At 40.7% G+C, this 123,076-nt stretch overlaps 2 protein-coding genes across 2 annotated transcripts; both read right to left on the bottom strand.

The window, feature by feature from the left end:
- Positions 1-4,159: 4,159 nt before the first annotated feature.
- RSBN1L (round spermatid basic protein 1 like) lies at positions 4,160-36,272 on the bottom strand. Its single transcript, XM_058190306.1, has 8 exons — positions 35,614-36,272; positions 26,751-26,870; positions 22,681-23,348; positions 14,007-14,144; positions 13,335-13,477; positions 11,215-11,382; positions 7,582-7,690; positions 4,160-7,493 (listed from the first exon to the last, which is right to left on the bottom strand). The coding sequence occupies exons 1-8, from the start codon at positions 36,212-36,214 to the stop codon at positions 6,843-6,845; spliced, it is 2,598 nt and encodes an 865-aa protein (XP_058046289.1). The 5' UTR covers positions 36,215-36,272; the 3' UTR covers positions 4,160-6,842.
- Positions 36,273-42,092: 5,820 nt separating this feature from the next.
- On the bottom strand, positions 42,093-102,632 carry PTPN12 (protein tyrosine phosphatase non-receptor type 12). The gene is made up of 17 exons (XM_058190307.1): positions 102,430-102,632; positions 74,321-74,429; positions 72,835-72,911; positions 70,300-70,395; positions 68,395-68,433; positions 67,897-67,968; positions 67,214-67,273; positions 63,824-63,966; positions 60,346-60,412; positions 59,934-60,011; positions 59,735-59,833; positions 56,677-56,765; positions 51,572-52,545; positions 48,010-48,101; positions 46,440-46,470; positions 43,630-43,746; positions 42,093-42,805 (listed from the first exon to the last, which is right to left on the bottom strand). The coding sequence occupies exons 1-17, from the start codon at positions 102,526-102,528 to the stop codon at positions 42,744-42,746; spliced, it is 2,304 nt and encodes a 767-aa protein (XP_058046290.1). The 5' UTR covers positions 102,529-102,632; the 3' UTR covers positions 42,093-42,743.
- Between the last annotated feature and the right edge of the window lie 20,444 nt (positions 102,633-123,076).

The raw sequence follows: 123,076 nt of genomic DNA on the forward strand, positions 1-123,076 counted from the left end.
CACTGCCTTCGGTCTGACCTAAGTGTAGTACACAAAATTATCTGCTACAATGTCCTACCTGTCAATGATTACTTCAGCTTCAACCGCAACAATACACGAGCACACAATAGATACAAAACTGAAGTTAAACCGCTCCAAACTCGATTGCAGAAAATACGACTTCAGCAAGAGTGGTTAATGCCCTGAATGTACTACCTGACTCTGTGGTTTCTTCCCCAAACCCTCAAAACTTTTAACCTTAAGACTGTCCGCTGTCGACCTCACCCCATTCCTAAGCGGTCTGTAAGGGGCACACATAAGCACACCAGCGTGCCTTTCGACCCTGTCCTAATGTCCCTTTTTATATGTATCCATTTCATGTATTCATAATCATGTTCATACTTATATCTGTTATCTAATACAGAGGTCTCCAACCTTGGTCCCTTTAAGACTTGTGGACTTCAACTCTCAGAGTCTCAGAGGAACTCTGGGAGTTGAAGTCCACAAGTCTTAAAGGGACCAAGGTTGGAGACCCCTGATCTAATACATGCTTGACAAAATAAATAAAAAAATAAAAAATAAAGGATTAGCTCTGAACATTCAGGTCATCCCGATTTACCCCTTACTCATTCTGGAGACACTAGGTTCTTCAAACTGGAGATGAGCAAGAAAGGTGTGTCCAGATACACGGCTACTTATAGAAACCAGGCCTAAACTGACCTTCAAGTCGCCACCTCAAAATTATATAGAAGGGAGTAACTCCTGAGCAGTGAACTCGCCTCAAGATACTGTCACACGTGTTTACCTAATGAGCATCCAAATATTTTTATGTCTAGGTCAGTATCTTCTGGACCATTGGTTGGGAATGGTCCAGAAGGATGTCTATTGGCTTATTTTCTGGGGACAAAAAAAATACTAAGTTTTTAAGCTACACGTCACGGGTGGGTGACAGGATTAAGCCATCATGTGTTTTTGTTTTGAGCTTAAAAATGAGGGCTGCGGATGCTTTGAAAATGACAGGGCAGTGCTTTAAACTTCATGAACATGAGACTTCCCTACTGCTCATTAATACAGCCACAACTTTTGTCAGGCCACCATTAAACCCTGTGTTTTGCTTTTGAAGGTCATTTTAATGAGCTGATTCATTCAAGCAGGCCCGATTTTCAGTCGCCCGCAGCAGCCGAAGGAAAGATGTGCTTTGCTCATGCTAGATTTTAAATCAGTTCTGAAGCGTAATGAGACCTAGTTTATACTCTGATATATACTAATATGTCATTATTTTATTCTAACCAATTGCAGTTTATTAAATAAACCATAATTCAATGTGACAGGCAAGCCGATCAATGGATGAAAACTAAACGGGGCCTTCCCTTAGCGGAAACCACTTCGTGTTATACTACAAAAATAGAAATGGTGATGGACAGTTTGGAGTTAGACAAGTGAGGTCTCTCTTTGAGCAACATTTGTGCCTCTGCTAGTTTGTTTCATGCTGATTTCTGAAGTCTTAGAAAACCCAGACATTTTAGTGGAAAAACCCAGTTCCACCGAGAAACCTCTGTATTCAATATAATTAACTCACTTCATTAAATTCATTAAAATTTTGTGTGTGTGATATGTAGGTCTTGGCATATTCGGGTCTTTTCCTGTGTAAGGTTGAGACCTACATACCTATACCCGTGAAAACCTACGAAAACGAATTTTATATATATATCCCCACCTATGTGTTACGATTTTCTGTCTAATCTTCCCCTTTTTCATAACATAACAACAGAGTTGGAAGGGACCTTGGAGGCCTTCTAGTCCAACCCCCTGCCCAGGCAGGAAACCCTACACCATCTCAGTCAGATGGTTATCCAACATTTTCTTTAAAATTTCCAGGGTTGGAGCATTCACAACTTCTGCAGGCAAGTCGTTCCACTTATTAATTGTTCTAACTGTCAGGAAATTTCTCCTTAGTTCTAAGTTGCTTCTTTCCTCGATCAGTTTCCACCCATTGCTTCTTGTCCTGCCCTCGGGTGCTTTGGAGAATAGTTTGACTCCCTCTTCTTTGGGGCAGCCCCTGAGATATTGGAAGACTGCTATCATGTCTCCCCTAGTCCTTCTTTTTGTTAAACTAGACATACCCAGTTCCTGCAACCGTTCTTCATATGTTTTATCCTCCAGCCCCCTAATCATCTTTGTTGCTCTTCTCTGCACTCTTTCTAGAGTCTCAGCATCTTTTTTACATCCTGGCGACCAAAACTGGATGCAATATTCCAAGTGTGGCCTTACCAAGGCATTATAAAGTGGTACTAACACTTCACGTGATCTTGATTCTATCCCTCTGTTTATGCAGCCCAGAACTGTGTTGGCTTTTTTAACAGCTGCTGCACACTGCTGGCTCATATCTAAATGGTTATCCACTAGGACTCCAAGATCCCTCTCACAGGTACTACTATTGAGCAAGGTACCACATATACGGTACTGGTGCATTTTGTTTTTTTGGCCTAAATGTAGAACCTTACTTTTTTCAATGAATAAAATAAAAGCAATTGACATTAAAGTGCTTTATGTAATATGATACTCTGAAGATATATTGCTTCCTCCTTGTTAACTTATCTCTTCCATTCACACCCGGTATTCACACACATATTAACCTGTACTGTGGTTTGTTTCTGCACAGATTACCAAAATGAGGCATATCTAAACCATCCTTAAGCCAAATCAGCTTAGCATACTTTAGCCTAGCCTTACATACAATCAAATATTCAATGACATAGGACAATGAGTTTATGTACTATTTCACTTATTTTTCCAACACAGAAGGAACATTTTTGTTTGTTCTTGATAAAGGTAAACCAATAGTATTCCACGAAGGAAAAATATAGCAACTCATCAGGGTTTTAGTTTTCTACCGAGAGCAAAGCAACACGGTCTTTTTTTAATGGTATGGTTAGAAGAATTTTTGGAAGGACGCACACAGGCAACTGTTAGCAGGAAGAATATTGCAGCCACAATTGGATTCTTGCTTGTTCTAGCTTCTGCAAGAAGCTGATAGAAATTGAGAAGGTTTTAAACTTTTGTTTTATGACTCCTTACTTTCCTTCCATTGCTTAGTTGACTGGGTACCAGGTAGTAAGAAACTGGCTTTTGGACCATTGCCATTCAGTTTTGTAGTAAGAGTCTAGCTAATAACCCATGCATACTTTCCGAACTTGGTCTCTTCAGAAGAATTACAATTTTGCTTGACTGGTTCAGTATAAATAGTGAGTAAGTTATAGGACTCTCCCATCAGGAAGTGCCTATAACATTCATCACCTTCTCAACAAAGGAAACGTGATTTGCATACTAGGATTAAACCAAGTTTTAAGCATAATCCATGAATTAAAGTTTTGGAATGCTCCATTGTTGTCTAGAATACACAGTACAAACATTTTCCACTTCAAAACAAATTTTGTAGTCGATTACATTCCAGCAAAACAATCGGCCCAGGATCCAAATTGTGGCAAATACTTCATTTTTCAGAAACACTAAGCCGTATTTTTCTATACTTCACTGAACAGGGAGTATTATAATTGTTATCTCAAATTCCAAAATCAGAAGAAAAAAGATTTAAGCACAAATCTCTCCAACCCAATTGCTAATGATTGCCTACTACATAATACAGGTAATCCTCAATTTACAACAGTTCATTTACTGGCAGTTCAAAGTTACGGCACTGGGAAAAAAGTGACTTATGACCGTTTCCAACACTTATGACCTTGGCAGCCTCATCACGGTCACGTGATCAAAATCCAGATGCTTGGCAACTGACTCGCATTTATGACGGTTGCAGGGTCCCAGGGTCACGTGATCCCCTTTTTATGACCTTCTGGCAAGCAAAGTTCGTGGGGAAGCCAGATTCACTTAACAACCATGTCATTAATTTAACAACTGCGGCGATTCGCTTAGCGACTGTGGGAAGAAAGGTTGCAAAACGGAGCAAAACTTACTGAACGAATGTTTCGCTTAGCAACAAAAAGGTTGGACTCCACTGTGGTCGTATGGTTGAGGACTACTTGTATGTTAAAAAAAAATAGAGGGAGGGTAGGGTGTCATAACTAGTCTAACCCCAACAATTCAGATCCTAGCTTGGAAAGATGAAACTATACAGATTGAAAATAGTTTCTTCTTAAATTATAGCGTGAGGTGGAGAGATATAAAAGTAGCATTTATCTGTTGTTGCATCATTCAAAGCAGGTAAGTGGAAGGAGACTAGGAAGGACATTATTTCTGAAGGAAAAACAAAAAGACTTAATTAAGGCTAATATATTTGGGGTGCAAAGATGGGAGGTAAGTCCTCGTTGACAGCTAAGAGTCTTAGAAAACTCTTTTAACTCATTGCTGCCTTCTAGAGGCCGTCCAGGTTTTTAGCACGCCAGATATAATAGCCCTAACGAAAGACAGGAACGACAATATCCAATGACAGCTTAATTTCAGGTGAACAATTGGTTTGAACAAAAGGTTCCAGCACTTCAGTAACATTTTCAGCCCACTGCATCAACCTCAAAGGGAAAACACACAAAGCAGCCTCTTGCAGAAACTGACTGACATTGTTAAGACGTGTTTATCAAACAGTGTACAGGGAAAAAAAAAACACCACAAAAATGGTGGTGTTTGCTGACATCATCACTTTGTAAAGAACACCATGTCGACTCTTCATATTCATAGCAAGAGCCTTCTAGGACAGAGTTCTCCAACCTTGGCAACTTGTAAGACTTGTGGACTTCAACTTCCAGAATTCCTCAGCCAGTGAGGAAGTTGGGAGTCTGAAGTCCACAAGTTGCCAAGGTTGGAGACCCCTGTCCTAGAAATCATCCTTCGTGCTTAAAATGCAGAGCGATTATTAGACCTGGTTTTAATAAGGGCATTTTTTTTTTCTTTCTGGCTGTGCTTTTCTTTTTCAACAGCCTCAAAATAACCCAGAGAGTTTAAAGTGGAAGAGGCCAAGAATCAAACGTGACTATTCTAACCCAAAGTTTGGTTACCGCAGGTGAATCTCCCTCCTCGTATCTAATCTCTCTGCGTATCTGCCTTTTCTTGAAATGTTGATGGTTCTACAATTGCAATATATGCCTCAGAACCTACCCCAGGCAGCGCCACGTTTACTCACATAGTATAGCAAAGCATGCCAGCCGGATATTTTCATCGTGTCTCTGTATGTATAGAAACAGGGCAGTATATATTCCCTACTGCAGATAAATTTTAAATTAAGAGATGCCCTGGTCCCATTGAAGGCTAGCTGATTCTCAATTTATTTTTTTTCCTGGCAGCAGCAGATTCTGTGGCAATTTTTGAATTCAGGCCCATACATTAAACCTCATTGTAAAAAAAAAAAAAAAAAAATCCCACACGCAAATGAAGTCTAATGATTTGCTTGTCTCTAAAATTACCACGATTACAGCAACGCGAGCTAAGAAACTCAAGTGATACGACAAGGAGGGGTTTTATTGCGTATTTAACCGAATTGTGGGGCCGGGGGCTGCTGCGAAGATAATCATCACCTGTATGGCAAAGCTGAGGACTCAAAATGGAATTGACGAGATGGGTGGGTATTTTAATAGATATTTTTTCATATTATACTCCCTGCTGGGAATAATGGAAGTCATCGTTTGTGCCATAAAAGAGGTCAGAAATAGACAGCTGTTTCTGTGTTCCGTTACATAAAGGAAAACTTTTTAAGTTCTGGCACAGAAGGAATTAAACTAAGCGTGTTCCTAACTTTATTTAGCCAGATGCATGAGGGAAATTCACATTGATCCAGCACTATATTCTTGGTTGGAAATGAAATGATTTCCCGCCCCCACCTTTCTTACATTTATTGTAAAACTCTCTTTAGTGATCTGCTTGTTGCCGTTACAGAATTAAGTTCCCAACCAAAGGACAGGGGAAAAAAGAATTAAGTAGATTATTGCAGGTCTATTTATATATTTTGTTCAAATAACTGGCAAACTGTAGTAGTATTCTTCTTTTGTATCCCTCTTTTTTGTATTTATTCACGATTTGCCATTCATTAGGACTCCACTTTAGTGATATGCCTGTCAAGAGTGCTCAAATGTTCAATCCTTGCTGAAGTCTAACGTTCGTAAGATAGGAAAAAGAAAGTTATGCTTTCATTTTGACATACTGTCTAGCATCCAAACAAAAGGCAATGAAACCTTCCCATTCTTCTCCAGGTTAGATTTTGTGGAAATTCAACAACAAATTCTATCTTACTTAATACATCTATGTATTTTTAATATAAGAATATTTCCCTTTTTTTTTCTTTTACCAGGACTGAGATTTTTCAAAATAAAAATAATTATCATGAACCTTTATTAAGCGGCTCACATTTTAATATAAATCACACTAAAAAGTTTTTTTTTGTTTTTGTTTCATTTTGTTTTGTGTGTGTGTGTGTGTTTTTTTTAAAAAAAGCTATTTACACTACAGTGCTGACACATTAAAAAGGAAACAAAATGGTATAAATAAGCTCTATGGAAAAGCCTGGAATTGTCAAAAAGAATTCGGGCTTATCTTACAAAAAATATATATGTTAAATGTCAGCTCTATTCTAAAACCTACAACTCATATTTAAAGACTTTTTTATGTTATACCTGCAGTGTTTACAGTGCATCTGGCCCTAAGTGCTTTCAAACAGTTTACAGTTATGGACAGGCACTGAGGAATGTTACAAAGCTACATGTACTATTTTATGTTGCCACAGCTGCAAGGGCAGGTCAGAAAGACATCCTGCCTCACAGAATTGTAAGCCTCCTTACATTGTTGTCATTATATTTTAAAAGTACTTTAAAAACATATACGCAGGCCCACGCACACGCACGCACGCACGCGCACACACACACTTAACACAAAAAATCATCTTCTGGTTTGCCATGCAGACTTGGGTAAGTTGAGCTCCTGTGTCTCGCGTCTTCCAGATTCGCATGACCCCCAGGGCACACGCTGTCCTGTAAGTATTTGTGGCCAGGCTCGGGGTTCGAGTCAGTCTCGAGTCTCCACCCTGTCAAATATGCGTGATCCAGTCTCGCTTTCACTTTCGAACATTCTGCAGCACTGGAGGCGGGCGCCATCTTTTCTGGAAGGTCGACGGGAAGGGTCTCCCTGGGATTCTGGGGGGAGAAATCGGGTTCGTGTGGCGGGCACGAAACCTCCTGTTTCATGTATTTAGTCTGAAGGCTACTTAAGAATTTGGTTCCTTCGTAGGCGTGGACATCCGCGGGATGGGTGGCGCCCACAGTCTGAAGTCCCGTCAGAGAAGACATGGAGTCAGTCGGGGGATCCGTGTCGTAGGCGGTTTTGTTTTCTGCCTCCGAGTGGTAGAGCTTGAGCCGCACGTGCCACGCCAAACTGCACACCGCCGAAACCGTCTTAAACTGATGTATAACATTCCGTGGGATAAAATAAATATCGTTATCGTACAACTGAATCCTGGCGTATCGAATGCCTTCCCTTCGTAACTGGTTAAGTTTTGCGTCGTCCACCCACTGGACGCACTAGAAGAAAGAAGAGAGAAAATAAAAGAACCCCCCCTTCAAAGATTCGGAATATTCTTAAACATCAACTGGCCATCAAGACAGTTACCTGGGAAAGCGGAGGCTCGTGCAAATCCAACTGCAGTCGTTGAACTACCTCTAAGAAATCGTCCGCGTGAAAACAAATTACGTCTTTGGTTATGCGAGGTTGTTCAACCCTACACACAGGGGGGGGGGGGGAAATAACCAAAGTTGCCATTCAGGATTATTAAAAATTGTTACTAATTTTTTTATAAGCAAGTTAAGCAAAAGTCTATAAAAACGCAATAAGCTGTACAGGTAAGTCCTTGACTTACAACAGTTCGTTTAATGACCGTTCAAAGTTACAATGGCACAGAAAAAAAGTGATTTATGACCATTTTTTCACACTTATGACCGTTGCAGCATCCTCATAGCCATGTAATCAAAATTCAGATACTCAGCAAGGATAATGGCAACAGCACTTAGATTTTATAGGGCTTCACGGCCCTCTTTAAGCGGTTTACAGACTCAGCATTTGGCCCCCAACAATCTCGGTCTTCATTTTACCAACCTCGGAAGGATAGAAGGCTGAGTCAACCAACTGACTCATATTTATGACGATTGCAATGTCTCTGGGTCATGTGATCACCTTCTGCAACCTTCTGACAAACAAGATTCACTTAACAATCGTGTTACTTATTTAACAACTACAGTGATTCACTTAACAAATGTGGCAAAAAAGATCGCAAAATGAAACAAAACTCACTTATCAACTGTCTCGCTTAGTAGCAGAAATTTTGGGCTCAATGGTGGTCATAAGTCGAGGACTACCTGTACAGAATTATATCTTCAGTGTAATATAAATCATAGCGGCACATAAACTGCACTTGGGGTAAAAAAGCATTTAAAGAGGGACATGAAACCTCACTTAGCGAAGAAACAGTGGTGGGTGTTGTTAATTATGGGGAATAAAACTAAAAATTAGCAGTTAATACGATTGCAGAAGTAAACCTAGATTTGCATGTCTCTGGAACTGTCTAATCTTGGAACTGTGAACATACAGATGGCGAATGTATGTCCGAATGGAGGAAAGTTAGGTTTTAAGGAAAAGGTTACATAACATAACCCAGAATGAACGCCTCATACTGTGTCAGATTTGCAATACAGATGAGACTTGTTTATTTTGGCGCACAGTTCCTAAAACACTCAAGCATTTGAGGATGAAAGATGAACAGAAGAGGGGAAAAAATTCAGCCAGGAGAAGATCTTGGCATCAGGCTGCCCAATCACAGATGGAGTGCCCAGCTGATTGCAGTATGCAAATCGCATCAACCAATAGCGCTGAAAGGCATCATGAACCATTTGCCAAAACTATATTGCAATTCACTGATGTAAGATTTATATAATTTACATTATCTTTTTCCCCCCGAAAATAGCTCTTCTTCTTTGTGCCCAAAATAGGAAGTATTAGAAGCAGATGCTGAAAATATCACTTTAGCAAATGAAAGTTCTTTCATCCATCAGACAAAAAACATTGAGAATGAAGATGAAAAATTTAATATTTAATTCAATCAACCAGCCAATGAACTATTCTTGCAACCAAGAAGAGGCGATAGCTATATTGGAAAATGAAACAGGTGAAACAGTTGAAGGATGGCTGTTCTAATAAATTTCATAAACCATATTTGAAAGTTAGCAGTTTCCAACCTTTTTTTAAAAAAAGCAAATAAAATTACAATGTTGAAGTGCAGTCTGAAGGATTGGATTACAGCAAAGCCATCCAAAAAGCTATTAAGTTCTATTTCGTAGTGACTAAGAGGTAAGTAGGAGGCGATATCAGAGAGTGAAATGCAGAAACTATACGGATCAAGAAATCAAGATGACAATAAAGAAAACTTTGTGAAATCCCAAAGTAAAATTACTGGCATTGAGAGAGCCATGTCAATAACGTGATTTCTATCATTGGTTTCTCATCTCATCATGATGTCCAGTGGTACTATCCACATGTATATGCTCTTCAAGAGCTAAACATATAGGAACAGCATGTTTCCAAGATTATTAAAACTGGACATTTTCTTCAAGCCAATCAGAAAAGTACTTTTTCTCCTCTCACCCTCTCTCTAATATTCTCTCTTTCTTTCTTTAATACACTGTCTCTTCCTCCCTCACCCCACACTCTGTGTAAGTGTGTGTCTCTATGTTTGTTGGCTTTTCTTTCCTATTGCATTCTGTAACTAAAAGAAAGTTGATTCTGATACACAATTATTGGAAAATTAAATTTCATACAGCAATATTGTTTTTGTAACTGTAGAAAATGTAAAATGGGACGATTGAAAATTGTCCCATATATCGAGTATACTGTGGAAGTAAAGCTCATTTAGCATATTTTTAAATTTAAATTTAACAGACATAAGGAAGACATTGTAGTAATTGATGCCAAAGTTCTGCGTCTTGTACTAACTGTTGCTTAATGAGGAGAGAACCAAATAGTTCGGCAACAGACTCACAGAAATGAATTCAAGAAATGTTTTACACTGAGCTGTGAGAAAAGAGTAAAGCAGTAGGATTCACAAGTCAGACAAGACACTGACTCAGTACAAGGCAGCGTCTGGCTAGCATTGTCTGAGTTTAAAAGCTATACTGAGACCATCTTGGTTAATTAAGTACAGAGATGAGAAACTTTCAGGCTATTCTTACTGCGGTTGACTAGTCAGGGAAACAGACAGAAGCAAAGTATTATTTCCAAGAAAACTACATGGCGAATGGAAATATCCATAGAATAAGTCACAAGGACTTGGAGGCTTTACTATTAACTATATAATCCAATTTCAAACCAAAAGATTAATTATTATTATCCCATTCTTCCATTCTTTAAGTGCCAGGCAATTAGCAGTTCTCCAATCAAGGTACAATTTTCATTTTTCTAGGTAACTATGTGGATTACCCCCATTGATAAGTATGGCAACAAAAATAAGTCTTCCTTCAGTATCATTTTAAATGTCTTTCTTTTAATGCTGCTGAATGCTGTTTCATATGAAAATTCTTACTAAATGGTATGTCTACTGATAAAATGTCTAGAAAAAAACTGAGAAAAGGACATTTAATCCAACCTCCCAGACGAGTATGTTTGAAGATATCCAGTGAAAAAGATCTCAGAATCTCTTGGTTTAATTGGTTCCATTATCAACCTGCTCTTATCAGTAAGATATGTTTTCCTAATCCAAAATTGCCTTGATCTATAATTAAAAATCATTGTGTGGGGGTCTTTGGTACTCTCTGAGCTTGGTCCGTTTCTTGCAGGCGTATTATTACCCAATTAAGTAACCTTTATCAGTGCTAGAAGGGAGTGGGGTTTGCTCTTACACAGGCAGGGCAAGCCACTAGTATATAAAAATAAGATCAAACTCCACTCCCTTTTACTACTGATGGCGTTTCCTATTTTGGTAATGAAATGTCTTCAAGACATTTCATTACCAAACTACCACCACCAAGTAGCCCACAATTAAACCCTGAGCTATAAATATTCTATCTATAAACATCCATGTGCCATATCTGTGCCACTTTTGAATGACAGAGAACCAAGGTTTGATCTTTTTCTGTGAGACATTCCTTCAAGTACTTGAAAGATGCTTTCATAACCCACTTTTGGACCATTTTCTCATTGATAAAACACGTCTAGTATTCTGCAGATATTTTCCTGAACCGACCGGCAATCACATACCATTCTCCACAATGCACTGCCTTTAACACTCCGACGGCAGCTGTAGTCTGTCGTTCAAACCCTTGCCCTATGTGATCGGCGTGTGCTCTCGTCCTGTCTTCAAAAAGCATCTCACGAGGCTCGCTAGTACGAGGTAGGTACTGCAGGTTTTTAATTTCATTGGTAGTTCTGTTAAAACGGAATAAAAGGAAGGGTAGGCATTTTAAAGATTTCGGCTTCATAGGTTTATTAATTCCACTCACAGCATGAAGTGGGGAGAGACAGTCCTACAAATAACCCGATCCCAACACACACACATATACGTATCGCACCGTTTTCCAATTCTTCCATGAGATAGGATGGGCTGAGAAAGGGGAATTAGGCCAAACAGCACCAAGTGAGTTTCTATGACTAAAAGTGGACAAGATCCTGGGATTTTCCTTGCCCTAAACCACAACACCTTGATCACTAGACCATACCTGACTCTTTAATTAACATAGCCATAACTGAATATCCCTTTCCACAAAAGAAGCTTTCACCACACTGTCGAAATACGAGCACTGAGGCAGAGTTCTCAACACTGAGATATGTCTGCCCAAAGACTAAATAAAAACACTAAGGCCGGAGTCATGGATATGAGCATGTCCTGGATCAAACTCTGTAAAAATGAGTATTTTACATATGAAATTAAATCACAGAAAGTCTTGCCCTAAATTTTTTAATACACCTGTATTATTTAAGACATCCTTAGCAGTAGCCAATCTGTTTTATCATTTAACCATTGAAGGTCACCAAAGATAGCAACTCATCATTGAAGGTGGTCAAACCAATTTTGTATTTTTTTGTTTCTTTCTTCCTTCCAGCCGTCCCATACATCAGGGGTCACAGACCAGTATCGGTCCATGGCTTGTTTGGAAGCAGGAGGTGAGCAGCGGGCAAGCGAGCCAGCTCCATCCGTATTTTGAATCCACTCCCCAGCACTAGTATCACTGCTCCAGCTTCACCCAAAAACATCAGGCACTGGATTCTCATAGGGGTTTGAACTCTACTGTAATCTGCACATGTAAGAGATATAGATTGTGCGATCCTCCTCCCCTGTCCCGCCTCCCGGTCCATGGAAAAATTGCCCTCCACAAAACCAGTCCTTGGTGCCAAAAAAGCTGAGTACCGCTGCCATACAAAAAATTCTAACCCCAGTTTTCCTCTACAGTTTTTGCTCTTCTGACAAAATTCTTATCATTTTACCCAAATCCATTTGTAATCTTTATGAAATAATTTAAGTCTCTGATATTTCAATGTAAATGCATAGTCCACATCATATTTTTGATACATTATTTTTGTACACTCATTTTTAATTTTTTTTAAATGATCATCTTGTTCATCATTTGTAAATCCGGTATTTCCATCTCTTTCTTGCAAGTTTCTTTCTTTTTTTTTACTATTTGGGGAAAGGGACCCCACCCTTTTAAAAAAATATATTTTTGCATTAGGTTAATGAATGTATCCATTTTATTTAATAATTACTGAAATAATTGGGGGGAAACCCAAATAAAATCAAATAGTGGCATACATGTTGCATGAAATGTGGACTGCTTATTTCCTTAAAGGGAATAATTATTAAATAAATTTATTTCTTTGCCAGAAAATAGCATCTTTAAGAGCAAGAGGTGGAGGGGGGGGAGGAGAAACATTAACAGTAACAGAATCTTTAATTAGTTATCTGACATCAATCTCTAAAGCCCTTTTTGGACTTTAGCTGCTGTTTAGGACAACAAAATGTGATACCTGAGAAACCAGTTCTTAGGGTGTGTGCTCTATACACTGACAATACACAGTCACTCCATTGCCAATTGTCAGACAAGAAAGATCAGGTCCACATGTGAAGATCCTATTAAATTGATATATTGCTATAACCTATGTACCAGAATCTTCTCAACCAAAGGCAAGTACCTGTTTTAGATAAAAGTCAAGAGAATTCAAGGGAGGTTAGACTTAAGTCTGCTTGTGGCTACATAGGATTCTAGATTGATTCCTCTTTTAACTCCGCCTCCCAGATTCTGCCACTCCTTCTGCTACACCAATCCTGGAACGGAGTATTAAATATTACTGAATATTGAAGTCAACCAGATATTACAACATACCTTTTCCTTTTGAAAGGCGACTTTGGCATATCTGCCACGGGAATCATTTGTTCTCCTGGACGTACCCACATGATGGGACCATCATCACTGTCTTTCCGACTTTCTAGTTTAAGACTAGAAAGAGTCCCCCATGGTAAAGTACACTAAAATGAAACACTTATGTTTAAAATTTGTTATTTTCTGATACTATTTTAAACTATTTATTTCACAAAATGAAAAATACTGGGTATCCATCTACAACTGATAACATTATTGGCAATTTGATTAATGCAAAGCATTGGAACATTCAATTTGAACCGAGATTGAAACCCAGACTGAAACTTGTACATTCCCAATATTTTGAAATCAAAGTGATGAGCATTGCAAATGTGCCCATTTCTGCAATAAACTACTATCTACATGTTATGAGCTTCAGAATTTTAAATCTTTCAGTTTTGCTTGAACATGTGCAATGGATGCAGTTTTAAAAAATTAAAGTATAAGCTCTTAAAATATGAATGTAACATACAAGTTGATATATATATATATATATATATATATATATATATATATTCTTGATGTTAAATAATTTATTAATTTTGACTCTCTCATTAGATTAAGGAATTAATTACTGAACAATAGCATGTTTTTATTTGAAATAAAGGTTCCAACACATTCTAATTTCCATCTTACTTTTAACAAAGGTGAGTCTTCCAACATATCAAGGAACTCTGGAAAATAATCCCCAACTTCCTCATCTACTGCTCCAACCAAGCTGATTTGTCTCATCGGGCCAGCTCTGTATGTACCATGGGAATATGTTCTTTTTACCTGAACAAAAGCCAATTAAAGTAAAAAAAAGAAAGGACCAGTTTACTTTATACCCAGCATAATGTGCAAAATTATTTAAATATGTAAAACTATGCTATATATTTTCTGAAATGCAAGCAATACTTGGTATTAAATGTTGTTCACAAAACAATAAACGTAATTTTAGATACAGATTGCTGTCAAGTGCAATGTTAAATTATCACATCAATATATGTTTAATGAAAGGATCTTAAATACATTATTGTAAAAATTAAACTTAAACAACTTTGGCAAATAAGAGCAATCAGATAGTATCAAGTTCCATTTTTAGGTCACCTAAAGGAAGCAGACAGAGTATATTCTTAATTTTAAAAAAGGGAAGTATTCATACTTCATACACAATACTCTATTTTTATAAAAAAAATTATTGAGAATAATTGTTTACTTTTTATTACTTTTACTTATTACTTTATGACTTCTCTCTGTCAAGGTATAATTTCAAGAATGCATTTCCATTTATAAGAGGCAGAAAATGATCTCTCATGTAAGCTGCTATCTCATTTTTTTTGCCAACACTGCTCTGAATGATGGAATCAATCAAGTTGTCATCAGGCTGTACTTTCAAGGTTATTCAGCTGAATAGTCAGCATCCAGTAATGGCTTTTTAAATTACCAGATGATCTAATGCACACACAGAGTTCCTATATTCAACCCACTAAAATAACCGATTGTACAGTTGTCACTTATGCAACAGTGCTAATCTTTACATCTCTCTAGTCAAAGATTCAAGTTTCTGGGCGCTAGACAATGCTTTTTTTCATGTGTGTGGTTTTTTTTCCCCAATGTATGTTGTTCCCACAGACAAAATGCAATAAACCCTTCACTAGCATCCTGGCAGCCAAATATCACTCCTAATCCATTAAGCATACTATTTCCACAGAAGCCCCTATAGACAACTTTAGTTTACCAATCCATCAATCAAAGTTGGATGCCCTGAATTTTTACACACAAACTCATACATGCATGAGGAAAATTTCTGAAGATATTTTGAGAGATTAAACTCTTTTATTTTGCATAATTCATATACAGACCCAATTCCACAAACTCTGGGCATCTTACTGAAACAAAGCCAAAACCACAAGAACACTCAATTAGCACAATGGACATCATTAAAACAGTCTAATGGACCAGGTCTTAAAGGCTAAGAACCATTTGGTTTTAACCTGCTGAGCATTTTAAAGTCTACTGCAGGATAGTTGCTCTGTAATTGATTGTGGAAAATATATCCATATTAAAATTAAAGTCATTGGCATTGATTGTGTAAGTAATGCAGTAACCACTCTGATAAAAAAAAACCAGTCAGCCTTTTTATAACAATTTTGGTTTTAGATTTTGATCCAATAAATGTAGTTAAAATAAAGCTTATTCTATTATTTCTTAAATTACATTTTTTACTGCATCCACAATGACATCAAATACACTCTCAAAAAGAATGCTGAGGCCCAAATGTTTTCAATGATGATTATAAAAACTTTTCCAGGAATTTATCATATGGTATGGAAAGTTATCACACAAAACACGCCGGCCTATTTATAGATGGTAGAGAAAGCAATATATTTCAGGGAAGATTGCCTGCCCCCTTTCATCTGTTCTAGCTATACAGTATTATAAGAAAACTGATGAACTTTTATCTATATGATTTAAATAGTGGAATACTATCTTTTCCTCTCCCTGAACAGTTTTCATTTCCCCAGGGCATTGCAATTAATACAGGTCCTCGACTTACAAGAGTTCATTTTCCTTCATTTCCACCCTTTTCTTCCCTCCATCTGTTTTGTTGTCTTTAGTGTAAAGTCTGAGGTTAAAGACTACTGTAAACATCCCATTTCACGGATTGTTGCCATCTGCTAAAACTAGGGACCGTTTTGAAATGGTTTTTCACAGCCATACAATTCTGTTTTCACTTCCTTTTTCTCCTCCCTCTTCTCAACTGAAAGTTCTGCTGAGGCAATATTCGGATTGCTTTGTTGCTGGCTTGTCAGGAAGTGGTTAATTAGCTTTTAATTGCCCCATATATTCTATGTCACTTAACAGACAATAAATAGAAGAGAAAAATCTAAAACCGCACAGATAAGTCTCTCTCTCCACACACACACACAACACACACACACACACACACACACACACACACACACGGAGGGAGGGAGGGAGGGAGGGAGGGAGGGAGGGAGGGAGGGAGAAACTAATAAGAATTCTGCTTCTACCACCCCCGACTCTCTCTGAATGAGAGTAATGAAAACAAATGTTATTTCATAAATACAATATCATACAAATATTTACTCTGTGAGAAATGATTTAGTTAACCTCTTGATAAATTGTAATGTACTTTGTTTGGTTTTCACTAAATGAAATAAGAGTCTAGTTTTTCTAGTTTCTAAGCCGTGATCTATGCCCTAGTATTATGTATGAACTAGGCCACAGTGGCTTACTCAGCATGCCAAATTATATCTGATTTCTAAAGCAGAGAAATTTGTCCAATACATTTCTTCTAAGACTCAAAAGAGACATGTTGTATACGTAGAAACACACCTTATTTACAAAGCCTAAATGTAACACAGGTAGTCCTCAATTTGCAACAGTCTGTTTAGTGACCATTCCAAATAACGGCACTGGAAAAAAAGTGACTTATGACCGTTTTTCACACTTACGATGTGATATGCAGCATCCCCATGGTCACGTGATTAAAATTCGGAGCTTGGCAACCGACTCATGTTTATGACAATTGTAGTGTCCTGGGGTCACATGACCACTTTTGCCACCTTCTGATAAGCAAAGTCATTGAGGGAAGCTAAATTCACTTAACCACCGTGTTACCAACTTAACAACTGCAGTGATTCACTTAACAACTGAGGCAAGAAAGGTCGTAAAACGGGGCAAAACTCACTTAACAAATGTCTCACTTATCAACCGAAATTTTGGGCTCAATTGTGGTCATAAGTTGAGGACTACCTGTAGTTCCTTTTCATAACAGCCTTGCAACTCCTTCTGCGAATAAATGCAAACAATTATTTTTCAGGAGAGTAACTGGGGAGCCCAATTTGTATATTGCACTAAAAATTCTTTGGTTTAACAGCAATTTACTGAATACAATTTACTCACACAAAATACTATCTCTCTCAAAATCCTGTTTACCCGCACCCAATATTCCACAATCACATTATCAAAATTCAATAGCCAAATGGCCATATGGGTTATTTATTATACAGTAGTGGCCAAAATTGTGGAAACCTTTTGTGAAAAGGGTATTTTTGAGGGTTGATGGCTAATAACACCATTTTTTTGGGGGGGGGGGTTTCCAAGAGAATCCTATTCCACTGCTGGAATGGCCTGGGAATAGCCCTGACCTTAACCCAACTGAAAATCTATGGAGCCGACTAAAGAAACTTTTTAGTCAGAAGGGACCCAGCAATAAAACCCAGTTAATAGAAGCCATCATTCAATCTTGGTTTCACATTATAACAGCTGCAGAACTAAAAGACTTGGTTCACTCCATGGGAAGACGTTGTAAGGCAGTCATTCATGCTAAAGGTTACCCAACTAAATATTAACTGACATGCCCGCCCTGAGTCTTCGGAGAAGGGCGGTATAGAAATGTGATAAATAAATAAAATAAATAAATAAATTTTTGTATATCTCATTTTTTTCTACATGTTTCAATTTTCTTCTTTATACTGTAACTGCTATTCCAACCTAGCAGTTTTGAAAGCACGTAAAAATGCAAGTAGGAAAAATAGGGACCACCTTGGTGGGAAGAGAACAGCGTTCCGTGAGCCTTTGGCGTTGAGTCATGCCGGCTCTTTGGCTTTGAAACGGAGATGAGCACCGCCCCCTAGAGTTGGCAAAGACTAGCACGTATGTGCGAGGGGACCCTTTACCTTTTACTGTAGTGCAATTTTGGGTGGGTTTTTTATTTTCATTTTTTGATTCCCTCATTAAAAACGAAAGAACTAGAAGTGAAAGACCTCTGGGAGATAAAGTACATTTCATCATCAGAGACCATATAACTATATTATGGCTTAAATTCAACAACATGATTTCAGGGTATCTTGGGACCTTTTAAACAGGGATATAGTAGGTTTTTTTTCTACCAGAGGCCTTCCAACTTTTATTTCAACCCCAAATCTAGAGGTGGGGGAGGGAAGAGGATTAGGTCTTGTCACATTACCTGATACAATGAGTTTTGACTCCCACTACATCTTTATTTCACATATTTTTGCATACGCAAATATGTAGCTTTGGATCATTTTTCTCAAATCCATGAATAAATATGTTTTGACTCATTTGCTTAAATTGGGTTCTCTCAATTTAGTTTTAGGACTTGGGGCATAGGACTATATAAGACTACAGTGGCAATTAAAAATTTTAGGACACTTTTTTTAATGCCATTGTATAATTTTTAGCTTCAGTGGAGTACATTCCAAGTTAAATTAATCAATTCATTAAAAGGTACCATCTGAAAATTTAATAATCTCAAGGTTTTATAACGGGTCCATGATATGGTTGGAGAGTGAATCCTGGTGCATTAAGAATGGGGCAGATCTGCTCCTGAGTCTAGTAGGCATTTTGTTCAGCTCTCTAAATATAGAAAGAGAATGATTACATGCGCTGTGACTGAACCTGTTCTATTTTTAGAGCAAGAATGAAATGAACAAGTTTAACAAGCAGCAAATTATATTCTAATACAAACAATGGAACTGGGTGAAATTCTACTTCTCCAAGCAGGAGCAAAATCATGCAATTCGGTGTAATGGAATGGGTGGATGACTTTGGGGAAGGAGGGGAAGAGATTCTACTTAGGAACCCATCAGACAAGAGAGCCAGGAGTCCCCATACCTGCTTCTTGTTCGCTGCCTTGCGTTATTTATAAAAATAATAAAGGCAGGATAAAAAAAATAAATATAAATAAATAAAAGGACAGTCAAGAAAAGAAACTTGTGAAGGACCTGCCCTAATGGATCAAGCAGTTAAAATTGCTGGCAGGAAGTTTGTATTTTCAGACTTGCAAGATTCTGTCAAGGTGGCCTTACAACAAAATAGTTCATATTTCCTGTCTGGTTTACCTGGGTAGGCAGATGTCGATCTTGCAAGTCCGCAAGTCTGGCTGCCACTTTGAGCTGCTTGATCCATTAAGGGAAGTCCTTCCTAAGTTTCTTCCTTTGACCATAAGCAGCTGGGGGCTCCTGCCTCTCTTCTGTGATTATTTCCCAGCCAGCATCTCTCCCACATTTTCCATTACATCTACCCAAGCATGAATAGAGTTCCCCCTTTGCCACTCAGAAATCCTCCATTCATTAATGTAGTAAGGATTCCTCAAACATACAAAACTCATTTTAAAAAAATCAAATAACAAACAAATGAAAATGAATTATTTCATTTGTAAAAAGTGTGACTGGGGTTTTCCCCCCAAAGCCCCTTAATTCATCCTAGCCACAATATTCTTTTCATAATGTAATTCCTCTCTGAACACAAGGAAGAGGAGAGAAACTAACTTGCAAATACTTAAAAACGTATTTGATACAAAGCCAAAGCTGATACAAACTGTTTTCACAGGAAGAAAACAATACCTAAAAGGCAATATATGTAAATAAATTTCAAAGGACTTCAGTTTTGAGCTAGTTCTCCAAAATAAACCACAATGTAGATATTGGCATAAAATACTACAAAGGTTTTCTGCCTTACATAATTCTCCACACAACTTCTTTTTTTTTTTTTTTCAAACAACACCAAGTATCACAGATTCTAGAGATGGACTGAACATTAACAAAGAAGCTATGAGTCTGACAAAATAGAAAAATCAACACACTGGGTAGCAATACATACAAAAAGAGCAATTATTCTGGTCGGGGTTCTAGTCCCTTTGAAGGATGAGGTTTGTGATTTCGGGATGTTCTGGACATTACACCTCAATATCAAGATAGCTGCTGGGACTATGAATGCCATTGTCAACCACAGCCACTGCTGTTGCATCCTTTCCTCTAAAATATATATCTGGGTATATGGTTACATATCTGAGATCAGCTTTCTACAATGAGTCACTTTCACATCTACGGAATTCCAGAATTCTTCAATCAGCATGGCCATTGCTGAGAATATTCCCAGGTTTGACAAAGCTGGGTAATTCAACCTCCAAATTAAATTACTGTAATATATTCTACATGAAACTCTCATTAAGGAGGATCCAGAAGGAGGGTAGAACAAGATGTGGTTCCCCAATCATTTTTTACAGCTTGCTAGGAGATGGTTTTCAGGTCCAATTCAAAGTGTCGCATATAACTGATAAGAACCTTAAATTGCCAGGGATAAGAATATTGGAAAGACCGGCTATCCCCAAAGAAACTGCCCTGACAGCTGGGGCCATTGAAAAACTGTTCTTTACAAGAAAAGGCAGGCCAGATGGCGACAGTATCCTGTTTTTTTCAATGTAGCACTTCAATTTGACTTTGCCTTGCCTTGATACTTCTGAGATAAGCAGCCAAGAAATTTTTATTTTACAGGCTTTAAACAGTTTAATTGGTTGTTAAACTTGCCTCTTTGGTGCCTCTTTCAAATTGCATTTTAAGGTGTTTCTTACATTAAGATATTGTATAAACATGTAATTAACTCCTTCTGAAGATGGCATAAATGTTTTTATAATTACAACATCATTCCAATTCCATAGTTGGAAAATATTTTTAAACCCTTTAATGAATATTTTGACGTTGGATTTTGAACTTCATTTTTCGTGTATGTCCTTTTACTATTTTTAGACTACAAATAAGATAGAGATTAAGATTATTATATTGAACTGCAATGGAGAGGAATCCAAATTTCAGATGATGTCCTTCTGCCAGGAAAAAAAGTACACTCAAATAAAATTCAGTCACCTCTAGGCAGCATACTAGTCGAACAAATAAATAAGTAAATAAATAAATGAAATGATAAAAACAGGCAAAAGATCCTGTAGAGCAGGGGTCTCCAACCTTGGCAACTTTAAGACTTGTGGACTTCAACTCCCAGAATTGAAGTCTTAAAGTTGCCAAGGTTGGAGACCCCTGCTGTAGAGCATGGGTGTCAAATTCGCTGTGTCATGTTGGCATCACGTGACATTTCACGACGTTTTTCCCATTCGGGGAGCTGGGGTGGGCAGGGCCTGCGATTGATGCACCCGGCCTACAGACTGCCAGTTCGACATCCCTGCTGTAGAGCATCTGATTTTCCGTTCCAAGCTAAAGTATCCAAGTGCAGCTGAAACCAATCCAAGAGATTCCCTGCCCTATAAACGGGTATATGGGGAAATCTCTCTCTCCCTGTGTCTCTCTGTCATTTCTGTCGCCACATTCCCCCATCCCATATACAGCAAAGCTTATTAATTAAATGTAACTATCTTGATCTTAACACTGAACTTTTCTATGGAATGATTACTAAATGAATACTCTTGGCTATACTTCAAAACTATGGTGGCCCAGGAGGAGAACTCAAACATCAGCAAAACCATACAGCTTCTGCAACATGAAAATAACTTTCCATTTTAAACTCCTCCACATTCTTTTAATCAAGCAGAAAATTGCTGGGTGTTTGTTTATAGGTAAGTGGCAAATACTAATATGTGAAAAACTCGAGAGTAATCTATTTTTTTAAACTACACAAAATCTAAAATCAGAAACTATCAATCCTTCAAAAATACACTTGCAGGCATAAAACAAACATGAATTATTATTCTAATTTTGCAATGGAAGGGTTGGATATGTTGCGTTTCTTTTCCTTCAGTTACTGTAACACAACCACAACTTAAGGTGGGCTCAAGGCTTCGCTGGGTCTAGGTGTGATAAGCTTATACAAGACTGCAGCCACTTCACTTGTAGACAAAATGACCCGCTTTGACCAAAAGGTGCTTTATCAGGAGGCAACTGGACTTGGTTTTTTTTCTTTTGATGACATTTCACTTCTCATCCAAGAAGGTCTTCAGGTCTGACTGGATGGTGAGGAATGGAAGGATTTATACCCATTGCAGACAGCTGGTCATTTGTATCCTTTTAGAATGAGGACCTGGATGACTGAGAATCTCCATAGACAATGACCTGCTTTGACTTTCATTAACCATCTTTAAGAATTGTTCTTTCCCCTACAGTTTCTATTCTTTGGTTTTCAGCCTTAATGGAAGCAGAAAGGTCCAAAGATATTCAGAATATACAAAACTAGCACCTCCTACCCCAAAGGCAACAAGGAACACAAGGCAGAATTTCCATGAATTATGTAGGCAATCTAAACTGTGAGCAGGTAATTCACAGGATCTTTTTATTTGTCTTATCTTATTAAATAGCCGTTACTGCTATCATTTTTGTTCTCTACATAGCACGGTATAAAGAGAAAAAGCACTAGTAGTAAAAATTTTTTAGGAAGCTCATTGTCTTATTTAACAAATTTAGAGAATTTGAGAGAAAAGGAGCAACAACTGGAACATTGAATAGGAAGCAAAATGTATTTTTTGAAATATGAAATATTTTAAGAAATATCTTACCTGAGCATGAAAATTGGACATAGTCGTGGTCTCTATGTCTTTCTTTCCCAAAATCTCCATTTTCACTGGCGAATTGGGAAAATTAAAGGAAAAGTAGTCTAAAAAGTCAGGTAAATAAGTAGCTGCCCCATGAACAATTCCCATTACATAGTAAGCGGCACAGTTCTCCTGTTCACTAAAAACCAAAGCCAGAAACTCTTCTGCAAATCTCTCCATCTCCACAGGAGACAAGTGGGAGAGCTCCTTCGTGTAGGCGTGAACCACCGAGGCACCTCCGTTAGGCTGGTGCTCCACGTGAATGAACTCTTTGAACTCCAGCGCGTCCAATCTTTGCAGCTTATCCTGAACCCGTGGCTCCTTTAACGAGACAAAGGGAAACTCACTGTTGTCCACTCTCTTGGACTCAGAGTCCTTCTTGGGATTCTTATGTTTCTCATTGAAATCTTTAAGATGGTGGTGGTGGGGATGATGATGATGGTGATCCACAATGCCTTTGGCCTCTTGATCCTCAAAATCGGAAAGCAATCCTGAGCAGATGGTCTGAATGGATTTACTGTACATTTTTGGACGCTTCCGTTTTTCGCACTCTTTGTGTTTCTTTTTCTTTTTCTTCTTTACTTTTTTAATCTGTAGGTCGTCTGCGTTGCTTTTCACTTTTTCTTTTATGTCTGTAAAAATAAAAGAAAGAAAAGGTTTGCTTTAATTTATCAAAAACTGGAGCTACATGAAGTTGAAAAATATTCTGTGCAATAATATGCCAAGTACTGTAAACCGATTTAAGTTCCAAAGTATGATAAAAATGTGCTTACACATGAATCCTGAAGAGCACCAATATCACTTCTACCTTCAATCATTAATATAGTTAAGCTGGCAGGTCAGGGTTGTGCAAAAAAGTCTGGGATTCCTAGTCAAAGACATATATTACCTGCAGGGTTCCTTGAGTCAGGTGTTTTAAATTGTTGGTTCCCTTCTCCAGAATAGGATCCCCCTGAAGGCAGACAGGATCCAGCCCTATTAATTTGCCATTAAGACTAGGCTGCTGCTTCAGTGAGTCCGTGGACTCTGAGAGATTGTTCTTGTTTTTCTGATGGTGGTGGGGGGCGAGGGGAGGGGGGGCAATTGGGTATATGGGATACAACTTTTTGTCAGCAGTAGGAAATGTTGCTAATATATTGTTCTTTACTAGTTCATCTCATTATTGTTTCAGAAGTCTGTAACATGCTTGAAGACAGAATAGCATAATGAATAATTAAATGAAAGAGTAGAGTAGAGTAGAGCAGAGTAGAGTAGAGTAGAGTAGAGTAGAGTAGAACAGAACAGAACAGAACAGAATTCTTTATTGGCCAAGTATGATTGGACACACAAGGAATTTGTCTTTGGTGCATATGCTCTCAGTGTACATAAAAAGACAAGATACGTTCATCAAGACTCATAAGGTACAACACTTAATGATAGTCATAGGATGCACATAAGCACTCAGGAAACAGTATCAATATAAATCATAAGGATACAAGCAACAAAGTTACAGTCATACAGTCATAAGTGGGAGGAGATGGGTGATAGGAATGATGAGAAGACTAATTGTATTAGTAATACAGCCTTAGTGAATAGTTTGACAGTGTTGAGGGAATTATTTGTTTAACAGAGTTAGGGTTAGGGTTAAATATATGCTAAAATATATTTTAATAGGGTTAAATAAATGCTAAAAAATAGAAGTGTTAAGTATTCCAATGAGCACTTTACGACAGGAAAAAGTTAATATTTTCCATATCTTTTCGCTACCATCAAGTAGTTGTCTGGAGTTTAGCAGGCTAGACCTGAAAAGAGTAGTATCAACATGCAGCAACTATTGGAGAGAAGCTGCAAAGATAACAGCTGCTTCTCACTTTCTTTGCTGGCCCTCAATTGCTTAAATTTTGCTAACTGAAAAGACTGCAAAAATTACACCATCTACTTCCTGAAGCAGTGAGACTGCTGTCAGAGGAGACGTTTCTTCTGAAAACTCTTGACACCAATTCCTTGGGTTGGTTGTTGTGTTTGTCTTTCTGCAGATACAATGGCAGAATTGGTACAGATACAATTGGGCTCAATTGAGGTTGACTTACAACCTCAATTGAGCCCAAAATTTCTATAGCTAAGTGAGACAGTTATTAAGTGAGTTTTGCCCCATTTTGCAGTTGTTAAGTCATTAACACGTGAAGTGAATCTGGCTTCCCCATTGATTTTGCTTGTCAGAAGGTATCAAAGGGGATCACATGACACTGGGACACTGCGATTGTCATAAATATGAGTCAGTTGCCAAGGATCTGAATTCTGATCACATGACCATGGGGATGTTGTGATGGCAAGTGTAAAAAAAAGGTCATAAGTCACTTTTTTCAATGCCCTTGTAACTTTGAATGGTCACTAAACAGATGATTGCAAGCCAAGTATTATCTGCACAAGGACATATCAGAGTAGACTGCAACCTGGCTGCTGCAGGGTAAGAAAGGCAGAGGTGGTTAGTTGTCCTCCTGTCTTTCAAGTGACAGCCCACACAAGGAAGTCAAGGGTTCAGCAAAGGTGGACTCTACAGCCTCAAAGTTCTGCCAGGCCAACCTGTGGTGAAACAGCTGCTATCGGGATTGAATCCTGAATGAAAGCATAATCCTGGCATGCATTAGAACAGCCAATTATCTACCCAGTTATGACAGATGTTGTAAGATATTGGCTTTGGAAACCCTAAATGACTTATGGCCTAAGGGATTGCCTTTCCTGCTACGAATCTGCCCTGTATTTAGATCATGAGCGAGCACCTTCAGAAGATGCTTCTATCATTGGCAGAAAGCTCGGCTGTCTGGTGAACTGGAGAAAGGGTTTGTTCTCCTAAGTAGCTCTCAAGCTACTGGACAATTTTCCAAGAAGCCTCATTTGGCTCCTTCTGTCCCAATATTTCAAACTGTTCCAAGTTTTCAACTGTTAGCACATAGAATGAAAAACATATAAGACTGAAGTAATTTTTTAAATAAGTTGGACTCAGTCAAGGTTTCACGGGGTAAAACCAATACTAATTAAATACTTGTATCCAGAATAGCAGTGTTTTACCAGATTTTGGCTTGATGGACTTCAAATACTTGAGGATTTTGGCTTGGTAGACTGGTCTGATATTTGGATAAACCTACATGTAACAAAGTCTTGTAAATCATATGAGCTGACCATTTATATTATTACATTACTGTCATTGATTCTCAATTTAATAATTTTCAATTTGGAAGTAAGATGGCAGTGCCTTGTTTAGTTGCAGCTGTGGCTGCATTGGCTCTTGGCTCTAATATGACAAGAATTTAACAGTCATCCCTCCCTTGCCATCCTTAAGGATTAATTGCATTTTAAAAGCTTGGATATATTATCTTCAATTTGGCCACTAACCATGCAAAATCATCTTTATTCACACGTTGAGCTTCCCGGGATGATTATCTCCAGTTTAATTGTGAGCTTATCTTTGCAAAGCATTTTTCATGGCAATAAAGTACGAATCCATCAATGTAGTATGGGAAAATAAAAGATCCCCACAAATTTCATCCCCAATAGATTTCCAATTTCAGATTAATTCTGAAATTAATCTCCAAAGCGCGATCAAGGCCACCATATAACAACGACTGAAAACCAATTTAGTAGCCAATCCAAAATAATACTGTGGTCACTGTTACAGAAACCCAACAGAAGAGGGAAAAAAAGACATATACAACCCATTTTACAAACATTTTGTTTCATGTAAGAGTGGGATCCTAGAAAGGTGCAACAAATTCCCATTTCAGGCACAATTATTGTGCACTTGCTATTAATTCTCACATAATGTTTTTGGTCTTCAAATTACTGTTTGTAAGTAAAAGCTTTCAGACCTGTAACTAGATAAACATGATATCCTTTCTCTTAAGTACAAACCTGAAATGAAAACCACAGGTCATACTGCCTCTTATCATTAAGAAAAACTAGAACGAATCAATTAAATATATTTAAGAACATACTCTTTTTAAAAAATCTTCTTTCATGTATATACCATCATCATGTGTGAAAAATACTGTGCTCACCTTTCTGAAATAATTTCATTTCTCCATTCTCTTTTTTTATTTCAGACATTAATCTGTGCTTCTTCTTTTCTTTCTGCTTTTCCTTGTCTCGTTCTGTTGTTTTTTCTCTGATGATTTCATCTGAAAAGGAAGTATGTTCATATTCAATAAAGATAAGAAAGTTTTTAAAAGAAATTACCCACAATCAACACAATTATTCATTTGACTGGGGGATGGACTACAGCTTTAATGCAGAACAGAAATAGATCTTAGAACAGCACAACTTCCAAAATCAGTAACTGAATACCTTTCTTCTCACAGAGAGAGTTTGGAAACACAGATTATTGTTAAACAATATATGAATACAAAGAGATAATTAACCAGAACACTGCAGTTCAGAAACAAACTGACTTAACCAGGGTTCATCATAGCCATCTAGTTTTGTTCCTGATGTATCCAAAGATAGAATAGAATTTTTTATTGGCCAAGTGTGACTGGACACACAAGGAATTTGTCTTGGTGCATATGCTCTCAGTGTACATAAAAGAAAAGATATGTTCATCAAGGTACAACATTTACAACACAATTGATGGTCAATATATCAATATAAATCATAAGGATTGCCACCAACAAGTTATAGTCATACAGTCGTAAGTGGAAAGAGATTGGTGATGGGAACTATGAGAAGATTAATACTAGTGCAGATTCAGTAAATAGTTTGACAGTGTTGATGGAATTATTTGTTTAGCAGAGTGATGGCCTTTGGGAAAAAACTGTTCTTGTGTCTAGTTGTTCTGGTGTGCAGTGCTCTATAGCGTCGTTTTGAGGGTAGGAGTAAGATAAGCAAAAATATCAGGTTTCTCTTACATGTATAGGTTTTTTAATAATCTACAGACTGCCATTCCTTAATTAAAAAACATAATTTAATTTCACAAAATGCAACTGCAGTGACAAAATATTGAAATTACTATAACCCATTAATATACCACTTTTAAAATTCAAAGTGCTCAAGATCTTCAGCATGCTATCTCAACTAAAGCACCTGATCAATATATGTTTCAATTCACAGCAGGTACATTAGATTTGAGAATAACTTTCAAAGCCTATACTGTGAACACAAAAATATATGAACTCTTTATCCATTTAGCCATGAGGGAGCACCTCGTGGCTCCCATATAACACCTCTCCTGCGCGGGCTGCACTGGCTCCCGGTGGTCTTTTGGGTGCAATTCAAGGTGTTGGTTACCATCTTTAAAGCGCTCCATGGCTTAGGACCGGGCTATTTACAGGACCGCCTACTGCCACAAACAGCCTCCCATCGACCTGTGCGCTCCCACAGGGAGGGCCTCCTTGGAGTGCCATCGGTGAAACAATGTCGACTGGCGACTCCCAGGGGGAGGGCCTTCTCTGTGGGGGCTCCTGCCCTCTGGAATGAGCTGCCTCCGGGGCTTCGCCAACTCCCCGACCTTCGGACTTTCCGCCATGAGCTGAAGACTCTTTTATTCCATCGAGCTGGGCTAGCCTGATTAAGTAATTTTAAATGGGGTTTTAGTTTTTTGTATTATTTAGTTTTTTAATATTTTGGCCACTATTTATATAAATTTTTAGTCTGTTTTTAATGTGTATTTCTGGAATTTTTTAATTGGCTGTTAACCGCCCTGAGTCCTTCAGGAGAAGGGCGGTATACAAATGCAATAAATAAATAAATAAATAAATAAATAAATAAATAAATAAAATAAAATAAAATAAAATAAAATAAAATAAAATAAAATAAAATAAAATAAAATAAAATAAAATAAATCCTTATGCCATTATATCTATGGAGATTTTCAATCACCCAGATCATGGCTGTCCCAAAGGTGCTTTTCCAAAGGGCAACTAGGCTCTGATTTTTTTCCTTGAAAATTTTTGCTTCTCATCCAACAAGCTTCTTCGGTTGTGAATTTCTTCAGTTCTGAACTGAAGCAGCCTCTTAGATGAGAAGTGAGATATTTTCAAAGAAAAGAACCAAGAAAGTCCAGTTGCCTTTTGAAAAGCACTTTTGGGACATGTCATATATTTTCCCATCCTCATGATGTTGAAATCTTGGCTCAATAATCCCTTTTGTTTCAAAAAGCCAACCAAACATGAGGTTTGGGAAATTCCTAATGATATCCTGGGGGAAAAAAGGAGGAAAATTATATTACAAAACACAAGTACCGGTACTTGTGTTAAGGAAAAGAAGATATTTTAAGGGGGTGTTCTAACTAGTTGATCAAGTTTTGAAGCTTCTAGATTAAGCTGTTTTCCCTATCAGGATTCTGAATTGGACAGTTTTCATGGGTTCTTTGTTGGATTGCAGTTGGCAGATTTATGAAATGCTGACCTTTGTCAAATAGGAACTTTTCATCCGTCAAAAGGATGAGCAGACTTAATTAGTGGAAGAGATATAAAATATATTTTTCTCTTCAAACTTGTAATCAAGACCTTCAAGTTTTATTGGTATTCATAAAACAGACTAACAGCTAATAGTGACTCATATGGAGTCATCTACAAACACAAATAGCATTGTACTCCAAGTAGCAACATTCAGAAAAGTTACTAAGTAAATTCGCATTTTCCACTTCTTAAAAATCACTTTAGAGCCTCTAAGTCCACTCTTACATACAAAAATGTAATAATTCTTAACCTTTCAGATTAGAAATAAAAAATACAAACTTTTTAAAACAGTTATACAACTTCTATGACCAATATATTTCAAATTCCTGTTGCAAAAGACCAGTAATATTCCAATACTCTGAATTAAGAAATACTACTGTAATAGCTAATCCCTAAAATAACATTAGTAAAAATGACAGAATACTCGGCTGAAGCTATAAAATGATTAGCCTTTTGAAGTTCATTAGTGTAGAACTAATATTTATCTTGATGAAATTTTAATCCTTCAGATTTGATTTTTTTCTAATCATATATCTAATCTTTTTACAATCTTGCACACCTACAGTATGGGTTTTATGTTAAAAAGCAAATACTTTTTGCACAAACTTCCAAGAGGATCCCACATCAGACTATAAAAGAAGCCACTGAGATCTAGGGCTGCTTATGAAGTTGAAGCATTGTCCAAAGGCATATGAAATTACTGCATCAAGAGGTCTAATCATAGACCATTGGATCAGCCACTGTGACAACAACCCCTTCCTCTGTCCAAGGCAACCTACTGCTAGGCAAACACATTTAATTCATTTTCAAATACATCTAATACATAGGTTTTATAAGCCTATTCTGAACTCAGAAAAGTCTACGGAAGCCTTTGAAGAAATACCTAAGCTATCTAGGTATTCATTAGAATGTTAACTTCTACTCTTTTCCAAAATCACTACAGGAAGGAGTATGATCAACATTGTATCTATAGATTATTTCTTATGTGCTATTTTCGTCTTTAATGATTGCTTACTGTTTTAAACTGGATGAGTAAACAAAAGTAAATCAGCACCTTCCTGCATGTCCCAGATCCCTTTATCCAGCATCTGCGCATGCTGAACTTCAAACGTTCAGGGTCAAACATTGAACAATTGATCATTTCAAGAATAAAATAGGATATATTGTTATTTCTTTTCTCTTGAGGCCTGCAGCATTCTGAGTCCCATAGATCTATAGCAAAGTTGAAATTCAAGATACAATCACAACTGTTTGATAAAACTTACGGAAGTCTTAAAGCAGTGACTATATATGGGCATTTTAAATAATGCAAAACTTAAGAGTAAAATTTTAGCCACAATAAATACATAAGCATTTATATTCAATGAAAGCAATATAATATTTGTAGTTTAAATTCTCTAAATTCTCATATTGCTGTATACAAAATTAAACTATTTTAAGCATTCTTTGTATTAAAACTATGTAGCTTCTTCTTAGCCATAATAGTAAGTATTCCCTGAAATTTAATTTAGACTGCTGCATAATAGCATCTGCTTTCCATAACTTCCAACTGCCTTTTTTTTCAAAATATGAAGTCCTGTATGACAATCATCATCGTACATGTGGCAAGAATTTCTACTCAACTGGTTAAGAATGTAAAGGTAAAAAAAAAAGAGATTTATATCAGGAAAATGAAATGTAAAATTATAATAAAATAGGCTACAGCCTTCTACAAATGTCTCAAGTATTGAATGTATTCTTAGGGTAAAATAGCAGGACACTACATTTGCTTCCTAAAGCATCTATTACAAGATTTTTCTTTTTTTTTGTCTGATGCTACACATTTAAAAATAAGTGTATTTATCCTCACATTAAGTATTTGAGACACCAATGGTGAAACTAGTTTCAGACAACTCACTGTGGGAAACTAGTTTAGAGACACACACACACACACACACCCCAAAAAAAGTCATGGTAGTCCAACAAGCATAAAAACATACCAGAACTTAATCTTCTCATTTTCTATTGGCACAAAAACTCTTAACAATTTAATTGAATGTTCTTGCATTTCAGATTCCTCTGCCTTCCTTAAGATTAGTATGTTAAACTAAGAGCATATATTTTGAAGGAAGTAGTAGCAAGATATTATCAGATTAGGAGGAACTGAAAGATCTTTTTAAAAGAGTAGTAATCCAAGCAAAGCCCATGAATTTCAAGTACTGTTATGAACACAGAATAATGGGTTGCATTTACTCGACACATGGCATCCTTTAAGGCCTGTTATACATGCTACCCTGAAAAGAAATGTACCTGCTTTTCAGTGAGACACTGGTTTTAATTCTTGTTACTAGTTTTGATATTTTACTGCTTGGATTAAATTGGCATTTAATTTGATATAAACTATCACCGGCTAAGCTTGCTGGGCACATCCTGGCATATCAGTATGTCAGGTAAATAAAACAGAGGAAAAAAACATGTTTAAAAATTTCAGCACTTTCTCTATAGTTTGTTCTTAAGTACCGTACCTACAAAATTGCCAAACTTTGATAAAAACATCAATGACAACATTTAACAATAATCAACTTTCTCATAATGTGGAAGGAAATGCTACTTTACTTTAAGTGGATACCTTGGCGATACACGTATTACTAAGAAACTATTAATCTTTCTAATAAACTTAAGTTCATGCTAATATGTAATCTAGTATATTCCGGCCTATAGTCAACTATCCATACAGCATTCACAAGTTCTCAATAGGAAACACAGTAAAAATAATTAGTGATCTGCACCCCAGCTAGAAAATAGAATGCTTCTATTCTATTCAATCTGTTCTTTGCTTTCCTGTGGTCATGTGTCAGGGTCAGAACGACAAATGTGAACAGTTTCAAATACTTAGGAAGCATCATCTCAAGCGATGGGTCTTTAGATGAAGAAATTGATTAGCAAGGCCAGCCAGGTACTTGGGTGGCTGCATACTAGAGTGCTCAATCAAAACTAACACCTGCATCTCCATAGAGCTGACAGTCTACAAAGCTGTGGTACCATCTCTCCTGTATGGATGCCAAATTCTTGACTCTGTATTGAACGTACATCAAATAGTTGTGAGAAATTTCACAAGGATCCTCTCTGATCCATCCTTGACATTCATTGACAAGATCATGTCTCCAACATGGGGATCACCAGCATTCAGCCCTTGCTTATTCGAGCTCAAGAGGAAATGGAATGGATGGATGCATCATGAAAATGGATGATTGCCGAATGCCTTACTGCTGTTGTTGCTCTCTAGTGTACTAGAGCCAGGGAAGAGATCTTGAGGTTGCCCATGCAAGCACTACAAAGATGCTGGGAGAAAAATCCTACATATTATAAAATCCAGCCAAGGAAACTAGAAGTTGCAGCTATTTAAAAAAAAAACACTGTTGAGCTCTGTGCTATGAAGGCTGCTAAAAACTGATAGATAGTGAAAAGGCCAAGAAGTTTTACCATTACATTATTTTCAGTTTACCTAAAAGAAAACATAGTCATGTTACAGGTCTGTGATATTCCTTTAAATTGCTCCAGTGATTGTTTCAAAGCAAATGTCCCCTTCTTACCTCCTGTTCTTGCAGGCTTTGCAAATGCTGACTTGTTAAAGCTAAAACTTCCAACAGCTTTGAACATTACTAATGCAAAAAAACACTAATGATTCAAGAAGCCAGCAAATTTGTTGTATTCAGTTTAGATTGCTATAAGCCTAAAAATATTAATAGCACTCTGGAAAGGTTAGAAAAGTGTTTTTACCGTTGACTATTGAAATTAAATTTCATTTTTAACTCTAACTTGATTTTGTAAGTATATAGTTTTACTAAGCCAAACTGGATGCAACAGAACTATGTGTTTCTTCCCTGTATCTGTTTATTTCACTGATAAAGCAGCATTCACTATTTTTTAGAAAGAAACATATGAGAAAGTAAAACTTTCCTCACATTATTTTGCTGCCCTTTAAAGCATGATTTTTCCCTGAAGGAAATTTTACCTTCCAGTCCTTTCTACTATAAAACTGGGTTTTAAAAAAGGCTTTAAGAGTAAGATGAATAGTGGATAATTCATGTTGATAAACAATTAATCTTAGATAAATTATATAGCCATATATAGTGTACATGACTACTAAAAAAGGTAAAGGTTCCCCTTGCACATATGTGCTAGTCATTCCTGACTCTTGGGGGCTGTGCTCAACTCCATTTCAAAGCCGAAGAGCCAGCGCTGTCCAAAGACGTCTCCATGGTCATGTGGCCGGCATGACTAAATGCCAAAGGCACACGGAACACTGTTCCCTTCCCACCAAAGGTGGTCCCTATTTTTCTTGCATTTTTTACGTGCTTTTGAACTTCTAGGTTGGCAGAAGCTGGGACAAGAAACAGGAGCTCACCCCATTACACAGCACTAGGGATTTGAACCGCTGAACTGCCGACCTTTCAATCAACAAGCTCAGTGTCTTAGCCATTAAGCCCCATGTCCCTTACATGACTACTAGTCAACACTTATTTATTTCATTCTATATTAAATGTTTCACTTATAAATACGAGGCTCTAATAAGTTCTCCTTAGAATAGTCTTTAGCAAAAGCATCTAATTTTATTACTCCTTACCAAGTCATATTGAAAAGTCATGAGAAATATTTGGACAAAAATTCAAAAATGTAAGTACAGAATTTCAAGACCTCCTAACATGTTTAAAAACTACCTATTTCTCTATTCCAGCTAAAATGGCTGCCATTAAAATCCTGACTTAAATCTGCATAAACCAGCTGGTATCAACTTAAAACAAAGTTCAATTCCTTTTCTGTTCAACAATAATTGAATGAATATTGGGATCCTTGTGACATTCTTGGAACTTTTGCCACTTAAACAGAAAAGAACACAGATATTATTTAAGATTACATTATAGGGCCCATTTTTATAGCTTTTATATATTTTTTAACTTTCAAACTTCACTAAGTTCATAAATACCAAATCTTGTTTCTTTTCATCTGAGGTTGATGCAATGTTCAGCTGGATTGCCCAAATTTCTTAAGCTATGGTGGTGATGAAAAAAAGTTTCTCAGTTGCATCCATACCAAAGGTAAATTTGTAGCAGTTCTTCAAGATAACCCCAGCTAGCTTCAGACTTATTTAACAACCAAGACCTGAATATTCAGATCTTACTTCTGAATAAAAAAGCAAAAATTTAAGACTTTTACATCCTCTCTGACACAGCTACATCCTGACATTAGACGGCACCGGACTTCAAGTTCACTCTTCCCAGCTTCTACAGAAACGCCCCATTAGAAGTCAAAACCACTCCGATAGCAAGGAATCCCTTTTTTAAAAACCTGATGTTGCTAAAGTGCCTTATATAAAAAGACACCCAAGTCACTCCTTTCTTGCTCATCAGAAATAGCACTTTAAATCCAGAAGCATCCAGCGCGTAATTAGGGGATGCAGCAGTCCATATGCTTCCATATTCCAATGGTGCTTCCCCCACCCCCCAAAAGGCAACTGGACTTGAAGGGGGGGGAAACGAAGCTTTGATTTTGGCCTTTACCAATTAGACAGGTTTGTTGTTATAGGAATGGCTGATTTATGTAACTATGTAAAAGTCAAAAGTTGAGGTTTGATGTTACTACCTTATTCTACTGCACCCAAGGGAGTTCGGCAGTCAAGGCCTTTTCTTTCTTTCTTTTCCCCTTTGCCCTACACTTTTCCCTTTCCCCTATTTTCCTAGTACTTCCTTTGGTATTTTTGGTTTTTATATTATAAACTAATCTAAAAAGAAAAAAACAATTGGACTTTCTCTATTTCTTCTTCCCGGACGTTTCTTCGGGATCCCAATACACAACGATACCTTTGGGACAATCCATGACCTGGATGATGGAAGATTCTCCATAGGCATATATATGTATACACGTATGTATGTATGTATGTATCTGTAGATTTTGGCATATTCGGGTCTTTTCTACAAAAACATATACATACATACATACATATATATATAAGCTGTTCCACACTGCACTCTTTAATATTTATTTATTTGGTCAATTTAATTGTCCGCCTATCTCGCCCTGGGACTCCCCAGGTAGAAGGAAGGGAGGGGGAGCAGAAGTTGCCCCAGATCTGGCCGTGTCACACGCCCCTCCAACACTGGGCCTTTCCCACCCACCCATATTAGGGCTGCTGCCTCAGCAGGCAGCTCCCACGCCCCCCTTTCGGCCTCCTCCGCCTGGCTTTAAATGGGAGACACCGGCAGCCCCACCACCCCCTACCATTCCCAGGTGGGGACCCCTCCCCAGAAAAACGGGGTCCAGGCCAGCCTCCCCCCCAACCCCCAATCTCTTCTCCCCTTTTTTCTTCTCTTCCTCTCCCCCCCCCACCCAATCCCCATAGGGGGAAGGCCATTTTCCAGCCCCGCCACCTCCCTGAACCCCCCCATCCCTCTCTTTTTATGGGTCGGGGGGGAGGGTGTTTCCTCACGGTGGTGGCGATGGTGGTGCTGTTGGAGGAGCATCTTCAGGTCGCCGTTCTCTTCCCGGCCGCTTCCCTGAGGAGGAGAAGGAGGAGGCGCCGCCGCCGCCGTGGTCGTCCCCGGCAGGGTTTTCCGCCTCTCCTTCTGGCGCTTCTCCTTGGATTTCTTGCTCTTGGCCCCGCCGGGGCCCTCCACGGCGGCCAGGCAGAGGGGAGGAGGAGGCGGCTGTGGAAGAAGCAACTTAGGGGGCAGCTGAGGCTGGAAGACGAAGGACCCGCCGCCGGCGCCGCCGGTCGGGCCGCTTCCACCGCCTGAGGAGAAGGCGGCCAGGCTCCACACGGCGGACCCTGCCGGGGAAGACGCCACGGGGATGTGAGGCGGAGGAGGCGGAGGCTGCCTGTGGCCCTCGCCGTTGAGGCGCTTGGCCGCCTTGAAGCCGCGCTCGTCCCCTTTCAGGCGCTTGGCGGCCGGCGTCTGGAGCCCGCGAGGGGAGACGCGGGCGTCGACGGCCAGAGCCGAGGGAAGAAGAAGAGGAGGAGGAGGGGGAGGAGGCGGTAGAGGCAGAGGCGCCACCGTCGCCCCTCGCACGGGACTGGGCAGCTCCGCCATTTTGCGATCCGCTTCTATTTACCTCACAGCGCCTGTCGCTGGAGAGAGAGAGAGAGAGAACCGGGAGGGGCGGGGGAAGCGAAGTGGAGGGGGGCGGGCCGAACGCTGCAAGCGCCACTTTCGGCGCCCAATAGGAAGGCGGCCCGCTTCGGAGAGACGCCCGGCGCCGCCAATGGCGGAACGGCGCGCGCGACGGAGGGAAAAAGGGAGGGAGGAGAAGGAGGCGGTTGGTCGCTCTGAGGCGATTTCTGTCAGGGGGCGAAAAAAAAAAAAAAAAAGGCGCAAGGCGGCGGGAAGCGCGCGGGCGGCTCTTCCCGGCGGCTTCGCCGGATCTGAGTCGAGCTGAGGGGCTGGGGGATCCCTTTTTTTTTCCCCACCCCGCCCAAGGATACCCGACCGGGAGAAGCTTCCCTCCTCAGAGCCCTCGGTGCCCAACCGCCCGCGGCAGCCATCTTGAAGAGGCGCTTGGGCGAAGATGGTGCCTCAGCCCGCGGGAGGAGCGGCGGCGGCGGCGGAGGCGACGCGGCCCGCCCCGGAAAAGCGCGGAGAAAGGCCTCTCCGCAGCGCTCTTAAAGGCCGGCTTGCGGGAGAAAGAATCGTGCCGGGGTGGGGGGTGGGGGAGAAATGCCACGGTTCGTTGGGCCGTTTGAGGGCCGGTTCCGTCGGCAAAGCGAATAAACTCCTTTTCCCCTCGCAAAGCTGGTCCTCCGAGTGGGGTGATATAGGCGCGCGCCGCTGGGCCCGGTCTTGCTTTGGGTCGTCGTTGTGGTCGTGTGAACGGAAGAAGGGCGGCACGCAAAGGCCCGGGGGACCCGGCTTTGTAACGCGTCTCGTGGTGGGGGAGGGGGGTGGACAGGTGGTTAAGGGCGAAAAGTTACCTTGGGCGAAGATGTAGCCTTGTTTTAAGGAGAGCATTTGGTGAACGCGGGGATAGGAGAGAAAAAGGCAACGCTTGTTTTCAGCCCGGTCTTTGGAAAGGGCGTAGCTAGACGAGGCTGTGTAAAAAAAGGCTCAGGAGCTGCGGGATGAGGAGGATTCAATGGAAGTTGAGCGTTGCAATAATAGAAGATATAGAATTAGAATTAGTATTATTTGTAATTTTAAATGGGGTTTTATGGTTTATGTATTTTAATTTGGGGGCCAAATTTAATAAGTTTTTTAGCATTGTTTTTATTTGTATTGCATCCATGGATTGTTGATTTTATTTGGCTGTGCACCGCCCTGAGTCCTTCGGGAGAAGGGCGGTATAAAAATTATATTATTATCATTATCATTATTATTATTATGATCGTTTTATAGAAATTGAGAGTTGCGATAACAGATGGTCCTTCTGTGGAAATTGGGAATTGCAATAGAAAATCCTTCTATATAGAGAGTTGCAATAGAAGATCCTTCTATAGAAGTTGAGAATTGAAATAGATCTTTATACAAATTGGGAATTGCAATAGATCTTTCTATATACACTGAGAATTGCAATTGATCCTTCTGTATCGAGAATTGCAATAGAAGATCGTTCTATACAAGTTGAGAATTGCAATAGATCTCTATACAAATTGAGAATTGCAATAGGCCCTTTTATGTAGAGAATTACAATAGAAGATCCCTCTGTAGAAGTTGAGAATTGCAATAGAAGATCCTTCTATCCAAATTGAGAATTGCATTGAAGTCTTGGCAGGCTATGTACAAGCTGCCTTTGCAAGCTACTATGTAGTTCGGTCAGTCTGGTATCATGAAACTTTGGGGTTCACGGTGTATGTTTAAGGCTCCTTTAACTTGCGTGCTATAAGTTCAATCTTGTGGGTCAGTTTCTGATGACTTCCCCTTTCAAAACTGCCTTAGGAATGTGGGGGGAGCCCGAGAGATTTTTTTAGATAGGGGAAGCCCCCTAAATTTAAGATTGTGATTGAGTGCGCTTCCCTGAATGATTTGCCTATTTCCATCAAGGGCTTGTCTTGGGGGCAAGCAGGGACAGTAGGAATGGGAGTGCACCTGTTGCTCTATTGCCCTTGAGATGATTTTTTTTTTAAGCTTGGTCACCAGAATTTCTCCAAATAGCTTGCAACTTTTGAGCAGGCCTGAAAGTAAGTCTGACTTGCTGTGTGTCCCATGTTTCTGCAGACATAGGGGCCATAGAAGACATTGGCCTCTGTCCAGATTTAACAGTTGCTGCTAAAGTCAATAGAATAACTAGAGTTGGAAGGAACCTTGGAGGTCTTCTAATTCAACCCACTGCTCAGGCAGGAAACCTTATACCATTTCAAACAAATGGAGTAGCCCTGCTCAGCTTCTTCATACTTTGCCTGAGCTATGTTCTGAACTGCCCTCTTGGTGTTTTTCTTTTTTACATCCTGGTGACATAGGTATTAAGAGAGAGAGAGGTCCCATGGCTTTATCTCTTCTGCCTGTGAAAGTTAAGTTTGTGGAGATCAGGAAAGATCCAGGGCAACATGACATAACCTTTCCCTCCTTGATCACCTCACTAAAAGGCCCAGGTTAAGGACTAACCAAGAAGAGAAGCAACTTAGAACTAAGGAGAAATTTCCTAATGGTAAGAACAATCAACCACTGGAACAGCTTGCCTTCGGAAGTTATGAGTCACTGAAGGCTTTCAGAAAGAGACTGGACAACTATTTGTCTGAAATGGTATAGGGTCTCTTGCTCGAGCAGGGGGTTGGACTAGAAGACCTCTGAGGTCCCTTCCAACCAATTATGACTAGGACTTCCTGTTCTTGCTTTTCTTCTCAGGGTTAAGAGCCATAGATGTTAACCACTTTATAAAGTCCTGACCCAACTGGGATCCCTTGAGATCTCCAGGTAATTAATGATACCTGAGCCTTCAGGTAGGACATTACTTACTGAAGCCATTGTAGCAGTCCTAATGTTGAGGTTTAGAAGACTTAAATGTTTGAAGTGAAAAATATGCTGAAAATTTTCAAGGACCAAAAAAACCCCTATAAACTTGAAGTTGTACTATGATAGAAATGTATTATGTAAACAGAACAACTAGCTTAACAGGTTTTTTTAAAAAAATATACTATCAGAACAAATGTATTAACTGAAAAATGAGACCTGGAGAATTAAGACTATATTACATGAACATTTCCAATATTTCCTCTATTTCTTGGCAATGTGTCATGAATTTGGCATTTTACAATCAAGGTTTTTTTTGTTAACTACATTACTGTGTGAAACTATAGAATTAAAAACTTTCACTTTTAGGTGAAATCTGTTAAGATTTGTATCATATTAATAAATTCAATAGCATCAAGCAATAACCAGCACTTTCCTCCAGAGTGCAAAAACAATATATTTCCGAAGGCATAATTTGAAAGTACCCCATTTATTTATTTAAAGAGAGTGGAAATCCTATGTATGAACTTTATGATCCAGCAACACAAATTCTTCCAAGAGCTGTAATTAGCTTTATGATGTCGTGTTTATTTAATAGTGCAAGTACTGCAACTGCTTAATATTTTATTCAATCTTCAATCTAGATTGTTCATTTCCTCTTATTCCTGTTTTTAAACTTGCCATGGTTTTTGTTTTAAGATTAAATTTCACATTTTTTACTTATCTTAATAGTGTAAGAACAGTATTAGCTAAATGTACATTTCTGTTACGTTTGCAGAAAGTATTTGAACTCAGAATGCTGAAATAAAATTTTTGTTTAAATAACCTTTTGTTTAAAAAAAAGTTTTGAGGTTATCTTTGAAACTCAGTGTTAGAATAATTTTAGAATAAGAATTACATAGAAGCATTTTAAAATAAGCATTGTAATTCATGAGAAGGCATAGATATGGAAGTTATTTTAATACTAAAACTCGAGATTTTTATTATCAGTGCTTTTGAAAAGGCACATTGTTCTAAATACACAATGTCCATGATACCATCTTTTAGTATGCTTCAAATTCTAAAAAGAGTTATTTTGTAAGTATAATAGTGGATATTTTCAAACTGAGCTGTAGTGCCAATATAAAATGTTAGCAAACAACTGTGTACAGTTTTCCAGACTGTATTATCTTGGCATTCGAGGCAAATGAGGAAAAAAAGTTTAGTTTGACTGTTTAATTAGGTGCTCTTTATCCAATTTTAGGACTTAATGAGGAAAACATGATATTTTAAGTCATATTTAGGCATAAATAATGAAAATTCAAAAGAGTTTGCAAACCTGTAAGCACTACTGTAAATATATTCCCAATGAATGTTTTTTTTTTAATTCAACTTGGAAAATTCAGAAAGAAGGTAGACTAAATTACCCTTTCTTGGACTTTGGGCAGTGGTAATAAAATTAGCATGTTACTCTTGTGACAGTATTGTTTTTCCAGAATATATTTTCCGAGGCAAGCGAGAAATGAATTTGTTTTTAAAAGATCTTCTGAAACCTCAATTGCATCCATAGGTGGACAGATCCTACACCATACCTTTTTTTTTTCCTGGAAGCAAGAACTGCTCTTAATTTAGCAGCAATTTGCCATAAAGGGAACCATGATCTCCCACCAGGTTTTGCTGAAGAGAAAAAAATAAGCACATTAGCCTCAATACAAGAAACTTGAGGGAAGAAATCCACATGTTTTGGGTCATAGCATATGTCTTCCTCCTAGGTTGATTTTAAGCACCCCCTTGATTTTCTGAAATACAGCTTTCAGCCATGTAAAATGTGTCACAACCTGTATTAGTACACTTAAATTCAGGTATCTGTCTTTATGTAGAACAGCTTAAGCCAGTCCTTCCACTGGCAAAACTATTCTGTTTACTGAGCTTTGCAGAAAGTCCGCTCTGGAAATTATAGTTGATAGAACCCAATCTTCCACTACCAGCAAAAGAGAGCTGAGAAACATTGATTTATACAGGAGTGTTTCACTCTTAATAAAACTAATATTCTGTAAATTCTGCTCTTGTTTTCTCCTTACACAACATAAGTCTTTTCTGTCTAGGCTAACATTCGTGTGTGTGTGTGTGTGTGTGTGTGTGTGTGTGTGTGTGTGTGAGAGAGAGAGAGAGAGAGAGAGAGAGAGAGAGATACATGCATACACATTGCTGGATATTTCAATAAAATAACTGGCTTTGAATCATCAGGTTAATAATTGCATGTGTTACACTATAGCAGACCAAAAGTCAAATGAAAATGCCATCAAATAAGAACTATACATATTCCTAACGAATGTGATGTGGTAGTTCAACCTATGTTTATGAGGGGAAAGGATGGCTTGCTAACCCAAGTAACAATTTTAGAAATCTTGACCATTATATTTTTTAAAAATTAGCAGCCTTCAGAAATTGCCATGGGCTTAAAATGAAAAAAGTTAAGAGTCAACTCTATTTAATTGCTATTCTTAGGGTGTGACCACTAGCATGCAAATCAAAGACGGGCAGGGAAGGGATTTGGAACAAAAATATTTTATAACCGGAAGGACATTTAAGTCCAAATCAGTAATGCTACCTCTTCTAGAATATATATGAATAATCATTAATTCATTTGTTGAAGAATCCCTAATATAAACCGAAACAAATTGGTAGGATGCCTTTTGGGAAGTTGCCTTTAGTAAAGTTTGTCAAGGAAGAAGGATGCAGTAAGAATTTTGCTGCTTTAAATGTTTACATAAAACTTTTAGGGGAAAATATTTTACTAGCATTATTAGTCATAATTTTAATCCTGATGATACTTACCAAGGTTTTCCTTTTGAAAATTCTAAGGATTTAAATTGAAATACAATATAAAGGAAAACTTAAAGGATTTTAAAATATTCTCTTTTACTGACAGTTCAAATATGTTGATAACACTAGTCTCTATAGGTAACTTGTTCATGCTAAAAAATCTGGTCTTTCAAGGCACTTATGGAATATCAGTGACTAGATGAAAACCAGGACAAATTAGGACTGACAGTTGAAACAGTATATAATATAAAAATAACCTTTTGCTTACAATTTACAAAATGTATTACAATCTTCGTCTCTGCTATTCTGTAATTCTGAATGTGCACCAACATTTTCTTTAAAAAAAACTATTTTCTAAAACATTAGGGCAAATAATTTACAAGGTACACAACTTTAGTTCATGCAGAGATTTCTTACACCTTCTGTTAATACTTTATGATTGCAGCTTTATCAAATTATATACCTGGCTTGCCCTATACATACACAAAATAATGGTAATCAAACATTTGCAAAAAAAGTTGTCCATAAACTCAATTTGTCAAAAGTTTCACCATATTAACATGTCTATAAACAGTGTTTTAACAGGTTTAAAAGACATTAAGGCAATAATACTTGAAGTAACAAACCATAAGTAATACTTGTTTTAAAATGTAATAAGGCAGATTGATGGCCCCAGCAAAAAGTTAAGTTTGAAGTATAGAATCCACCATTTTGAATCTTTAATATTTGTGTAGATGTATACAAAAGTGTACCATTGTGTAGCTATATGTACACCGATTGTTCCAAAAAAATAAAGCATTGGAATACTACGGATCTTGTTCAGTGGCACTTGAATTTTCCAGTATAATTTAATATGTGTCCATTGGTTCTTGCATCATGTCCATTCTGAAGGAGGATCTCTTGGTCCTTTTGGTTTTCCACAGCGGCTACCAAACCCTAAAGGAGAACAAATCCATTAAAGGAAGTACTTCACTAACAATATACACTTAACTAAACCTTCACAAATTTTCACACTATTGTAGCCAATTTAGCACATGGTACTAACTGACAGGGTATAATTTTCAAAGAGCTATGATACAAGGTGTAGGAGACCTCACGTAACAACCAAAAGATCAAAAGGAACGGAAGCAGCATAACCCAACACATCTGTTCACTTAGAAACTTACGTGGGTGGCTTCTCTATGGGGAAGTTGAGTAAATCCAACAAACAAAAAAATCACACTGATGAACATCAGTATTTTTGTCACAATGTCTATATACAGCAGAGGAGTTTAAAAACTATAATAGGGTAATCTTAAGAAAAAGCTACATTTACTATTATTGAAAAATACGAAGGACTTGCTAAAAGATAATAATTTCTCAAATTAAGCAAATATTCTTTTTCTTGCTAAACCACATTCAGGTTAATTTCACTTGATTATGTCTGATGGGAGGGAAGCCTAAAACTTAAAACATTATCCCCTCAACAATATTCCTGCTTTAAATGCTGCCTGAGGATAATTTTCTAAAAATCTGTAAATTTAGTATCTCTGCTCATTTGGCCACCCCTCCCCCCCAAGAAGATACAACTCGAGGGGCCAACGTGATGCAGCTGTTGTGCTGCAAACGGGACTTGGATGTCAGACATCTCCCACTTTTGAGGCCAATGAGAAAACACAGCACAATTTAAACTGCGCAACGGACACAAACATAGTTAATGCTATTTTTCATGACATTCGCCAGGGGTTAAAATTCAGGTAAGATAGTAATCAGCACTTTACCAATATCTGTAGTCTCAACTGCAATCTCTGGTAAGGGCGGTTCCTTAGGAGTTAGACTGGTAGAAGATGGTTGAGGTATTGTATCCGTTGGAGATTTGTCTCCCAGCTCTGAGTTATCTGCAAGAAAAGACCATTAATAAAGGGCAGTTTTCAAAGCAGAATTTCAATATCTAGATTTGTAGATCTAACAATCCATATATTACAATGATATCTAGGTGTCTAGAGCTATACAAGCAAAAATTTCTTACGTGAAACAAAAAATATATATCCTGTTTTACTAGTAAGCAGGGCAGTGAAATTTAGTTTGAATGAACAATGTAACTTACTGAAAAATGTATCCCTTAGGTTGCAAAAATACTTCCTTTCTTACAAAGGAAAATTCTGATTAATAAACGCTAAGGCGCTTCAGAGTTGACACATCCTATAATCTCGCACGAGAAGACAGTACCAATTTTGCAAGAAACAGATAGCACTGAAAGGTGGGTAGGCTTGTGCACAAGAAACTTCAATCAGAACAGAGCTGGAAGGGACCTCAGAGGTCTTCTAGTCCAACCCCCTGCTCGAGTAGGAGACCCTCTACCATTTCAGATAGGTGGATGTCCAGTTCTAGAGCAGTGGTTCCTGGAGGGGGCGTGATGTGACGGAGAGGTCCGCGACAGCTTGAAGAAATATTAATTCTTAAGTCTTGGGGGGGGGGGGGCTCCAGGTATTTAAAGGAAGTCCGTGGTGAAGAAAAGGTTAAGAACCACCATTCTAGAGCATTGCACTCATCTTTTTTTTAAAAAAAATAGCTACCTCAAAATTAATGTAATTTTCTATTTGTCAATGTAAGTTTCATAATAGAAAGAGAGGGTTGGACTAGAAGACCCCCAAGGTCCCTTCCAACTCTGTTATTCTGTAAATGACAAGTATAACCAGGAGCCCCGAAAGAGTTAACGAACAGGAAAGGCTACTAAAATGCAAATACAATAAGAAATCTGAGTGAAAGCTGTTAATCTGAGCCTGGGAGACTTTCTTTCAGCTTTTCCCAATTCTTTCTTCTTGTTCATTTGGAACGGCAGAATTGGAGTTTCAGTTCTTTAGCATCCTAGTACAACGACAACCTAGACATCTCGGAAGAGGTTTTGCAAGAGTTTTCTTTAGTCTGTAGTACGGGGCTTACCAAATGTGCACTTCATGAAATAAGTCAACTCAACGACCCCGATGCTCGGCTATAGTCTCAATCTTTTTTTGTGACCTATTTTAAAACATTCTGGGGAACCTGCTTTCAAAAATAAGCTGTTTAAAGTATTGCTGAGTGAATTAAAACTGAGTGGAATATTTTAAAGCTGCAAATTTATGCAGGGGGAAAAAAAGGTAAAACTGGAAAATGGAGAAACTAAACAAAATGGAAAGAATCTGACTATTTCTACTTTATTCTGGATGTTTTCACCAAATCTTGAGTTTAGCTGGGGAGGGTGTTGTGGTTGTTGGGTGTATTATGGACAGGGTGCACAACTTAGGTGTCCTCCTGGATGATCGGCTGTCGTTTGAAGATCATTTGACGGCCGTCTCCAGGAGGGCCTTCCACCAGGTCCGCCTGGTTCGGCAGTTACGCCCCTTCCTTGATCGGGATGCCTTGTGCACAGTCACTCACGCGCTCGTTACCTCTCGCTTGGATTATTGTAATGCTCTCTATATGGGGCTCCCCTTGAAGTGCACTCGGAGGCTTCAATTAGTCCAGAATGCAGCTGCGCGGGTGATAGAGGGAGCTTCGCGTAGCTCCCACGTAACACCGCTCCTGCGCAGACTGCACTGGCTACCTGTGGCCTTCCGAGTGCACTTTAAGGTGTTGGTTACGACCTTTAAAGCGCTCCATGGCTTAGGGCCTGGGTACTTACAGGACCGCCTGCTGTTACCATATGCCTCCCACCGACCCGTACGCTCTCACAGAGAGGGACTTCTCAGGGTGCCGTCCGCCAAACAATGTCGGCTGGCGGCCCCCAGAGGAAGGGCCTTCTCTGTGGGGGCTCCCACACTTTGGGACGAGCTTCCCCCAGGCTTACGTCAAATACCTGACCTTCGGACTTTCCGCCGCGAACTGAAGACATACCTTTTTATTCGCGCGGGGCTGGCTTAAATTTTAAATTTTAAATTACATAAATTTTATCGATTTTAAATTTTCTACTAATTTTAAATGGGGTTTGGTTTTATAAATTTTAAAGTTCTAGGCTAATTATAATAAGTTTTTTAACTCGTATTTTAAATTGTATATTGTGGTGTTTGTATTTTATTGTTGCCTGTACACCGCCCTGAGTCCTTCGGGAGAAGGGCGGTATAAAAATCAAATCAAATAAATAAATAATAATAAATAATTATTGTTATTTTTGTTTGTTTGTATACGGTAACTGGATTCCATCTCGCTTTAGTCTGTATTGGATATTTATGGTAATATTTTGTGAGCTGCCCAGAGTCAGCTGGAGTTGAGTGGTAAAATAAATTGAAAACACACATTCATACCCTTCATTGGCCTATCACAATCTAACTATATGTTCCTTACAGGCAGTTACAGTTTATAACTCAAGATTCCTGACCAAGCCAACATAAGTAGCAAAGTTTCTTCAGCTTCCATTCACCATTCCTAGAAGTTCACCTAGTAAGGGCTTAACAATTAGTTAACAATAGTTTTCCTTATAAGTGGAAGTGCATTTTTACTAATGCATCAGAGTTGATTTCATATAGTTCTGTTAAATGACACAATTCTCAACCCACAACAGTCTGAATTGAATTTTTATTAGTGGCAGTATTCTGTAAGTTCTTAGGTGGCTTACCAAGTTGTGAAGACTCAGCGATTTTCATTCCCTGTTAACATAAAAGTACATATAAGAACTGTGAGCTAAAGGCACACATCAGAATGACAAGCGTTATATATTCCAAAATAACGGAATCTCCGCACCTCAGCATTGAACTACCGAGTTCCTGCTGCTCTCTGAACTTGGTTATTTGCAGATGTTTTCTTATCTAACTAGGTGACAGAGAAGAAGAGTCCTAGTGGCGCAGTGGTTAGAATGCAGTATTGCAGGCTAATTCTGCCCTCTGCCAGCAGTTCAATCCGAGGTGGGTTTCACATAATTTTACCACCAGTTTGCCGCGCACTGAAAATGTGAGTGCACATGAGCTTTACTCGTGCACGGGGCTTGAACGCATGCACACGGCTTAGAAAATGTGGATAAATAGGATGTTATAGTGCCGGAGCAGGGTGGCCCACCCACAGGTCGCCACTACCAGTTCGTCTGAACCTGTCCGAACCGGCTAAATACCACCACTGAGTTCGATCCTGACTGGCTCCAGACAGATTCAGCCTTCCATCCTTCCGAGGTCCGTAAAATGAGGACCCAGATTGTCAGGGGCGATATGCTGACTCTGTAAACCGCTCAGAGAGGACTGTAAAGCACTGTGAAGCGGTATATAAGTCTAAGTGCTAGTGCTATTGCTAACATCATCTGTGTGAGTAAGTGTGTAGTTTGCTCTCTGTTTCTACAGCTTCTCCTGCCTATCTATTCGTTAAAGGGGGAGCAAACCCTACATTTAACTCATGATGATATTACCTAGTTGGATAATGAAACATCTGCAAAAAAAAAAAAAAAAAGACAAGAGTACCTGCAAACAAACTAGAATAAAATAAAGCACCCGCTACATATTCTTGCCCTCACTGTTGAATTCGCTGATGGGCAAATGTCTAAGATTAAAACTACAGCCAAGGGCTTTAATGGCCAGTATGTGCTGGGCTTAATGAATCCTGATCTGGAAAAGAGATTTCAAGGCTACTGGCTCTAAAGACAGTAGCCTGCTCATTTCCCTGTGAGGTGTGCAGACATAGTTGTTGGCAAAACATCTGGGAAGCTGTTTCCTAGACCTCACATCAACACTGAAGCCCAACACCACTCAACGTGAAAGCTACCTTTCATCCTCCCAGCACTCGATTAAAGGTGCGGGGATCCTAACTCAACTCAAAGCTGGCTGGGGAATTCTGGGAGTTGAAAATCCGCCAGGCTTCAAGTTGCCAAGGTTTAAAATGTGCTGTCAAAGAGTTAAGGGAGCTTCTTCAACAAGTTCCCACACTAGAGGAAGGACACACTATTCTCCCATTCTATTCATGAGATTCCAAAGCAAGAACTAAACGGTAATTATTATTCCACCGAAGATATCTTCAAGCTATCAGTAATTACCCACAACAAAATTCCACAGATTACGTTCTACAAATTGGGTCTGAATTCATAAATCGAGTGATTCCTTAGGAAGCTGCCAAATAGCAATGATTTACACACACTAAACAGCATATTCCCAATGGCCATTATAAGCATCTTATCCATATTCTTTCTCTTGTGTTATCCTACTTACTGTACATTTTGGTTGTTCGGAGGTGTTCTGGTCTTGTAACAAATTCCATTCGGCCGACTGTTGAAGAGCAGGATTTTTTGGCAAAGCTGTGACTAAAACAATTTTAAAAAAAAAACATGTATTTTTGTAAAAACAAAAGTAAACCTGGATTTTTTTTAAAAAAATAAGCTCAATAAGACGTTAGCGATCGCATTTTAAAACAAAACGAAGCTGCGGAGACCCAGAAAACGGAGCTCAGAGTTCTAATTCAACTTTCCCAGCTCAAGTAGCTGCAGGAAAGGCTCGACCAGGTGAACCAGGAGGTTCCATGGTCAACAGAAGAAATCGTCCAGCAACCTAAACACAGTCCTCAACTTACAACAGTTCATTTGGTGATGGTTCAAAGTCACAACGGCACCGAAAAATAGTGACTCGTGGCCGTTTCTCAACACGTTTATGACCGTGGTAGCATCCCCAGGATCACCTGATTTACATTTGGACGCTTGAACGACTGACTCACATTTATGACGGTCGCAGTGTCCCGGAGTCACACATGATGATCCCCTTTTGCGACCTTCTGACGGGCGAAGTCAGGGGGGAAAGCAGGTTCGCTTAACCACCGGGTTACTAATTTGAGACCTGCGGGGATTCGCTTAACAAAATGCAGCGAGAAAAGTGGTAGAACGGAGCCAACTCACTTAACAACATAAATGTGGGGCTCAACTGTGGTCGTAAACTGAGGTCTGCCTATAAATGAATATGCAAGGGTCGCAGCTCCCCAAAACAGGTTGTTATTTGACCCCAGTCCGGCATTTTGGTACATGCCCTCCCAGTGCAAGGGGGAGGGAGAAAAACCTACCCTGTGGACTTGCAAGCACAAGCAATTCCAGCATTCCTTCTGGCAAGTGGGGGGGAGGAATCACCATTTTTACTTTCTACAGAGGAATTACTGAGTCTGTCATCTGCACCTCCATAACTGTCTGGTTTGGTTCTGCAACCCAACAAGACAGACGCAGACTTCAGAGGATCATTAGAACTGCAGAAAAAATAATGGCTACCAACCTGCCTTCCATTGAGGACCTGCATACTGCACGAATCAAAAAGAGGGCTGGGAAAATATTTATAGACCCCTTGCATCCTGGACATAAACTGTTTCAACTCCTACCCTCAAAACTACGCTACAGAGTACTACACACCAGAACAACTAGACACAAGGACAGTTTTTTCCCGAAGGCCATCACTCTGCTAAACAAATAATTCCCTCAACACTGTCAAAACTATTCACTACTATTCTTCTTCTCTTCCTTACTGGTACCTATCTCTTCCCATTTATGGCTATATCCATGTTGCTTGTATCTTTACAACTTATATTGTTTTTATTGTTTCCTACTATGATTGGATAGCTTATTAGTATCCTATGACTATCACCAAGTGTTCTATCTTATGATTCTTGATGAATATATTTTATGTTTTCTTTATGTACACTGAGATCGTATTCCTTGTGTGTCCAATCACACTTGGCCAATAAAGTATTCTATTCTATTCTATTCTATTCTATTCTATTCTATTCTATTCTATTCTATTCTATTCTATTCTATTCTAACCTGCATTTTGGGTTGAATTAAAAACCGTCAGGGAGCAGAACAGCCAGGAAACCTTATCCAGGTTTCAAGTGTGAGCAGCAGGTGCTTGTGCACGCGCGCACATGTGCAGCTCCTTTTGTGCAAGTGACACAGCAAGTGAATTTATGTGCGCGTTTCATCTGCCACTTGTGCGGCCCGTTTTTGAACAGACCACAACCAAGGGTGAAATCCAGCAGGTTTTGACAGGTTCTGGAAAACCGGTAACGGAAATTTTGAGCAGTTTGGAGAACCGGCAAATACCATCTCTGGCTGGCCCCAGAGTGGGGAGGGAATGGGGATTTTGCAGTATCCTTCCCCCAGGAGTGGGGTGAGAATGGAGATTTTGCAATATCCTTCCCCCACGAGTGAGAAAGGAATGGGGATTTTGCAGTATCCTTCCCCTGGAGTGGGGGGAATGGAGATTTTGCAATATCCTTCCCCCAGGAGTGGGGAAGGAATGGAGATTTTGCAATATCCTTCCCCCAGGAGTGGGGAAGGAATGAGGATTTTGCAGTGTTCTTCCCCCAGGAGTGGAGAAGGAATGGGGATTTTGCAGTATCCTTCCCCTGGAGTGGGGAAGGAATGGAGATTTTGCAATATCCTTCCCCCAGGAGTGGGGAAGGAATGGGATTTTGCAGTGTTCTTCCCCCAGGAGTGGGGAAGGAATGGGGATTTTGCAGTGTTCTTCCCCCAGGAGTGGGGAAGGAATGGGGATTTTGCAATATCCTTCCCCTGGAGTGGGGAAGGAATGGAGCTTTTGCAATATCCTTCCCCCAGGAGTGGGGAAGGAATGGGGATTTTGCAGTATCCTTCCCCTGCCAAGGGGTACCCCCTTGGTACCCACCAAGCCACACCCACAGAACCAGTAGTAAAAAAAAAATTGGATTTCACCACTGGCCACAGCCCAGTACCCCTGCTTTAGAGCAATTCCTCCTATAATAGTTGCTACCATATGATTTATTAACTCACTTTGCAAGATGGCCACTTCACAACTGGAACAGAGTAAGGCTATAATGATTTGATCACAAAGGAACACACAGACCTTTAACCAAGCTAATTGACAAATCAGCTAAGGATTTAGGCAAATTTTAAGACTGGCAAGGAAGGGGAATTGCTGCAACAATGCTACGACATGAGCTCAGCGCCCAGCAGGAGAGATTAATTTATCCTGAATCTGAAGGAAGGGCCCAAAAAGTTGCTTCCCGCTCTATGGCGGAATCCTCCCTCGCCAGTCCCACAGATATTAACATCAATCCACAAACCAGTAGAAGCTGAGCTATTCCACAGAGTCGTTAGTAGTTAAAACTACCTGTGTTGGTAGAACCTATAGCTGGTGTATTTAGTCATGCTGTTTTTAAATTATTTTTTGGCTTCATGGTTGCGTACAGCTATTTTTTGCCGTTATAAACTGCCATGAGCTGTCAGATTTGGTGACAGATTGGCCAGGTTTGCTCTTTTTTATATACTAGTGGCTAATGCGGATGTTGCTGATCTCTATGCGAATGGTATGTAGGTGTTGTTTATCCCTATGCGCCCGTCGATGGCTGATTTGTCTCGAAAAGCCAAAAAGGAAATAAACAGACCAAAACACCTCCTCACCAGCAATCAACACCCAGATGAGCAGAGAGGAAAAGCAAAATTAACACTAGGCCAATAATCAAGGAGTAAACGATACTCCAATCAAGCAACCACCAATTCAAACAAAGAGAAAACGGCCTAATCAAGGAACCACCAAGAATATTCCCAGTGACACAGAAAGGACACGCCATTAGTATAGCAAACTCCACTCCCTTCTAGCACTGATGATGTTACCTAGTGTGGTAATGAAACATCTGCAAGAAAACTACCAAGCTCAGAGAGCACCAAGGACCCCCACCTCCTGGTGTGCACAATTCGCTCTCGTTTCATTCCCCCCCCCCCACCTTCCCTAATTCACATAAATAAAATTTAGCACAGCTTACCTTTATCAGATTCGGAATGCATTGGGACCGGATTATCCTGCCCCGCGATGGACATGGGCAACACTTTTCTCGCAGAAACGTTTTCTGTATTAGTCGCCGCGGAAACCGTGGCGCTTGCCACGGAGACGCTGTTCGACGGGCTACGTGCCACGTCCCCCTCAGAGTTTTTTTCCTCCGTGTCAGAGTCATCCGAGTGCAGGGGATTGGTAAAACACAGAGGTGCCCTAACCGGCAGCGTGCCACCGTGGCAGTGGCCTGCCGGTTCCCCGGGTGGGGTGTCCATCTGACCTGGCACACCCGAGTCTACGGACAGATTTTTAACTTCGCGACATAAAACAGGTAAAGGTGGCTCCTCGGAGAAGGAACGCTCGTTTTTAGTCTCTTCTAAGGACCACATGGCTTGTCCCTTCTCTTTATTAAGGGGCAAACAGTCTGGCCTTACTACATCTGTAGTAAGGCCCTGATGTCCTTCCAGAAAAGATATTGCAACTGGAGTGACCGGCTGCAGATTGCATTCGCTGCAAGGGTTCTGGACGGCCTCCGTAGGGGCATCGCCGGAGCCGCGCTCCTGTGGTTTCGAGGCCATCTCTGCTGCGCCCGGCGGGCCCGTTTTAATTTTAAGTGCATTTCCCCGACTCAGAAGAGGGTTTCCGTCGAAGCTGCGTGGTCCTTCCTGAAGGGGCACTTTCTTAATTTCGAAACTCAAGTTGTGTTCCAGCTTTTTGTCGGCGGGGTCCGGGAATTCGTGCTTCCCTGAATATTCCCTGGATTTACCGTAATTTTCGTTGAGGTCGGTCGGGTGCTCTGAGGACACCATGTGCAACACAGGCTTGGGGTGGTATCTGTCACTGTCTTGCCACACCGTCGTCACGGTCGGGTAGGCCGAAGGAGGCGATGGGGTTAGAATGGGCGGGACCGGATGGGGCTCTGGGGCCTGCAAAATTTCTTCTTTCACGTCTCCCTCTACAAGGCAGCTAGGAACAAACGTGAGAAGACTACGGTGAGTATTTCTGATACACAAGACACACGCGTGGATGAGATAATAGAGATTGGAGCCGTGGTGGCACAGTGGGTTAAAATATAAGCATTGCAGGCGGACTCTGCCGACTGCCAGCAGTTCGATCCTGACCAGTTTCAAGGTTGACTCAGCCTTCCACCCTTCCGAGGCTGGTAAAATGAGGACTCAGAGTTGGAGGCAATATGGTGATTTTTTAAACAACTTAGAGAGGGCTGTAAAGCACTGTAAAGTGGTATATAAGTTTAAGTGCTATTGCTATTCCTCCCTCCCTCCCTTCCCACTTGTTCCGTTTCTCATTCTCCTTCCTAGTGGCGCAGTGGTTAGAATGTAGTATTGCAGGCTGACTCTGCCCACAGCCAGGAACTCGATCCTGACTGGCTCAAGGTTAACTCGGCCTTCCATCCTTCCGAGGTAGATAAAATGAGGACCCAGATTGTTGGAGGCAAGAAGCTGGCTCTGTAAACCGCTTAGAGAGGGCTATAAATACCAATAGCACTTAGACTTATATACCGCTTCACAGTGCTTTACAGCCTTCTCTAAGCGGTTTACAGAATCAGCCTGTTGCCCTCAACAATCTGGATCCTCATTTTACCAACCTCGGAAGGATGGAAGGCTGAGTCAACCTAGAGCCGGTCAGGATCAAACTTCTGACAGTGGGCAGAATTTGCCTGCAATACTTCATTCTAACCACAGCTCTATAAAGCGTCATGGTGCAGTATAGAAGTCTAAGTGCTGTTGCTATACTGGTAGTCCTCAAGTTACAATCATTCATTTAGGGACCATTCAAACTTACAACGAGGTTGGAAAAAGTGACTTATGACTGGTTTTCACACCTAACGACCGCCGCAGCATCCCCATGGGTCACACGATCAAAATTTGAGCCCTTGGCATGTATTTATGCATTTTATGTATTTATGATGGTCATGGGGTCTCCATTTGTAACCTTCCACCAAGCCAAATCAATGGAAGCCAGATTTGCATACCAAGAGCAAGATTCACTTAAAGCGTACACTGATTCACTTAACAACTGTGGTAAAAAAGGTCACAAAACCTGGCACAATTCGCTTAACAACTGCCTCTTTTAGCAACATAAATTTTGGGCTGAGCTGCATTCGTAAGTTGAGGATTACCTGCATATTGCAATTAAGTATAAGGCAATATTATGTGGGACACAGTGGATCAGTGGCTAAGACGCTGAGCTTTTCAATCGAAAGGTCGGCAGTTAGCGGTTCGAATCCCTAGTGCCGTGTAACGGGGTGAGCTCCCGTTACTTGTCCCAGCTTCTGCCAATCTAGCAGTTTGAAAGCACGTAAAAAAGGCAAGTAGAAAAAATAGGGACCATCTTTGGTGGGAAGGTAACAGAGTTCTGTGCGTCTTTGGCATTTAGTCATGCCGGCCACATGACCACGGAGACGTCTTCGGACAGCGCTGGCTCTTCGGCTTTGAAAGGGAGATGAGCACTGCCCCCTAGAGTCGGGAACGACTAGCACATATGTGCAAGGGGAACCTTTACCTTTTTATAAGGCGATATTATTCTCAATTGTAGACGTTTTAAGATTCAACGCTGTGTATAAAATAGCAAAAGCCTTTGAAATCACACTTCCTTCCACCATTCTCAATCTGTATGTTCCATATTTGAATAAAAGCCAGATCAGAATGACTAAAGATGCTGAAGACCAAGACAATATTTAATACGCTGTGACAAAAAGGATGGATCATGTTGTCTCTGGGAATTACCAAGATCCGTTTACTTCCTCCGGATATTTTAATTTTAATTTTCCAGTCAGCAGAAAAGCAATGCTGTCTTGTGGCAGATTTTAAAATATCTGTTTGGTTGGAACGACTAAAGCCTCTTTTTAATTCAGAACATAGAATAATAGGATTGGAAGGGATCTCGGAGGTCTTCTAGCCCAACCCCTATTTAGCCTGTTTTCTTTTTTTTTTTTTTTTCAATTGGTTTGCTGGAAACCCATTGTTCGGTTTTGTTGCTCTGCCATTTTGGCTTCGTTTTGTATTTTTATGGTCCTACTTTGTTTTAAGTTTGTTTGTAAACCACCCAGAGTCACCGGGAGGCGTATAAATTTAATTAATATTGCAAAGCTATCCAGGTTAAAGGTAAAGGTGTTGGATCCTGCATTAATATTCTGACAATAAAACATATCCCTCTGCACACTGAGAGTAGGTCATCGTGTCTCACAATCTCTCCAGGACCAACAGGGACCGAGATCTGCCACATCTCCCAAATTCATCCTTCGTGGCAAGCCACCAAGGAATGCCAGGACTGTGGGCATCATCTTAGGAAGTTGAAAAAACGTGCCAGAAGGTGGCAATAGCATGCCATCCCTATACTCAGTAGGGACTGTTCCTAACACTGCTGGCACTGCCCTGGAATCAACTTCAGGCGAATAGAAATGGAAATGGAAATGGAAAGAGAAATAATAGAAATAAAAAAAAGAGTAGAGCAGAGCAGAGCAGAGCAGAGCAGAGCAGAACAGAGCAGAGCAGAATAGAATAGAATAGAATAGAAGTTTTTATTGGCCAAGTGTGATTGGACACACAAAGAATTTGTCTTGGTGCAAATTGTCATCATCGTTTTATGGAGGTTGTCCTCGACTTATGGCCACAACCGAGCCCAAAATTTCTGCTGCATCAGGAGAAATTTCCTGACAGTGAGAACAATTAACCAATGGAACAAACTTGTCACCGGAAGTTGTAAGTGCTCCATCAACTGGAGGCTTCTAAGAAGAGATTGGACAGCACTTGTGTGGAATGGCATAGGGCAGTGATGGTGAACCTTTTTCCCCTCGGGTGCCAAAAGCGTGCGCGCAAAAGCATGCGCGCGTGTGCAGGCACCCATAATGCAATGCCCTCCGCAGGCCCCGGCCCCCACGCATGTATATACCCTCCCCCTGTGTTCCCCTCACGCATGCGCACGTGACCCCCCATTTTTGTGCTAGCAGGCCTCTCTGAAGCCTCTGGGAACCAAAAACAGGGAGCAGGGGGTGCCCCACCCCCATCCCCACCCCACATGCACGCACCACCCTTCCACCCCCCCCCCCACAGGTTCACCATCACAGGCATAGGGTTGGACTAGAAGACCTCCAAGGCCCTTTCCAGCTCTGTTATTCTATTCTATTCTATTCTGTTCTGTTCTGTTCTGTTCCATTCCGTATTCCATTCCATTCTCTTCTATTAATTCTAATTCTAATTCCTTCCATTCCATTCCATTCCATCTGTTCTGTTCTGTTCCATTCCGCATTCCATTCCATTCTCTTCTATTAATTCTAATTCTAATTCTAATTCCATTCCATCTGTTCTGTTCTGTTCCATTCCGCATTCCATTCCATTCTCTTCTATTAATTCTAATTCTAATTCTAATTCCATTCCATCTGTTCTGTTCTGTTCCATTCCGCATTCCATTCCATTCTCTTCTATTAATTCTAATTCTAATTCTAATTCCATTCCATCTGTTCTGTTCTGTTCCATTCCGCATTCCATTCCATTCTCTTCTATTAATTCTAATTCCATTCCATTCCATTCCATTCCATTTGTTCTGTTCTGTTCTGTTCCGTTCCGTTCCATTCCGTTCTACTCTACTCTACTCTACTCTACTCTAGACTAGACTAAACTAGCCTTCTATTCTAATCAATCTATGCTAAAAAAAGAGGTCGCAAAATGGAGCAAATTTTACTAAACAACGGCTTCATTTAGCAATGGAAACCTGGAGCTCAATTGTGGTCATAAGTCGAGGATTACCTGTACAGGAATCTCCCCCCGGACTGTTTGGCGTCTCTTGGGAACAGATAGATAAGGTTCTATGGAGCTTGGGTGGGCAGGTGGCTGAGTGGGGAGGAATGGATCAACCCTGAATCACTTGTGGCTGCACAAGGAATCTAGTTTAATCCTCTGTTGGGAGTCCTCCCCCCCCCCGCTTGCCTGGGCGTTTCCCAACAGAATTGCTGGAACATTCCTTTCTCTGCATCAGGAGCAGAAGGCCTGAATTCGGTTTAGGCAGCAAGGGAAACAGAAATGAAGCCACATCACGTTGATCCCAAATGATTGACCGAGAGTTGATTCAAAAGGGTACCTGCGAGTTCGAGGTGGCTTCGGGGGAGGGGAATCCTGCTTCTCCGGGTCTCCAGAACTGACGGTGGCGTTCTCGGCGTTAACTTCGTTCTGTCGAAGGAATAAAGAGTCGGAGGAATTGATTCATTCAAACTTTTAAACTGCCTCCCCCACAAACAAAAAATTAAATTAACGTTCTAGAAACAAAATGAGAATGCAAAATGTTATGGAAATTTGATCTTTCTTTCTTTCTTTCTTTCTTTCTTTCTTTCTTTCTCTCTCTCTCTCTCTCTCTCTCTCTCTCTCTCTCCTTCTCCTTCCTTCCTTTTTCCTTCTTTCTCTTTTTTCTCTTTCTTCCTTCCTTCCTTCCTTTTCTTTCTTTCTTTTTCATTCATTCATTCAGGTTTTTTATGCTGCCCATCTCCACACAAGCTAACACCGTGCGACCTAAAAATAAAATGTGAGTATAAACAGTCCTTGACTTACAATTGTTTGTTTAGTGACCGTTCAAAGTTACAACAGCACTGGGGGAAAAAAGTGACTTACGGCCATTTTCCACACTTATGGCCGTTGCAGCCTCCCCCATGGTCACGTGATCAAAAGCCAGGCCCTTGCCAACGGCTTCATATTTATGACAGTTTGCAGTGTTCCCCGGGAGGGGGGAAGGGGGGGGTCACGTGATTCCCGCCTTTGGCGAACTTCTGACCTGCAAAGTCCGTGGGGAAACCGGATTGGCTTAACAACCATCTTGCTAAATTAACTGCAGTGATTCATTTAACGACTGTGGCAGGGAAAGTCACAAAATGGGACAAGTGTCAACCCTGAAGCTGACCTGGCTGAAGCCACCTGGGATGCTTCAGTGTTGCCACACTGGAGCCCAGGGCATAGGGAGGGGTGGATTTTAGATAGCTGGGGGTTTGTAGCCAAAGCAAAATACTTTCTCTTGGGAACCAAGGACATTCTCACACCTGGGTAGAGGAAGGCGGAGTGATGTCACCAGGCAACCAGACAGCGCTGTGATTGGACCGTGTCACTGATTGTTTTGAGAAAGTGACAAACTTTCTCTGTTAATTAGGTGAAAACCGCAGGAACCTTCAGAGTCGGTTTTCACCAGATCTGTGCCAATATGATACATTCAATAAAGCTATTCTTTGAGGAATCTACCTGCCTTGGAGTTCTGCTTGCTATGGGTCTATTCCTTGGAACCCCGACAAGCAAGATTCACTTAGCAATGGAAATGTCGGGCTCAATTGCGGTCGTAAGCTAAGGACTACGTGTAGGTATGTTTCATGTTATTTCGCTGCCCAGAAGCAAAACGACTTAACAATGCAGGAACAGCATGACGAGGCAGAGGAATTCTAGTAAAAAGTTATCAGCCACGGGAAGCTTGCTCCGTTTTTTTAAAACTCCTAGGATTAAAGAACGTCATGCGAAACTTCAGCCCGGCATCAACATATTTATCTTGTGACTAAAGCATTAAGAGCCCTTCCCGGGAATGCCACGGCTCATGTCTCAGGCTAGAGAAATTCAGGCACTTTTAAAAACTCATTTATGTGGTCACTCTAAGCCAAATCGTTTCAACGCGGTGATGAACGCTTTGTCTGCCTGTGGCTGCCTTGCTCGAGTTACTCACTGAAACTGGATATTGCACAACTGCCTTTGAAACGGCCCTTTGACGTCTGGAAATAAAATGCGTCTTAAGAAATTTGAGCAAAGACAGGTAAAACGAGACAGACCAGAACATACCCTACAATTACAGTATACCCTACCCCCCCGATACGTGCGTTTTGAACTTTGCAAATCTGCAATTTGTCCAAAAAAAAAGTTGAAAACTGGCATCCAAGCAACTACAGCAGAAGTTATACCCGGTTTCATTTTGACCTACTCAATACGAAGTACAAATTAAAAGATTTATTTAGTATCCAGGTCAGTTTCTATGAATGCATCATATAAAGAGGCCTTCAAAACAAAGATAAGTAAGGTAAGTCCAGAGTTGGGTTTCAGCAGGTTCTGACCAGTTCTAGAGAACCGGTAGTGGAAATTTTGAGTAGTTCGGAGAACCGGTAGTACAAGTTCTAACTGGCCCCGCCCCCATCTATTCTCTGCCTCCAGAGTCCCAGCTGATCAGGAGGAAATGGGGATTTTACAGTACTCTTCCCCCGGAGTGGGGTGGGAATGGAGATTTTACAGTATCCTTCCTGTGCCACGCCCACCAAGCCATGCCATGCCATGCCCACCAAGCCACACCCACAGAACCGGTAGTAAAAAAATTTGAAACCCACCACTGGGTAAGTCGGTTGGTGATCTAAATCAGGGGTATCCAAATGTGGCCACTTTAAGACTTGTGGACTTCAACTCCCAGAATTCCTGGCTGGAGTTGAAGTCCACAAGTCTTAAAAGTTTCCATGTTTGGAGACCCCTGATCTAAATGACTGGGTGTTATTTAGCATTGGCAGTGTCAATAACAAAAAAAAAAGGGGGGGGGCTCTGGTGGCTCAGACTGCTAAGACAGTCTGTTATTAACACAGCTGCTTGCAATTACTGCAGGTTCTAGTCCCACCAGGCCCAAGGTTGACTCAGCCTTCCATCCTTTATAAGGTAGGTAAAATGAGGACCCAGATTGTTGGGGGCAATAAGTTGACTTTGTATATAATATACAAATGGATGAAGACTATTGCTTAACACAGTGTAAGCCGCCCTGAGTCTTCGGAGAAGGGCGGGATATAAATGCAAATTTAAAAAAATTTTAAAAAATAACTCTGGTGTCTCAGAAGTGTCAAATCACACAACTGCGGCCAGCCAAGTTCAAAAGAGCCCTGCGGAGAAGTTTAATAAGAAATGTCAAAAGAGAAAATTAATGTAACGTTATGCAGGACTCAAAATTGTGGTTTAACTAGGTCCAAAGCAGCTGGAAGTTTATTCAGGCACTCCACAGTATTTCCAAAACTGCTCACCAGGAAAGGAAACAAGGCTAAACGAAGCAAAGTTCAAGTCATGGAAATGATAAAGTAATCATTTTAAATGATCTTTTTAAAAAAATATTTAAAATAAAAGAAAAAACTGTGACCCAAGCCACATACCAATCCATCCGCAATTTTCCACGCTGCGCAGCTCTCGTATTTTTGCAACTGTTTCTCGAATAACTGCGCTATGGCTCGATGAACAAGCTCGTACTGTTCCTGTGCGCACGAGATAAAAGACAGGAGGAGCTTAGGATCGTTCGACGCCGTTCCCCAAAAACCATCATGCCACTTTTTAGGCTCCCGAAGACAAGTTTACCTTAGTCTGCACTGCAGAATGCCTTTGAGTCCTCATTTCTTGTATTAAATTAAACACGTTGAATTCCTCTGGAATTTTCTGCAACGGAAACACGAGCAATGGATTTTTTTTTTTCCGCACGGAAGAAATTTAAAATTTCAAAAATTCTATTGAGCATTTACAAATGGCTTAATTTATTTATTTTCTCTCTCTCTCTGCTGCAACACTGCACGCTTCAAACAATTAAAACGGCCTTTCCTTTTTCCCTGACAGTGGTTTAAGTCGTCTGCTTTTTCTCCCAACTAATTTTCAAGTTTTGCCCGTGGCCATACAAAACTTGATTATTCTTCTATAAAGCTCTAATCACTTGCATAAGATGGCCTAGTTTTTGTTTTTTTTCCCCAGCATGTCGACTGCTCTAAATCCTCCTTACCCCGGCTTTCAACAAATTCCATGTGTAATCTATCGCACAGATGGCTCCGGTCCTTCCGCATCCTGCACTGTAGCAAAAAAAAAAAGAGAGAGAGAGAGAGAGAGATGCATAAGAGTTTGTGGAAAGGAGATTTAAATAATACTCCACATGTTCACTTTGTAAACGTACTGCAGTTTTGTTCTATCCAAGAATTCCTGTTTTATGGGTGGCATCCAACCCATTAAAATAAACTATAACCAGGGTGGGATTGAAAAATTTCAGCAACTGGTGCGCTGCCTGGTTGCTGGGTGGGCGTGGCCATGGGGGTGTGGCCTGCTCGACCTCCTGCACCATGGTGGGGGGGGGGGCATTTTCGCCTGCCCCAGACTCTGAAGGGTTTCTCGAAGCCTCCAGGAGGGCGAAAACTGCCTCCCCCAGGCATTGTTTCCGGACTTCCAGTAGGCCCGTTTTTCCCCCTCCCAGAGCTTCTGTGCGTGCCCTGCACTTACCTGGCATCCAAAACGGGCCGCGTGGAGACTCCTGGGAGGGGTGGGGCGAGGTGGGCGGGGTCAGCCAGTCCTTGGAACAACCAGTTTGGCAAACCAGATTCAAATTAGCATCCGGTTTGCCTGAACCGGCTGAATCCCACCCCTGTGTAATACATACAGACACAGGTCTGTATACAGACATTAGTGTGTATATACAGGTAGACCGCGACTTAAGCCCAAAATTTATGTTGCTAAGCCAGACATTTGTGAAATGAGTTTTGCCCAATTTTACAACCTTTCCTGCCACTGTTGTTAAGTGAATCGTGGCAATGGTTAAGTCAGTAACACACTTGTTAAGTGAATCTGGTTTCCCTGTTGACTTAGGGAATGACTAGCAGATATGTGCGAGGGGAACTTTTACCTTTACCTTTATACATACCGTGTATTATGTTACTATTTCTTAATGTATACTGTATTGTTTTTAGCTCAATTTTTTTAATACGGTTGGGAAGAATGCCACTTAAGCCATTCACAATTGAAACAGGCTGCAAGCCAGACAAATAAACAAACATGCATAAAAAATGGCTTTTAAAGTAACTGGAAACATATAAAAGAACTATTCATCTGGCACTAAAAAAATATATATAAAGGCACCCTTTCTCTTCTAGCCACTCGTCTCGCCTTATTCAAGCAGCCAAGAGACTCTTGTAAAGTAATTACTATCAAAGGATAGAAGAGGAAATAAGGGTAGAAAATACATACTTGCTGTCCAACAAATCTATTAAGCAAAAATGTTTCTAATTTTGTGGCGTTCCGAAGCATCTAACTAATAAAGCTTTATTTATATTCCTGAGATTTAAATGTAGAACTTAAATCTTTCAGTGGTATCATAGTTTAAAAATATTTTTTTCATTAATTTTCTATTAAATACATTTCTTAGTGCTTAACAAATATTGTGTTGTCTGGGTATTTAATTTGCTTAACAATACAAATTTACTTGCTTAAAAGTCTGTGCTGACCAATTGGCCCCCATCTTCACCCATATTTTCAATAAATCACTAGAGATGTGCTATGTTCCTTCTTGCTTCAAACGCTCTACCATCATCCCAGTGCCGAAGAAGCCCACCATCAAGGAACTGAATGACTACAGACCAGTTGCTCTAACATCTGTAGTCATGAAAACCTTTGAAAGGCTAGTGCTTTCCTACCTGAAAACCATCACGAATCCGCTCTTAGACCCCTTGCAATTTGCATACCGAGCAAATAGATCAACAGATGATGCTGTTAATATGGCTCTGCACTACATCCTACAACATCTTGAGTCTCCAAAGACCTATGCAAGGGTCCTTTTTGTAGACTTTAGTTCAGCATTCAATACCATCATTCCAGACATTCTTCTAACTAAGCTAAACCAGCTACAGGTACCGGAACAGACTTGTAAGTGGATCACAAGCTTCCTAACAAACAGGAAGCAGCAGGTGAAGCTAAGCAAGATCACATCAAATACCTGTACAATTAGCACAGGGGCCCCCAAGGCTGTGTGCTCTCCCCACTTCTCTTCTCTGTATACCAATGACTGCATCTCCAATGATCCATTTGTTAAGCTACTGAAGTTCGCAGATGACACAACAGTGATTGGTCTCATTCGAGACAATGACGAATCCGCATATAGACGAGAGGTCGAACGACTAGCCTTGTGGTGCAACCAAAACAATCTGGAACTGAACACACTCAAAACCGTAGAAATGGTGGTAGACTTTAGGAGAAACCCTTCCATACTTCCACCTCTCACAATACTTGACAACACAGTATCAACAGTAGAAACCTTCAAATTTCTGGGTTCTATCATATCGCAAGATCTCAAATGGACAGCTAACATCAAAACATCATTAAAAAGGACAACAAAGAATGTTCTTTCTGCGCCAACTCAGTAAGCTCAAACTGCCCAAGGAGCTGCTGATCCAGTTCTACAGAGGAATTATTGAGTCTGTCATTTGCACCTCTATAACTGTCTGGTTCGGTTCTGCAACCCAACAAGAAAACACAGACTTCAGAGGATAATTAGAACTGCAGAAAAATAATTGCTACCAACTTGCCTTCCATTGAGGACCTGTATACTGCACGAATCAAGAAGAGGGCCGTGAAAATATTTGCAGATCCCTCGCATCCTGGACATAAACTGTTTCAACTCCTACCCTCAAAACGACGCTATAGAGCACTGCACACCAGAACAACTAGACACAAGAACAGTTTTTTCCCGAAGGCCATCACTCTGCTAAACAAATAATTCCCTCAACACTGTCAGACTATTTACTGAATCTGCACTACTATTAATCGTTTCATAGTTCCCATCACCAATCCCTTTCCACTTATGACTGTATGACTATAACTTGTTGCTGGCAATCCTTATGATTTATATTGATATATTGATCATCAATTGTGTTGTAAATGTTGTACCTTGATGAACGTATCTTTTCTTTTATGTACACTGAGAGCATATGCACCAAGACAAATTCCTTGTGTGTCCAATCACACTTGGCCAATAAAATTCTATTCTATTCTATTCTATTCTATTCTATTCTATTCTATTCTATTCTACATTCTTAATCTCCACCCCTTTTTCCCAACCGTTGGTAAAACAGATTCCATGTTTGATAATATTATACATCTTCTGTTTAATTTTCAGTGTCAACCTATCAATTTCTGCACAATCGAATATCTTCCTGGCTATCTCTTCATCTTGTGGCATGTCTTCATTTTTCCAGTATTATGCGAATATAATCCTTGCTGTTGTTAAGACATGTAATATTAAGTGCATATTTTTCTTATCCATTTTTTCTGATATTATATACTCAATTTTATCTGATATTATTATACACACTTTGAAAGTATGAAAAAGAGCAGACAATACTCTTCCCAGATTATTAAGATCAAAGAAAAACTACTCAAATATTTCCAATTGTGACTGAACTCCTGAAATGATCAAAAAAAAAAAAACGAACAAATTTTACCTGCAGTGTATACAAATAGGAACGTCTTCGTGTTCTTGATATTCTCTCATTAAATTGATCATGTCCAGAATAGAATCGAAGGAGGAAGGAACATCATGGTCAGGCCAATTTACATAATGAAACTGATATACTCGACGCGATTCCTAAAAGGTTAAGAAGGATGTTGCGTTATTTATAAAACCGTCCCTTTTGAGAAGGTGCAATTTTCCGCAAATTTCTCATTAGTGATGGGTAATTGTACCACGCTAAAGGAACTCATACAGGGGTGGGCTTCAAAAATTTTAGCAAAAGTTTCTCTATCCGGTTGCTGGGTGGGCGTGGCCTAGTTGGCCTCCTGCACCATGGGGGGGGGGTTTGCCCTCCCCAGGCTCCGGAGGCCCTCTGGAGGCCGGAAACGGGCCCATTTCCGTTCTTCCCGAACTTCTGGTAGGCCCGTTTTTCGCCCTCCCCAACCCTCTGCGTGTGCCCTGTATTTACCTGCATCCAAAACGGGCAGTGCGGGGACACCTGGGAGGGCCAGGGTGGAGTGGGATTTGGGGGTTCTCCAAACTGCGCAGAATCTTACTTAGAGGTTCCCCCGAACTCCTAGCAGCCCACCCCTGAACTCATATCAATAGCTCTGCACGAATTGCTACGACTGATCTAATTGGAACACCTGCTGGAATTTCTCTTGAGTTTTACAATAATGGGAAAAAGACAGAAGCTAAAGCAATCCAACTTTCCAACTTACATACCTTTATTTATTTAGGATACTATGCAATAGTCTATCAAAATAAATTAAATAACTGCATTTTTTTGGGTGGGAAACCTTGGGTTTGGTAAAAGCACAAGGTTTAATATTCAATTTCTGTATACTTTTTATGCATTGGAAACCTGCCTGCAAAATTGCAAGCGCAAGCATCTTAAAATCACGGGCAGCTTCAAGACCTGTGGACTTCCAGCTCCCAGAATTCATGCTGGCTGAGGAATTCTGGGAGTTGAAGTCCACAGGACTTAACGGCGGCCCAGGTTGGACGCTCCCAATCTAAATCCTATTTGCAAAAACCTACAGGAAGCTTAGTCCAGATTCCAAGATGCTTTAGAGGATCAGCTGATCACCTTGAGGCAAACGGAAGAAGTCCAAATTGGAAAGGGCATCGGAATGCCTCACACGGCAACGAACACCCTTCAGTGCGAAAAATAAGTAACCGAAGGCATATTTGTCTGAAAGTCAAGATCCCAAAAAGGATCCAGATGGCTGAAGTGAACCTTCTGCATGATTTGGAAGCTCTGTTTCCATCACTCTTATGAGATCTACCCAAGGAGCATCTCTCTCACTGTTGGCCGACTAAAGCTTTTCATTCTCATTATTAGTCCAGTGACTACGTTGGCTTTTTCCCCTGAGGGTATTACTGTTAGTCATGAAGTCTTCCTTTAGCTAAAAATACTCTGCTCCGACTCTTCCTGCCTTGTTTTGAATGAAAAATGGGATGTTTTACATTAGTCCTCCCAAACTATCAGAAAGAAAGAAAGAAAGAAAGAAAGAAAGAAAGAAAGAAAGAAAGAAAGAAAGAAAGAAAGAAAGAAAGAAAGAAAGAAAGAAAGAAAGAAAGAAAGAAAGAAAGAAAGGGCCTCTGGTGGCTCAGCAGACTAAGTCTGTCTATTAACACAGCTGCTTGCAATTACTGCAGGTTCAAGTCCCACCAGGCCCAAGGTTGACTCAGCCTTCCATCCTTTATAAGGTAGGTAAAATGAGGACCCAGATTGTTAGGGGCAATAAAAAGTTGACTTTGTATATAATATACAAATGGATGAAGACTATTGCTTGACACAGTGTAAGCCGCCCTGAGTCTTCGGAGAAGGGCGGGATATAAATTCAAATAAAAAAAAAAAATTCCACACTGCCCTGTTTTCAGACTTCCTCTAGCTGAAAAGGGGACAAGGCACAGCTAAAAGCACAACGGTTTCTAAAAAGGCAGGTAACAAAGAACGAAAAAAAGGAACATTTTATCATCTGTCGGGGATCTGAGACATTCAGTTATAACAGGCCTGGAAGGGACCTTGGAGGTCTTCTAGTCCCAACTCCCTACCCAAGCAGGAGATCCTATACCAGGGGTGTCAAACTCAAGGCCCACGGGCCGGATCCAGCTCGCTGGGTGCTCGGAGCCGGCCCACGAGGTCACCCTGGAAACAGTGAAGGACTGGCCTGCGCTACCTCTGCCAGTGAAAACCCAGCTGGGAATGGCTGCATGCGGCCCTCATGAGCTCTGTTTTTTTTGTTGGTTTTTTTTGGTGTTTTTTTTTTTGAATTTATATCCTGCCCTTCTCCGAAGACTCAGGGCGGCTTACAATTGTATGTATGTATTGTAAGGCAATAGTCTCATTCTATTTGTATATTTATATACAAAGTCAACTTATTGTCCCCCCAACAATCTGGGTCCTCATTTTACCTACCTTATAAAGGATGGAAGGCTGAGTCAACCTTGGGCCTGGTGGGACTCGAGCCTGCAGTAATTGTAACTGCAGGCAGCTGTGTGTTAATAACAGGCTGCATTAGCCTGGTGAGCCACTTCCCAGCCCTAGTTTTCATTCGGTTGCAGGAGGCCGTCGCAGCCGGAAACGATACTCAGGAGCCCTTCATTGGCAGAGCACTCGGGCCACTATCGGCGCCCTTGACACGAATGATGTCGAGCTAGCCACACACACACCCTGCCCCCCCCCCCCGAGGTCAAACACAACTCTGATGTGGCCCTCAATGAAATCGAGTTTGACACCCCTGTCCTGTACCATTCCAGACAAGTGGCTGTCCAGTCTCTTCTTAAAAGCCTCCAGTGATGGAGCACCCAAAACTTCTGGAGGTTCTCAAATCCTCATTAATCGAAGCTAAACAGAATTTTTAGGACACGGTGGCTCAGTGACTAAGACGCTGAGCTTGCCGATCAAAAGGTCGGCAGTTCAGTGGTTCGAATCCCTAGTGCCACGTAATGGAGTGTGTTCCCGTTACTTGTTCCAGCTTCTGCCAACCTAGCAGTTCGAAAGCACGTAAAAAAAATGCAAGTAGAAAAATAGGGTGGGAAGGGAACAGCGTTCCGTGCGCCTTTGGCGTTGAGTCATGGCTGCCACATGACCACGGAGACGTCTTTGGACAGCGCTGGCTCTTCGGCTTTGAAACGGAGATGAGCACCGCCCCCTAGAGTCGGGAACGACTAGTACACAGGTGCGAGGGAAACCTTTACTTTTACCTTTAAACAGAATTTACCTGCCAACTCTCACAAATTGAGAGCCATTCCTTTATTCTATATATATTAACACACTGTGAAAAGCAAAACAATTACACGTATGGGGCAGTCAAAATAAGCATCGTTATCACGTTTCGCTTGAGGGGGGGAAAGAGATGTTTTATCTACTTACATTCTGATATTCGATTAGCAGGGTTCTAATATAGTAATCGGTTCTGACCTGCTCAGCTTCCTAAACAGAGAAAGAGAGAGAGAGAGAGAGAGAGCAAGTTAAAATTTTGCCCAAATTTACTTAGCCTTACAGACGCTCATCAAAAAGCCAACTTCAAACCATGATTTATGAAGCTTGAAGGAAGCAATGGAAAATTTTGCTCAGGTTGACCAATCTAGCCAGGTTTGTGCAAAACATCAAATTGTGGCAGTTTAAAAGTGGAAATAAAAATCTGCCAATCTTCTAAATTGCATCAGAATTAACAAGAGGGGAAATGTCAAGAGATACCCATAGCATGGCTTCTTGTTAAACTATAATCTGAATAAGGCTTTACAATTCCTCTTTTTTTGAAGTATAATTTTGAAGAAAAACGCTCCATTATTAAAGCACACATTTTTTTATTCTAATCGTCTGAACAAGGTATCAATGTCACCAAGACTTTAAAAACCTGCTTTTGCTTCTCATACAATTATTAATCTACTCAAAGTAAAAGCACTTCAGAGCCACTAGTGACTAATTCATGTAACTGCAGAAGAATGCAAAACGGGTTTTACGTGTTCAATGTTCGCACAGCTATGCACATTAAACACAAATGACAACTTCATTAAAAGGCTACCATTCATTTAAAAAAAAAAAACACTTACACAAGAAATGTGGAATGGTCCAAATGAAATGCTTTCTTCTCCGTAGAGCGGCCAGTAACGTTCACATTTTTTCTGTTAGTAAAATTAGCCGTTTTTAAAAAAATATATACACACACTTTGAAAGGCATACGTTTTAGACTTTACCTGGATAAAACCCTCCTAATATTTTTAGTTCACAGTCTACTTTCTTGGTTTTTCACATTGAAATGTTTTTGAAACTTGGAAAATTCAAGTCAAGATCGGCCTTGGGTGTCTGAAAATTCAGCCGTGTACGGATTTTTAATAAACTGGCGATTTACGGGGCACAATAAAATACTCAATGCTATTTGATTTAAAACAGACTCTTGAGACGTCAGTAAAGAAAATTAATAAACTAGTTGTGGCCTTCTCTAGGGATTTGTTTTGCCACTTAAGTAAAAACCATTTACGTAATCAGGTTCTAATTTCATTCTCACCCGTAGCAAATTTGGAAAGGAAATGATTGTGATTCATACATACCCTTCCCATTTCAAATTCCCGACAGGCCATTACAATAATCTGGGGAGGAGAAGAAGAAAAAAAAAAAAAACCAAATGTGTCTATAAAACATTGCCAAAATTATTGCCAATACATGTGGGCAAGTTGCGTTTTGTATCAGCCCTACAGACTTAAAAGGCACAGGAAATCCTTGACTTACGACCACGATGAGAGCCCAAAATTCCCTTTGCTAAGCAATTCCATTTTTAAGACAATTCTGTGAGTTTTGCTTCATGTTACGACCTTTCTTGCCACAGTTGTTAAGTGAATCAACCGCAGTCAAGTTAGGGACACGGCTTTCCCGCTGACTTTGCTTGTCAGAAGTTCACAAAAGGGGATCATGTGACATCCCCCCCCCCGGAGACGTCATAAATGTGAGTCAGTTGCCAAGGTATCTGAATTTTAATCACGTGGCTGTCGGGATGCTGCAATCGTTTGTTTTTTTTTGCAGTTCCACTGTAACTGTCAGCCCTCGTTGGATCTTCAAGCCTGCCACATTTACTGCTGTGGGAAACTGGGAGGGGAGATTGTATGGAGCATGGGTGATATGTAGTCAAAATAACATCCCTTTCTCAGAGAGTCAAGGACATCTTGCCCTGCACCTGGGGAGGTGTGACTAGGAGGCCTCTCCAGTTGGGACTGTACATTGATTGGACCATGTGATGGACATGTGGGTGCAGGGGAAGGGACCTGGACTTTCCTTTGGGTGGGTCAAACCTGGAAGCTTTCAGATTCGGGTTTTCCCAGATGTGCCAATATGACATCTCTAATAAAATGGAACTTTGAGAAACTTCATGCCTCGAGTCTTCTTTCGTTGGGGAGGGAGATGTTACTTGGAACCAGGGGTGAAATGCTCCCGGTTCTGACCGGATCTCGCGATCTGGTAGCAATCATGGCCGGTGGTTTGGCAATCCAGTAGCGATGGTGGAGCGAAGCTCCGCCCACCCGCCCCAGTGTCATTACCTCCTGTTTTTAACCAGGAAGTAGTAGGCTTTTTACCTTTTGCATATGGACAGAAGGTTTTGCGCATGCGCAGAAGGTCTGCGCAGGTGGGACGTGTGCATTTCCGAATCGGTAAGGAAGGTAAGTGATTTCACCCCTGCTCGGAACCCTGACATTAACCCGAATCTCCTTTAAAATTTAACCGGCTCCCCGGATACCGGGGTGCTGTCCGGGGTTCTGAGCCCGGAACGTCGACCTGAAACCAGGCAGTGTGAAGACTCAGGGAAGATGGAGGGACAGTAATTTTGAATAGTCACTAAACGAACTACCTGTAAGAAAGGTAAGCAGTGAGATAAACCTATACAGTAATTCAAGGACTACCTGTGCAGCATCGTACTTTCCAGAACCTTTACTGGTCTCATTCGTCTTTAAGAAAGTCTGAAATAATATAGGAACGTTCAGCCAATCTGCTTCTAAATTTCGATGGGAATTTGGCAGCCTGCCCCAGTCCTATCAGTGCCGGCAAAAGCTCCACAAAATATAATCCATTCTCTACAGGTAGTCCTTGACTTATGGCCGCAATCGAACGCCAGATTTCTGTGAATAAGTGAGCCAATTTTGTTACGTGAGTTTTGCCCCGTTCTATGACTGTTCTTCCCACCGCGAATGGCTGAAGTTGTTAAGTTAGGAACACAGGGGTTCAGTGAATCCGAATTCCCCGCTGACTTGGCTTGTCAGAAAGTCTGCCAAAGGTAAGCTCGGGACGCTGCAACCGTCATAAATGTGAATCAGCTGGCCATGCGCTTGAATTTTGACCAAGTGACCGCGTGGATGCTGCAAAGGTCGTAACTGTGAAAAACGGTCATTTTTTTCAGCGCCGCTGTAACTTCGAACTGTTACAGGAACTGTTGCGAGTCAAGAGCTGCCTGTGTTTAAGATACTTACCGCCACATTGTACTCCCATATCATCCTCCAGAAATCAATGACGGTGTTTGCTAGTGGTCCCTGCGTAGCAACGTACGCTTTTGGTCCATGTACTCCCTGAAATTGCAGCATACGAGAGAATATTACTACAGAACGAGACACGTTTTAAGACTGCTCTCTCATGACAAAAAGGCCCAACCAAGATGGTTCCAAAGATAGATGCGATCTAAAGTACTGTAGCTCAATTTTAAAAACGGATGCAAAATATCAACAAGCTCTCCTTTTCAAACCGAAAGGAACATTTAGAGAATGTTATTATTATTATTGTGTTCTAATCTGTTATTAGAACACAGTAGCCTGCAATTACTGCAGGTTCAAGCCCGGCCCAAGGTTGACTCAGCCTTCCATCCTTTATAAGGTAGGTAAAATGAGGACCCAGATTGTTGGGGGGGGGGGGCAATAAGTTGATTTTGTAAATATACAAATAGGATGAGACTATTGCCTTATACACTGTAAGCCGCCCTGAGTCTTCGGAGAAGGGCGGGATATAAATGTAAATTAAAAAAAAAAAGAGAGAGAAATCCTAGATCCGTGATGGTGAACCTATGGCACGCGTGCCACAGGTGGCATGCAGAGCCCTCTCTGGAGGCACGCCAGCCGTCGCCCCAGCCCAGCTCCACCGCACATGCGCACGCACCTCCCGCCGGCCAGCTGGTCTTCGGGTCCCTGCCGCGCATGGGTAGGGTGGCAGGGCGCATGGTGGTGCAGGAGGCTTTTCAGGCCCAAAACCTCACCCCCCTCATTAACCTGGAAGCCAAAACAGTGCCGGGGGTGGACACATGTGTGGGAGGCACAGGATGTATGTGCAGGGGGGGACGACACATGCATGAGGATGGGGCACATGCATGGGGAGCACGCTTCCATTGCATTGGGGGGGGGATTGGGCACATGGGAGTGCATTTGCACACCTGCTTTGGGCACTCAGGTTCAAAATAGTTAACCATCACTGTCCTAGGCAAATACCAATTTTTATGAATGAAATACAAGTTCATAACAAACCCTCACATAAAATCACTGTTAATAGCCCAAATGTTCAGGGAGTGTTGTTATGTTGCTGTCCAGCTAAAGACTGCAAAAGGTCGGAATTGTTTTCTTTAACTGATCGCTCTTCCTACTGGCCTCGTTTTCCCAAAGTTGAAACAGTTTTTTTTTGTTTTTTTTTTAAAAAAACAAGTCGACAAAACCAACATCCAATTTTGAGGTTTTATTTAAAGGACACAGGACGCTATTAAGAATCGCCTAATCTGGTTTTGAGGAAAAGGCGCTACAGATGTAAGGATCCAGAGCCCTCAAATGTAACCCATAATAACCATTTTCCATCATATAAGCTGCTCATGGATAAACACATGGAGCCGATGGATGACGTAGGGTATTCCTTAAAGGCGATGCATTGCTAGTGAACCAAGAAACTGACTTGGGTAACTTTTCTTTACTGGCTAAACAGAAGAGTTCTGTTAAGTTCAGTTACAATTTTATTAGAAATAACAAACAAAATGACAAATTTTACATACTGGATACACAGAAAGGAATGTTAACATTCTGAAAGATTTCTGGCTTAAGAAAACAGATGAACAGAAAACCTAGCTCCGGGACCTTTTTTTTTGAAGGGATTTAAAAAATAAGATCCTTAAAAACTTAGGGAAGGAATACAAAGTCAGCTTATTCAAGCAAGGCTAAAAGAAAAAATATATATGTATGATTGCTTTTACTGGACTTTTACTGACAATGAATGATTGACAAAATGTTTTTGATTTTGATATTGGGGTGTTTTTTTACTTAAAAGATATGCTGTGGGGTGAAGAGAGATTACAATGTATTTAGAGATGGTGATATACTATTAAAATTGTTTTTACTTGCTGGGGTAAAAGGGTATATTTTCACACTTTTTTTTTTACTGTTTGCATTTTTGTCATTACTATGTGCTTTTGATTCTTTCCATTCATAATTCTTAAGAAAATTGTTAGAGAAAAATAATAATAAGCCGCTTGGAATGGGGATCCCATTCCATTGCAGGAATAACACACATTATTGCTTCCACAATATAAACAAACAAGAACAAATGATATTAATTTACTTCTGCCTTCTGGAAGAATTGCATGTTACCAGGCAACATACATATCACATGCTAATGGCCGATTAATTAAAAGTTATTCGTGAATACATTTTATTCAAATCTATTAACTAAAGCCGTTTCAAATTCAGTTTCAAATTATCACACTCGGTCAAACAGGTTATTATTGCATCTTGCTAAAATGAGAGATTTTTTTTTCCTTTGGTTTTGTGACTAATTTTGCTGTATTAGTTTGGCAATTATTGTTTCCTGTACTAATGGTTTACAAGGTCATCTTTGTTATGCTTGTTTTGGGGTTTTTCTTTGAATTCAAGCTCACACACAATATTTCCATACCAAAGTGGATCTCCAGGCAGAAATTTAAGTCAAGCCTTTTGAGGTATTCACACGTACGTTACCCGAGGTAATAAAACATTAATACCTACCTTAATAAAATTTGCGTTGATGTAGTCCGAATCTTGAGTGGGAGTTTTTAACGTCAGTTTAACTCTACTGTGATCAACTGAAATACAGATGATTTTGGAAAAATTACTTCGCAAGCTAAGGAGGTGCGCTCCCCAGCAAAAAAAAAAATATGTCAATTATAGTCAGCCCTCTTAAATAAAAACTCAATTCCTTTAGTTAACCCTAGTTATATGTGCAAATATTCCTCAAAATACAAATATGATTGAGGCTGGAATCTCGGTTGTTGAGCGAAGAAACTGTTAGCCAAAACAGCCACGGGACTCCCTTCGGTCAACAACCACAATCCTGGCCCTTCTGGTTGCAGTCGTTAAGCTGTCACCCAGGTCGCTAATCAGATAGAGTAAAAGAGCTGCTGCCAAAGGATTCCATGTGGAGCTGAAATCCTTCCAACAGGCAGCCTTTTTGATCTCAAACGTTGTTGTTTTTTGGCCGGCAGGAGGGGGTGAAAGCTGCAGGAACAGAGCTAAAATCTTTAGAAATTCAGCTCTGTTCCTGCAGCCCCACAATAAGCTCCCCCCGCCTTCTTTGTGCATGAGGGGAAATCCTTTATGAGACAGCAGCTGAAGATTTCAGCTTCATTCCTGCAACCCATGGGAAATTTCCGCTGCCATTCCTCCCCTGTGCTGGCATCCCAACTGATCTTCCGGGGAAGTCACTAGAGAAGATTACAAACCTTTTCTTGGCGACCGGCTGTAATCATTGCAAATCATAACATTGTAAAGATGTCCCGTTTTATAATGGCTGGAAGGGCTTTACAAGCTGTGAAGCCATCTTTTCAAGGACATTGCAACGTGGAAAAGTCATTAAAAGGCCGGCCGTAAGTCAAGGACTATATGTGGTCTTAGCAGCCCACTAATCTAATCACACAACAGGCAGTGAAAAGAATTACTTCTTTATTTTGTTGCATTGATGAGAAGATAAAAAGCAGCGGAAGAAAACAAAACAAGGCAATTGTCATTATTTAAAATGCCGATACCACAAAGCAGAAATATTTACATATTTAAACTTTCATTTTAATTCTAGTTAAACATTCACAAATGCAGTTTTGGGTTTGTTTTTTTATTTTAAGGTATCACTTTAAATGTCATGTACGTTCAAATAACATACGATCAGAAACTATATACTGTGCACAGTGAATATTCATTCCAGCTTTTCTCTCTTTTTCCCTAAGTTGTAAGAAATATTTTTTGAAAATAGATGGGCATATCTATTAATAGATAGCACAGTAGTTTGGCTATAAAACTTAGTATTTTTTTTAACACTGGAAAGAGTTTTTAAATAGAAGATGCAAGCGTGGCAAACAGAAAAAGGATTAATTTTGCCGGATGAAACATCTTAGGAAAAATATTCTTTTCCGCAAATAATTACCAATTAATTCACCTGTGTACAACACTGTAAATGTTGACGGAAAGATTGAAACATTATTAAAAAGGGATTCAGACTTACATGGCAGTATATCCTTATATCTGTTCTTTTTCACATTTTCTTCTTTTTCACCAGTGATGGTAGGGTAGATCTTTTCTGTTCTATATTTTGTTGACAACCTCCTCAGTCTCTATAATTAAAATGTTCTAAATTGTTACTTATTTAACGGCTCCAAATCCTTTTTTCCATTTAGAGTGTACTTCAAAGAAATAGCTTTCTCTATTTTCTTCTGCAACTTTTTTCCCATGAACTTCTATATTTACATAAACTATAAAGGCTTCCTCACATATACATCATGAACCACTTATTTCCAAAATTAGGGACAAGCTAATACGGGGGGGGGGGGGGGGGAGTACTCTACAGTAGTGGCCAAAATTGTGGAAACCTTGTATTTTTGAGTGTATTTTTGAGGTTTGGTGGCTAATAACAACACTTTTTTTGTTGTTTTTTGGGAGTTTCAAGAGAATTATATTCCACTGCTGGAATGGCCTGGGAATAGCCCAGACCTTCACCCAATGGAAAATCTATGCAGCCGACTAAAGAAACTGGTTAGTCAGAAGCGACCCAGCAATAAAACCCAGTTAATAGAAGCCATCATTCAATCTTTGTTTCCCATTATAACAGCTGCAGAACTAAAAGACTTGGTTCACTCCATGGAAAGACGTTGTAAGGCCGTCATTCATGCTAAAGGTTACCCAAGTATTAACTGACATGGGGATAATTTTTGTATATCTCATTTTTTTTACGTGTTTCACTTTCCTTCTTTATACTGTAACTGCTATTCTAATAGCAAATCCTTCATAAAAGATATTGCATTACATTCTTGATTAAATTATCTTTCCATTAATATAAAATTTTATGGTACTACTCTAAAAAAAAGTGGTGTTATTATCTAGTTTTGGAAAATACACTTTTCCAAAAAGGTTTCCACAATTTTGGCCACTATTGTAGAATTAGCTATCCAACTGTTTGGCTGCGTTCAGAAAAAAAATTACTGAAGCTATTGATAATTAAAAATTGACCGGGTAACTTGGAGCCAAATGAGAGTAAGATATAACACACAGGAATATACACAATTTTCTGATACTTGTTCTTTTTTTTTTTTCAGTCTGCTGAGCTTCGAAGAGGAATGCAGTCGTGTAATACAGTAAAGGCTAAGAATAGAGAAGAATTTTTATTGGAATTGTTAGCTCTCATATTATCAGCTGTAACGGTTTGCATAGATTCTAAGCCACAAAAACATACGCAACATCATTTGCTAAGGGGAACCACCATATAATGAAAAGAAAATGATAAAAAGGCTTATTTTGTGCAACGTAAGTTCAATAAATAAACAATCAAGCACTCCGAGAACAAGGCTAGTAAATTGCTGGTGAACAGACAGTCTGTTTTCGGTCAAAGGGATAAATTCATTTTCAGGTTAAGCGCCAGAAACTGATTTTAAGCCTCCTTCAAAAATAGCATCCACCTTATGCCAGGACCTCAAAGAGTTTTTTACATCATCATGTAGGTCAGGCTCCAAAAACTAAGAAAGACAATAAACAGAATCTTGCCAAACTAAAGCAGGCTATCAACCCCATAAACACATACAGGAAATCCGTGACTTACAACAGTTCATTTAGTGACTGTTCACAGTTACAACAGCACTGAAAAAAATGACCATTTTTCACAGGTATAACCTCTGCAAGTATCTCCATGGTCACATGATCAAAATTCAGGCCCTTGGCGACTGTTTTATGAACAGTTGCGGTGTCTACGGGTCACGTGATCCCCTTTTGCAACTTCCGGATGAGCGAAGTCAATGGGGAAGCCAGATTCACTTAACAACCGGGTTACTAACTTATCCCCTGCAGTGATTCACTTAACGACTGCAGCAAGAAAGGTCGTAAAAATGGGTCAAAACTCACTTAACAAATCTCTCACTTAACAGAAATGTTGGGCTCAATTCTCCAAAGCACCTGAGGGCAGGACAAGAAGCAATGGGTGGAAAATAATCAAGGAGAGAAACAATTTAGGAGAAATTTCCTGACAGTTAAACGATTAACCAGTGGAACAACTTGCCTCCAGAAGTTGTGTATGTTCCAACACTGGAAGTTTTTAAGATGTTGGATAACCATTTGTCTGAAGTGGTGTAGGGTTTCCTGCCTAAGCAGGGGGTTGGACTAGAAGACCTCCAAGGTCCCTTCCTACTCTGTTATTCTATTCTAATCCGTTCCATTCCATTCCATTCCATTCCATTCTATTATTCTATTCTATTCTACTCTATTCTACTTTACATTCTATTCTGTTCTATTCTATTCTATATTCTATATTCTATATTCTATTCTATTCTATATTCTATTCTATTCTATTCTATTCTATTCTAGGTCATAAGTCGAGGACTACCTGTAGTTTGAGAACTATTGGGGAGGACCTGTCTTCACCTTCTTTCACTCACACAAATTATCTAAACTGCATTGTCTCTTCCTCTTCCAAAATGCTCTTCTTCCTTCCCTCCTGGGAATCCAGAGAAGATCCCATCACATGGATTACTGATTTCCTGGACATCTGCCATTGCTCCAGCAGCTTAAAAGCAGGACACACATGATTTTCTCCCATGTTAAATTCATTTAAAAACCCTTTTTAAAGGGTTTTTAACCCTTTAAACTGCCCAAGGAGCTGCTGATCCAGTTCTACAGAGGAATGATTGAGTCTGTCATCTGCACCTCCATAACGGTCTGGTTTGGTTCTGCAACCCAACAAGAAAGACACAGACTTCAGAGGATCGTTAGAACTGCAGAAAAAACAATGGCTACTAACCTGCCTTCCATTGAGAACCTGTATACTGCACAAGTCAAAAAGAGGGCTGGGAAAATATTTACAGACCTCTCGCATCCTGGACATAAACTGTTTCAACTCCTACCCTCAAAACGACACTAAAAGAGCACTGCACTCCAGAACAAATAGACACAAGAACAGGTTTTTCCCAAACGCCATCACTCTGCTAAACAAATAATTCCCTCAACACTGTCAAACTATTCACTAAGTCTGCACTACTATTAATCTTCTCATCGTTCCCATCACCCAACTCCTCCCACTTATGACTGCATGACTGTAACTTTGTTGCTTGTTTCCTTATGATTTATATTGATATTGTTTCCTGATTGCTTATTTGTACCCTATGACTATCATTAAGTGTTGTATCTTATGATTCTTGACGAATGTATCTTGTCTTTTTATTTACACTGAAAGCATATGCACCAAAGACAAATTCCTTGCGTGTCCAATCACACTTGGCCAATAAAGAATTCTATTCTGTTCTATTCTATTCTATTCTATTTTTTTGAGTTCTGCTTGGGAAGTACATGATACGTGAGGGGTGGAGGGGGGAAATGACACACATATGAACAGAAGTTGAATTATTTTTAACCACAAGAATACAATTCCCGATTCAATAGCAAATGTTATCTCTCTTCGTATTCAGGGAAATTAAGTCCAGCACCGTATAGTGGAATTTACACTCTCTCTCTCTCTCTCTCTCTCTCTCCATCAGAGAATATATATACCCAATATTTCTTGGCCAAATTTTTGAGGCACGTCAAGAGAAATCTTAATCCAGTTTGTGTAATTTTGAGCAGTGTTTCTCAACATCCAGCCACAAATGGCTTTTAGGCAAAGCGTAACTTCTGTAGCCAGTTTTTTTTTCAGAAGTGGTTCTGAAACGCCACCACAGGAAATGCTACAACAACCAACTTCATAAAATGAGCCTCTCATATCGTTTCACATGACCCACGAAGGAATGTCTTTACGAAATACAGATTAATTAACCGAAGTTGTCAGTTAGTTGCAACTGCATTGGAATATTTTAAATGGGACAAGTCTTTCCAATAGTGAAAATAAAACCCCTTTTTAGTACCATGTGTAATGAGCAACAAAATACATTGTGCATTAGGTTAATTTTTGTCAACTTCTCCATACGTGTATATTTCATTTTTCCACTGAATCAGTGGCCAGATCAGCACAAGATACAATTCCTAGTGAAAAATACTACAGCAGGGATTATTAGTGATGCAGGTGAAGGAGAGTGCAAAAGTTGGCTTGAAACTCAACATTAAGAAAACTAAGATCATGGCATCTGGCCCTCTCAATTCCTGGCAAATAGATGGGGAAGAAATGGAGGTAGTGACAGATTTTACTTTCCTAGGCTCCAAGATCACCGCAGACGGGGACTACAGCCAAGAAATTAAAAGACGCTTGCTCCTGGGGAGGAAAGCTATGGCAAATCTAGACCGCATACTAAAAAGCAGAGACATCACACTGCCAACAAAAGTGCGTATAGTCAAGGCTGTGGTTTTCCCAGTTGCAATGTATGGCTGTGAAGGCGGGATCATAAGGAAGGCTGAGCGCCAAAGAATGGAGGCCTTTGAACTGTGGTGCTGGAGAAGACTCCAGCGAGTCTCTTGGACTGCAAGGCCATCCAACTGGTCAGTCCTAGAGGAGATCAATCCTGACTGCTCTTTAGAAGGCCAGATCCTGAAGATGAAACTCAAATACTTTGGCCACCTAAGGAGAAGGAAGGACTCACTGGAGAAGAGCCTAATGCTGGGAACGATGGACGGCAAAAGAAGAAAGGAACGACAGAGAACGAGGTGGCTGGATGGAGTCACTGAAGCAGTCGGCGTGAGCTTAAATGGACTCCAGAGGATGGTAGAGGACAGGAAGGCCTGGAGGAATGTTGTCCATGGGGTTGCGATGGGTCGGACACGACTTCGCAACTAACAACGAAGTCCACTTTTTAAGTGTTGGATATTAGAGTCTCCTTGCCATATAACTTCTCTCCCACCTGTACCTACTTGTATTAAAGAAATTTTATTTCTGTACTGACTGACTCTTTCCTGGTGTACAATATTAATCTAAAAAGCATCTCTTGTGTTGTTATTTTTTCTAGAAAGTTTATATTCAATGAAAGCCGCAACACCAGGTACCATATGAATTTGATTGTTTCAGCAATTTATAATCTTATTGTTCCCGAGATTGATTGTTTATTTATTTATTTGTTCATTTTCATCCTGCCTTTTATTATTATTATTTTTTTTAAAAAAAATAATAATTCAGTGCTGGAAGCAAGTAGGGTCATCTGTTTTCGCCGTTGTTTTAAGAATCGAAAACCTGTAAAATGTCACTGATTTTCCGCAGTTACTTACATCTTGTTCTTTAGCGTAATTTTTCAATGGAAGTAGGAAACATGGCTGAAAAAATAACGCATAGAATAGATTGACTGATATTAGGAAGGAGGGAGAAGAAAGAGGAGGAAGAAGAAGAGGAGAAGAAGGAAGAAGAGGAAGGAAGAAGATTCATTTCATTATTGACCCAGAGGCCAGAAAGGGTCTCTTGCTTTAGCAGGGGCTCAGACTAGAAGACCCCAATGGTCCCTTCCAACTCTCAAACTCTGTATTCTGTTTTCAATCAACTAGAATGGCACATCTGCCTTTTTCTAGCCAGACTATACCTATGTTATCAATTTCTAGCTTTAAAAAAAAATCCTTGTACACTGAAATCCAGGCGTTTCTTCAGAATAAGGCTTTTCTTTTTTTCGTTTGCCATTGTTAAGGGCTTCTTCCTGACTCTCCCTTGGTGAAAACAGAAAAAAAACAACACCCCACAAAAAAGAGATGTATTCTAAGAGCGTAATCCACACTACTGAAATGTACAGGAAGTCTCTTTGCTGGGGTGTTTGTTGCTGTTTTTTTAAACTCATTTCTTGGACGAGACGAAGTTGTAACTAGGACAGTCAAGCAACAACTCTTAACGTTCTCCTAGAGCAGGGATGGCTAACCTTTTCCGGACCGAGTGCCCAAAGCGTGCATGCGCGTGTAGGCCCCCTGCATGTGCCCTGCCCCATGCATGCACGTCCCGGGGGCCTGCATGCGCCCCGCCACCCCATGCATGCATGGCCGAGACTTGATGACCAGCTGGCTGGTGAGAGGTGCGCGCATGTGTAGCGGAGCTGAACTGGGGCGACGGCTCGCGTATCTACAGAGAGGGCGCTAGAGGTCTTATCATTGTTAAGATGGTTTCCAGTAAATCTCCCACCTTTGCAGTATCCTTCCCCTGCCACGCCCACCAAACCAAGCCATGCCCACAGAACCGGTAGTAAAAAAATCTGGATTTCACAACTGGTCAGGACTAAAGCAACATACAACGTATTTTATTGCTCTCCAGGAATTGCTAACGAAGATATTTTGTTGACTACAGGCAAGTGTAATACAAGTTGTACTGACAGAGTCGTGGTGAATTGCTTTCATAATTTAAGAAATTCTCTTTCTGCCACCTTCCAGGTATCTATTGCTAATGGGCTAGTTCACATTTATGACCGTCGGTAGTTCTTGGCAAGTAGAATAGAATAGAATAGAATTTTTTATTGGCTAAGTGTGATTGGACACAGAAGGAATTTGTCTTGGTGCATATGCTCTCAGTGTACATAAAAGAAAAAATACGTTCATCAAGGTACAACATTTACAACACAAATGATGGTCAATATATCAATATAAATCATAAGGATTGCCAGCAACAAAGTTACAGTCATACAGTCATAAGTGGGAGGAGATGGGTGATGGGAACGATAAGAAGATTAATAGTAGTGCAGATTTAGTAAATAGTTTGACAATGTTGAAGGAATTATTTGTTTAGCAGAGTGATGGCCTTCGGGAAAAAACTGTTCTTGTGTCAAGTATAAAAGTTGTCGCCTTAATGCGAGTTACCAATTATTATTTTAACACTAGGTTGTTAAAAGTTTAATTTGTTTTATAAACTTAAGACAGCTATTCATGCAAAAGTGTAATTTCTGGTTCATAGAATAATACTGTTTCTACTACAGGTAGCCACCCTTGACTTACACACTTCCATTTAATGACCAGTCAAAGTTACAACTGAAAGAAGGGATTTAAGAGTTGGTAAGAGTACATCGGTGATTTGCTTAACAACCACGGCCAAATGGTTGTAAAAAGGGACAAGGCTCACTTAACAGCTGTCCGGCTTGACAGTGGAAATTTAGGACACATTTGTGGTCATAAGTGGCGGTCAGCCTGTAACAATAAATTATAAATACGTGGAGTCTGGTTTATCCTTCTTAGTCATACTGAGACAGGGCGAATGTCTGTTGAGGTGTGATCCTTTGTCTGAGGTTATTTGTGCTGCTTTACCTAAAAATCTGATGTAGCAAAAATCTCCATTCCCACCCCACTCCAGGGGAAGGATATTGCAAAATCTCCATTCCCACCCCACTCTGCGGCCAGCCAGAGGTGGTATTTGCCGGTTCTCCGAACTGCTCAAAATTTCCGCTACCGGTTCTCCAGAACCTGTCAGAACCTGCTGGATTTCACCCCTGGTCCTGACTCATTTCAGGAGGTCACACTGCAGAGCGAGTTATCGGTGTCGTGCGAGTAAAACAGTAGTAGTGGTGGAGTTTATCAACAGAACTGGCAAAAGCCCAGCCACCTCAGCATTTTAAACCTGATCTTTCTTAGGTTTGCCTTTTATTTAATGGCTTTATAGAAAATATTCTTTCCTAGATAAGGGTATGTCTTTCTAAAGATCAAGCCAGAGGCTCCCATTACGATGAGGGCTAGGGCCTTGAGATAAAGCAGGGGTGTCGAAACTTGTCACGCGCTGGCCACGCCCAGTTTAGCGAAGGGGGGGGAAGTCGCGATACCGTGAGTTTGACACCAATTACCTCAAGGATCAGGTGAGTACAGTAGTTGTATGAGCGGCTCTAAATGACCCTGGCATCTGCATGTAAAGACAGAATATGGTTTCCTTCTGTATGAATGGAGGAGAGGAAAGAAGTAGGAAAAAGAGGGGAGGGGAGGGATTCTCCATTATCCTGTCAGAGCTGAAGAAGTTTCTTTTTGTTTTACCGCGCAGGTCTGGCCTAATGTAATATGATTTTTAATTGGGGTTTTATTATTGTTTTTTATTACTAATTTTAATGGGGTTAGCCAAATTGAATCAGATTTTTAAAATTGTTTTTAATTTTACTGATAAAATTGTTTTTATGTTGGCTGTAAACCGCCCTGAGTCATTAGGAGAAGGGCGGTATAGAAATCAAATAAATCTAATCTAATCTAATCTTGGATGAGAAGTGAAACATCTTCAAAGAAAAAAAAAACTCAAGGATGTCCAGCTGCCTCCTGAAAAAGCACTTTTGGGACAACCATGACCTGGATGACTGAGAATCTCTACAGACGAGCAAAGAGAGAGAAAAAGGAAGGGAAGGGGGGAGGAGGAAAGGAAAAGAAAGGAAAAGGAAAAAGGGAAGGAAAGGAAAGGAAAGGAAAAAGGAAGGAAAAAGGGAAGGAAAGGAAAGGAAAGGAAAAAGGAAGGAAAAAGGGAAGGAAAGGAAAAGGAAAGGAAAAAGGGAAGGGAAGGGAAGGGAAGGGAAGGGAAGGGAAGGAAAGGAAAGGAAAGGAAAGGAAAGGAAAGGAAAGGAAAGGAAAGGAAAGGAAAGGAAAGGAAAGGAAAGGAAAAACTGAAGGTGAAATACAAGCTTAATGTATGTCTATTGTGACTTTTAAGGTCACAATCTCAATCCACAAGCAATAAAAAAATAAAAGCCTTTTAAAAACTCAGGCTCTCTTAATGGAAGAAACATGTAAAATGTGCCCTCTTCCAATTTGCCTACTGACTAAGCCCCAAGGAACCTACATTTTTCTACAAAAGGCCTATTTGTGACTGAGCTCAGCAGAGATTACACAAACAGCCTAGAAAACCCCTTGTACTTGGCGCTTCAACTTCAATAACCCCACCACTGGCTGAATACTGCATTTAAAACAAAAAACAAAAACAACCCACCAGGAATGTAATAGAATAGAATAGAATAGAATAGAATTTTATTGGCCAAGTGTGATTGGACACACAAGGAATTTGTCTTGGTGCATATGCTCTCAGTGTACATAAAAGAAAAGATACGTTCATCAAGGTACAACATTTACAATGTTGCAATGGCTTCCTTATTTCAGACCGGACATCAATTGTGTGTTCTAAAACAGGGCTCCAACCTTGGTCCCTTTAAGACTTGTGGACTTCAACTCCCAGACTCTGGGAATTGAGGTCCACAAGTCTTAAAGGGGCCAAGGTTGGAGACCCCTGTTCTAAAAACAAGATGGGACTGTTCGGTCATAAGCAGTTAACAGATCAGCTTCTGAAAAATGGGCGCTTGTCACCATTATTGCTAGGAACAGAATTAAAAGCCACGTCTCGTTTTGGGAATAAAGTTTCCTCTCTCGCCAATTAATTGGGGAACATTCCTTTTGATCGCTCATAATAAATTTGGCAATTTGGAGGGGCAATCTGCGGAAGACATTTTGAATCCAACCTAGTTTTGCAATCCCCGATGGGATTATGCCACCATTAAAAAGTGAACTTCCTGCTCATCAAAACCATGGCTAAGCCATTCTTTTAAGGAGCTTTGGTCATTTTTTTTATTTTCTTTCTTTCTTTCTTTTTTTCTGGTGCATTTCTTCTCCTCCAAGTGAAAGAATTTCCTTGCCTAAACCAATTAAGTACATTTGTGGAGGAAAAGGTTTGGGAGGGAAGGATAGAAAGCCAGGGGTTTATCTCTAAAGGGGATATGTGGTCATGTGGCTGGCATGACTCAACGCCAAAGACGCACAGAACGCTGTCACCTTCCCACCAAAGGTGGTCCCTGTTTTTCTACTTGCATTTTTGACGTGCGTTTGAACGGCTAGGTTGGCAGAAGCTGGGACAAGTAACGGGAGCTCACCCTCTTAAGCAGCGCTAGGGATTCGAACCGCTAAACTGCCAACCCCTTTCGATCGACAAGCTCAGCGTTTTACCCATAAGCCACCGTGTCCCATGTAAGATTGTACTACCAGGTTGCAAAATGGGCTGCTCCGAAAATAAATATAATATTTTCCAAGCTGCTCTGTTCATGCAGGAGAACCTTTATCATATTTTAAAATACAGAATTATATATATATATATATTGACAGACAACCAGAAAAGGATCCTCAATCCTCAATACAGGTAAAAAAAAAATCACTTAACAAGTGACTCCGTTAGCAACAGAAATTTTGGGCTCAATTGTGATCAGAAGAAGAGGACTACCTCTCTATCTCCATCAATTAAGATATGATCACAGAGCCATCATTAATGTAAGCCTTAGCCCAAAAATAAGCCTCAGTTAAGATTGTCAACCGGACGAAAGCGTTTAGTACCGTATTTCCCCCAAAATAAGACCTAACGGGAAAATAAGCCCTAATACGTCTTTTGGAGCAAAAATTAATATAAGACCCGGTCTTATTTTGGGGAAAACGTGGTATTTATTTCCCGATTGTTTTTTTTTTTAATTTATCATATAAAATCAAGAATGCCCTTTGATTTGGTTCCAGAAACTTTGGTTCGCCTCGTTAGACAAAATACCAATTCTGGCAGGGAAAAAACCCACTGCAGCTTCAGAATTTAAGAATCTGTTCTGTGCTTTATTTCTAAAAGGATTTTAATTCTGGAATCGCCCCCGGAGACAGCTATAAATTACAGATGACAACTCTTCAAGCACACACACACACACCCAGCAGGCACTGTCGAAGGGCATACGCGGTACTCAAATTCAAATTATGTATTTACAGCCAGAGATCAGCAAGCGATAAAACCAAAAAAAAAAAAAGAGAGAGAGAGATTCAAAGACAAGGAAAGAGAAAGGAGGACTGAGTGCGTTTGATGTTAGTTGTTGCCTTGTTTTAACTGCTGTGATAATAAGCTTGGCGATTGTGTAGGCGGTTATGCGGTTTGCCTCTCAGAGAATAAAGTGGGCGTAAAAATCATCCGTACTACCGGGTGCACTTATTTTTTTTTTAAAAGGGGGGGGGGTTGATGTTCTTTCAAAAGCCTTACACAAATTACAGTTTTTTTTAAAAAAACAAACAGGACGAATTATTTCAATTTCCCCCAGAGCCACAATGATGGATGCCTGGCCAACAGTATTCTCTCTTCTAATTTTCTTCCCACCTTCCCCTATCAAATAATCAAAATAATCAAAACTAAAAAGCTGACCTACTGAAATTATTTATTTAGTTTACCCTGTTTCCCTGAAAATAAGACCCAACCGGAAAATAAGTCTTAGCATGATTTTTCAGGATCCTTGTAATGTAAGCCCTACCCCAAATATAAGCCCCAGTTAAGATCATCAACTGGATGGAGGCGTTTAGTACTGTATTTTCCCCAAAATAAGACCTAACTGGAAAAATAAGCCCTAATGCGTATTTGGAGCAAAAATTAATATAAGACCCGGTCTTATTTTGCAGGAAACATGGTATTTATTTCCTGATTGATTCCTGCGTTTTTAATTTATCATATTTATACAGCAACCCGTGTCACAAGTATGGGTTTCCTGACAGTGAGAACAATTAAACAGCGGGCCGACTTGCCTCCAGAAGTTGTGGGAGCTCCGTCACTGGAGCTTTTTAAGAAGATAGGACAGCTATTAAAGACAGATCCAATATGGAAATAAGGAGAAATTTCCTGGCGGTAAGAACAATTAATCGGTGAAATGGCTTGCTTCCAGAAGTTGTGGGTGTTCCAACACTGGAGGTTTTTTTAAAGAAAAGATCGGACAGCCATTTGTCTGAAATGGTATGGGGTGTGTGTGTCTCCTGCTTGAGGAGGGGGTCGGACTAGAAGACCTCCAAGGTCCCTTCCAGCTCTGTTATTCTGTTAAATCTCAACTCTGGAAAACATACAGTCATAAAAAAACCCTAACGATTAAAAAAATCAGCAATTAAATCACCAATCAAAATGACTAATAATAGAACTGTTGTTATGGGCGAGCCATCTTACTATTATATTATCTATAATATATAACATGATATGATATATTATGGTATGGTATGGTATGGTATGGTATGGTATGGTATGGTATGGTATGGTATGGTATGGTATGGTATGGTATGGTATGGTATGGTATGGTATGGTATGGTATGGTATGGTATAATATGGTATAATATAATATAATATAATATAATATAATATAATATAATATAATATAATATAATATAATATAATATAATATAATATATATAATATAATATAATATAATATAATATAATATAATATAATATAATATATATATAATAAAGTGCATAAGTGCACAAAAGTGCCTACTGCTCCTGTCTTATTGTTTCCTTTCAATATAGGTTCTTGTATATAATGTTGTGACAAAATAAATAAATAAAATATAATATAATATAATATAATATAATATAATATAATATAATATAATATAATATAATATAATATAATATAATATAATATAATATAATATAATATAATATGTTTGAAATGTTATTGGATCCTAGAATAGATAGAATTGCTTTCTTCTAGTAAGAACATGTTAGGGTGATTGCAACCCATTGTAAAGCTGCAGGTGTGAATTCATTGAAAATTCAATACCTTGATTGTGTTTAAAACCACTTTTTGGGGGGGGGGGGAAGAAGAGGAGTCTGGCTTATTTTAAATCAGTATAAAATGATAAAAAGTTTTCTCACTGGCTCATAAAACTTTCAGTACTGGTTCAAAGTAGTGTAATTTTTCATTAAGCTTCAAGGGGGGGTGGATGCTTTATTCAGAAAAGATCAAAAGAACATATTGACAGAAGTCTTGCAACAAGAAATCCATCTAGCAGCCCCCAACAAGACACATAGATCAGGCCCCCCTGGACCAGATAATCAGCCAGGTGGAAACTTTGCAGAGTATTTATCAATATTTATGATAAAAGCATCCACAGAATCATTTTGAAGCTAATGGGCATGGAAAGGCAAAAGTGACAACTGAAGTATCAGTCTTTGTTAATTCCCCCGAAGAATTGACGAGGGAGGAATCTGCAATGCCCCCCTCTAAATCCATTTTCACCTAGAATTAATTCAGATTAAAAAGGAAGATTTATTAGGCCACACCCTGGGGTCTCCAAATTTGGCTACGGGTAATGTTTCTTTATGCTTTGATGGTCAGGCAGTCTATCCTACCCTGTTTCCCCTAAAATAAGACATCCCCTGATAATAAGGCCAATTGGGCTTTTGAGTGCATGCGCTAAAATAAGCCCGCCCCGAAAATATTTAACCGCATGCGGAGCCGGTCTGATTTCCTTTGGTTAGGGCAGCGGTTCTCAATCTGTGGGTCAGGACCCCGTTGGGGGTCGAATGATGATTTGCCAGGGGTCGCCTAAGACCATCGGAAATATGGAAAGTATACTTGCGAGTTGAAGAATCGCGCTCCAATGGTTGACTCCACAAGCCAGCTGCAGGCTCTTCAAATCGCTAGCCGAATTCGGCTTCAGGCACGATGAATTAAAAAAGAGAGAAATCTTTGCTCTGATGTCTCCCTCTCAAGCCAGCTGCAATCACTCCCAATCGCTAGCCTAATCTGGCTTCAGGCTTGATAAACTTAATAGGGGAGGAGTCTCCGCTTTAATGCCTCCGTCCTCAAGGCAATCGCAAGCAGTTCAGATCGCTAGCCAATACGGCTTCAGGCGTGATAAATTCAAAATGAAAATAATTTTACAGTTGGGGTCGCCACATCGTGGGGAATTGTATTAAAGGGGTCGCAGCACTATAAAGGTTGAGAACCACTGGGTTAGGGTTAGGGAGACAAAACTGGAAATCAGGTAAGACGGCAAGAGGAGCCCCAACTTGCTCCAGTGCCCCAAAATAATTAAGACGTCCCCGAAAATAAAGCCCAGCATTTATTTCAGGGTTCAAAAAAATATAAGACAAGGTCTTATTTTTGGGGAAACACGGTATCTTTATCAGGATTAGGTGCTGCTGAGTGCATCACAGCATCGATTGTAAAGGTGCATATAGTACAGGTAATCCTTGACTTACAACCGTTCGTTTAGTGACCTTTCAAAGTTACAGCAGCGCTGAAAAAAGTGACTTCTGGCAGGTTTTCACACTTATGACCACTGCAGCATCCCCCATGGTCATGTGGTCGAAATTCAGGCGTTTGGCAACTGACTCTTATTTATTTATTTATTTATTTATTTATTTATTTATGACGGTTGAAGCGTCCTGAGGTCATGTGATCATCTTTTGCGACCTTCTGATGAGCAAAGTCAATGAGGAAGCCAGACTCAACGCGATGGCCGTGTTATTAACGTAACCCCTGCAATGGTTCACTTAACAAGTGTGGCATGGAAGGTCGTAAAATCGGGCAAAAATTAATTGACAAATGTCTCACTTAACAACAGAAATTTTGGGCTCAGTTGTGGTCATAAGTTGAGGATTACCTGTATCCAGGACTGTAGTTTTGGGGGAAGAGAAACATTTTAATTGAAAACATCATTTTTTTTCCCTACATGAGCAGGATCTCTATTATTGGTATTTATTTATCTATGTATCTATTAGATTTGGAGATTATGGACGGCTTACGAGACAGTACTATTTATGCAAAAAAGACAAATGAAAGATAAATTTGTTGTGCTACGTTTGAGTCCCCCATATGATCACACAGGGACCCATTTCCACTAATGTAAAAATATAACAACAAGGGCAAGAATCCTGTCATATTTCAATATAGAAAGCCAGTGATATATACATCTCTAGTCCCATTCGCACACACGCATACATATTCATTCAATCAAACAAAGAAGGGTATTTATAATAAACAAGTTCAGGTTGTCACTCCATATACTCCTCACAAAGTCATGCAATCAGTGCCGCCACAAAATGCCAAAAATAGAAATTTATCTTCCATTTTTGGCCGCTGACAACTATGAATGGAGTTTTCCCCGATGACAGTCACAGACGGCATCTTTCCACACTTTGCATTTTTGTGTGCAAAATAGTGAATTAACACACCCTCTCTTCCACTTCGCAAGAGATTTTCATCCACGTATCGCCCAAACCGAATTCATAGCTGTCCTTTTTGACTGATATTTTACTGTAATTCTTGTTTTGTGATCATTAAATTTTGTGCATTAAGCTTCTCCTTCCTCAATTTTTCTAAAAGTAAATTCATCTGCTTGCCATGGATCGATTTTTTACTAAAAGAAGTATGAGTGAACTATGTTCAGCAAAACAGCTAAAACAATGCCTTAATTTGCGCCTGAGAATATATTCTGAAATAGCGCCGCATAACAAAATCCGTTCCTTCTCTCGTTTATATGACAGGACACTCGACAACAATGTAGAAATTTTACACTCAGCCACAATAGTATCCTTCTGCATTTTGTAAATTATACAAATACAGAATAAAAACATAAGCCCATAAAAGTAGCCCTTGGCTTACAACAAGTTCATTTACTGACCGTTTGAAGTTACGACGGCACTGAAGAAAGTGACTTGTGACCGTTTTTCACACTTACGACCGTTGCAGCGCCCCTACGTTCACGTGATCAAAATTCGGCTGCTTGGCAACCCAACTCACATTTATGACGGTCGTGCCCTGGGTCATGCGATCCCCTTTTTGTGACCTTCTGGCAAGCAAAGTGAAAGTCAGATTCAGTTAACGGCCATATTGCTAACTGAGCAACTGCAGTGGTTAACTGAACAACGGTGGCAAGAAAGGTCGTAAAACGGGGCAAAACTCACTCAACTGGTCTCGCTTAGCAACAAGATATTTTTGGGCTCCGTTGTGGTCATAAGTAGTCACAAAGCAAAGTTGTCTATCCACATATCACCAGGAAGTCTCCAAGCAACTGCCCTATTTCCCAAAGGCCCCATTTCTCCTCCAACCAGGGCTTCCTTTAATCCCTTAGCAGATTTTACCCAACGCTCAAGATGTTATGTTCAGATGCTTTGCACAACCTTCGTATAAATATACACACCTCCTTCCCGGAACAAACCAGATTGCAGCTTTCGATCATGGTGAGAGCTACGGGTTCTTCGACAGAGACAGAGTCAGGACAAAAATTATGACTCACCAAGATCTGTCGTTCTTCGTCTTAATCACAGATCCACGATAGATTGGCCATCTGGTCTAAATAAATAATTTTACTTATTGGTCTAGGACAGGGGGGGTTAAATTCGAGATCCGGCCCGCGGGGTGCTTAGATCTGGCCCGCGGGGTCCCCCTGGAAACAGCGAAGGACCAGCCTGCAGTGCCTCTGCCAGCGAAAACGGAGCTCGGGAGAGCTGTGCGCGGCCCTCCCAGGCTCCGTTTTCAGCCGGGACGGCCTCCTGCAATTCTCTGCCAGGGAAAAAGGAGTTCAGGGGGGCCGTACACGGCCCCCTCGAGCTCCGTTTTTGCTGGCAGAGGACTGCAGGAGGCCATCCCGGCTGAAAACGAGGTCCCTGAGCTCTGTTTTCACTGGTAGAGGGCCATGCCCACTCCATCAATGCCCACCCCGTCCCGGCCACGCCCACCCCGCCCCCATGGTCATACACAACCCTGATGCGGCCCTCAATGAAATCCAGTTTAACACCTCTGGTCTAGGAAAAGGTGGTCACCCTGCAGGTTTGTGAGTGGTGTCGTTAAGAGTTCGTAAGCAAAAAAGACGGCGAGAATTCTCACCCCGCTTTTGCTCAGACATGGCTTTACCTACAAGTCTTCTCCATTATCCTCTATACAAAAGCAAGATATGGAACTTGGAAGATTTCAAAAGATTAAAACATAGCCTTCAAGGTAGAACCATTATTCAGTCCAAAATTTATACTGCCAAGCGAGATCGTTGTTGAGTTTTTAATGCCCCATTTTATGACTTTTTCTTGCCACGGTCCTTAAGTGTCTCTCTGCGCCTGTTAAGTTAGCAACACGGTTGTTAAGTGGATCTGGCTTCCTTGAATGGCTTTGCTGGTCAGAAGGTCACAAGAGGGGATTGCGTGACTCTGGGACACTGCAACGGTCATAAATACGAGTCAGTTTCCAAGCGTCTGAATTTTGATCGCATGATCATGAAGAGGCTGCAAGGGTTGTTAGTTTGGAAAAAACAGAGATAAATCACATTTTAGGGCCGTTGTAACTTTGAACGGTCACTAAATGAACTGTTGTAAATTGAGTACCGATCTTGGAGAGTAAGCTGCAACAGAGGAGACTCAACTCCTTGGGCCTTACCTAAGGCAGCAAACCTGGAGCGAACCTTCCTTGTTAAACCTTCCTGTTTGAATATTAGAAGTTTAGATTGACTGAAAAAACACAAGCCCGTGTGTCGTGTTTCCCCGAAAATAAGACCCAATCAGAAAATAAGTCCTAGCATGAATTTTCAGAATACTCATAATATAAGCCTTACCCCCAAAATAAGCCCCAGTTAAGACTGTCAACCAGACGGATGCTTTTAGAACCATATTTCTCAGAAAGTCAGACCTAACTGGAAAATAAGCCCTAATGTATCTTTTGGAGCAAAATTAATGTAAGACTGGGTCTTATTTTCGGAGAAACACGATAGTAAACCCTCAGTTGACCAAAACTCCAGTAAGATACAACAGATAAATCTTTCAGGAGGACTACCTGTATAGAGTCAAGGAACCCTGAATTTTAAGCTGTTTTTTTTAAAAAAAAACACACAGAGACAAATCGAGAAACAAATAACCAGAATATTATTATTAAAAACCTGGAACCACCCAGGCAGCCAACGTTCAAGCAACCATGTTCTGTCGTGATCGTCTTAATCATCAAGCGTTGAATATCCATGTTCACTGTGAAGGATGTTTTGTGCAGGCGAGAAAAATTGAGCCATTATGGAGAACCAGAGCAGCTGAATGACCACGGATTGTCGAAAGCCAACTAAAACAAGCAGACTGTATGTTCTCACTGGAACAGGCTCTCGAGACATCCGGCGAACTTCAGCAAGTCAGAATGGAAGAGAACAATGGGGAGGATGACCAACATCCTTTTTACACAACAGTCTGACTAAAAGAAAACCCAGGCGTGTTTGAGATCGTCCCAAAGTCTTCTCACAACAGCAAAACCAGAGCAGACCAATTTCCGCGCAAAGAAGGTGGTTCCCAGAGCTGGTGGAAAAAAATCAGCACAGATGCTGAATTTTTTGATACTCAAGACTGGTATTCATGTAAATTGCAATAAAGGCACTGAGCTGGATTATCGATCTGAGATACATCCCCCCCCCCCGTGGCAAAAGACAAGTGTGGGTAGTCCTCAACTTAGGACCGTCATTGAGCCCAACGGAAGCCGTGTGCTCCGTCCCATATTTGGGTGGACCAGGTTGCCCCGATAGACCGGTTTCACTGGAAAAACATTGAGCCCAACATTTACGTTGCTAAGCGAGGCATTCGTTAAGTGAGTTTTGCTCCATTTCACGACCTTTCTGGCCACCGGAATGATTCTGGTCAATCATTGCAGTTGTTAAGTGATTAACATCATCGTTAAGTGAATTTGGCTTCCCCTGTTGACGTTGCTTGTCAGAAGTCATCAAAGGGGATCACACTACCCGGGGACGCTGCGATCGTCATAAATATGAGCCAGTTGCCAAGCATCTGGATTTTGATCACGTGACCCTGAAGGATACTGCAATGGTCGTAAATTGAGAAATGGTCATAAGTTACTTTTTTTCAATACCATTGTAACTTTGAACAGACACTAAATGAACTGCTGTAAGTTGAGGACTACCTATATCCCCTCCTTTGAACATATCTGGAGGCAGACTGGGGCATGCTGCAGAACCTTGCTGTCATAAATTCATGAGTATTGAACAGAGGGGACTTGAACTCATGGTCTGCTACTGCTGTGACCCAGGCCCAAGTAGGTAGTATTAGACGCAATCGGTTCAAAAACAAACAGACTTTATTAGAACAGCTGAGAATTAACTCATTCTAAGCAGTAGTCCAAACTAAATCAAAGCAAATTCTTCATAACACAATTCTTCAGCCTTATCACCAACCTTGGTCTAGTTAGGCAAACTGCCAAAGGCTTTTCTTGGCAAAAGTTCAAAAGCAGAAGATGCCGACAAGAAATAAATGCAGCAAGACAAGGAGCAAGGCTATCAACGTTGTTTTCCGACAAAGAGCCCAAACGCCGTTGCTGGTCTTTTAAGCCTTATGGGAGGGGCCAATCATCTCTTGGCCTTACTCCTGAGTCATCCTCTTTGCTTTAGCTGCTTTTGCCTTCTGGCAGCTGTTCTCATTCGTGCATTAGGAACAGGCTCCTCCTGTTTCTCTGCCTCACTACTGTCAGCTTCTGGGGGCTCCGGAGTCCGCACATCACTCCCCGATGGCCCTGGCCCCACCTCTGCCTCTGACGCAGAGCCCTCATTTGGGCCCTCCCCAGCCTCCAGGAATGGCCCATGTTCTTCCTCAGCCTCATCGCTGTCTGACTCCATTGCCACTTCCACAGTTCTGATGGGCCACAACAGCTACTTTCTAGCCTGGTGCCTTAATCACTAGCCCAAGCAGCCTCTCTTATGCAATTTTTAAGAGAAAAGATCTCAAACTTTCTCAATTTGCACCACTAGGCCAGAACCTGAGCTTTGACCACTGTCTGATAAGAGCTCACTGTGTTTCCCTCAAAAAATTAAAATGCCCCATGGTTTCTCCTATAGGTTTGCTGAGAACTGCAGTCTTAAGAAATCCTGTCACAACAACTCTGAATATAATTCAAAACGTATAGTTTATAAACCGCTTGCCTTACAAGATGTCTCTTGGAAGCTTGCCGTAAAATTATAAAATACGATTTGTATTCCATAAAATAGAATCTGACAGAAGTTGAAGCTTCTGCGAATAAAAAGAATAATAAAGATGCCTTTGCAGTCTGAGAATGGGAGAAATAAAGGCAAGAATAAGTGGCCCCTTCGTGCACGAGAGGCCTAGAGAAAAGAGCAGGTGACGCAGGAGGCCTGTCGACAAAAAAGAAAGGAAAAAAAATACCCAGCTCAAGATGTCAGTCTCAGCACATGTAGCAGCCACTCGCTGACGATCTTAACGATCGATCAAGTCTGTTATGGGAAGGCCGTCTGCCCAGGAGCCTGGACTCTCAGCTACTACAGGAAACCAGATAGATGGATTGATAGGGAGGGAAGGAGGGAGGGAGAGACGGAGGGAGGGGTCAAAGAAGAGGGGGGGGAGAGAGAGGATAGGTAGGTGGGTGGCGATAGATAGATAGATGATAGAGATAGATGATAGATAGATAGAGATAGATGATAGATAGATAGATAGATAGATAGATAGATAGATAGATAGAGATATACTGTAGATGATAGATATACTGTAGATAGATATTAGAGATAGATTAGATATATATTAGAGATAGGTAATTATAGATAGACAGATATTAGAGATAATTAGATAGATATTAGAGATAATTATAGATTAGATATAGCTATAGATATTATAGATGACAGATATTATAATTATAGATATTATATAGACAGATATTATAGATGATATAGATAATTAGATATAATTATAATTATAGATATTATATAATTATAGATATTAGAGATAATTATAGATAGGTAGAGATGATAGAGAGAGATAGATATTAGAGATAGAATTAGAGATAGAAAGATATTAGATAGAGATAGATATTAGAGATAATTATAGATATTAAGAGATAGATAGATGATAGACATATTGTCCGATAGCCTCAAAATCTTCTGCAGAAAGTTCTCAACTTACAACCACAATGGACCCCAAAACTTATGTTACTAAACGAGACATTCGTTAAGTGGGTTTTTCCCCCCTTTTATGACTTTTCTTGCCACACTTGTTAAGTGACTCACTGCAGTTGTAGATTTAGTGACACAGTTGTTTCAATGAATCGGCTTTCCCCATTGTCTCTGCTTGTGGGGACATTGCACCCGTCATAAATATGAGTCAGTTGCCACACGTTTTAAATTTTGATCACGTGACCATGGGGATGCTACAACTGCCAATAAGTGTGCAAAATGGTATATAGGTCACTTTTTTTCCCCACTGTCGTGGTAGCTTTGAAGAGTCACTAAAGGAACTGTTGTGTGTCAAGGACCACCTATACATCTATTACAGCTCTTAATCACCAATATCCTGATGGTTAAAACCACAGTGGTTGGAATGCAGTCCTGCAGGCTACTTCCTCTGACTGCCAATTGCCAGCAAATTTGGTAGTTCGAATCTCTCCAGACTCAAGGTTGAGTCAGCCTTCCGTCCTTCCAAGGTCGGTAAAATGAGGACCCAGATGGTGGGAGGGCAATAGGCTAACTCTGTAAACCGCTCAGAGAAGGCTGTGAAGCTATATATAAGTCTAAGTGCTATTGCTATCCTGCTCGTCTACTAAATTAGCTCAGAGCAGCCTACTGCACGCATAAACATCACCCTAAAACTACGTACCATAGATTCCAACAGAAATTGATTTCTAAAGGCACCTTTATAGGAACTTCGACTAGGAAGTATGAAAAGGCTCAAAAGAGGCCTAGTAAAAAAGAACACAACCAAAGAGGTAGAGGGAGCGGTGGTGTTTACGGAGCTCAGAGCACTGAGGACTGACTTTTCAAAAGGCAGCTTCAGAAAATGAGTTAAGTCTAGATAAGACAGAACATCCGCAATTAGACTTCTTTCAAGGCCTTCGAGAAAATTACGGGAGATCACACCGAAAAAAAAAGTTATTTGTCTAGTTTGCAGCTCAGCGGGATGCAGGAAGGATGACAAGACGAGTTCCCGAGTCAGTGTGTTGTGCAAAAAATTGGAAAACTGCATCGATGTGGGGATGGACACATCATCCGCGTAATGCCTTCCTTCCCTTACACAAAAGTAGGTAGTCACAACAGTAATCCATTTGATACAAAATCTACTGCATTAAAGGTTTTACCGGTTTTAAGTTACTGTTTATTAACTGGGCATCAGGCACCATATTTATTCCTTTCTTGCTGTAAACCACTTAAATTACAAATATTTTATTTTATTAGATTTTTATCCCGCACTTATTACCTTGTAGGTAACTCAATACTTCTTCCTCCTCCTATTTTTCTCCACCACAACCCTGTGAGGTGGGGTTGGGGCTGAGAGAAAGCGACTGGCCCAAGTCACCCAAGTAACTGACTTGGTGGCTCAGTGGCTAAGACACTGAGCTTGTCGATCAGAAAAGTCGGCAGTTCAGTGGTTCGAATCCCTAGTACAAATCTCCTGCGTGAGCAGGGGGTTGGACTAGATGACTTCCAAGGTCCCTTCCAGCTCTCTTACTGTTAACCCCGACGAATTTCGTGCCTAAGATGGGACTAGAACCCACCATCTCCCATTTTCAAACGTGGTGCCTTAACCGCTACACCAAACTGGTCCTCAAATAAGATAATAATAAATAAACTAAACTATAAGTGACATTAAGGCCACCAAGAACAAAAACCAAAGCCAAACATAAACAGAGGCCAAGGGGAAATTCTAACATACACTAGGTCCCAATAGCCACTAAGGATGTTCGGAAAAAGCCAACTTTTAATACCTCCAGGTAGTCCTCGACTTATGACCACAATTGAGCCCAGAATTATGCTGCTGAGCGAGACATCCGTTAAGTGAGTCTTGCCCCATTTTACGACTTTCCTTGCCACATCCGTTAAGTGAATCCCTGCAGTTGTTGAATTAGTAACACGGCCGTTAAGTGAATCTGGCTTCCCCACTGACTTGTGCCAGAACGTCAGAAAACATGAGCACGTGACCCCAGGACATGATCATATGACCCCGGGACCCTGCAAACCGTCATAAATGTGAACCGGTTGTCAAGCATCCGAATTTTAAATCGTGTGAACGTGGGCATGCTGCAGCAAGTGTGAAAAACGCTTGGAAATCGCTGTTTTCAGTGCTGTTGTGACTTCAAACGGTCACTAAATGAACTCCTGTAAATTGAGGACCACCTAGCACTAGTACCATAGAAGATAATCTTGGACGGTAAGCTGCAACAGAGAAAAACCTAACTCCTTGGGCCTTACGTAAGGCAGGAAACCTGGAGCAAACCTACCGTACTAAACCTTACCGTTTGAATATTTGAAATTTAGATTGACCAAAAACACAAGCCCGTGCAGACCAAACCTCAATTTTGCAGTAAAGGATAACAAACAGATAAATCTTTCATTCAAAACTTCATCTGAATTTCATGGATGAATAGTCATTAAATCAAAGACCTGTCCATTAAAGAGGGTTTATTGCAAATGGTGCCATTAATGTCAATTACATAATTGTGTAATTGATGCAAACTGATGTAAGAGAAATAAATTTGGATTTAATGGACAAGCCCTCCAAAGGGTCCATTAAAGTGAGATTTTGCTGCATAAGCTTAATACAGATAGAAACCAATTGGTTGAAATGTAGTCGATAAAGACAAACACTCCCTTGCCCCCCCCCCTTCACATATAAATGGAAAGCACATTTTACTTTATTAGAAGATGCATTATAAAGGCATTTTATTTGTAGCAGGTCTCCCAAAAGAAAATTTTCATTACAGTAAAATATGTAATATTCAATGCATTTTTCAAAAGCTGACATCTGGACTGCAGCAACTCACAGGACAAAGCAAATGTCAGGCGCCGAGTCGACACAAAATTCCCTTTTAAAAATATTTTTAACTCTTCAGAATGTAAATTCGCACACACAAGCTGAAGCCTGAAGATGACGAATGAGACTTCGTCGAAACGTCGCCAAGACATTTCCAATTTTACACGGGAGAAAACCCGAACAACCAAAGACCTATATACAAACACCCGTGAAAACCTCAGAAAACAAATATATATATATATATATATATATATATATATATATATATATATATATATATATATATATATATAGGTCTTTGGTTGTTTGGGTTTTCTCCCGTGTAAAATTGTAAGTGTCTTGGCGACGTTTCGCTCTCATTCGTCATCTTCAGGCTTCAACGATCGCAGCTGTTTCTTCCTTTTAACTGCTAGTGGGGGTTTGAACTGATTGGGTGGGAGCTTGGCTGTGCTCTGATTGGATGGGGGTTTTTCTGTGCTCTGATTGGATGGGGGTGTGTCCTGTGTTGGTGGGGGCTTGGTTGTGCTCAGTCTAATCTGTGCTGCAGGGGGATTTGAGCTGGTGAGCTGCACTGCTGCTGTTTGGCTTCGTGTTCGTGGTCGTGCTACATCTTCGTAGTGGGTGTCAGTCTGCTGCATGTATGGATTGGAGGGGTTTGAAGTGGCTAATGTTGCAGCTGCGGTCTGGCTTCTGGTCCTTGGTCGTGCTTCCTGATCAGTGTAGGTTTGGGTGTGCTTTCTGGGTGGATGTGTGGTGGTGACATCCTGTGTGGACCTCGTGAGTGTGGGTCTGGTGTCATTCCTCGTGTTAGGGATACGTTTGTCAATAAGGGCAGGTTTCCAAATGGCTGGTAGGCGGGAGGTATCATCTCGTTTGTTCATGCTGTGTGGGCGTTTTTCTATCTCGATGGCTTCTCTGATTATTCTGTTGTTAAAGTGTTCAAAAAATTCAAAAAAGAGGAACCAACTTCTTCCCTGGTCCAACACTTTAAAGTCACAGGACACGATATTGACTTTAAAAAGACCAGAACTATCGCCAAAACTGAACACTTTAACAACAGAATAATCAGAGAAGCCATCGAGATAGTAAAACGCCCACACAGCATGAACAAACGAGATGATACCTCCCGCCTCCCCGCCATTTGAAACCTGCCCTTATTGACAAACGATCCCTAACACGAGGAATGACACCAGACCCACACTCACGAGGTCCACACAGGATGTCATCACCACACATCCACCCAGAAAGCACACCCAAACCTACACTGATCAGGAAGCACGACCAAGGACCAGAAGCCAGACCGCAGCTGCAACATTAGCCACTTCAAACCCCTCCAATCCATACATGCAGCAGACTGACCCCCACTACGAAGATGTAGCACCACCACGAACACGGCCAAACAGCAGCAGTGCAGCTCACCAGCTCAAATCCCCTGCAGCACAGATTAGACTGAGCACAACCAAGCCCCCACCAACACAGGACACACCCCATCCAATCAGAGCACAGAAAACCCCATCCAATCAGAGCACAGCCAAGCTCCCACCCAATCAGTTCAAACCCCACTAGCAGTTAAAAGGAAGAAACAGCTGCGATCACACATTGCTCCCAGAAGCACGGTTGAAGCCTGAAGATGACGAATGAGACTTCGTCAAACGTCGCCAAGACACTTCCAATTTTACACGGGAGAAAACCCGAACAACCAAAGACCTATATACAAACACCCGTGAAAACCTCAGAAAACATATATATATATATATATATATATATATATATATATATATATATATATATATCAAACTTCCCATCAAAATTATTTTCTAGCATATGCTGCTCTGGTAACAGACAAGGTTAAGGTTTCAATAGTCTGTATTCCAAGGACAATTAGGATCAAATTTTGCTACGATTTCTATAAATTTGCTGCAGTAGTTTCCACATTCATTTACTTAGCTTTCGACAGCAAGCAGGATACGAGTGGTGCTCAACTTAAAACAGTTCATTTAGTGACCGTTCAAAGTTACGAGGCACCGGAGCAAGTGACTTCAAACCACTGTTCACTTTGGAGCATCCCCATGGTCACATGATCACAACTGAGATGTTTGGCAAACCGACTCATGTTTATGACCTTTGCAGTATCTCAGGGTCATGTGATCACCCCCTACTGGTTAATGGAAAAGCCAGATTCGCTTAACCACCGTGGCAAGACAGGTGGTAAAATGGGGGCAAAACTGACTTAACGTCTCGTTTAGCAACGAAAACCTTGGGCTCAGTGATGGCCATAGATTGAGGGCTACCTGCAAGTGTATACATGGAGCAAAACCCACACTTCACTTAGCACCGATGACGTTACCTAATTGGGTGATAAAATGTCTGCAAGAGAAGAGCGCACCAGGAGTCCCAGAGCTACAAATATTTCAGTCCAGACAATACAAATTATTTCAGTCTAGACCAGGGGTGTCAAATTCATGTTGTCACGTTGTCATCACATGACGTATTACAACTTTCCCGCGTTGGCTAAACTGGGGGTGGGCGTGGCCAATGCATGACGCACGCGTCAAAACTCCGGCCGTGAGTTTGACATCCCTGGTCTAGGACAGTCAGTTATCTGAAATAGTACAGGTTCTCCCACTTGAGCAGGGGGCTGGACTAGAAGACCTCCAAGGTCCCATCCAGCTCTCATTCATTCTATTCTCACTATAAATATTCTCTCCAATGTGGCAGGACGGGGATTTGCACATTCGTTTCACAACATGCCAAGCGGCAAGAGCTCTGACGAAAGACGTTAATGATCACATTTTTAACCTTTATGCAACGTATATTCCAAATTTATGAAACCGTCTGACAGCAGCCGGGAGAAATGTTCCACCGAGGTAACCTCAAAGTATGTGAAAAAACTAGATTTGCATCTGTTTTCTAGATTTCTCTCTTTTTTTTTTGTTTGCTTGTTTAATCTGCCCCGAGGAACAATGGGATCTTTTTCAGCCATGAGAATCCGTTCTTCTTTCCAGGCTATTCCTAAATCAGGAGGAGGAAACGAATTCCTAAATCCACTTCCTCTTCCCCCTGACCCAACTTTCGACAGCTCCTGGATCTTTCACAATATCCCGCAGCTACTCCCCCCACCCACCCCACCCCGTACATCAGGCAGCTCAGTTTGACATGGGCTTCAAAAATTTCTCCCTTCCCAACCGAAAAACACACACAGGAAGGAAAAGGGTTGCTCTCTGCACATGTTCTTTTTTTCTGCTGACTTCCATAGGATGGCCTCGGACGGATCCAGTTAAAAGGAACTTGCACCGCGATCCAAACGGATGTCGCCCCATCCCGTCCGTAGAGCCAAGTGAGGGGGGAGGGATGTTGTAAAAATACATCCAATGGAAGATGGAGCTGGAACCGGGGAAACACATGGGCCGTTTTAAGGCTACCGGCTAAAAAGGGCTGCCAACTCTCCTCAAAAGATCAAAGGAGAGGGGGAAAAAGGGCAAGGAGAGAGAAAGGAAAGGTCTCGATGCCCATTGAAGCAAAGGGGAGAAGGTGGTGGGCAGGAGCTGGAAAGATACACACACACACAACAGAGGCCGGTGTGGAGAAAGAGGAAAAGGGAAGAATTACATCACCGGTCCAGAGGAAAGATTTCAAAAAAAAGAAAAAAGAAAAAAGAAAGAAAAAGGCTCTGCTGTGAATTTGCCCACCTTGATGAAGAGACTGCAATCCCCAGGAAGAGAGAATTGGGGGGGGAAGGAGTGGGGAAAAGGAAGAGGAGAGGAAGGGAGAAAGGAAGGGGAAGGAGATACTGATAAAGGAAGGAGGAGGAGGAGGGAGGAGGGAGGAGGAAGAAAAAGAAAGAGGTCTGGGAAGGAACGAAGGAAGGAGGGAGGAGGGAGGAAAAAGAAAAGGAGGAGGAGGAAGTAAAGGAAGGACTAGAAAAGACAGGAAGGAAGAAAAGGGAAGGAAGGAAAGAAGAAAAGACAAGGAAAGGAAGGGGGAGGGAGGGTGGAAGGAAGGAAAAGGGGTGGGAAGAGAGAAAGGAAGGAGGGAAGAAAGAAAAAAAAGGAGGAGGGAGGGAAGTAAAGGAAGGACTGAAAAGACAGGAAGGAAGGAAGGAAGGAAGGAAAGACAAGAAGGAAGAAAAGGGAAGGAGGGAGAGAGGGGGGGAGGAAGGAAAAGGGGAGGGAAAAGAGAAAGGAAGAAGGGAAGGAGGAAAAAAGAAAAAGGAGGAGGGAGGGAAGGACTGAAAAGACATGAACGAAGGAGGGAGGGAGGGAAGGAAGACAGGAAGGAAGAAAAGACAAGGAAAAGAGGGAGGGAGGGTGGAAGGAAGGAAGGAAAAGGGGAGAGAAAAGAAAAAGGAGGGAGGGAGGGAAGTAAAGGAAGGACTAGGAAGACAAAAAAAACAAGGAAAGGAAGGAGGGAAAAAAAGAAAAAAGGAAGGGAAGGAATAAAAAAGGTGGGGAGGGGGAGAGGAAAGAAGGGGCGCCCCGAGGCCTCTTCCAGGCAGGGCCACACAAAAGGCGGCATCCCTCCTTCCCTGCCAGCCTCCGCATCCATTATTCCTCCCCGGGAGAGAGACGGGGGGGGGGGGGGGTCGACGAGCATCCCTGCGCAGGAGCCCCCCCCCCCCTCCTCCTCCTCCTCCTTCCCCCCCCGCCAGAGAGGGAGCCCCGCCCTTTTTCCCGCCCCGCCCCCACCGCTCGCGCCCCCCCCCACTCCCGCTCCGCTCCCCAGAGCCCGGCGTACCATGAAGTCGGCGGCGAAGTTGTCCTCGCCGTGTCGCTCGGCGTCCTTCATGGCCCTCACGCGCTGGATGAAGCGCCTCAGGATCTCCTCCTGCTCCATCCCTCCGACGCCCCGGCGACCCAGCCTGAGGAGCCGCCCCGCCGCCCGGCTTTCCCGGCCGCTCCCGCCGCCGCCCCGACTTCCGGCCCCTCCTCAGCGAGCCCCCGAAGAGGGCCCCCCGACTTCCTCCCCGCCGCCCGGCCCCTCCCTCCCGCCCTCTCGCTCGTTCTCCGCCAACGCCGAAAGACGGAACGGCGCGAGCCTCCTCTCCTCCCTCCCTCCTTCCCTCCCTCCCCGCTGGCTTGCCTTGCCTGCCCCGCGCGCAGGCGCAGTCCCCGCCGGGCCCCGCCCCCTCGGCGGGTAGGGTCGGCCGCGCGGCGCCGCCGTTGGCTGAGCGGCGGACGACAGTCCTTTCGGATTGGCTCGGCCGCCTAAGTCCCGCCTTCTCGCCGTACCGCGGGAGAGCTTCCTTTTTTTTTTCCCCCCAACACCCCTAAATTATTCCCTGGGAATGGGCTCATCCTACGGTTTCGGATCCAGGGCTTTGGGCTGTACCATTGAGGATGGGGGGGGACGGGGAGGGCGGGTTAGAGAACCTTGGGAATAGTGGCCGGGCTTCAGATGAGGATGAACAATACAGATTAACAGAGTTGGAAGAGGATCTTGGAGGTCATCTAGTCCAACCCCACACCTAAGCAGGAGACCCTACACCGTTTCTGACAAGGGGGCTGAGTTCACCTGGGGTCTATTTTGCCCTCTTGCTTGTGCAGCCCAGTTCTGAAGGTGTTTTGCCAACCCGGGTCAAGAGTCTTGTGTGAATGCTACCAGCAACGCATTTCTTAGTAAACCTGGCAGGTAGCCCGGCTAGATTTTATATGCAAATGTACGCAGGACAAGATCTTGGCTTCTCTATTAGGCACATACCGGGTTCACCTTCCGCCTTTTGCACAGAACTAAAGGTGGGATAATACAGGCAGTGCTTGACTTACGACAGATCCATTTAGTGACCGTTCAAACTGAACCACGGTATCGAAAAGAGTGGCTTGCGGCCATTGTTTTTTACCTTTACAACTGTGGCAGCGCCCCCGCGGTCACACGATCAAAATTCAGACACACCCACACACCCACACGGCGACTGACTCGTATTTACGACGGTTGTAGTGTCCCCCCCCCCGGGAAGATGTGATCATCTCGTGCAACCTTCCCACAAGCAAAAGTCAAGGGGGAAGCCAGATTCGACTTAACAACCTTGCCGCTGACTTAAGAATGGCGGTGAATCACTTTTAACGATGGGGAGGGCAAGGAAGGGTCGTAAAACGGGTGCAAACCTCACTTTGCAAATATCTCGCTTAACCAGAAGAAATTTTGGGCTCTTTGGTGGGCTCAGTTGCGCAAGAACACAGCCAAGCTCAGAGAGCACCATGGGCCTTACAGTCCTCTGCTTATCCTTTTCTTCCATCACAAACCCTTCTAGCACTGATGACGACGCCTAGTTGGGTAATGAAACGTCCTGTGTCAGGAAATTATTATTTGCCTAACTAGTTGGCCAGGCAATATATAAACTAACTATGTATGTTTGTATAAAGGCATGATATTGCTTTAAGGCTGTGCTGCATCATTGCAAGCATCCTGATTGGTTGAGCTCTGTAGCCAATGTATAAAAGGACTCCTAAATTATGGCTTGTGGGGAATCTACAGGGACGCTACAGCATTGTAACCTGATGACATGCTGCAACTGTATATTTGAGCTTTATGATCGTTGCTTGATCATGGCTAGTTACTGATTCCTCAAGATACTGACTGTTGTGAATTGAACTGTGTTTTGCCGAACTGAAAGAAGACCTTGTTTGCTATGCAAGTCTACATTGGTAAGACGACTTGGTATTTGTAACATCCCTGACTTATTGGCTTTATATGTGTATGACCTGGAATTGTTTTTGGACTACGACTTTGCCTTTTCCCTAAAAGTAAAGGAATATCAAACCTCAGTTTGTCTGCAAGTGACTGTTATTGTATACAAGCAGTCTCAGTCGTTTTCATGCGTAGGGTACTCTGCTCAACAGTCCACAATTTTCATTGTGAACCCAGATTACCCAACAAGAAAAACACAGACTTCAGAGGATAATTAGAACTGCAGAAAAAATTATTGCTACCAACTTGCCTTCCATTGAGGACCTGTATACTGCACGAATCAAGAAGAGGGCCGTGAAAATATTTACAGACCCCTCACATCCTGGACATAAACTGTTTCAACTCCTACCCTCAAAACGACGCTATAGAGCACTGCACACCAGAACAACTAGACACAAGAACAGTTTTTTCCCGAAGGCCATCACTCTGCTAAACAAATAATTCCCTCAACACTGTCAGACTATTTACTGAATCTGCACTACTATTAATCGTTTCATAGTTCCCATCACCAATCTCTTTCCACTTATGACTGTATGACTATAACCTTAAGAACACAGCCAACCAACACAGACAGCACTGAGGGCCCTACAGTCCTCCTCTCCCTCCTCCTTCTCCCTGCAAACCCTCCTCCCCCTTAGCACTGATGAAGTTACCTAGCTGGGTAATGAAACGCCTGCAAGAAAACCACCAATCTCAGAGACCACCAAGGACCATGGTTTCATAGATTAGAAATTGGGTAGGCTCACGCAAACAAACTAACACATGTGTCATGAAGGTCAAGCCGCCACAGCTGGGTCTCTATTGCATCGGATACCTAAACCTTTTTTAAATTCAGTGTTATTTAGGGCCAAATATGAATCCAGCTGAGAATTATCCAGATGTGGTGGAGGGTTTTTTGTCTTCTGAAAGTGCGACAGCTGACCATTTCTGCTGGAGACCCGGAAGGAAGTTTAAGCTGACTTCCCAAGAAGGTGACGTGATATTTTTTTCATGATGCAGATGCGAAATTATTTAAAGCAAACAGGAAATGGATTCAGGATGTAAGGTGGACAGCTTTGCTGTCCAGAAATTACGATTAAAAACAAGTCTGGGGCCTTCATTTGCTACTGTATAGATGGGGAATAACAAGATGTCCTTAAGGAAATCTTTATTTGCTCTTTTAAATCTAATAATTCAGAAGAGGTTTATTTCTTGAGGTACATTAATTTCACTTTTGAATAGGGTTATAAAATTAAATTTTAGGCTGCTGCGGTCACCGGATTGGATTTATATCCGCACGCAGACCGATAGAATACGATGGAAATTCAGTATATTGGCATATACTAAATTATTAGAGCCAGTTTGATCTACCGGGTAAGGCTAGGAAGCGGGAAAAGAAAAAAAAATGTTTTATAAACAGGATTAGGTTGGAGAAAAAGAAATTTACTGTATTGAAACAGCTCAACAAATGGTGCCTTCTGATGCATTCGCCTTTAATTCCTACAATTCCCAATCAATGAAGTGGGAAATACATTTTTTTAAAAAAAGAATGTATCTCGATAAAGGTTATTCTATATTCACTCATCTTAAACACTGAATTATTCGTGGCCTCAGTTTGTGCTTTGAGGGATTACACTTTGAAGGCTATTTTGCCTGTTGTTAATTTTCTTTTTCTGTGTATCTCCTGAGCATATGTAAACTATTAATCATGGCAAATTATGTAGGCCGCCCTTGGTTACTAATAGTCTCTCGTGTATCTTTCCAGCCCAAGGCAACGTATGCTACTAATTTCTGGATTGGAACTGAAAACTTCTGGTAAATAATATTTTGAAGTATATTTCATTTATTGTCTCCAAAATCAAAGCACCGTCCACAGTTCCTACTGCTGCACCGGAAAATAAGAATAAGAAAGAAAGAAAAAGGAATAAAAATGGCCTTGAAGATCTTTATCGACTGGGTGTTGAATGTGTAAGATAACAGGGCTTGTGCTACAGGTTGGTAATCCTCGACTTACGACCACAGTTCACCCCGTTGCTAAGCGAGACAGTTGTTAAGTGACGTTTTCCCCGTTTGTTGCCTCCGTTGTTAAGAGAATCATGCAGTGTGTTAAGTTCGTAGCACGGTTGTGAAGTCAGTCTGGCTTCCCCAGAGTCATGACATTGCAACCGTCATAAATGCAGGTGGTCCTCAAGCTACGACCACCATTCAGCCCAAAATTTGCGTTGCTAAGTGAGACATGGGCTAAGTGAATTTGGCCCATTTTCTTGCCACAGTCATTAAGTGAATCACTGCATGTGTTAGGAAGCAGTTGTCAAGCCTCTGAATTTTGATCAAGCGTCGGGGGAGGCGGTTATATGGTCATAAGTCCCTTTTCTTCAGTGCCGTTGTAACTTCGATCGGTCACTAAATGAACTATTCTAAGTTGAGGATTACCTGCACCTGCCAGTTGCCAAGCGTCTCAATTTTGTGGGCGCGACCATGAGGATGCCAAAATGGTCACAAGCGGCGGTGGGTTTGACGTGTTGTTACCATTGGTTCGCCCCCTGCGCGCACCTTCCGTTGCATGAGCCCGGCCTTCCATTCATATGCTTTGCTTGCATACACACCTTCCGCGCATGTGCCCGGCAACAAAAACATGGCTAAATAAGACGGAATAGAGGCGTCTTAGATTTCCGCCACCAGTTCGCCTGAACCGGTCCGAGCCAGTTGAATACCACCTCCAGTGGTGAGTTTCAAATTTTTTTTACTACCGGTTCTGTGGGTGTGGCTTGGTGGGCGTGGCAGGGGAAGGATACTGCAAAATCCCCATTCCTCCCCACTCCAGGGAGAAGGATACTATAAAATCTCCATTCCCTCCCCATTCCAGGGGAAGGATACTGTAAAATCTCCATTCCCACCCCACTCCAGGGGAAGGATATTATAAAATCTCCATTGCCTCCCCCTTCCAGGGGAAGGATACTGTAAAATCCCCATTCCCTCCCCACTAGGGGAAGGATACTATAAAATCTCCATTCCCTCCCCACTCCTGGGAGAAGGATACTATAAAATCTCCATTCCCTCCCCACTCCAGGGGAAGGATATTGTAAAATCTCCATTCCCTCCCCACTCCAGGGGAAGGATACTTCAAAATCCCCATTCCCTCCCCACTCCTGGGAGAAGAATACTATAAAATCTCCATTCCCTTTCCCACTCCAGGGGAAGGATACTGCAAAATTCCCATTCCCTCCCCACTCCTGGGAGAAGGAGACTGCAAAATCTCCATTCCCACCCCACTCCAGGAAAAGGATACTGCAAAATCCCCATTTCTTCCTGATCAGCTGGAACTCGGGAGGCAGAGAATAGATGGGGGCTGGGCCAGTCAGAGGTGGTATTTACCGGGTCTCCGAACTACTCAAAATTCCCGCTACCAGTTCTCCAGAACCAGTCAGAACCTGCCGAAACCCACCTCTGACCACCTCTGGTCATAAGTGTGAATGACAGTCATAAGCCACCTTTTTCAGTTCCATTGTAACTTCCAACGGTCACTAAGCAAATGGTTATGAAGCCGAGGATTTGCCGTATGAAGTTACTGATTGTGATTTCTTCACAGTTGTGCGCCTGCAGGCACGCCATAACATTGAATCGGATGAAACACATAGTCTAAAACGAGGACTCGCCTGAATTTTCGCTCTTCACTTCCTGGTTTGAAAATAATGTACTACGTTTTTAATCTAAAATGAGGTCAGTCTGATGTGATTGACAGATGTGTATGTTGTACACATTAGTGCAGGGGTCTCCAACCTTGGCAACTTTTAAGACTTGTGTCCACAAGTCTTAAAAGTTGCCAAGGTTGGAGACCCCTGCACTAGTTCATCTGTAACAGTCCTGGAAAAATGTCGGAAAAAAATCATAATAATAATTTTTACTGATCTTTGCTTCCAGCACGCTTCACGTATTTTCCTCGTTGTCTTTTGACCTATTATTTCAATTTATCTATTTATATAGATGTTAACATAGTTTAAATTTATATAGGCTGTGCATGCTACAGATATATTTCTGGTTTGCAGGAATTGAGTTAAATCTCAAGTGCCTTGAAACCTCCTTTTTCATAGTCTTTCCGGCCTTCCCAGACTCGCTAACCGAGACCCGCTGTCCTTTTTCTTAACTTTTATTTCCACTGTGGTAGATCTGCGTGGGTGTGGAAGGCATTCAGCTATCTTTAAGGGCTGATTACAGTGTTCAAAATCAGCCTCAGAGAATCTTCCCTCCCAGCAGTCTTCATGGCAGGGCAGGATTTTAAATATATCTTTGGCATCTGGAACAATTCTAAACGCTATAAAAAAAGGAGAAAAAAAGCAACTAACAAGATTGCTAACAGCCTCGTCTTTGTCGTAGTGTTATCACTGCATGCAAGACAAATCTAGAAAGGAGAGCTTTCATCATGCGGTAACATCTGGGGCGTATATGTGGGCGGGTGGGTGGGCTTCACATAATTTAGAATAGAATAGAATAGAATAGAATTTTTTATTGGCCAAGTGTGATTGGACACACAAGGAATTTGTCTTGGTGCATACGCTCTCAGTGTACATAAAAGAAAAGATACGTTCATCAAGAATCATAAGGTACAACACTTAATGATAGTCATAGGGTACAAATAAGCAATAAGGAAACAATGAATGGAAGGGAAGGGAAGGGAAGGGAAGGGAAGGGAAGAGAAGAGAAGAGAAGAGAAGAGAAGAGAAGAGAAGAGAAGAGAAGAGAAGAGAAGAGAAGAGAAGAGTTTATTGGCCAAGTGTGATTGGACACACAAGGAATTTGTCTTGGTGCATATGCTCTCAGTGTACATAAAAGAAAAGATATGTTCATCAAGAATCATAAGGTACAACACTTAATGATAGTCATAGGGTACAAATAAGCAATAAGGAAACAATGAATGGAATGGAATAGAATAGAATAGAATAGAATAGAATAGAATAGAATAGAATAGAATAGAATAGAATAGAATAGAATAGAATAGAATAGAATAGAATTCTTTATTGGCCAAGTGTGATTGGACACACAAGGAATTTGTCTTTGGGGCATACGCTCTCAGTGTACATAAAAAGACAAGATACGTTCATCAAGAATCATAAGGTACGACACTTAATGATAGTCATAGGGTACAAATAAGCAATCAGGAAACAGTATCAGTATAAATCGTAAGGATACGAGCAACGAAGTTACAGTCATACAGTCATAAGTGGAAGGAGATGGGTGATGGGAACGATGAGAAGATTAATAATAGTGCAGATTTAGTAAATAGTTTGACAGTGTTGAGGGAATTATTTGTTTAGCAGAGTGATGGCATTCAGGAAAAAACTATTCTTGTGTCTAGTTGTTCTGATGTACAGTGCTCAATAGCATCGTTTTGAGGGTAGGAGTTAAAATAGTTTATGTCCAGGATGCGAGGGGTCTGTAAATATTTTCACGGCCCTCTTTTTGACTCGTACAGTATACAGGTCCTCAATGGAAGGCAGGTTGGTAGCCATTGTTTTTTCTGCAGTTCTAATTATCCTCTGAAGTCTGTGTCTGTCTTGATGGGTTGCAGAACCGAACCAGACAGTTATGGAGGTGCAAATGACAGACTCAATAATTCCCTTGTAGAACTGAATCAGCAGCTCCTTGGGCAGTTTGAGTTTTCTGAGTCGGTGCAGAAAGAATATTCTTTGTTGTGCTTTTTTGATGACGTTTTTGATGTTAGCTGTCCATTTTAAACAATTCATTAACAATTCATTTAACAAATGTCTCAGTTAGCAACATAAATTTTGTCCTCAATTGTGGTCGTAAGTCGAGGACAACCTGCACAGAGGTATAGCTTCAATATCAGAGTCCATTGGACTTGGGCCCCTATAACCGATATAAATAAATAAAACAAGTGACAGCTGTGGGACTTTTAAAATTTTCTAAAGATATCTGCGGGGTTCAAGTGGAATAACGGAAGAATTCTGTAAAATAAGGCTGGCCACGGACTTCTTCCCACTGAATTATAATTTTTAGAATTGATTTTAAATCCGAAAGAAGAAATTTGATGAAGCTATAAAGAAAAAAAATCGGATGATGAAGGAACTGGGTTGAAAATAAAAAGGCAGCAATTAAAAAAAAATAATTAGAATCCTATCACCAACCTTTCGCACTGAATTTGAAATGGAAATTACAAATCCAGGAAGGCGGTTTCAGCAGTGATGCGTTTCAAATTTTTTTCGTACCGGTTCTCTGGGTGTGGCTTGGTGGGTGTGGCATGGCTTGGTGGGCGTGGTTTGGTGGGCGTGGCAGGGGAAGGATACTGTAAAATCTCCATTCCCTCCCTACTCCAGGGGAAGGATACTATAAAATCTCCATTCCCACCCCACTCTAGGAGAAGGATACTGCAAAATCCCCATTTCCTCCCGATCAGCTGGGACTTGGGAGGCAGAGAATAGATGGGGTTGGAGCCAGTCAGAATTTTTACTACCGGTTCTCCAAACTATGCAAAATTTCCGCTACCGGTTCTCCAGAACTGGTAAGAACCTGCTGAAACCCACCTCTGGGTTTCAGGCAAGGTTTTTATATATAATTTATTCCGTTACATTCATTGCTTTATGTCACATCCTTCATAATGTAAATCACTTGGTTTTTTTTTCCATTTCTTCCAATCGTTTTTCTTTCCACAGGAAAAAAAAAATTACTGAGGAAGAAAACCACATAACCTCTCTGGATGCCAAAACAAGCACTCTCTATTTTCAATAGCATCTGTTGTTATTGTTTCTTTAAAAAAAAATCAACGCTGAGGATATACTATTTTTTCTTCACAGAGAACTTTAATTTCTGCACCGCAGAATCGTGACTAGTTCAGAGTACACGTGTGCTGAACGCAAATAAATCCTTTTAGGTACAAGAAATGGGCTATACAATCTATCATTTTCGTTAAAAATAAAACATATAAAACCAGCGTTGAACTGACACTGTCTCTATTGCTTGAGTTATTGGTATTTTTAGAATAGAATAGAATTTCTTATTGGCCAAGGGAGATTGGACACACAAGGAATTTGTCTTGGTGCATACGCTCTCAGTGTACATACAAGAAAAGATACGTTCATCAAGGTACAACACTCACAACACTTAATGATAGTCATAGGGTACAAATTTAACACTTAATGATGCATATGTATATATACAGTATGTGTGTGTGTGTGTGTGTGTGTGTGTATGTATATAGAATAGAGTAGAGTAGAGTAGAGTAGAGTAGAGTAGAATAGAATAGAATAGAATAGAATAGAATTTTTTATTGGCCAAGTGTGATTGGACACACAAGGAATTTGTCTTTGGTGCATAGGCTCTCAGTGTACATAAAAGAAAAGATACGTTCATCACGGTACAACACTCACAACACTTAATGATAGTCATAGGGTACAAATTTAACACTTAATGATGCATATGTATATATACAGTATGTGTGTGTGTGTGTATGTATATAGAATAGAGTAGAGTAGAGTAGAGTTGAGAAGAATAGAGTAGAGTAGAATAGAATAGAATAGAATAGAATAGAATAGAATTTCTTATTGGCCAAGCATGATAGGATATACAAGGAATTTGTCTTGGTGCATATGCTCTCAGTCTACATAAAAGATATGATAGATAGATAGATAGATAGATAGATAGATAGATAGATAGATAGATAGATAGATAGATAGATAGATAGATAGATAGATAGATAGATAGATAGATAGATAGATAGATAGATAGATAGATAGATAGATCGATCGATCGATAGATAGATAGATAGATAGACAGACAGACAGACCAAATTCTTTATTGGCCAAGTGTGATAGGACACACAAGGAATTTGTCTTGGTGCATATGCTCTCAGTGTACATAAAAGATATGATAGATAGATAGATAGATAGATAGATAGATAGATAGACAGACAGACAGACAGACAGACAGACAGACAGACAGACAGACAGACAGACAGACCAAATTCTTTATTGGCCAAGTGTGATAGGACATACAAGGAATTTGTCTTCGGTGCATAGGCTCTCGGTGTACATAAAAGAAAAGATACCTTCATCAAGAATCATAAGGTGCAACACTTAATGATAGCCATAGGGTACAAATACGCAATCAGGAAACAATCAGTATCAATATCAATCGTAAGGATACGAGCAACAAAGTTATAGTCATACAGTCATAAGTGGAAGAAGATGGGTGACGGGAACGATGAGAAGGTTAATAGTAGTGCAGATTTAGTAAATAGTTTGACAGTGTTGAGGGAATTATTTGTTTAGCAGAGTGATGGCCTTCGGGGAAAAAACTGTTCTTGGTGGTTTAAAAAGGAGATGACTGAGGTTCAGAACCAAATTAAAATGACTTATTGCATGTTACCTTGACTGTTTTCACCTACAAAAAAAAAGCTTATAAATTAATGATAAATACACTGTTTTGGACAATTTTCTCTAATTGAAGGTAGCTCTCCATTTACAATCATTTGCTTAGCATTACAACGATATTGAAAAACGTCACCTAATGACCATTGTTTCACACTTATGACCATTGTTCATATGTTCTACAGAGGAATTGTTGAGTCTGTCATTTGCACCTCTATAACTGTCTGGTTCAGTTTTGCAACCCAACAAGAAAGACACAGACTTCAGAGGATAATTAGAACTGCAGAAAAAATAATTGCTACCAACCTGCCTTCCATTGAGGACCTGTATACGGCACGAATCAAGAAGAGGGCCATGAAAATATTTACAGACCCCTCGCATCCTGGATATAAACTGTTTCAACTCCTACCCTCAAAACGACGCTATAGAGCACTGCACACCAGAACAATTAGACACAAGAACAGTATCTTCCCTAAGGTCATCACTCTGCTAAACAAATAATTCCCTCAACACTGTCACACTATTTACCAAATCTGCACTACTATCAATCTTCTCATCGTTCCCATCACCAATCTCTTTCCACTTAGGACTGTATGACTATAACTTGTTGCTGGCAGTCCTTATGATTTATATTGATATATTGACCATCATTTGTGTTGTAAATGTTGTACCTTGATGAACGTATCTTTTCTTTTATGCACACTGGGAGCATATGCACCAAAGACAAATTCCTTGAGTGTCCAATCACACTTGGCCAATAAAAAATTCTATTCTATTCTATTCTATTCTATTCTATTCTATTCTATTCTATTCTATTACAACATCCCCAGGGACACATGATCAAAATTCAGATGCTTGGCAACTGACTCACATTTATGACGGTTGCAAGGGGTCGCGTGATCACCGTGTTCCTAATTTAAAAACTAGCAGCGATTCACTTAACAACGGTGGCAAGAATGCTCATAGATTGGGACATAATTCACTTAACAACGGTCTTGCTTAGCAAAGGAAATTTTTGGCTGAACTGCGATCATATATCAAGGCCTCCAATAGTTGTGGGAGCTTCATCATTGGAAGCTTTCAAGAAGATACTGGACTGCCATCTGTCAGAAACGGTGTAGGGTTTTCTCCTTGAATGGGGGTTGGGTTGGACTAGATGACCTACAAGGTCCCTTCCAACTCTTCTGTTAGTCTGTTAGACTGCCTATTCTTCTCTTCACAATGAAATTATATATTTCAAATAAAATGGCATTTTGGGTGATTAAGTTACTGTTTGCTAAGTTATTAATTTACAAAGTTATTAATTTACTAAGTTATAAATTATTAATTTACTATTTACTAAGACTGTATTACTATTACTCTTCCTATTCTTCCTATTAACTATCTCCTTTCTTCTTATGACTATAACCTTGTAACTTTGTTGCTTGTATCCTTACGATTTATATTCATATTGTTTCCTGATTGCTTATTTGTGCCCTATGACTATCATTAAGTGTTGTACCTTATAATTCTTGACGAATGTATCTTTTCTTTTTATGCACACTGAGAGCGTATGCACCAAAACCAATTCCTTGTGTATCCAATCACACTTGGCCAATAAAGAATTCTATTCTATTCTATTCTATTCTATTCTATTCTATTCTATTCTATTCTATTCTATTCTATTCTATTCTATTCCATTCCATTCCATTCCATTCTATTATTCTATTCTATATTTTCTATTCTATTCTATTCTATTCTATTCTATTCTATTCTATTCTATTCTATTCTTGCGTGTATCTTTATGATTTATATTGTTTTATTTAAATTCCTAGTATAATTTATGTTGCTAGCTTATTTAGTATCCTATGAATACCACTAAGTGTTTTATTTTAGGATTTATGATGAATGTATTTTTATGTTGACTACGATCGTGCTTTATCACTTATAACTTGTATGTATACTGAGAGTTTATGCACCGGAGACAAATTCCTTGGCCAATAAAGAATTCTATTTGATTCTAAAGGAACCTAGTTAAAGCTTGAGAACTGGGCTAGCCCATTAAGCCACGATACGGTTTTGCTGCTTTGCAGCGAGGTTCAGCACTCAATTTAATTAATTTCTCAGTTAATTTCTGAATTAATCTAGCCCGTTGCTGCTGGCTCAAGCCAAGAAATTGGGGTTTTTTGTTTTTTTTATTTTTTATTTCTTTTTGTCACAACAGTATACACAAACATTGTCATAAATAAAACAACATATCTTCAAGAAAATATAAATACATATAAGTAAAAAAAAATATGCATCAACTATATTAATTTGATATAATGAAGGGAACTTATGTGCTCTTATGCCAATTGTGTATCAGTGCAAAGCGGGCCGCGGGGAAGATAAAATAATTTCAAGGCCAAATTCTGGAATATCTTCCCGGAGATCCTGCGGGGGAGGACAAACTTCACACAACCGGGAACGGCGCGTGCAAAGAAGAAACATGAGAGTTTAATCTCACGAGTTGAGTCTCCAGAAATAATCCCGGAAGTGCAGTGTGGATGCAAAAGCCACCCGCTCTCTGCGCTAATACGCTTCATAGAGCCTAGTGGGAATGGTGGGACGGTTGCTCTCAATACACTTCTGGTTCCCATTCACATTCCTCTAACGTGACTATCTTGCTTCTTTTTGTCCTGACTCTATGGCAGGCCTCCACTCCGGCTTGGTGCTACTTTCCCGGCGTGGCTGCACCCTCGTGATGCTGTGGACGAAGGCTCATCGGGACAAAACCGAGATCGAGGCAAGGGCCTCCTCGCGTCGCTCCGCCCGTTTCCACTCAAGAGCCCCTAACATGGCTGCCTGGTTCTTCCTAGTCTGTCTCTATGGCAGATTCCTAGCACGGACAACCACCAGCAGCAGCAGCAGCAGCCGCGCATCCGGTCCGTCTCTTTTAAGTGTCCCTTTTCTGCTACTGACAGCTTCCGCTTTCCCACTTTTCCCCCACGCCCACCAGGGCCACTCATTCGTTCCCAGCCCCTATCATGGCCGCCTGCTTTTTTTTTTTCTTTCCTCTCCAATCTCTATTGCTCCCTATTGCATCCTGTTGTTGTTACCAGCGCTGGAGAGCCCTCTGGCGGCCGAGTTTGGCATTGCAATTGGGAAACCAGGAGAGAATTCAAAGTGGTCCTAAACTTACGACTAGAATTAAAGCTCAACTTTGTAGACCCAGCTTAAGTTTCTGGACTGGAGCAGGATGCAAGTGTGTAGAAGAAGATACACAGGTAGTCTTCAATTTATGACCACAGTGGAGCCCCACATCTCTGTTGCAAAGTGGGACATTGGTTAAGTGCGTTTTTGCAGAGTTGGAAAGTTGGAGATGCAATAGTTTGTTTGTTTTTAATTTACATTTATATCCCGCCCTTCTCCGAAGACTCAGGGCGGCTTACAGTGTGTAAGGCAATAGTCTCATTCTATTTGTATATTTACAAAGTCAACTCATTGCCCCCCCCCAACAATCTGGGTCCTCATTTTACCTCCCTTATAAAGGATGGAAGGCTGAGTCAACCTTGGGCCTGGTGGGACTAGAACCTGCAGTAATTGCAGGCAGCTGTGTTTTAATAACAGGCTTCTTACAGCCTGAGCCACACCGCGGCCCTCAGATGTCCCAAAGGTTCTTTTTTCAAGAGGCAATTTGGAGTATCTGGGTTTTTTCTTTGAAGACATTTCGCTTCTCATCCAAGAAGCTTCTTCAGCTCTGACTTGGATGGTGGGGAAGGGAAAGATTGATACTCCATGCAGACAGCTGGTCATTTGCATTCTTTTTAGAGAGTCGTTGAGACCACTTGGAGGTCTGTCTGTGTCCTCAGGGTCACCTGAGTGGTGCAAATGGATGTGGAGCCTTCTTGGAACTGTTGAAAGGACCTGTGTTGTAGACTGGAGATAGATAATATAATATCTCTCCCCGCTCTGTTGAAAGACGGCTGTTCAAGTTTGACCTAGATGGCCTCTTTGAACCCCCTCTTTCAAACCAGCGGTCCTCTCTGTCCAAAATGTAGACTTTACTGTCTTCAAAAGAGTCGCCTTTGTCTTTTAAATGCAGATGAACTGCTGAATCTAGTCCTCATGGGTTTGTTCTCCTATGTTGTGCCATGCGTTTCTGAAGTGGTTGTTTTGTTTCCCCACCAATTATACTAGTAGGTTGCTCAATGTCTATGGAGATTCTCAGTCATGGTTGTCCCAAAGGTGCTTTTTCAAAAGGCAACTGGACTTGGTTTATGTTTGCTTGAAGACATTTCACTTCTCATCCAAGAAGCTTCTTCAGCTCTGACCGAACAGTAAGGAATGGAAAGAATTATACTCCTTGCAGATGGCTGATCATTGGCATCTTTTTAGAGGGTCGTTGAGGCCACTTGGAGGTTTATCTGTGTCCTCAGGGTCACCTGAGTAGTGCAAATAATTCCTGTAGTCTGCCATTTTTTCTGGAAATCCGTTCATACTCTCACACCATTCGAAGGCATGTTCATCCCAAATTGCATTGCTAAAAGTCTCAATCTTCCAGGTCATGGTTGCCCCAAAGGTGCTTTTTCAGGTGGCAACTGGACTTTCTGTTTCTTTTTTTCTTTGAAGACGTTTCGCTTCTCATCCAAGAAGCTTCTTCAGCTCTAACTGGATGGTGGGGAGGGAAGGATACAATGGGAGATTGCCACTCTGGCAGAGTTGGGGGGATTTATTTATTTTATTTTGTCACAACAATATATGTAGGTATCATACAAAAAGATTATATAGTAAATAAACACATATATGGGTAAATATAAGGAGGTATAAGCATATATATAGGAAGAAGAAAAGAAAAACAATCGGACAGGAACGGTAGGCACATTTGTGCGCTTATGCACGTCCCTTATGGTCCTCTTAGGAATGGGGTGAGGTCAATAGTAGAAAGTTTTTGGATAAAACTTTTAGGATTATGGGAAGAGACCACAGAGTCAGGTAAAGTATTCCAAGCACTGATGATTCTGTTACAGAAGTCATATTTTCTGCAATCTAGATTAAAGCGGTTGGCATTAAGTTTAAATCTATTAGTTGCTCTAGTATTATTGCAATTAAAGCTGAAGTAATCTTTAACAGGAAGGACATTACAATAGATGATTCTGTGAGTTAAGCTTAGGTCTTGTCGAAGGCGACGGAGTTCCAAGTTTTCAAAGCCTAGGATTTCGAGTCTGGTGGGATAAGGTATTTTATTGTTTTCAGAGGAATGGAGAACTCTTCTTGTAAAATATTTCTGGACACGCTCAATTGTATTGATGTCAGAAATGTGGTGAGGGTTCCAGACAGATGAGCTGTATTCTAGAATTGGTCTAGCAAATGTTTTATATGCTCTGGTTAGTAGTGTAGAGTTTTTGGAAAAGAAGCTACGCAAAATTAGGTTTACAACTCTTAGAGCTTTTTTTGCTATGTCGTTGCAGTGGGCTTTGGCACTTAGATCATTTGACATGAAAACTCCAAGGTCTTTGACGGGATTATTTATTTATTTATTTATTTTATTTAATTAGATTTTTATGCCGCCCTTCTCCCGAAGGACTCAGGGCGGTTTACAGCCAGATAAAAACAAAGCAATATAAATACAAGATAAAACAATGTTTTATGGGTGATGGATGGGGTGATTGATTGGCTTCTTCTCTTTCAAAGGTTACAGCATTGGTGGGAGCGATGTACCAAAAAGTAAAGACGACTAATAAACGCATCAGTATCCTAAACTTTGGAAAATCACGGAAATGGTGAGCGTTGGTCTGAGTTTCACCCTCAGCCTCTCTGAAGAGTAGCTTTGGTTTGTTAAATCATCGTTTTTACTTAGTCTTGGTAAAAATGACACCAAGTTTAAAAAAAAAATTGAAGCAACCGTGGAAGTCAGTTAAAATGAAGGACTGGGGAATCAATTTCGAAGTGAAGTTTGAAGAAGAGATGTGTGTTGACCTTAGGCTTACAATCTTGGGTGGGAGGACAAAGAGTCGCTCTCCAGGGTCCTGATCCACAGTCTGAGGGCTGTGCAGGGGAAGGCCCTTTCCTAGGGATTCTGGACCCAAGGAATGTTCAAAAGAACCTCCACCGGCATCAAAATAAGGGTCAACGTTGATATGAGATTACCTAGTTGGGTAATGAAATGCCTGCAAGAAAACAGCCAAGCTCAGAGGGCACAAAGAACCCCACAATCCTTCTCCTCTTCTTCCCCTCCTCCTCCTCCTCTCCACAAACTCCACTCCCTCCTAGCACTGGTGAGGTTACCTAGTTGGGTAATGAAACGTCTTGTGAGAAAACTGCCAAGCTCAGAGAGCACCAAGGGCCCCACAGTCCTCCTCTTCCTCCCCTTATCCTTCGCTTCCATCCACAAACCCTTCTAGCTTAGGGCCTGGATACTTACGGGACCGCCTGCTGTTACCACATGCCTCCCACCGACCCGTACGCTCTCACAGAGAGGGACTTCTCAGGGTGCCGTCCGCCAAACAATGTCGGCTGGCGGCTCCCAGGGGAAGGGCCTTCTCTGTGGGGGCTCCCACACTCTGGAACGAGCTTCCCCCGGGGTTTACGCCAAATACCTGACCTTCGGACCTTCCGTCGCGAACTGAAGACACATCTTTTCATTCGCGCGGAGCTGGCTTGAATTGAATTTTATCAATTTTAAATTTTTCTATTAATTAATTTTAAATGGGGTTTTAGTTTTTTATATATTTTAATTTTTCAGGCTAGTTTAAAATAAGTTTTTTAATTTGCATTTTAAATTGTACATTGTATTACCTGTTTTATTTTTGCCTGTACACTGCCCTGAGTCCTTCGGGAGAAGGGCGGTATAAAAATCAAATAAATAAATAAATAAATAAAATAAATAGCACTGGTGAGGTTACCTAGTTGGGTAATGAAATGTCTTGTGAGAAAACAGCCAAGGTCAGAGAGCACCAAGGACCGCCCTGGAAGCGGATATCCATGTCCCGATCCAAACAAAGTAGTCATGATTAATAAGGAGAGATCTAACAACTCTGTCAAGATAGTCTCTGAGGAACTGATTCCTCTTCAGGACTGGGGTCAGAGGTGGCATTCAGCTGGTTTGTACCAATTCGGGCGAACCAGTAACGACTGTAATGACATCACATTTTCAAGGCCGAGCGCTTGTATGAAAGGCGCACACGTGCGGCGAACCAGTGGTAAGAATATGTGAAACCCACCACTGACTGGGGTTCACATGGGACAAGGGAATCATAGTCATCTGTCAGGGAAGATCTGCCCATCCCATCCCACCCCTCATTCTAGGGTCACCTTTGGTAGGTAGTCCACGGGAGAAGTTTACCCAGAATTACAAGATTCTAACTTTATTGTAAGGTTACATGAAGAGAATCTTTCAAGTCTTAAAGTCCATCTCTCCCGACTCACTCACCTTTATGGTCCAAGGCACTAGTCCCTTCTGAGGTGTTTACCATGGTCCCATTCCTTCTGCAGACTCGACTCCCTTCGCCTGTTGGAGAGAGAGAGAGAGAGAGAGAGAGAAAGACAAAGAAAGAGGGAGAAAGGCAAAGAGAAAGACAGAGGGAAAGAAAGAGAGAAAGGCAGAGAGAAAGAGACAGAAAGAAAGAAAGTCAAAGAGAGAGAAAAACAAAGGGAAAGAGAAAGAGAGAGAAAGGCAAAAAAGACAGAGCTGGAGAGACAGAAGGAAAAAGACAGAAAGACAAAGAGAGACAGAGAGAGAGAGAGAGAGAAAGAAAGAAAGAAAGATAGAAAGGAAAAGACAGAAAGACAGAGAGAGACAGAGAGAAAGACAGACAGAAAGACAGATGGAAAGAAAGAGAGAAAGAGACAGAAAGAAAGAAAGTCAAAGAGAAAGAAAAACAAAGGGAAAGAGAAAGAGAGAGAAAGGCAAAAAAGACAGAGCTGGAGAGACAGAAGGAAAAAGACAGAAATACAAAGAGAGAGAGAGAGAGAGAGAGAGAGAGAAAGAAAGAAAGAAAGAAAGAAAGAAAAAGAGAGAGACAGAGGGAAAGACAGAAAGAGACAAAAAGACAGACAAAGGCAGACAGAAAGACAAAGAGACAGAGAGAAAGGGAGAGACAGAGAGAAAGAAAGAAAGAAGGAAAGAGAGAGAGAAAGAAAGAAAGAAAAAAAGAAAGAAAAAGACACAGAAAGACACAGAAAGAAAGACAGAAAGACAAAGAGACAGAGAGAAAGGGAGAGACAGAGAAAGAAAGAAAGAAGGAAGGAAGGAAAGAAAGAGAGAGAGAAAGAAAGAAAGAAAGAAAGAAAGAAAAGGAAAGAAAAAGACAGAGAAAGACACAGAGAGAAAGACAGAAAGACAAAGAGACAGAGAGAAAGGGAGAGACAGAAAGAAAGAAAGAAGGAAGGAAGGAAGGAAAGAAAAAGACAGAGAAAGACAGAGAGAGAAAGACAGAAAGACAAAGAGAGAGACTACTCAAGTTACAGGATTTAACTCAGTGAATTACATGAGTTTTTTTGAGACAATCCAATCAGAACATTAGTTAAATAATTCATATTTGCTATAGTTGAAGCAGTACAAAAATCTGCACTTTAAAAAAATTGTCTACATCAATCTCAATTTTTTAAAAAATTCTGCATATTAGTGAGAAATGGACGCAAAATTAGTTTACCTCCAAGAGGGGAAAGGGACAAAAATTTTGAATGGGAAAAGTGCTTGGAAAAATACTGATATTAGAAACTGTATCAAGATGCTTGATTGATAACAAGAGTACATGAAAATACAATTTATAATGGGATTAAGCAGTGGCTAAAATAAAATGGGCAGAATCACCCATCCCTGATTTTTCTTTGACTTCCGCAGAAAAAAAAATCTGTTCAGAAAAATCTATTCTTTTTTCTTTGACTAAAGATTATCCAAACATAATTCATATCACTGCTACATAATTCATATCCTTCATTTTAACAACTATTGAAAGCATCCGGTATTCTCCAGAGTTATATGCCAACAATTTTCAATTGTCACGCCAGTATAAGCATCGTCAGAATGTTTTAATCTTGTGTTTTTTTTCAAATAACTAAGAAACTTTGACCAAGTAAAATAATTTCATTTATTGAATGCAGAATTATAACCTTAATGAAGCATGCAAAATTTATTGCTTTCAAACATGCCACTTTGCCAAGAGCATATTCAATCAAGTTCGTTGATGCAGTTAAACCTGTATAGATAAATATAATTATTAATTGTGAAGTCCCATCGGTTCATTTTAAATTTTATAAAGCTAACCGACACGTGCACGCCAATTCTTCCCCACATTTTTGTCAAATTAGGGATGAGATCAAATAACTTCTGTTAAATCAATTTGACCCCCTGGATTCAGATGTATTTCTTACTAATTTTAATGGGAATGTGAAACAGAAATAATACTTGAAAACAGCGTTCAAAAATCTCAGCGCATGTTCATTTAATAACCTGCATAAGATCAGATGATCAGGAGAAAAAATATGTTATATTAAAAATAAATAAGTTTGTAATGAACGACTGTTCCGTCTTTCCGCTTGGCAAAACTCCGTTCTTCTCAAGCTTGACTTGCAATAGGATCTATGATCATTTAGATGAAATTTGTAAGCTGGCTTAATTATGTTTCTAAATCCTGGCTTGATTAGGCAAGAGTGTTTTTGTTTGGGTTAACCATGTTTGGAATGCCACGAAGCTTTAATGCAAGGAACAGAAGTGGAATAAAACAAGATACAATCATACAGTGCAGGCATCCAAATTTAAAGTATCGAAGTCCTAAATTTCTGATGCTAAAGCAAGACAGTTGTAAAAAAATGAGTTTTTCTCCCGCTCTTTCTTGACACAGTTGTTAAGTGAATCAGGGCAATTAAGTTACTTACATGGTTGTTAAGTGAATCAGGCTTTCCTAGTGACTTTCCACGTCAAAAGGTTGAACGAGGGATCACGTGACGCTGGGACGCTGCAACCGTCATAAATATGAATCCAAGCGTCAGAATTTTGATCATGTGACTATGGGGATGCTCAATGGTCATAAGTCTGAAAAACGGTCATAAGATGCTTTTTTCAGTGCCCTTGTAACTTCCAACGGTCACTAAATGAATTGTCGTAAGTCAAGGACTCCCTGTAATTTATCCTTTATTTTAAAAATTCACGTGGATGCCAATGTTAAATTAAAAGCAGTACCAAATTTCATTTTGCATCTGATGAATATTGTTATCTACGGGATTGTGTATCTATCATAAAAGTCGGTAAGGGCAATGCGCGATTAGCCTTGTATTGAGAATCTATGAAATTACAGATAGTCCTCGATTTACAACAGTTAAAGTGCCATTCGAAGTGACAACAGCATTGATAAAAGTGACTTATGACCGCTTTTCAC

This window comes from Ahaetulla prasina, chromosome 7 (genome assembly GCF_028640845.1).
Source record: "Ahaetulla prasina isolate Xishuangbanna chromosome 7, ASM2864084v1, whole genome shotgun sequence".
NCBI classification, from domain to species: domain Eukaryota; kingdom Metazoa; phylum Chordata; class Lepidosauria; order Squamata; family Colubridae; genus Ahaetulla; species Ahaetulla prasina.

What these genes read in the sequence shown, in the direction of transcription:
- PTPN12 (XM_058190307.1), bottom strand. Translation starts at nt 102,528, where the DNA reads ATGGAGCAGGAGGAGATCCTGAGGCGCTTCATCCAGCGCGTGAGGGCC. An exon ending in AAGCCACCTCGAACTCGCAG is followed by an intron (nt 52,546 to 56,676) that starts GTACCCTTTTGA and finishes GTTTGTTCCTAG; the next exon opens with CTGCCTTGTAGAGGGAGACG. An exon ending in GCATTCCGAATCTGATAAAG is followed by an intron (nt 48,102 to 51,571) that starts GTAAGCTGTGCT and finishes AAATTGTTTTAG; the next exon opens with TCACAGCTTTGCCAAAAAAT.
- RSBN1L (XM_058190306.1), bottom strand. Translation starts at nt 36,214, where the DNA reads ATGGCGGAGCTGCCCAGTCCCGTGCGAGGGGCGACGGTGGCGCCTCTG. An exon ending in GCACCACCATCGCCACCACC is followed by an intron (nt 26,871 to 35,613) that starts GTGAGGAAACAC and finishes CTTCCTTTTCAG; the next exon opens with ATGAAATCATCAGAGAAAAA. An exon ending in ACGAGCCTCCGCTTTCCCAG is followed by an intron (nt 7,494 to 7,581) that starts GTAACTGTCTTG and finishes TCTTTCTTCTAG; the next exon opens with TGCGTCCAGTGGGTGGACGA.